General features: G+C 36.7%; 2 protein-coding genes and 2 non-coding genes across 4 annotated transcripts; 3 read left to right on the top strand and 1 right to left on the bottom strand.

Annotated features, from left to right (window-relative positions):
- Positions 1-29,913: 29,913 nt before the first annotated feature.
- LOC137957420 (small nucleolar RNA R71) lies at positions 29,914-30,020 on the top strand. The gene has a single exon (XR_011113387.1). It is a non-coding gene; the product is annotated as a small nucleolar RNA R71 (small nucleolar RNA).
- Positions 30,021-40,356: 10,336 nt separating this feature from the next.
- On the top strand, positions 40,357-57,035 carry LOC137955967 (protein LEO1 homolog). The gene is made up of 12 exons (XM_068803214.1): positions 40,357-40,549; positions 41,205-41,548; positions 44,753-44,894; positions 45,073-45,258; positions 45,973-46,149; positions 46,669-46,800; positions 47,738-47,917; positions 48,431-48,562; positions 54,307-54,414; positions 54,550-54,792; positions 55,975-56,136; positions 56,384-57,035. Exons 1-11 carry the CDS (start codon positions 40,394-40,396, stop codon positions 56,107-56,109), a joined length of 1,935 nt encoding a protein of 644 aa, XP_068659315.1. The 5' UTR covers positions 40,357-40,393; the 3' UTR covers positions 56,110-56,136; positions 56,384-57,035.
- Positions 57,036-70,694: 13,659 nt separating this feature from the next.
- Positions 70,695-70,801, top strand: LOC137957409 (small nucleolar RNA R71). The gene has a single exon (XR_011113376.1). It is a non-coding gene; the product is annotated as a small nucleolar RNA R71 (small nucleolar RNA).
- Positions 70,802-81,030: 10,229 nt separating this feature from the next.
- LOC137955957 (protein CANDIDATE G-PROTEIN COUPLED RECEPTOR 2-like) lies at positions 81,031-85,382 on the bottom strand. The gene is made up of 6 exons (XM_068803197.1): positions 84,978-85,382; positions 83,772-83,966; positions 82,133-82,295; positions 81,903-82,005; positions 81,734-81,815; positions 81,031-81,371 (listed from the first exon to the last, which is right to left on the bottom strand). The coding sequence occupies exons 1-6, from the start codon at positions 85,242-85,244 to the stop codon at positions 81,294-81,296; spliced, it is 888 nt and encodes a 295-aa protein (XP_068659298.1). The 5' UTR covers positions 85,245-85,382; the 3' UTR covers positions 81,031-81,293.
- Between the last annotated feature and the right edge of the window lie 18,456 nt (positions 85,383-103,838).

Here is a 103,838-nt window from a genome sequence, read left to right as displayed (position 1 = left end):
CTTCTAAAAAATGGTTTCATCATCATAGTGAGTTACTGCAGCGACAAAAGACAGGACGCAGTCTCACCCTTAGGCAAACCTGAATAAATCTTGTGTTATTTTTTCGTGTTTGCTTTTCCTCTCTTCTATGATTATTATTATTGTTCTCATTAGTTTGGATTTAGGACGTCTAATTCTTAACAGAATCACCCACAAGGAAAAAGACTACAAGAAGACTCGAGTTCAAGCATAATAAACAAATATCTAACCTCAATCACTTTTGTAATAGAGCATTCCAAACTTCCTATTCCTTAAGTACATTTGTGAAATTAGAGCTTTAGGTTATAAATTGCATATAGACATGTTTAGGATCATTATAAACATCATTTAGAAACATGTTAGAGCACTTAAATAAAAATTCTCGTGCTTTAAAAGTCTACATTTTTAAATTGGCATTGGAATGATTGATCAACCAATGGTAATGATTGATCATCCAAAATTGTGCAGGTAAAAAGTATAAAGCATGATCGATCATCGAGGACATGGGCATTTCATGCAATAATGCATGATAGATCATGCCACTTGGATTGATGGATCATTATTTTCCAGGCAAGAAGATTTTTTCATGGAATGATCAATCATCCTTCCTGATTGATCGATCAGTCAGAACCTTTCCAGCAAGGGACATAAAGAATGATCTGTCATAGGAAAATACATTGATCGATCATACTTACATTGCATAACCAGTGCGCATCTCGATTGATCGATCAATTTAACTTGACTCTTTTGGACCAACTATAACAAATTGATTGATCACTTCATCAATCAGTAAGTTTCTATCTGATAGAAAAGTAGTTGTTAAGATCGATTGATTGATAAATCACTTGACTATGAACAATCAATCAAAGTACTGATTTTTTCAAACAGTAAAATAATTGTTAGTTTGAGTTGGGGAAGCAATAAATACCCCACCAAATCATAAGCAAAGAAGGAAATTTGAATTTATTGGCATATCTTTTGTTGGAAGATGGGCTCTAGCCCACACGACCAAGGAAGGTCCACTTATCTAAGAGTATTATAATATTGGCCACACGACTAAAGAAAGCCCACAAGATGGGCCCAAGCACATAAGAATTAGGACCCACCATGTTTACCACGAGCTGGCATCCTTGTCACATAAGTTGGAAGATCAAGAAGTATTCACAAAGATAACCACAAATTGGTTGGAAGATCAAGAAGGACTCACAAAAATAACCACGAGGTGACATCTTTATCTTATGGTCATTTCATAAATGAGTTCTAGTTTTAGTTATGTTTGTCTTCTATTTATATTGAGTTATTTAATTATACTACGACTTATCCTTAAGTGTTAGAGTTTGGGTGTATTTGGGGCAAAGGAAGTTTTATTGTAATTGGACTCTACTACCTTCCTCTATTATAAATAGAGGTTCATGTACTTTGAATACAATAAGTCAATGAAGTATTTCTCTTTCCCTTAAATTCAACATGGTATCAAAGCTAGGTTTTGTGAGTTGAGTTGGTCAACCCACAGAGGTAATGTGATCCTTTATTTATTTATTATCTCTAGCAGTTTAGGTTTGTATTTTTTTTTCAGTCCCTATACCCATTATTTGATTTATGTTTTCACTTCTGTACTGAGCATTTCATATTGCATATTATATATTTTCGGAAATATATTTGAGAAAAAATAATTTTTTGCAATCAGAGTTATCTATAAAGAGATATCGATATTTGAAGCAGCAAGGTCATATTGCAAAAGAGGTTCGTGCAACAGTAGAAAGCTTCAACTTCTAAGCTATTTTATGCTATCAAGAACGAGACTTTATAAGGAGAATTATATATCAAAAGAAAGATATGTAAGTCTATTTTCTTACCTATTCAACCAATTATTTATCTGAGTTTTTTTATTTGGAAATATTGATCTAGTAAGAGTCACTGGTCATGCTGAAAAAAGGGGAAAGAGTACTTAGTTCGGCATAGACCAAAATCTATCAGATTATATATCTTAATAGAAGAATATTTTATGAAGATAATTTATACTTGGATGAAATTTATTTAAGTCTAGTTTTATAAAAGGACAATTTCATGTCAATATAATCTATATTTAAGGATATGTTTGCATTGGAATAATCGAAGGTCATGTTGGTATCCTGTTGCATTGAAACTCCGAATTTAAGTCGATTGTTTTACGTCACTTTTTTGAGTTGCTGTTATTGATGAACTTATTAATACATCTCTGTTATTTGGTTCAAGCTGGGAGCACTGCCATTACCTCCTAGCTTGAGGGGGGAGAAGTAGAAGAAGTAAAAGAAATATGTATTTTATTCCATTTGTTGTGGTAAGTTTTATGTGACCAAAATATTCAAGAAATGGGGAGCACAAAAGATGAAGCTTTTGCATCTAAGAGGAAAATTTTGTAGCAAAGAAAATTGAAGACCAAGAATCCTAACTCGCAATAATAATTGTGGTATTTATTGGTGATACTTGACTTAGCTTGACTCGATTCTATTTTTTCGGCTGGATTATTATTTTGAGGTATTCACAACATATTCCTTGGTCAACATAGTATTTGGTGAAGACACTCTCATTGAATTATATCATGGGTCCTTTTACAAGGATTTTTATTATTTTGGTTCGTGTTATTTGGGCTCAGGCCTATTTCAGCTATAACTATTTTGTCTCTTTGGATGAGACATTATTATTGAAGAAGTGGTGGCCTCAACATCCTTTCTTGATTTTTACCCATTACCTATTGGTTATTTGACAACCTTACTCCTACCATCCTTTATTTGACTCTCACATACATCTTTGGGCCAACCTTTTGTGTGTTGTTTTGGTTGGGAGTTTAAGTTCATCACATATATGGGTGTTTTAAGTCGATTGATATATATTCCCATGGGTCTTTTTATCGCCGTCTTGTGAGTGACAGGCATTTATCTCCCATTTCTACCTGTGAGAGTCGGTGCCTGGGTCGGGACGCCGTAATGGAGGAGCTTATTACTACATATATGTTACCCCTTTAATTGGCATTTATTACTCCTACCACTTGAGAGTTGTTGTCCTGTGAGGGACACGGTGATGAAAGACTTTTTAATACACTTCTGAGCACCACGTATAGACCCACTACCTGCGAAAGATAGGAGTGTGCCCTACATCCAGCATGGGTTATGACTGGAGTATGGAGCAATGTCATATGGCTTTGAGTGATTTCACTCTCACTTATCTTATGCCAGATAGGCCTCATGGAAGAAAGCACCAACGTGAGGGGGAGTGTTGGAAGATGTGGAGGACTGCCATTTTGTACGAGAATTTCTATATATCATTTGTAGCAAGCTAGGGTTCATGATGTTCTCTCACCCCTAGTTTGAGTGGGAGTGTTGGAAGATGGGCTCAAACCCACACGACCAACGAAGGCCCACATATCCAAGTGTGTTGGAAGATGGGCCCAAACCCATAAGATATGGACCCACCATGATCACATGAGCTGGTGAGACCCACCATGATCGCGTGAGGTGGCATTATGAGTCTTACACATTAAGAAGTCTTACACCAGAAGAAGTCTTACATAGCCACAATTATTATGGAAGGAGGTCTCATAGAAGAGGTTCAGTTTAAAGGTGTTTTAGTCATGTTAGTCTTCTATTTAAATTGGGTTTATTTAATTATGCTAGGACTTATCTTTAAGTGTTAGAGTTTGGGTGTAATTGGGACAAAGGTTGTTTAATTTTAATTGAACTCTATTACCTTCCTCTATTATAAGTAGAGGTTCATGTACTCTGATTACAATAAGTCAATGAAGTATTTCTCTTTTCCATAAATTCAACAAATGATAACGAAACTTAATAGATCTGACAATTGCAAATTAAGTATTTCAAATATTTTCCTTCAAGAGACATGCATCTCAAGGTCTAAAATATCAAAACAAATTAAGTTTCTCAAAGACCTCAATCATCATGGAAAGTCAAATCTTGAAGAAGCACCCTTGGAAGATGAAGAGAAACTAAAGGCTAGAGTTTAGCTTTTACTGAGATATGCCAGTCTATGTAAAAGAGAGTTGTTCAAGTCCTTTGATTTGAGGTACAATGGCATCAAACAACGTTGGGTACCCAAAACAACAAAAAGGGTTGTGTTAACCCAAATCACCTAGTGCTTCAATTGTTATCCCAAAGGGATCCAACTTAAAATGGATCTCTAAGGGTTAAATCTCTTGTGATGTTGGCTTACCTTCGAACCAAGGCACCGAAAAATGTTTGGATTTTGGATAGCAGTTGCTTGAGGCACATGACCAGTGATAAAAAAAATTTAGAACTCAAACTAGTAGACAATGATCATGTAACATTTGGAGACAATAGCAAAAGCACCATCAAAGGAATTGGTAGATTCGGTACCTCAACCTCTTTCATATCCGATGTCTATTATGTAGAAGGATTGATGTATGCTTTACTTAGCATTGGTTAGTTTTCTGACAAAAGGTAACAAAGTATCTTTTGAAAAGAGCAAATGCGTAGTAAAAATTGAAAACACTGAACTAGTCCTAAAGGGACATAGAAACAGAATTCTATATTGTGAACGTCGTTGATTTACCCTCAACTAGTGCCATTTGTTTGGGGTGAAAATATTGATGAATCTTGGTTATGGCATAAGAGGCTAGGCACATAGGGATAGCCTCCTTGAACAAATTAGCAAAGAAAAACCTAATGAGAGAACTACCACATAAAAAAATTGTAAGAGAGAAACCTTGTGATGCTTACCAACTTGGAAAGCAACACAAAAGTTCTTTAAAATCAAAGCACATAGTTTCAACCTTTTGACCTCTTCAACTAATCCACATGGAATTAGTTAGGCCTACTCAAATCTTAAGCCTAAATGAAAAGCGTTTCACTTTAGTGGTGGTAGATAATTATTTTAGGTTCACATGGGTAGATTTCCTAGCACACCAGGATGATATTTTTCGGCCTTTGAAAAATGTTGATTTCAAGGGTCAACACATAAATACAAGAGATCTCAAGGGACGGAGAGAAGAGAGGAACTCTAGCTTTTTGGGTGAGAGTAGAGAAGATACCAAGGGGTGAAAGACGAGGAAGATAGAGAGAGGTGTATGGACGAATTTGAGCCAAGAGGAAGAGACTTGAATGCTCTACCCCATGCCTTGAGGTTATATTTATTGTTGTAGGAAGGTGCTTTCAATGGCTATTGTTGAATATAGGATCCCATGATTAGAACTTTGAGCAAAGTTAGAGAGAGAGAGAGAGAGAAGAAGAGAAGAAGAGAGAGAAGTCGAGCAAAGAAGGGAGAAAGAGATAAAAAGGGAGATAACCTTTAGGCTAAGAGAGTTTGGACGAATTTGGAGAAAAGGGGAGAGACTTGATTGCTCCACCTCGAATCAAGGGCCTCTATTTATAATTTTTGAGGGGATGTTGCAATGTCCATAGTGCCCTTAGGCTACAAGATTTACATAAGAAAAGACATAAGTAGACATTTCCTCCTTGACTAATTACATCCTTGTGCCATATTTATGAGAAGTCTTCTTGTTTACCATGATGCCACTTCTCTTGGACATGTGGGCATTCTCCTTGGATGTGTGGGCCTTCCTTGGTCGCGTGGGGTTGAGCCCATCTTCCAACTCTCCTCCTCAAGCTAGGGGTGAGAGAACATCATAAGTGCCCGCCTTGGTGCAAATGGTATATAGGAGCTTCTCGTATAAAATGACAGTCCACCATATCTTCCAACACTCCCCTTGAAGCTAGTGGTTCTTTTTCAAGAGACCCAATTTGCATAATAAAAGAGAGTAAAATCACTCCAAGACATAAGACATCACTCCATACTCCAGTCAAATGGTCATAGTAAAAAAACACTTTATGCTCAATTTCACAACAAAACAGTGGCCCTACTACGGGGCACAGAGTCTACCCACTTTCTCAGGGTAGCTAAAAAAATACCTATTGGGTGAATAATAGACTTGAATTACGTTGGATGTTGAGCACACTCCTATGCTCTGTAGGTAGTGGGTCTATAGGCATTGCTCAAAAGTGTAGTAATAAACTCTTCCATCATGGTGTCTCTCCACATGACACTGACTCTCAAATGGTAGGAGTGAAATAAAGGGGGGTGGTGAGTAAAAGGTAATCACTGGATGATAATATTTTGGGGCCACCATGTGCTTTCTTTTTCATTAAGATAACCAATGTTGACAACAATCAGCAACCAAGAAGTCATTCTTCAATAATAATGTCTCAATCGGAGAGGCACAATAGCAACATCTAAATTGGGTCTGGGCCCAAATAACATGTACCAGATAGGTTATATAGCAGTAGATAATTGGTAGCTATTAAAAGTCCTTAAGAGCCATAAGGACACTTAAGAGAATCTGCAACAAGTTTATCCTTGAATAAGGAAGTTTTGCACCAAGTAATAAGATGAGGATAATCCATGGTAATAATCTAGGGTAATAATTAAGCTGGAGTCAAGCTGGTATTAGACATGTACCAAATAGGTAGTTATATAGCAGCAGATAACCAGTAGCTAGTAAAAGTCTTTAAGAGCCATAACTACACATAAGATAATCTACAACAAGTTCATCCTTGAATATGAAATTTATGCACCAAGTAATAAGCTGAGGATAATTCAAGGTAATAATTAAGCTAGAGTCAAGTTGGTTTTAGATAGCTGATAGTAGCTTTAAAAATGAGTGAGTGGGTCAAGTCACGTAATAGACTGAAATTAATAAGTTGAACCAAATATTGTTTGATAATTAATAAATCAAACAATCTCCAATGTGCTCATCCTTCATATTTCTCCTACTATTCTTCCCCTCAAGCTGGGAGATAATGTCAATGATCCCAACTTGAAGTCAACAAATACTTTTCAAACTCAAGTGCTAATCCACCTCTTGTATGATCAAGTAAAATAAGGCTAGTATCAACAACTTCACTAGCTAAAATATTGTAAACCAAGTAACTCAAGCCAAGCCAAATATTTCAATCTTTTTTTGCCTTAATTTTTTAGGGAAGGATACCAAATCAAATTCTTTGTAATATTTCAAAATACCAACAAAATCTCACAAAATTCATGTTAGAAAAATCTTCTAAATTACTTATTTTCCTCCTTGCGCTTTTTTTTCTTAAAATCTTTAGGCAAGGCATCTTTGACAAATAAATCAAGGAAATTTTTTGAAAATAAGATGATCTTCTAAAGATTTTTTCCAGATATTGTTAGTTAAAAATAGTAAATTTCCAAGGGTAGATCATGATATACTTTCTTGTTATTTTTTTTATCAATAACAGCTACTCAAAAAGTTAAGCAAAAAAAATTGGCTTAAATCCGGATCTTCGCATGCAGTGCTATAGTAGCATGACCTTTGATTATTCCAATGTGAATATCTCCTTAAATATAGATTAGATTGACATAAATATTTCTCCTTATGAAACTAGAATTAAATACATTTCAACTTAGTATAACTTCTTTCCATAAAATATACATTTTTTAAGATAAATAATCTGATAGATTTCAAACTTTGTAATATGGCTGATCTGAATACTCTTTCTTCTTTGGCTAACTTGACCATTGACTCTTCCAAGATTGATATCTCCATCTAAAAAGCTCAGAATGAGAATTGGTTGAATAGGTAAGAAAATGGACTTATAGATATTTCCTTTGATCTATAATTCTCCATATAAAGTCTCATTCTTGATGGCATAAAATGGCTCAAAAGTTGAATCTTTTTGCTACTGTACAAAACTTTTCTGCTGCTTTAGATGTTGATTTCTACTTCTAGAAAATTTTGATTTCAATGTTTCTTTTTGAGTTGGAACCTAGAGTCAAATATCTTTCCAACAGTATATAATTTTTTATATTAAAAATATGGCAAGAGAATGAAACATCCAATGAAATATAAAAATTGAGAAATAAGACATAAGGAAAAACGAGAAACTCCTCTTTTTACTTTTTTTTTTCTTCTTCCTACCTTTATTCTCAATTTTTTTCTCCTTTTACATCTCAAATCATTTCCCACTCTGATACCATATTGAAACTTAGGATTCCATGATGTATTATCATATTAGAAGAGGATTAAGGGGTGAGAAGAAGAAGAATTATGGAAAAAAGGTTTTAGGAGGAGAAGAGGAAGAGACGAATTTGGATAAAAGAGAAGGAAGAATCGGGTAATGGACTTTTACAAACCTTCCCCCTTAAGTTGTATTTATAGATATTAAATGTACTAATATTACAAGAATACCCTTCACCCTAGTAAGAGAGAAAAGAAGGCATAAATAAAAAACTAATTGCGTCAATATCATCTTTATGAGATGACACTTTATTTACCATGATGCCACAACTGTGGGGGCCTATGGGTCTTCTCCTTGGTCTATGGGCTTGATCCCATCTTCCACACATTGGGACGTATGGGCCTTCCTTGGTCGTGTTTATCTTTTTCATAAATTCAACATGGTATCAGATCAAGTTCTGTGAGTTGACTTGGTCAACCCATAGAGATAATGAGATCCTTTTCTCTGAACCCTAAACCCCAAGTCTAGGTTCATAGTTAATTTTTTTTAGTCCCTACACTTGTATTTTGTTTTGATTTTTTCACCTCTATAGTGAGATTTTAATATTTAAAATTATATATTGATAGAAATATATTTGAGTCTACTTTCTAAAGAAAATTATTTCTTCCAATCGGAGTTACCTACTGAGAGATGTCAATATTTTAATGAGTGAAGGTCAGATTGCAAAAGAGGTTTCAGCAACTGCAGAAAGCTTCACATTCTGAGGTATTTTATGCGATAGAAAATGAGACTTTATATTGAAAAATATATATCTAAGGAAATATATGTAAGTCTATTCTCTTACCTATTCATCAAATTTTCAATCGGAGTTATTTACAAAGATAAATTGATATTTGAAGCACCGAAGGTCATATTGAAAAAAAGGTTCGAGCAACAACAAAAAACTTCAACTTATGAGGTATTTTATGCTATCAAGAACGAGACTTTATATGGAGAATTATATATCAAAAGAAATATCTATAAGTATATTTTCTTACCTATTCAACAAATTCTATATTTGAGTTTTTTATAAGGAGATATTGATCTAGGAAGAGTCATTTGTTATGCTAAAAAAAAGGAGAAACAGTGCTTAGTTGGGCCAGATGACAGAGACCGAAATCTATTAGATTATTTATCTTCTGATAATTATATTTTATAAAGATAATTTATACTTGTATGAAATTTATTTAAGTATAGTTTTATAAGGAGAAAATTTCATGTCAATTTGATCTATATTTAAAGATATATGGGCATTGGAAGAATCAAATGTCATGTTGGTATCCTGTTGCATTGAAAAATCCGAATTTAAGCCAATTGTTTTGTCTCACTTTTTGAGTTGCTATATCAAGAAAATATCTCACTTCTCCCTGATTTGAGGGCTTATTTATACATCTCTGTTATTTGGGCTTATCGCTACATCTATGATATTTGGTTCAAGCTGGTATCACTGCCATTACCTCCTAGCTTGAGGGGAGAAGCAGAAGAAGTATAAGAAAGAGGTATTTTATTCCATATGTTGTGGATAAGTTTTATGTGACCAAAATATTCAAGAAAGGGGGAACACAAAAGATGAAGCTTCTACATCTAAGAAAAAATATTTATATCGGATTATGATTAGTTCATGGGTCCTTCTACAAGGTTTATTATTTTGGTTCGTGTTATATGTGTTGGAAGATGGTTGTGTTATATTCAACTACAACTATTATGTCTCTTTGGGGACATTATTATTGAAGAAGGGGTGACCTCGGTATCTTTTCTCATATCATCATTTATTTAACCCCGTAAAAAAATATCATGATTGGGAAACCCTAATGGACCCTGTTAAAAATATCACAGTTGGAAAACCATGATGGAGGAATTTAATACCTTGTAAAAAAATATCACGGTTGAGAATCCATGACGGAGGATACCCTGTCAAAAAAATATCACGGTTGGGAAACCATGACGGAGGAACTTATTATTACATCTATGTTACACCGCCCTGGATTGGCCAGTTGGGCCTCATGGTAGAGAACACTAGTGTGAGGGGGAGTGTTGGAAGATGGGAGGACTGTCATTTTATACAAAAATATTTTATACATCATTTGTAGCAAGCAGGGAGTTTATGATGTTCTCTCACCCCCAACTTGAGGGGGAGTGCTGGAAGATGGGCTCCAGCCCACACAACCAAGGAAGGCCCATAAGATGGGCCCAAGCACATACGAAGTAGGACCCACCATGATTACCATGAGCTGACATCCTTATCACATAAGTTGGAAGATCAAGAAGGACTCACAAAGATAACCACAAGCTGGTTGGAAGATCAAGGACTCACAAAGATAACCACGAGTTGGCATCATTATCTTATGGTCACGTCATAGAAGAGTTCTAATTTGAGTTATGTTTGTCTTCTATTTATATTTTTTTATTTAATTATGCTAAAACTTATCCTTAAGTGTTAGAGTTTGGGTGTAATTGGGACAAAGGTAGTTTTATTATAATTGGACTCTACTACTTTCCTCTATTATAAATAAAGGTTCATCTACTCTGATTATAATAAGTTAATGAAGTCAATGAAGTATTTCTTTTTTCCTTAAATTCAACATCTTTAAGCCACTATTCTTTATCTTGTAAATTTCCATCAAAATTTCTTTAGAGAGAAAAGGAGAGAGCCACACACTTTGGAAACTTTATTCTCTTTCAATCGTCCTCGCATTTATAATAGAACAAGCTCATTGATCATTTTAGAACGTCTTACAAAGTAGGAGGCAACTTGAATCTCTCAAAGAGAAGCATCTCTCCAAGTAAGGGTGTAACTTTTTTCATGTAAAAGTCTTGTTCTTGATGGCTTAAAATGACTCAAAAGTTGAAGGTTCCTGCTACTTCTCGAACCTCTCTTGCAGTCTGACCTTTGCTGGTTCAAATATCAATTTCTCTTTGTAGAAAACTCTGATTGCCAAAATTATTTTTGATTTGGAAAGTAAACTCAATTTTTTTTCCATCAATATATATATTTTTTATGAAAAACTCGGTATGAAGGAGTGAATTCCTAAAAAAACAATAGGTATTGGTACTAAAAAGAGAGAAAAAAAGATAAAATACAAACCTAAACTACTAGGGATGATAAATCAGAAAAGGATCACATAATCTTAGTGGGTTAACCAAGTCAATGACCAAGTCAACTCATAGAACCTACTATGATACCATGTTGAATTTCTTAAAAAGAGAAAAACTTCACTAACTTGTTGTAATATGAGTACATGAACCCCTATTTATAATACAGGAGAGTAGTAGAGTCGAATTACAATTAAACTACCCTTGTCCCAGTTACATCCAAAGTTTAACACTTAAAGATACGACCTAACATAATTAAATAATTGAACATAAATATAATACTAACATAATTAAAACACCTTTTAACTAAAACTCTTTTGTGAGACCTCCTTCCAGAATAATTCTAGCTCTGTAAGACTTTTTGTTGTGAGACATATGAAAAACTTCCATATCTGTTGTTCAACAGATCATTACTGTCTAGGCAAGTAAATTTCACATGGAATAATCGATCATCCCACCTGATTGATCGATCAGTCTAAACCTTTCCAGTAAGGGGTATAAAGCATGATCGATCATAGGAAAATGCACTTATCAATCATACCTGTATTGCACAATCAGAGGGAATTTCGATTGATTGATCAACTTGAAATTTTTGGACCAATAGTAACTTATTGATCGATCGGTCCATCAATAAATAAGTTACTATTTGACAGAAAACTAGCCATTATGATCAATCTCTTAGCAGTGATCGATCAATCAAAGAACTGATTTTTGAAAATGGGCAAATAACGACTACTTTGAGTTGGGGAAATTATAAAAACCCTACCAAACCGTGAGTAGAGAAGTTAATGAACATTTATTGGCAAATACTCAAGCCATTACTCCCTATCTTACAAATTTCCCCTAAAAGTACTTTAGAGTGAAAGAGTGAGCTTCACACCTTTAAAAAATCTCATTTATCTTTCATCAATCCTTGCACACATATTGTTAGAAGTTCCTTCATCATTTCACATCAGGCTACAACGGAGGAGGAAGTTTGAATATCTCGATGAGAAGCATCTCTCCAAGTAAGAGTGTAATTTTACCTTTCTTTTACTTGATTTTGTGAGAGGCTCATCTAGAACCTCTATAATCTAGATAGAAAGGTCTAGCTAGTGCTAGAATCTTGCAGCAATCTCTTGGGGAGATTGGTTTTGTACAAATCGTGTATTGAACTACACGTGTCCAAAGAGAGTCAGAATATCTTTTGTAATTCTAGCTATTAAAGTTTTTAAAATAGTGGAATTTTCTCAAGCAACGGTTTTTGGGCAATGACTACAACTCTAGAGGAGCATCGATAAGAAAAAAATTTTCCTATCCATGGGGTATGTGCATGTTATATTTTATCTTGAATTACTTTTATGCATGAATTTATAGTTACATGAACATCTTATTTTTAATTTAATAATCTCAATTCACCTTTCTCATGAGAAACCACTAGGGCCAAAATCGTTTACCCTCTCAGGCTAACCCCTTGTTTGCATTGGTTGGTCATCTTTTTTTTTTTTTGTACGGGTGTTTTTAAGTTTGTTGAAGTACAAGCCGTCGCTCTGGTAGACGTATGCACACTGCGGAACCACCATAAAACTCCTTGTCGTCTTCGTTATTCTTTGTTTTCTTAGTTCATCATGTCTAATTAAGGGGTTTTCGTTCAACAACCAGTATCAGAGCTTCCGGGAAGAACTTGGCGACGACCCAATGAGAATCCCGGTCTTTGAGTTTGGCGAAGATGCAGGGTCAGTGACGACGTCTCGGGAGGAGTTTCTGTTTTCGGGAAACAAAGGTCAACGAGTGTTGAAGGCGTCTCTGTTTCTCGAAACAGAGGAGATTGCAGCGTCGTCCGAGACCATTTCTCTACCGACGACGCGTCGCCATTCGACGATAACCTCACACTGAGGAGTTCCATGACCCTTCGGTTTTGGCAACGATTCCGTCAAGCGCTTTTCGACAATAATCCCGCCACTGCCGTGGACGATGAGAGGACGACGACGGAGACGACGGGGATTTCATCCGAAGAGGGAAAGCGTCACAGGAGGACGACGACAGAAAAAATGAAAATTCGGAACTCGCATCGCGCGGAGACACGAGGAGACGTTGACGTGTGATGCGTTTGACGCCTGATGCGCCAGGGATATTTGTGTTTTTTAATATAATTATCTATAGGATTTAATATTATATAAAAATTATATAGCTCTAATTATTATTAGTGAAATATTAATCCTAAACCATATAACCCTAATTATTATTAGTAAAATATTAACGTAGAATAAGCCGAACAACCGTAAATTTTGTCTCATTAATTCCCATTTGTTTCATTTGACGTCAACAATTCGTATAAGAGATTTACGAGAAATTTTCCGGTCTCTGATTTTGGAAACAGAGAAAGTTTTTCGGGTCAGCGACGACGCAGAGCAGTTTTCCGGCGACGACGCGTCAGGAAGAGTTTACGTTTTCGGGAAAACAGAGGTCGCGCAGACGCGCGGGACGACGATATCGGGAGGGGAAACTTCCCGTGGAACGACGGAAATGTGAACCATCGTGTGGGACGGCCGGGGACGATGACGGAGACGGACGACGACGGAACCAGAAGAGGGATCGTCGCGTGTGAGCGGAATGTCGCGCGAGTTCGGCGACGAGAACCTTTATGGCGTCGCTAACAGAGATGGGCCGCCAGAGACGACAGGAGGCACAGGGCCGCCGTGAGCTTGTCGCGGGAGGACGACGGAACCGGAACCGTCGTGCGGGACGACGACGGAACAGGAACCATCGCGCGGGACGACCGTGAAGAAAAAAAAGGGTTCGTCGTGGGACGACGGAACCAGGAGAGGAGAAGCGTCGCGGAAGGCGACGGGCTGCCGGAGACCGCGGGAGGCGACTGGACGCTGGAGCCGGAAATGGGAACGTCGCTAAAATTTTTCCGAAGAGCGGGATATTTCCTCTCGATTTCGGAAATCGAAAACAGTGGGAATAATTAATGCCCATTTCTGGAAATCCGGACAGGTTCAGATTTCCTTAATAGGAGACGACGTGCGCGCGACACGTCTGACCAGACGTCTGACGAGGGTGTGTTGGCGCATCCCGAGGGCTGCAGGTTCACGGTGTGCACACTTGAGGACCCCTTCTGTACGTACGTCTAATGGGCGTTGGATTAGGCAAATCGTCGAGAATCCTATCCAAATATTATATAATATAAGGAATTTTAGATTACGGTAGAGGTGGGTGAAAGACTTATTAGTATAGTAGGGTCTGTTAAAGGCGTTGTACGAAAACCAACCGGTAGGAATATATAACATGGATTAAAAAAATATGGAAGTGAAGGTTGTGCCAACGATTAGGCTGTTTGGTTAATGATGTGATGTATCACGTCATAGATGAGGAATCACCGACGATAATTTGGTTGAAACTGGAAAGTCTGTATATATCCAAGTCGTTGACGAATAAGCTTTATTTTAAACATAAACTGTATGGTTTTAAGATGATAGAGGGCTTAGATCTGAGCTAGCATATCAATGTTTTCAATAAGCTCATTAGTAATTTGAGGCGGGTTGATATGAAGTTCGAAGACGAAGACAAAACATTAATGTTACTGAATTCTTTTACAAATTCTCCTACGTACGAAAATTTGGTTACGACTCTGATGTGGGAGAGAAACTCTCGAATTGGAAGAAATCACAAGTGCTCTATTAGGCTTCCATCAGAGGAAGAAAGTCAGTGATGAGACTTCACAAGGTGAAGGACTTGTGGTAAAGGGTAACCAGGAACGTAGAAGAAACATGTCTCGGAGTGGATCGAGTAACAACAAATCTCGATTTAAATGCAGGAAGAGGAAAGACATCATGTATTTTAAGTGTGGGAAAAAGGAGCATATAAAACAGGATTGTCTAGAGAAAAAAAAAGGGATGCAGAGAACAGAGAGGGTCCATCAAAGCTGCGAATGTAATGGAAGAAGAAGACTCAGAGAGTAGTGACGGGAATGTGTTTTCTGTTTCATCCAATTCATGTTATCTCAAAGATTCTTGGATTCTGGATTGGGCATGCTCTTATCACATGACGCCAAATAAAGATTGGTTTCACACATACAGAGTAAACTCTGGTTCTGTTATGAAGGGTAATGATGCTTTATGTAAAGTTGTTGGAATAAGAAGTATACAAATTAAAATGTTTGATGGTGTGCTTAGAATGTTGTGTGATGTTAGACACATACCTGATTTAAGAAAGAATCTGATTTCATTGGGCACTTTAGACTTTAATGGATATAGTTACAAATTTGCAAGTGGAATAATGAAAGTTAGTAAAGGTGTCTTAACAGTGATGAAAGGACAAAAAATATTTGATAATATATATACATTGTAAGGTACCACAGTTGTAGGTGGAGTAGCAGTAGTAGAGTCTGAGTCAGGCTGTACAGTCTTGTAGCATATGAGGTTAGGTCATACGGGAGTGCATAGGATGATGGAGTTTCATAAGAGAAATCTATTGAAGGGTATCAAAACATGCAAGTTTGATTTCTGCATGTTTTATGTCCTTGGGAAACAGAATAAGGTGCAGTTCAAGGCAGTAGATACAAGACGGAGGGGATTCTCGACTATTTTCAATCAGATGTTTAGGGGCTAGTAAGAGTAGCATCCCTAGGATGACACATGTATTTTGTGACCTTTATTAATGACTACTCACGAAAAGTTTGGGTGTACTTCATGTAGCACAAGTCAAAAACAATTATCAAGTTTAAGTTGTGGAAAACTGAAGTAGAGAACTAGACAGGGAGGAAGATTAAATGCCTTCGATAAGACAATGGTACTAAGTACACAAACTCAAAGTTCAAGAAGTTGTGTGAGCAACATGGAATTAAGAGACACTTCACAGTATGCAAGACACCACAATAGAACGGTGTGGCGGAAAGGATAAACAGAACTATAGCTGAAAAAGCTCGATGTCATAGGTTGAATACTTGGATTGCAAAGAACTTTTGGGCAAAAACAGTGAATATGACATGTTTCTTGATTAACAGATCACCTAGAGCAACACTAGATGGGAAAGTATCAGAGGAGGTATGGACAGTGGCTTGAGAGTGTTTGGTTGTCTAGCCTATGTACATGTTTCTAGTTAGGAGAGGTCAAAGCTTGATGTGAAGTCTAGACATGTATCTTTCTGGGCTATCAGAAAAGGGTGAAAGACTTCAAGCTCTGGGATCCAAAGGCAAACAAGACGGGTGATCAGTAGAGATGTGGTTTTTGATGAAAAAGCCATGTTGCAGCATACTCAGGAAGAAGAAAAATAGGTGCCAGAAAATTGTTGCACAAATGAGCATATGGTGCAGGTGGAGCTAGAGAACCATGGTAGAGAAAAGGATACTCAACATGCAAAAAGTTCTAGCTCAGGTGATCAACAACATCACTGTATAGCCACAGACAGACCCAAACACACTATCAAGCCACCTACCAGGTATGGTTTTGAAGATTTGGTTTCTTGTGCACTTATTACTAGTAGCATTCAGGAGGCAATACAAAGCCAGGAGAAAAGTAGATGGATAAGTGCTATGGTGGAGGAGATGAAGTCTATGCATAAAAACCAGTCACGGGAGTTGGTGGAGCTTCCCAAGGGGAAGAGAGTGATAGGGGACTTGATAAATGTCTCCAGTTGCTGGATGAGAGACAACACCCAACCTATTGTTCCAAGTGGAGTCCTAAGTTATGCTTTCTTTCTTAAGGGGTGAATATTCGCCAAGGTGGAGATTGTTGAGCATATGACTGATATAATATAAAGTTGGGAGGGGGGAATATTAATGTATAGGGGTATTTGTGTCTTTTTGACACAAATAATACCTCTAAGGTTTAATATTATATAAAGACTGTAAAATTGATTAGCATTAATGAAATATTAATCCCTCTAGCTCAGGTGGACGTAGGCTCTGCTGAACCACCGTAAATTTTGTCTCGTTCGTTCTCATATTTTTTGTTCACATCAACACGAAGGTTGTGACGACTATTAGGCTTTGTTTGACTGATGACGTGATGTATCGCATCATGGATGAGGAATCATCGATGGAAGTTTGGTTGAAATTGGAAAGTCGGTATATGTCCAAGTCGTTGATGAACAAGCTCTATCTTAAGCAGAAACTATATGGTCTTAAGATGTCAGAGGGCTCGGATCTGAGCCAGCATATCAACATTTTCAATCAACTCATTAGTGATTTGAGGCGGGTTGATGTGAAGTTTGAAGACGAAGACAAGGCGTTAATGTTGCTGACTTCCCTACCGAATTCTCTTATGTACAAAAATTTGGTTACAACTCTGATGTGGGGAAAAGAAACTCTCGAATTGGAGGATATCACATCTGCTCTATTAGGCTTCCATTAGTGGAAGAAAGCCAGTAATAAGACTTCACAAGGAGAAGGACTTGTGGTGAAGGGTAACCAGGAATTGGTTAGGCAGATATTACCATGGGAAACCCTTGAACCATGGATGTAAGCTAAGGCACAGATTATTTGGCAGATTAAAATTTTAATACACCAATAAGAGTGCAAGACCTTGGGGCTATATAGTAGAATGTTTTTGAGAGTATATGGGTTCTTCGGATACAACAAACAACTATATTCGATAACAGTTCCCAAGGTCAATGATAACATGTCTAAATGGTGCTTTTCATGTGAAGTGACATTATCTAATGCCCCTTAAAAAAATGGATTGTAATATCTTGTGCCCCTTTCATATGAGTTGCATGAAATAATGTGAGAAGAGTGGTTGTGTTGGAGATACTTGTTTTTATGGTGGATTGTAATATTCTAGCTATTCCGTAAAACAAACAAAAATGAATGATCTCTTTCTATTCACCTCTCTATTTCTTGAAGCTTTCCATTTTGAAGAGCCAATCATGGTCACGACAAGAAATTTTATTCCCTCTCCCTTTGTTGGTTTGTCAACTTCACCATCCATTATTCTTATTATGCTCCTAACAAAGTCTTGTTTTGACCTAAATTTCTTGATTGGTCTCTGCCGAACGAATTATTTACATGACAATGGAGTTTTGCTTCACCATCTACAATGTGAAAATTTAATATAATTTTTTTATTGAAATCAAACTATAATGTTGTAATTCCATTAACCTTATTCTCCCTCTTAAATTATTTTTGATTGAATAATTTTAAGAATTTATCCCTAGCATAAATTTGTAAAGAAAGAGAAAAAACCAATTTGGTCATATAAAACAAATCTCCTTAGCTTCTAAAGAGGTGGATAAACTATACACATATGATAAGGATGTACAATTTCTATTGAGAAGAGAAAATAAGGAAATATAGAATATGGCAATAGGGCTGAATGGAATCGAAATTCGGAAAGAGTAGGTTGCCTTTTACTATTGGTATTTTCTGTAATTTATGTCGATAATGCCAAATCTCAGCTACAACAATCGATTGAGCAATGAAGAATCCGAGGAAGAATATGGCAGAAATAAGGCACACGAAAGTATGAAATTGAATGAAATTCAAAACTCCCCTAAAAAATAGTGCAAACTGTAGCAAAAAAGAGTCATAATTCAAATTAAATTCAAACTCTTTGACTCTCTCGTTGTGGTTACATGTTAGGAAAGATTGGAGAGGAGGAGACTGCTAGATCACCCTAATCTTTGAAGCGTTGAAGGTTAAGCAAATGAGCTGACTTTGAAATTCGTGAATCGAACCATCTCTCAATTGAGTTTGACTCATTTACTTTGACAATAGTGATCATGATCTAGAATTCTATTTGAGGGCCTATTAGTGCACTGTGAGGGAAAGTGAAAGTGAAAGTGATTTCACTCTTTCTAACACAAAACCGTTAGTGTGTGCACGATAGTAAGTGAAAGTGAATGCAATAGTTCATTTACTTTCACTCGCTCCAGTATAAAACAAGTGAAAGTGAATTCCGACCCTAAACCAAGTTATTTCACTTTCACTTGCTCTCTCGATGTTCCCTCCATCCTCTCTCGACCATCTCTGCTTCTCAACCTTCATCTCTCTCGTTTCTTGCTCTCTGTTGGCTCGCCGTCTCTCACTTTCTACTATGTTGTCGTGCCCTTGTCTCACCGTGTTGCCATCTCGCTAATCTTCTCACCATCTCAAATCCTCTCGTTCTTTCCCCTTTCAACTTCAATTTCTCTCTCTTTCTTCGATTTTTCCCTTTCGGCTTCAATTTTCCTCTCGCAACGATTAACCCCCTTTGATTTCCCTAAAAAATATCTCCCCTTTTGGCTTCAATTTTCCTCTCTTCATTCAATTTTCTATTTATTTATTTATTTATATAAATTCATTACTTTTAATAATATATTTAATTACTAATTTAAGAGTGATAATGTAGATATTGTAAAAATCAGAATTAAGATAATGTGGATATTTAATTATAAATTATAAAAATAACCATCTTTGTTTAGGCATTTTATTTATTATTTTTATAATTAATTAACTAATAATTTTATTTATTTTTAAAATACTATATTTATCTATTTATTATATTCATTTCTGTCAATACTATATTAAATTAGTGATTTAAGAGTGATAATTAAGATATTATTAAAGTAAGAATTTGATCAAGTATCTAGACATTATAAAAGTATATATTTTAGTTTAAGTATTCTATTTTTATAATCAGTTAAATTAATAATTTAATTTTAAATTACCATTATATTATTAATTTATACTGCACTAAAATCTATCTTATGTTATTAATAAAATATTATATTTATTTATTATATTTATTACTTTTAATACTATATTAAATTATTGATTTAAGATTGATAATTAAGATATTGTTAAATTAAGAATTTGATCAAGTATCTAGACATTATAAAAGTATACATTTTTTAAGTATTCTATTTTTATAATTAATTAAATTTATAATTTATAATTATTATATTAATTTAGACTAAACTAAAATCTATCTTAATTTATTAATAAAATATCCTATTTAATTATTTATTATATTAATATTTTTTAATATTACATTAAATTACTTATTATGAAAGTAACCATTTTTGTTTAGGTTTATTATTTGTTTAGGTATAGTAAAAAATATAACTTATTCTCTTGTTTCTACTACATTTTCTATTTTGGGCACTACTATAAGAAAGTACTTTCCAATGTACTTTACATGAAGCGCACACACATAAAAAAATGATCCACTTTCTATTTCACTTTAACTAGTTTGTTCGCTTTCACATTTACTTTCACTTTTCCTTTCCCCCTTTAAGTACTAATGAAAATTTGATCTTCATCTTCATCTTATGCATCTACATGATCTTCATCTTCGAAATGGGTGTTAGTGTGGACAACTTCATCTTCGAAATCTTTGAAATAGGGTGTTAGTGTGGACAACTTCATCTTCATCTTCATCTTAGAAATTTAAAATCATTGATTTTATTAATTATAAAAATGAGCTAATTAAACCAAGTGTTTGAGTTAACAATATTTTAATTACCACTATTAAATCACTAATACAATAGAGTAAATAAAAAAAATTATGATTAATGAATAAAAAATATTATATTAATAACATAAGATAGATTTGCATTGTATTAATTAATAATATATTTTGAAAAAATTAAAAGTAATTAATTAATCAAATGCATATTTTAATTATATTTTATTTACCAGAGACTTAAATATGAAGTTTAATATAGTAATAAAATTAAAAAAATAATAAATAAATACATATACAACTTTGAAAATAACCTAAAAAAAATTATTCAAATAACGAGTTCGTGCCTTTAATATTACAATCAACGAGTTACAAGTTTAGTACATATAAATTACGCATGTTCAAAAGTAATAAGAGTAAACCATCATTTATCGTTCCACATGGATGTCGATATGGCATCTAGAAATTGTGCGGCTCTTATGGATTCTAATGCATTTTGCCTCCGAATGTTTATTACTCAGCTACCCACATCCTCAAGATCATCGCAATCGTCACTGCCTGTATCATCCATTGTACCTAATTGGACCGCATCACCTCCTCCACCGAGCTCGCCACCCAAATCATCATCTTCATCTTCAAATATATCATCATAATCTTCAAATATATCATCATAATCTTCTGCACGTATATAATTGTGCAATATGCAACAAGCATGTACAATTTTCACCTGGATCTTAAAAGAAAATGGAGGAGTGCCTTTTAACATTTAAAATATAGCACCAAAAGTTCGCTCAATAATATTCCGTAAAGATGAATGTCTTCGGTTGAATAATTCTTTTTCATTTGTAGGAATATTATCTCCAAATTTTTGCAGATGATATCGGGTTCCTCGATATGGAGCCAAAAATCCCGGAAGATTTGCATAACCAGCATCGACTAGATAATATTTTCCTATAATAAAAATTATATACCACATAAAATAATTGAAGATAAAATAGATAAAAAATTACTGCATAAAAATATATTACTTACCTTTAGGTACAAAGATTTTATCTCGACGAGTCAATGCATCCTTCAGTACACAGGAATCGGCTGTTGACCCCTCCCATCCAGCAAGTACATAAGTGAATTGCATATCAAATGAACATGCTGCCATCACATTTTGTGAGAGATAACCTTTTCTATTCCAAAACCTTGGTTGATCTTCAAGTGAAATGTTGGCTTTGATATGAGTTCCATCAATAGCTCCAATACAATCCTAATTATACATTTTCAATTAATATTTACTAACTTTGTATATTAATCTAAAATTATTTAGTTATAGGAAGTGATGTTACCTTGAAGTAGGGATAAAACATTGAATTTGTTAAAATCTTCGAGTGTGTGCGTTCCGAAGGGCGTTTGACGTAATCAGAGTGAAGTTTAAGGATTGCATCCAACACCTTGTTGAAATACTTACTTATCGTCCAGTTTGATTTATCAAACATCTCTGCTGTGACACTATACACTTGTCCTTGACCAACAGTTAGGAGGAAATATGCAAGTTGTTCTTCAACTGAGATGGTCTTTGTGGTTGATAAAAACCCTTTACTAGTAAGTATATCTACGAAGTTGTGAAATACCAGTTGGTTCATTCTGCACACTTTCCGAAATTTTACTGGAATTTTGTCTAGTGCCTTTTGCAAATACAATGGACCATTCATCCCACAAGAAAGTGGTACACATCTGTTGCAATGGTAAAAATAGTATCTTTCCATGGCGATCAATGATGTATAATTTAATCACATCGGCTTTAATACCTCGCAAACGTACGAATCGTTCATGTAATCTAGCAGTAAGCGAGGGTCATATCCACAGGGAGGATTGAATTCTGTGTATTCTTCAGTCAACTAGCCTAACCAAATATGATGAATTAATCTGAACTAAACACTAATTATATCCTAAATTATCAAGCAATAATCTAATTAACTACTTGCACAACAGGAAACGTCAACTCTGGATTTTACCGTGATTCGTGCCTCTCTCGAGCACCACGTAACCACGAATCCAGATTCTCAATCCTTGCGTCTAGCCCCTCTCGGGCCCCTAGAGTTAATGACAAAGAGTGGAATACAATAGAATGCAGAGAATCAATTTTCTATTGTGATGATGCTAAAATTATCAACTCTGGATTTTACCGTGATTCATGCCTCTCTCGAGCGCCACGTAATCACGAATCCGATTTCTCAATCCTTGCGTCTATCCCCTCTCGGGCGCATAGAGTGAAAGACAGAAATCGGATTAAAATACCAAAATCCAACCTCAATTATAATCCTACCCTAATTAGCTAATTTAATCAAATATCCAGAAAACAAATCTTAAATAAATATTAATTATCAAATCAGATTCAATTAACATTCAAAACCTAAGTTCAAACCATATAGAAACTAAATTCAATAATGACGAATTACTCCCCTTCTTCCTCCTCTCGCTCGGGCAGCAACTCGTTCTCACGGGTGCTGCAATTTCCCGAAATCAATGGCTTCGGGTTGGCAAGAGTGAGTGGCCGGAGGTAGAGACGACGCCGGCGACGAAGGTTGGAAGCCGACGGATGGAGGGAACGTCCGACGAAGAACGAAATAGAGCTGATGTTCTCTAACCGGCTCTCTCGAGTCTCGGTTGGAGTCGAAATAGCTCCGGGAATGGTCGGAAATACGTAATCGACGCCGGAGGATGGTCGAAAAGCGGAAGTTGCACCGGAGAAGCCCTCTCGGATCACTTCTCGGTCTGGCGAGCGATGACTGTCGAACTCACCTCGACGGAGACTCTCTCGAGCTCTCCTCGGGTTTGTTCTCGGTTGCTGGACGGCAGTGGACGACGGTGGCGTGGCGGAAGGTATTGGCTCGGTGAACGACGGTGGGGAACTCCTCTCGGGTCCTCCCCTGTTTCCGGTAAAAAAACCTCTGTTTTGGTCTCCGTTTCTGTTTCTCTTCACGCTGCCTTCGACCCCCTTCGTTCGATGCTTCCCTTTCCTTTAAATATGATTTTTCTTATTTTAAAACGATTTGCCCTAGAAATTACCTCCATTTCACTAAGGGCATTTTGGTAAATATCTTCTTCTCCACCCAAATTCTCCCGAAATTCCATAATTGAATCTATAAAAAGCATTTCAGGAAGAAATAAAACTAAAAAATAATGAAATATAATTCAGGAGAGAGAAATATGCAATATCGACAGTGATTAATGCCAAATTCAATAAATGCTCATTTCATTTGAAAACCGATAAGTAACCACCTATAACACAATTATAAAGGTTATTCTATTATAATTAACCTAGTTATCATGTTAGAATATGACATCTATCACACCCCCAAACCTAAATCTTTGCTAGTCCCTAGCAAAACAACAATCGAACCAAAATTAAGCCTAGGAAAACAAAATGCCACTTTCGTAGGGAGCACGATTGCATTTAGTGCATGCAACAAGCCGTTAAACCCCTACTCTGCAGTAGTGGACGAGTTATGTCTCGTGAGGGTTTGCATGGAATTTACCCACAAAATTCATCTAAATCAATAATATAAAAAGAAAAACTGAAGAAAATTTACTCCTCATTAGCATATGACTAACACTTAGTATCGTAAAATATCTGAAATTCATATGAGATCTTGCGAAATATTAAAACTTGTGTAAAATATAGCCTATTATCAATCCAAAAACACTCATTGTTACTCCACCTGAACCAATGTGACCCATAAGCTATTACTTTAACAGAACAAAGAGGCAGCAGATAACAATAAAATCCTGGTCACATCACAATTACGGGAAAATAGTAAAGTAAGTCTGTTGTCTTACAATCTCACAAAAGAAATATACCAATTTCAATCTTGACTTGCAACTTCTTTAAAATTACAATTCATCATTAAAGTTAAAGAAACATCATTGCTTCCAAATTTAAAACCATTTTATGCTATTACCAGCGCACTTTTGCTATTACCAGCGTAATTTTTGTTTCACTGAATACTTTTGGTATTACCACCATTTTGTATTCGTCTTCACTGCACATGCACTTATTTTTAAGTAACCGACTGTTTCGGTGCATGTCCCTGGGTTTGCCCAGGCTGTTTCTGAAGTTATCTGTCTTTTGCAAGCAAGAGCATTTCCATTTGCATTCATACATTACAACAAGAAATTTCACTGAGGTATAAAAAGGAATGAGTTCAAACAGGCATACAAGACTATTCAGACTAACATAGATCAACACTAGATTTACATGTTCTCTTTTGAAACTAAGTTCCAAGTCTAATGCAATAGTAAGTTATCCCATTGAATTCTCATGGATCACAACAAATGATATCAGATTTCTAATAGGCATATTCTACACTGTTTTACGATCATTTTTGAAACACATTTGAGCAACTTATTTTAACTCTACTAATGTTAATCACATACTAAGAGGTGTAATTTGAAAACCACGAACAAAAATCGAACGAAAATTATTGCTAAGACATAAAAGAGTCATCCCTCCCCCCCCCCCCCCCCCCCCCCCCCCCCCAAACCTAAGCCTGACATTGTCCTCAATGGGGAAAAGTAGGAATGATACATAGTCTCCCTCGAAGAAGGTTTACTCGTATCAGCCGTACCCGTAGGTAATCATCTGTAGATGAAACCGCTATCCCACATCACACTTTGAAGAAATCTCCGTGTGACTGGCCACTGAAGGCATCAGGAATCACGCGCTGAACACAAGTCCTTAAGTTACTCACCATAAGGTTTTCATTCAATACTTCAAGATCGAACAGGTCAATCCCAGAACGGTTGTTTGAGTACAGACCTCTCAAACTAGGGACCAAAAGTCTGGTCATCAACTACTAGAACCATTTATGCTCTCGGCCGGCAAGAGAGTATGAATAAACCAAAAAAAAAAATAAAATAAAAATAAAACTGTAATGTACAAAGGGATAGAAACATGGGGATTGCCCACAATGTGCTAAGTTTATAGTCGTAAGCAAGACTCTGACGCATTCAAGATGAAATGACAGGTTCCTCCAAGAAAATCACCATCACCTCCTCCGGTGTGGGGACATTCTCAAGATACGGTTTGAGCCTCTGACCGTTAACTTTGAAGATCGACCCATCTCCGTGATTGCGGATCTCAATAACGCCATGAGGAAACACCTGTGTAACTTCAAATGGACCCATAAAGCATTGTCCAATCGAGTGGACCAATCTTTCCTATCAAAGCGAACTGAATTCTCCAAAATCTGTTTGATCTCCCTATTAGAGATTTCCACTTGACCACAAGTTTACGGGTGGTACGGAGTGGACACCCGATGAGTGATGGAATATTTCTTCAATAAGGTCTCAAATGCTCTGTTACAAAAATGAGATCCCCCATCACTGATGATCGCTCTAGGGGTACCAAATCGATTAAAGATATTTTCTTTTAAAAACTTTACCACCACTTTGTGATCGTTTGTCTTCCATGATATAGCTTCAATCCATTTAGAGACATATTCAACAGCAACAAGGATGTATTGATAGTCGAACGAGACAGGAAAAGGACCCATGAAGTCAATACCCCACACATCGAACAATTCAACAATAAGAATGGGGTTAAGAGGCATCATGTTCTTCCTAGACAAACAACCAGTTCGTTGGCATTTATCACACACCTGATAAAACTCATGGGCATCTCTAAATAATGAAGGCCAATAGAAACCACATTGCAAGACTTTAGCCGCAGTCTTTCTAGCACCAAAATGTCCACCACATGCGTGGGAATGACAAAATTCAAGAATGTTGGCAAAGTCTTGCTCATGTACACAACGCCTAATGACTTGGTCAGAACACACCTTGAACAAATAAGGGTCATCCCAAAAAAAATGTTTAGACTTGGGTAAAGAATTTCAACCTATCTTGTTTACTCCAATAATCAGGAATCTTATGAGTTACAAGATAGTTGACTATGTCAGCAAACCAAGGCAACTGGGATACTTGGAGAAGTTGTTCATCAGGGAAGGAATCATTTAAAGGAAGGAATCCTTCCTGAGGTACTACACAGATCCTAGATAGATGATCAGCAACAATATTCTCACAACCCTTCTTATCTCGAATCTCAAGGTCAAATTCTTGCAATTGCAAGATCCATCTAATCAAGCGAGGTTTAGTGTCCTTGATGGATAATAAGTACTTCAAAGCAGAATGATCAGTGAACACTATAACCTTTGACCCTAACAGATATGATCTGAATTTGTTCAAGGCAAACACAACAGCTAGCAACTCCTTCTCAGTGGTAGTGTAATTCAATTGAGCATCATGAAGAGTTCGGCTAGCATATTGAATGACACAGGGCATTTTATCCGTCTTTTGCCCCAAAACAGCCCCCAATGCATAGTCAGAGGCATCATACATCAACTCAAAAGGCAAAGACCAAATAGGGGGTTGGACAATGGGTGCAGTGGACAAACATTTCTTCAGTGTTTCAAAAGCCTGAATACAGGCATCATCAAAGGCGAAAACAACATCTTGAGCAAGTAAATTTGTCAAAGGACGAGAAATTTTGCTAAAGTCTTTAATGAAACGCCTATAGAACCCAGCATGGCCACGGAAAGAATGCACCCCCTTCACAGAAGTAGGTGGTGGCAGATTGGTAATTAGGTCAACCTTGGCTTTGTCCACTTCTACACCCCGCTCAGACACTACATGTCCTAAAACAATTCCTTCTTTCACCATGAAGTGGCATTTTTCCCAATTCAAGACTAAATTGGACTTAATGCAACGGGACAATACGAGTGAAAGATTGTGCAGACATGTATCAAAACTAGAGCCAAACACAGAAAAGTCATCCATAAAGACCTCTAAAAATTCACCAATCATGTAAGAAAAGATACTCATCATGCACCGTTGGAAAGTAGCTGGCGTATTGCATAAACCAAAAGGCATGCGTCTGTAAGCATAGGTGCCAAACGGACACGTGAATGTGGTATTTTCCTGGTCTTCTGGAGCAATGGGAATTTGATTGTAGCCGGAGTATCCATCTAAGAAGCAATAAAAATTGTGGCCGGCCAATCGCTCTAGTACCTGATCAATGAAAGGTAGTGGGAAGTGATCCTTCCTAGTGGCAGAATTAAGTTTTCTATAGTCAATGCAGACATGCCACTTGGTGGTAGTTCTTGTGGGAATCAATTCACCACTCTCATTTTTCATTATCGTTATCCCCCCTTTCTTAGGGACAACTTGAATTGGACTCACCCAGGTGCTATTGGAAATAGGGTAAATGATTCCTGTCACAAGCAACCTGATGACTTCTTCTCTCACAACCTCCAGCATATGGGGATTTAACCTACGTTGCATCTCATGTGAGGCTTTAGTCCCCTCCTCCAAATGAATACGATGCATGCATATGGAGGGGATAATCCCTTTTAAGGCATCAAGAGTCCACCCCAATGCCTCTCTGTGTGCTTGTAAAACTTCAGTCAATTGTTCCTCCTGCTCAGTACTCAAATAAGAGGAAATAATGACTGGTAATGAGTTCATGGGTCCCAAGAACGCATACTTCAATGTGGGAGGAAGTGGCTTAAGGTCTAGCTTGGAAGTTTCAAGAGGTTTGTCCAAGTCAAGAGGAAGATCCTGTAGATGTTTAGTTGTGATAACCTCATAAGCTTCCTCCAACAGAGGTACAAAATTGAGTAAAGAATTAACCTCTCAGAAATATGTTTCCTCATCAAAATAGTCCATGTCTAAGGATGTTATGCAAGACTCAAAAGATTCAAGAGTGGATTCTTTATCAAGCATAACAGTTTCTATATTAAATGCAGGACTCAGATCATCATACTCAAGTGGGTGGTGCCCGACATTAAATACATTCAATGAGACCTTAAAATTTCCAAAAGACAACTCCAACTCACCACTTTTACAATGAATGATAGCATTAGATGTGGCTAAGAAGGGACGTCCTAGGATGACAGGAATTTGGTTGGTCACATTGACTACTGGTTCTGTATCAAGAACAATGAAATCAACCGGGAACAGAAATTTGTCCACTTTTATCAAAACATCTTCAACTATTCCTTGTGGTATCTTGACAGAACGGTCAGCTAGTTGAAGTGCGGTGGGAGTAGGCTTCAATTCCCCTAAACCTAATTGCTGGTACACAAAAAAAGGAAGCAAATTCACACTTGCCCCTAAGTCAAGAAGAGCTCTCTGGATGGTATGTTCACCAATGACACATGAAATTGTGGGACATCCAGGATCTTTAACTTTAGGAGGAGTGTTATGCTTCAGAATTGAGCTTACATTCTCAGTAAGAAAGACCTTTTTGTTAACATGTTGTTTTCTCTTCTGTGTACAAAGGTCTTTCAAAAATCGGGCATAGGCAGGCACTTGCCTAATAGCATCAAGAAGTGGAATGTTAATGTGAACCTTACTAAACAGTTCCAACGTTTCAAGCATGCTATCTCCTTTCCTAGGTGGGCCCGATAACCTCTGCGGATAAGGAGCTAATGGGACTTGGTTAGGGATCTGCTTGGCTGTTGGTGGAGAACTTGGAGGTTCTTCACTCAATGATGTGTCCCCATTGTCATCCTTTGACTCCTTAGACTTAGTGGTCCCTACCCCATTGTTCAACTCACGACCACTCCTAAGGGTGGTTATGGCTTTGGCTTGCTCATGGTGGGGTTTGGAACTCACCCTCATGTGTGCTTTTGGGGTTAGGAATGGTTTGACTCAGGAGTCTATTTTGTGCTTGTTCACTCATGTGGCTGGCCAACTGACTCACTTGCATTTCAAGTTTAGCAATGGAGGACTGTGTATTCTGCATGAATAATTGAAGTGTATCCTCAAGTGATGGTTTTTGTGGAATCAATGGTTGTTGAGTGAAGTGTGGGCGAGGAGATTGGGGTTGAGTAAACCCTGGAGGACCCCCAACCTGTGGACCCTTGGACCATGAGAAATTTGGGTGCCTAGCCCAACCCGGATTTTATGTTTCTGAAAAAGGATCGTTACGGTTCGGTCTATGAAAATTCTGGACTGCATTCAAGTCCTCAATGAGCTCTGGGTAGGATGAACTAGATGGACACATTTGTGTGGGATGAGATGAACCAGAGCATATGGCACAAACAGTAGATGGGTTAGGAGAAGGTGAACTCTTGGACACCATAAGGGCATCAATTTTTCTAGTCAACCTTTCAATCTTGGCCATGAGCATGGGTGTTTCACTAACCTCGTAAAGACCCCCTCTTTTGGCTTCGTGGGATCTCCTATCAACATTAAATGATGAACCCCATTGCTGAGATTGATCACTCAACGTTTCAAAGAAGTCCCACGCCTCACTAGCACTCTTACCCATCAAACTCCCACCACTCGTTGCATCTACCATGGATCTAACCTGAGGTGTAAGACCTTGATAAAAGTATTGCACTAAATGCCATTTCTCAAACCCATGATGCGGACACCTACAGATCAAATCCTTCCATTTCTCCCAAGCCTCATAAAAGTGTTCACCCACCTGCTGCATAAAGTTGGAGATTTCTCTCCTGAGGGCTGTAGTTCTCTGAATGGGAAAGTACTTGGACAAAAATTTCGTGACTAATGTGTCCCATGAAGTAATGCTGCCCACCTCTAAGGAATTAAGCCAAGACTTGGCCTTATCCTTAAGTGAGAATGGAAAAAGTCTTAATCGGATAGAGTCATCTGAGAAATTCTGGAATTTAAAAGTTGCACAAATATCTAAGAATTCCTTGATGTGGTAATATGGGTCCTCCTTCTCCAACCCATAGAATGTAGGGAGGAGTTGGATCACACCCGGTTTCAACTCATAACTGGCAGCAGTAGTGGGTGGCAATATAATGCAAGAAGGTGATGTGAAGTGCGATGGGATAGAATAATCCCTCAGGGCTCTACGGTCACCTGCTGCAGGTAACTGTAATGGTTCGCCTTGATTGGCCATGGTAGCTCCTAACTTGACGTCAGGTGTTTGCTACAAATATGTTCTACCTCTTCAACAAAGGGAGCTAATGGTCCACCTAGGGAGCGGCGCCCGTGCATAAAAACACAAAAAGAAACAAAATGAACTATCAAATTAAGCTAACAAACTCACTACTAAAAATATGAACTAACTAGAAGAAATAAAAATAATTCCAAAAAAAAAATACCAAACTAAAAATATGAAAAAATAAATAAAATAAAAAATAAATAAAAATAAAAATAAAAATAAAAATAAAAATAAAATAAAATAAAAATAAAATAAAAAAATCTAACCTAAGACTATGGAGAACAAAGAAATACGCTTAATACGTGCCTCCCCGGTAACGGTGCCAAAAACATGATGTATAATTTAGTTACATCGGCTTTAATGCCTTGCAACCGTACGAATCGTTCATGTAATCTAGCAGTAAGCGAGGGTCATATCCACATGGAGGATGAATTTTGTGTATTCTTCAGTCAACTAGCCTAACCAAATATGATGAATTAATCTGAACTAAACACTAATTATATTCTAAATTATCAAGCAATATTCTAATTAACTACTTGCACAACGGGAAACGTCAACTCTGGATTTTACCATGATTTGTGCCTCTCTCGAGCGCCACGTAACCACGAATCCGGATTCTCAATCCTTGCGTCTATCCCCTCTCGGGCGCCTAGAGTTAATGACAAAGAGCGGATTACAATAGAATGCAGAGAATCAATTTCCTATTGTGATGATGCTAAAATTATCAACTCTGGATTTTACCGTGATTCATGCCTCTCTCGAGCACCACGTAATCACGAATCCGATTTCTCAATCCTTGCGTCTATCCCCTCTCGGGCGCATAGAGTGAAAGACAGAAATCGGATTAAAATACCAAAATCCAACCTCAATTATAATCCTACCCTAATTAGCTAATTTAATCAAATATCCAGAAAACAAATCTTAAATAAATATTAATTATCAAATCAGATTCAATTAACATTCAAAACCTAAGTTCAAACTATATAGAAACTAAATTCAATAATGACGAATTACTCCCCTTCTTCCTCCTCTCGCTCGGGCAGCAACTCGTTCTCACGGGTGCTGCAATTTCCCGAAATCAATGGCTTCGGGTTGGCAAGAGTGAGTGGCCGGAGGTAGAGACGACGCCGGCGACGAAGGTTGGAAGCCGACGGATGGAGGGAACGTCCGGCGAAGAACAAAACAGAGCTGACGTTCTCTAACCGGCTCTCTCGAGTCTCGGTTGGAGTTGGAATAGCTCCGGGAATGGTCGGAATTACGTAACCGACGCCAGAGGAAGGTCGAAAAGCGGAAGTGGCACCGGAGAAGCCCTCTCGGATCACTTCTCGGTCTGGCGAGCGACGACTGTCGAACTCACCTCGACGGAGACTCTCTCGAGCTCTCCTTGGGTTTGTTCTCGGTTGCTGGACGGCAGTGAACGACGGTGGCGCGGCGGAAGGTATAGGCCCGGCGAACGACGGTGGGGAACTCCTCTCCGGTCCTCCCTATTTTCGGTCAAAAAACATCTATTTTGGTCTCCGTTTCTGTTTCTCTTCATGCTGCCTTCGACCCCCTTCGTTTAACGCTTCCCTTTCCTTTAAATATGATTTTTCTTATTTTAAAACGATTTGCCCTAGAAATTACCTCCATTTCACTAAGGGCATTTTGGTAAATATCTTCTTCTCCACCCAAATTCTCCTGAAATTCCATAATTGAATCTATAAAAAGCGTTTCAGGAAGAAATAAAACTAAAAAATAATGAAATATAATTCAGGAGAGAGAAATATGCAATATCGATAGTGATTAATGCCAAATTCAATAAATGCTCATTTCATTTGAAAACCGATAAGTAACCACCTATAACACAATTATAAAGGTTATTCTATTATAATTAACCTAGTTATCATGTCAGAATATGGCATCTATCAATCAACAAAGTTGTGAATTCAACCATAGTTGCAACCTTTTCATCGTCTGTCATAGTATCCATGGAAATCCACAAATTCAATTGCCTAAAATTCATAAACACAAGTAAACATCGATCTTCAATCATAACCTATTTGCAATCACACCTATAAACAACCATATTCATTGACATTCCCACATCCTACATTCAATCACATCCTACATGCATCCACATTCCCACATCCTACATTCAATCACATCCTACATTCATTGACATTCCCACATCCTACATTCAATCACATCCTACATTCATCCACATTCCACATCCTACATTCATCCACATTCCCACATCCTATATTCAATCACAACCTAGATTCATCCACATTCCACATCCTACATTCAATCACATCCTACATTCATCCACATTCCACATCCATACTCAAAACACCATATTCATCTATGCAATATATAAACACAACAACATATCAAATTTAAATACAAACCATACTAATAAGTCTTGCAACGTCATAATTCAAATATCATTTCTACTACATAATAATATTCCAAAAAAAATAGTGTATTTATAACGCAATACAATTAGTTTTCAAAACAAAATTTAAGCCACTGGACCTGCTCTTCCACTGTCATTTCCATAAACATGACCTTCTTAGTTGGTGTATCCAACCATGAAGAAGCGCGATACTTCAATTCTGTAGGTAAGTCCGGGATTTCCCTAAGGTCTTTGACGCAATCTCTTACAATATCGTCTTTCATCATGAAATTTTTAAATGTCTTAGCAATTCGATCTATTGCATCAAAGATTCTTCTACTAGTGTCATTATCGAGCATTTCGGTTCTCTTTCTACGACGACTTGAAGATGACCGTTTACTTCTTTCAGATTGATTACCTAGAGACTCATCCATGCTTAATAATGGTGATGGAGTATCCCTAACTATATCAACATCCTCTGGCTCATCCATCGGGACATGTTCCGATTCACGGATCACCTCATCGCCCTGATCTACATAGGTTGCAGCTCCTGACCCTACCGCTATTGTGTTTCCCACACCACAGCTAATTTGTCGTACAGGGGGCAGCCTTCACGTCTGTACTTCTCAACATCTTTATGCTCCTACAAGAATAGAGTTAGATGTCTTGGAATAGAGTTATACTAACACGGAAAGCATAAAAAATATTTTATAGTACATCATGTAGTTGAGCCATACAGATTTACTAACCTTTATGCAATCAAGCCATACAGAATTACATGCAGTAACTCGTTGTGTGGTTGCATCCCAACCAAACCCACTAGTGTTGATACAGCTCGTTACCGTTTGGTATATTTTTTTCCATGCCCTTGTTCGATTCTTCACCTGCTCAACAGTTTCTTTCATGACTGTGTCTTCATTGAACTTATTTACACAGTCCATGTATACCTCATGCTTCCATACCCCGTTAGGCAACTTGTTCCCTAGATTGACCTGCTCGACCAAGAGATCGAGCATTTTGCTATCATCATCGAATGTCCAAATATCATATGTTCGACCACTTGGTTGTCTTCTTGCAACCATGTATAATCTAAATCCGAGACGGTCATCACGGAAAAAACTTTATCAGACAACCTTTACTCGTCACAGAAACACAAACCATAAAAAAAATACCATGTGGTGGATATGTCTAATACTCGAATCTCCTCACCACATGGAAAAAACATTCCATAGCACTTCAAAAATTCTCAACAACATTCTCACACATTTTAAAATTAATTAAATTATTTTCACTAATGCATATGCACTAAACAATGAAAATACACACACATCAAGTCCAAATTCACTGAAGACCCCTGGTAGAGCCCCATATAACTTCGCAATCACTATGAACTGTACCTCGTCAATGATGGGGGTCGGGTTTCGTTGGCTAATGGACGCCCGTGTAAGCGACTTAACCTTGTTTGAATTGGACTAAAAACCCCTAAACACTAATTCCAGAACTTAATACCTTAAATGCCCAAAACCCTAAACCCTAATTCCAAACCCTAAACCTAAAAAATCCTAGAGCTTAAAAACACAAAACCCCCAAAACCTTAAAAACCATAAACCCCCTAAACCTTAAAAATCCTAATCCCTAAAATACCCTAAACCCTAAACCCTATCACCTACTAAACGCTAAACCCTAAACACTAATTCCAGGATTTAATACATTAAAAGCCCTAAACCCTAAACCCTACACCCTAATTCCAAACCCTAAACCCCCTAAACCTTAAAAACCCTAATCCCTAAAATACCCTAAATCCATAACCATAAACCCTAAACCCTAATTATTGGACCCTTAAATACCGAGCAGCAAACCCTAAAAATAATCCATACACGAATCAAGAATTTAGACTATAAACCGTAACCCTAAATCCCAAAATAATGCACAAATAACCCCCAATTACGCACAGAAAATAAATTTAAATCAAATAAAACACTAATTTAATGAAAAAATTTAGGGTTTAGGCATACCTTCTGAAATTTGGGGAAATCCGAAGCTGAAGAGTGAAATCGATGGTTAATCGAAGTAGATATTAAACAATCGATGCCCAAATGTCCAAAATTGAAGAAAATCAAAATGAAAATGGGAAAATCGAACGAAATCGGAAGGTATTTTCGGGGGAAAGGAGACTAGCCAGAGAGAGAAGGGAGTGGGAGGCCGAAAGGGAGAAGAGAGGGAGAAGACAGAGAAGAAAGGGAGGTCGGGAGGGAATAGAGAAAGGGGGGGTTAGTCAACTTGAAGGACGAGATGATCTTCAACCGCATAACGCCCTTCAACACTTGAAGCCGTTAGTGGAGCGCAGATGAAGCTTCATCTCGATGCAAGGGATGAAGGGGTCCTTCATCTCCACGGTTTAATTTCGATCATGTGGAAGAAGGCCTTGTTTGATCTTCTTTGAATTGAAGGACGGGCGACGCTCGATTTTTCCCCTCTCTCTCCTCGCACCTCCCCATCGCGCGTCGTCATTTCTCATTTTTTTCTTCCTCTCTCCCGCACTCCCTCTCTCGTCTTCCTACGCTCCCGACGTCGCTGCTGCCAAAATCGATCTCGTCCTTCATCTCCGGCCACCGTCTCAGTTCCCTCTCGTCTCCGACCTCATCTCTTGGTCTTCTCTCGGCCTTGCCCTCTTTCTCGCACCCCCTCTCTCGTCTCCGTGACTTTCTCTTGCTTCTCTCGGACTCACTCTCTCTCGCTTCTCTCTCTCTATTCCCTCCCGACCTCCCTTTCTTCTCTGTCTTCTCCCCCTCTTCTCCCTTTCGGCCTCCCACTCCCATCTCTCTCTGGCTAGTCTCCTTTCCCCCGAAAATACCTTCCGAATTTGTTCGATTTCCCCATTTCCATTTCGATTTTCTTCGATTTTGGACATTTGGGCATCAATTTCACCCTTTGGCTTCGGATTTCCCCAAATTTCAGAAGGTATGCCTAAACCCTAATTTTTTTCATTAAATTAGTGTTTTATTTGATTTAAATTTATTTTCAGTGCGTAATTGGGGGTTATTTGTGCATTATTTTGGAATTTAGTGTTAGGTTTATAGTCTAAATTCTTGATTTGTGTATGGATTATTTTTAGGGTTTGTTGATCGGTATTTAAGGGTTCAGTAATTAGGGTTTAGGGTTTATGGTTAAGGATTTAGGGTATTTTAGGGATTAGGGCTTTTAAGGTTTAGGGGTTTTAAGGTTTTGGGAGTTTTGATTTTTTAAGCTATAAGGTTTTTTGGGTTTAGGGTTTGGAATTAGGGTGTAGGGTTTAGGGTTTAGGGCTTTTAATGTATTAAGTTCTTGAATTAGTGTTTAGGGTTTAGAGTTTAGTAGGTGATAGGGTTTAGGGTTTGATGGTTTATGTTTTTTTTATGGTTTGTGTTTCGGGTTTAGGGTTTAGGGTTTAGGGCTTAGGTTAAGGATTTAGGGTATTTTAGGGATTAGGGTTTAGGGTTTGGGTTAAGGATTTAGGGTATTTTAGGGATTAGAGTTTTTAAGGTTTAGGGGGTTTATGGTTTTTTAAGGTTTTGGGGGGTTTTGTGTTTTTAAGCTCTAGGGTTTTTTTGCTTTAGGGTTTGGAATTAGGGTTTAGGGTTTTTGGATTTTAAGGTATTAAGTTCTGGAATTAGTGTTTAGGGGTTTTTAGTCCATTTCAAATAAGGCTGAGTCACCTACACGGGCGTCCATTAGCCAATGAAACCCATCCCGCATCATTGATGAGGTACAATTCGTAGTGACTGCGAAGTTATATGGGGCTCTACCAAGGGTGTTCGGTGAATTTGGACTTGATGTGTGTGTTTTCTCATTGTTTTGTGCATATGCAGTAGTGAAAATAGTTTAATTAATTTTGAAATATTTTAAAATGTTGTTGAGGATTTTTGAAGTGCTATGGAATGTTTTTGCCATGTGGTGAGGAGATTCGGGTGTTATACATATCCACCACATGGTATTTTCTTTTTTTTGTGGTTTCGATTTAACCCTTCGGCTTTGATTTTTCTCAAATTTCATAAGGTAAGTCTAAACTCTATTTTTTTTATTAATTTAGTGTTGTATTAGATTTGCCTTATAAACAACTACTTGTGATTGATATATCCTACTTTTGATATTGTTGAGAACTTGTTGACCAATATCATTTCAACCATTGTTCTAAGATTTTGTTTTCCAATCTTATTTTTTTGGAGTAGGAGACTTTTTGAGTCTGGAGGCCTACTTGAGAATGTCTCATCAAGGCAATATTTATATCTTACTTGCATGTCAGGGCAATACGGATGATGTAACAATTGCGGTATTGAAGGAGTTGCCTCCTCTACAAGAGAAAGATCAATCAAGGGGAAGATTTGGAGATCAGTTAATAAGGGGAAATGGGCGAGGAACAACTAGCATGAAGAGAAACAATTATAGTTTGTAAATTTATAATGGATTTATAGTTTTTATTTGTAAATTGATAGTGATATTTCATTTAATTTTGTTGTGTTTGATTATTGTATGGAGTTTATTTATAATGTTATGCAGTGTATGGAGTGTTTAGACTATTTTATGGAGTGTATATAAACAATTTCATGTAGTGTTTATAGAATGTATAGACAATTTTATGGAGTATTTATGGAGTGTTTATACAGGTGTTATGTATATTGATTATGCCCAATTTTAAGTAGAGGTCATGCCGAATTTTATACAGGTATTATATACATAGATTATGCTCAATTTTAAGAAGAGGTTATGCCCAATCTTATACATGTATTATATATATAGGTTATGCCTAATTTTATGTAGAGGTCATATCCAATTTTATGTAAAATGTATACAGACAGCGACGATTGCGATGGTCTTGAGGATGTGGGTAGCCAAGTAACATGCTTTCGGAGGCAGAGTGCATTAGAATCCACAAGAACCGCACAATTTCAAGATGCCATATCGACTTCCATGTGGAACGATAAATGATGGTTGTATCTTATTACTTTTGAACATGCGTCGTTTATATGTACTAAACTTGTAACTTGATGATTTTAATATTAAAGGCACGAACTCGTTATTAGAATAATCTTTTTTTAGGTTATTAATAAAGTTGTACATGTATTTATTTATTATTTTTGTTCAATTTTATTACTATATTAAACTTCATATTTAATTCTCTGGTAAATAAAATATAATTAAAGTATGTATTTGATTAATTAATTACATTTAATTTTGTCAAAATATATTATTAATTAATACCATGTAAAAAATATATCTTATGTTATTAATATAATACTTTTTATTCATTAATCATAATTTTTTTATTTACTCTATTGTATTAGTGATTTAATAGTGGTAATTAAAATATTGTTAACTCAAACACTTGGTTTAATTAACTTATTTTTATAATTAATAAAATCAATGATTTTAAATTTCTAAGATGAAGATGAAGATGAAGTTGTGCACACTAACACCTTATTTCGAAGATTTCGAAGATGAAGTTGTCCACACTAACACCTATTTTGAAGATGAAGATCATATAGATGCATAAGATGAAGATGAAGATGAAGATGAAGATGAAGATGAACAACTTGCAGCCATTTAAAATCTAAATCCGAGACGGTCCTCACGGAAAAAACTTTACTAGACAACCTTTACTCGTTACAAAAACACAAACCATAAAAAAAATACCAACACAAACCATAAAAAAAATACCATGTGGTGGATATGTATAATACCCGAATCTCTTCACCACATGGCAAAAACATTCCATAGCACTTGCAAAAATTCTCAACAACATTCTAACACATTTCAAAATTAATTAAATTATTTTCACTAATGCATATGCACTAAACAATGAAAACACACACACATCAAGTCCAAATTCACTGAAGACCCCTGGTAGAGCCCCATATAACTTCACAATCACTATGAACTGTACCTCGTCAGTGATGGGGATTGGGTTTCGTTGGCTAATGGACGCCCGTGTAAGCGACTCAACCTTGTTTGAATTAGACTAAAAACCCCTAAACACTAATTCCAGAACTTAATACCTTAAAAGCCCAAAACCCTAAACCCTAATTCCAAACCCTAAACCTAAAAAATCCTAGAGCTTAAAAACACAAAACCCCCAAAACCTTAAAAACCATAAACCCCCTAAACCTTAAAAACCCTAATCCCTAAAATACCCTAAACCCTAAACCCTATCACCTACTAAACTCTAAACCCTAAACACTAATTCCAGGATTTAATACATTAAAAGCCCTAAACCCTAAACCCTACACCCTAATTCCAAACCCTAAACCCCCTAAACCTTAAAAGCCCTAATCCCTAAAATACCCTAAATCCTTAACCATAAACCCTAAACCCTAATTACTGGACCCTTAAATACTGAGCAGCAAACCCTAAAAATAATCCATACACGAATCAAGAATTTAGACTATAAACCGTAACCCTAAATCCCAAAATAATGCACAAATAACCCCCAATTACGCACTAAAAATAAATTTAAATCAAATAAAACACTAATTTAATGAAAAAAAATTAGGGTTTAGGCATACCTTCTGAAATTTGGGGAAATCCGAAGCCGAAGAGTGAAATCGATGGCTAATCGAAGTAGATATTAAGCAATCGATGCCCAAATGTCCAAAAACGAAGAAAATCGAAATGGAAATGGGGAAATCGAACGAAAATCGGAAGGTATTTTCGGGGGAAAGGAGACTAGCCAGAGAGAGAAGGGAGTGGGAGGCCGAAAGGGAGAAGAGAGGGAAAAGACAGAGAAAAAAGGGAGGTCGGGAGGGAATAGAGAAAGAGATGTGAGAGAGAGCGAGTCCGAGAGAAGAGAGGGAGTCACGGAGACGAGAGAAGGGGTGCGAGAGAGAGGCCGAGGCCGAGAGAAGACCGAGAGATGAGGCCGGAGACGAGAGGGAACTGAGATGGTGGCCGGAGACGAAGGACGAGATCGACGTCGGGGGCGCAGGGAGACGAGAGAGGGAAGGGAGTGCGGGAGAGAGGAAGAAAAACTGATAAATGACGACGCGCGATGGGGAAATGCGAGGAGAGAGAGGGGAAAATGCGAGCGTCACCCGTCCTTTAATTCAAAGAAGATAAAAAAGGGCCTTCTTCCACATGATCGAAATTAAACCGTGGAGATGAAGGACCCCTTCATCTCCTGCATCGAGATGAAGCTTCATCTGCGCTCTACTAACGACTTTAAGTGTTGAAGGGCGTTATGCGGTTGAAGATCATCTCGTCCTTCAAGTTAACTAACCCCCCCTAAATTGATTTGAACCGGGCCGGGCCGAGCCAAGTTGGAACTATTTGCGGCTCGGTTTGAAGCGGGTCAGTGGGTGGGAGTCGGACGACATGAAAGGACGGACTCGGTAGTCGGAGCCATGCGTTACATATTTTGAATCGCGAAAAGGTTTTGCTATATTTAGACATTCTGTTGGCGATACGCCTTGTACAGCTGCCTCCTACGTGGTGAGCATAAAGCGGACGAGTGTTGACGCTTTGGCCCTTCTGTAGTGTCCTTGCAATCTCAAGCTCGAAGAAAAGCTGCTCGACTCGGATGAGAAATCTGGGAGCGAGAGGGAAAGTAGGCATGAGAGAGGAGAAGAGGCACCAGTTGATGCAGAATCTCTTCGGAGACCAATCCGAAGAAGAAGACGAGGAAGAAGAAATCGAGTCTGAGAGAGAAGTCAACAGACGCCCTGAGTACCGCTCGGTATGATTTGCCGTTCCATCATATAATACGAAGGAGTTTTTTTTTTCATCTTCTTTAAATGACCAATTTTATGATGAGAAATCTTTGGTCGAGCTCATGCTTATTTTTTCGTTCCTCGCATGATAACCGAAAGCGGGATCCTTTTTTTTTTTTTTTTTTTGTCTTCAAAGGGTTTGATGTTTGGATCAGATATAGCCGCTTGCGTTTAAATTGATGAATTGATATCTGAATCACATTGTGCGTCTGCCAAGAAATAAGTTACCGTCAAAATAGTTCCCCTAATGTTGCTCGGGGTTCATTCTACCCACGGGCTTTTGTGCGCAATATGCATTTTCTACCTTTACTTCGGCCTCGACCCATTACATATAAAGGACTGGAAACATTGCCTGTTATTTCGAATTCTATAATGTAATGGTTTCTTCATTCATATTATTGGTTTTCATGTGAGATGAGGTACTTTCTGTGAAATAGGTGGAAGAAACCTCTTCATCCAGGAAACTTGTAACTTATTGACTTAGAGTCCTAAATACCTTTTTTCCCCCTTTTCTTCTGTACTATGTTTATCTCTAAACAGCTTGTTCTACTTGCATAATCATGATTTGCCTTTAAACAGCTTGTAGAACTTGCTTATTTATGATTTTAAAATACCTTATAGGATGAAGGAGAAGGGGAGGCAGAGTTTGATGGTGTAGGTCAAGCTGAAGTTGAGGGACAAGGGGAGACAGAAGTAGAAAGTGAGTGGGACTTGCAGGATATAGACCCTGATGGAGGAGAGAGTGAAAGGGAGAGGATTCAAATTTCACCAAAGAGAGATATGAGTGATCAGATGATGGAGACTGGTGGAAAAGATGAAGAGGACAGTGATGAACCAGATGAGTATGGCCAAAGAGGGGTAACAAGCAGGAGAAGAGAAGTTATTGCTAGCATTTCAGAGAGATCTGATGAGAACCATTATGCTGAAAATGAAGATGAGGAGGTGGATCAGGCTAGAAGACTCAGGTAACCATTTTTAAGCTAAATAATATTGTAACCTGACCTTTTTTCTGAATAATAATAATGTAACCTTAAATGCACTAAGAGTTCTTTTATTTATTGAGGAAAGCTTTCACAAAGTGTCCCTGGGAACTCCAGTAATTTGTTTCGTGCATCATCATAGACATCTACAGATAAAAGTTGAATGATTGCTCATGTGCTTCTCCTATGAAACAGTTTCTGGACATGTTAATTCTTCTTCTTCTTCTTCTTCTACATCTGCAATAATATCTGTTTTTAAGTTCCGATGGCAATCTTAAGTATATACAAATATATTTCAGTTCATATTGTATATTAGCTTTCAAAAATCGATTTACTTTATCACACAAATCAGTTCATAGTGGAAGTAATTCAAATCATGTTTCTAACACTAGAGAAATTATAGGAAGCTGCATGTTTGTTGGATTGATTGTTTTTGGGTTTTTCACTTTCGAGAACAGTTAGAATTTCATAGATGAAGAACAGAAAAGAAAAGAAAAGAAATACAAGTGGTTATGCTAGAAGATACAAAAGGAACCAAGCTGAAAGATCATGCTCAGATTCAATTAAAAAAAAATATCATGCTAAAATCATAAATTGCAATACAATCAGTGAATGTTAAATGGAAAAATATCCCCTTTTTGAAGAGCAACCAAGGAGTCTCTTTGATGAGCCAATGAATCTGCAATAGCATTTCACTGCACACTGTATGATTCAAGAGATTTTTAGAGGAGAAGAAAGAGCCTTAATCTCTTCAAAGATGTGCAAAAGACACCATGGAGGTCTTGAACCTGAAGAAAACTAAGAAATAACCACCAATGACCACGGGGCAAGAAAACCACTGCTTAAAAACTTGAATACCACATGGGAGGGCACAAAGTTCTGCTTCAGTGGAATAAAAAAACCAAAGGGAGCAGAATACACCCTAACAATATAGCCTAAATGATCTTGCAGTTAGGCATGTGGTTATGTAATTCTGATCCAACTCTGGAGAATGATGTAGCAAATAGATCACTTGTGGAAGAAGGAAGTTATGCAAAAAAATTGAAGATATATAAAAAAAGAAAGAAAAAAAGGAAAGGAGAAGACAGAACTTCTGATGTTTCTATTTTTGGAGAGTTATTGTTTTAGGAAACTACTCTATGTAGGGAAAGTCAGCATGTTTCTACTTTAAAGAGTTTCCTAGTTTGTCTAAAATCCTAACTAGGAGAGTTTTATTTAGGAAAGTGTTTGATTAGTTGTTTCCTTTATTATTTGTCAATTTAGGAAAGTTCCAAAGTAAGTCCATTGTTGGAAGTTTCTATCTAGGAGAGTTGCTGTAATTGTTTTCCTGCAATTGGTTTTCAATTTAGTAAATCGAAATTCAATTGTAATAGGGAGGTTTAATCCTAGGAAAGTTCTATTTTGGTGATGCTACTTATTTTGGTAAGTCTTTTGTTTTTTTAAATGATTCTGATTTTTATTAAGACAAAAGCTCAAAAGAGCAATTTACAAAGGAGGGAAGCCTTCCCAAACAATGAGAGATTGCTGGGAAGTTTCGAATTTTGCCAATTTATCAGCCAATCGGTAAGTCTTTTGTTACAAATCAGAAGTGTTTAAGTAATTTCTTATGTAGGTAAGCTTGTAATTTTGTAGACAAAAGGGGCCAAATTAGTAGTTCTGTAGTGTGGTTGTTATGTCGTTCAAAGGGTGTTTTAATCACTTATATATAAGTCCTCATGTTAGGACGATTTAGACTTTTAGTATACCAACTTAAGTGAGTAATAAAAGAGGATGGGGGGTCAATCTTTCCCCCATCAAGTAAGCTTTCACGCAGCCCTATTTTCTTCTCTCTTCTTCGTTTCTCTCATTTCTCTATCATTTCATCCAAAACCTCCAGTAGTCACCAAATCCCATACGGCTTGTGTGAGCGTTGGTTTGGATTCCTGTAGAATTGTCATCACACGGCAAGTAGCCGTTGTATACTACCCCCATAATTTGAGCCAAACTCATCATCTGTTGCCAAGTTTCGTCATCGTATTGATGGAGCTTTGATTGAAGCTCGGCGACCAGCTTGTGTGAGCGTTCGTTTGGAAGGGGAAATGGAATCCGGCTAAGTTTAGTGTTGGGCTGCAGAGGAACAACTGCGTGACGAGAAGGAGTGGGCGATGAAGAGTGCAACCGGGTTTCCTTTGTTAAGCCTTTGGTAACTTCTAGAGCGTTGGGCTGCAAAGGAACAACTGCTATGTTCCCCTCTAGAAATTTTCATTTTGATGTTATTTCTTCCTCAATTTCTGCAATTGTTACTGCAAGTGGATTGTTGAGTATCATAAATGTTTTTTTGTAAACCCTAAGTGAATTTTTTGAAGTGTGGGGTCCACAGGTATTTGCGCACACATTTTATTTAATCTGGAAGGTCACAAGGTGTTTTGGCTCAGTATTGTTGTTGCTCTTGTGACTGTAAGTAAGAATCATTATAGCAAGATTTTGGAGATTTTTTTTTTTTTTTTTGAGAACTTCTAGAGAGGTTATTACTCCTACTAGAAACATTGAGTCTACAAAAAAACAAGGATTATGTTTAGATCACCTCTGTTAAGCCTAATGGGGAAAGTTACCTGAATTGGTCTTCAATAGTCAAGAAATTTTTATTGCAAAAAGGAAAAGTAAGTATATAAGAGAGGATCCTCCTGATCACATAAGTGAAGATTGGGAAGCAGAGGTTCATCAAGTTCAAACCTGGTTGTTAAATTTTATGCAACCTTATGTCAATAATCAAGTTATCAATTGCGACACTGCGAAGGATATGCAAAAGACCCTTGAGTCCATTTTGTATTAAGAAAATATGAATACAAGAATACAAGAAAGAGAGAATTGCATTAAAGAGAGAAGAAAACATGAATACAAGAATACAAGAAGGCCAGGAAAATGCATATAACTCAAAAAAAATACAAGAAGAGGAACAACCCAAATGAAACTGAAACAAATCATCCTAGATCAAAAGGGCAAGTGCCATTTTACTTAAACATAATAAGCTTCTCCAATGTGACCATCTCTATTTATGGGTTCTTTGACAAAGTTTACTATTACTTCATCAAAAAAAAATTTGACCATCTCTATTCTTTAATTCTTTTGAGCATGATTTGGGTTGTATTGTTTGGAACTGTATTTCCAAACTTTTAATGCTCAAGGACTGAGAAACATCATCCTTTCCAGAAATTCATTAAGCGAGGAAGAGGACAAAGATCCACTCAATGTTTCACACTCAACAGCAGAAATTCGAGATGTGTTTGGCAACTCTGATGAGGATGACCAAGCTGATTATATGGCTCAAAATAATCATGACCAGGATTCCCATGTGAGTGCTAGATGCGGACCAAGTTTTATTATGTGCTTTTTTTCATGATTTTAATATTGTTTATCATAATTAAAAAGTCTGCAGTTCTCTATTGTTTTGACTGCTTTTGGGCATTTTTTATGATAAAATTTTACTCTTTTTAAGTTAAATTGAAAGTTTAGCTCTTCCCTTGCTGTAGAGATCCCTCGCGGAAGAGGAAGAAAGCTATGAAAAAGATCTGAGACCAGAAGATATGGTGCCCAATGAAGATGCACAATATGCATCAGAAGAGGATAAAATTGATCAAATACAGAAAGTGAAACCTGTGGGTCCTCCATTAGATTTGGAGATTCCATTACGTCCTCCACCTGGTCAACCAGATAAGGTTTCCTACATGTTCTCTTTCTTGGTTTGGTTTTCATTACTTTTCTAGTCTAGGTTGTCATGCTTCTGAATTGTCATTTAATGTTGAGTGATATTTTAAATCTCCAAGACCACTATGAGAAATTGAAATCTTAAATCCTGCGTATTTATTCTTATGCACTTGTATTTAATGTTCAGCAACAGTTTAAACTTGATCTTACTTAATGTCAAGAATCTTTCATATCTGAAAGAGGTGATGAATGGCTATGGCTCCATGTCCTCTTCAACTGGATGGTATAAACCATGTTTCTTCCCATGAGCATGGCTTACACGAATGTTATGTTTATTTAAATGAAAGTATCAGAGATACTGATAGGCTCCAAAAGAGAGAAGCCGAAGCAAAGGAAGAGAGAAAGTTGGTGGGAGGAATATGGGCTAGCAAAATATAATGTTAAGGCAATTTCAAAATAATAATAAATTATTATAATGGAAAGGTTTTCATTACACCTGAACCACCAAAGTCTTTTGAACTAGGTGCTTGCCATGCATACTGACACTTAATCCAAGAATGTTTTCATGGTTTCCTTATTGGATGTTTACCAACTTGGCAACTTCATTTTTATGTAAATTTTGTTGATGTTAGCAATATTGTTGAATTTGATTTCATCATCTCCAGTTACACCTTGTTAATTCTTGCTAATCAGTTAAATGGGCTTGTGGTTCTCCTATCTTGCAGATGAACATGATCAAAGTTTCTAATATCATGGGCATTGATCCCAAACCTTTTGATCCCAAGACATATGTGGAAGAAGAGGTGTTTGTGACAGATGAATCTGGAGCCAACAAGCGCATTCGGTTGGAAGATAACATTGTACGATGGAGAAGCGTTAGGAACCGTGATGGCCCAATATCTGTAAGTGTGCAATTTTTTAGACTGGTGTTGCTTTGAAATAATATGGTATGGTCACATATTAATATTTTTAAGTTGCAATATGCCAGCGGTGGTAACAGTTTGGGCCTTCACTCAGTTGTTATATGTGGCTTTTGAATAATATCTTGTCGCTTATTGAACAAAGGAAATATTATACTCTAGATTAATTTTAAGTCCTAATTTAAGTAGTTTCAAAACTGTGTAGCTATCTGGTTTTGTTGTTTCAAATCTTACTCCCTAGCACATGTGTAGTTTGTTGGACATTTATGTCTGATTTAAGATCAAATTCTTTAGCTCTTTTTTAGCTCATTTTGTTTCTTTCTATATAAATATATATTTTATTTTGAACTTTCAGATATTAAGTGCCAGAAAATATTTGTTTATCCTTGTTTGTTATTATATCTGTAATTTTCAAACTCACAAGTTAAAAGAAATGTTTAAATTAAAGTTAAAAAAATATCAGTGTTTCTTCTAGAAATGGTGACATAAATCAATATGCAGTATGAAAGCAATGCACGCTTTGTGAGATGGTCAGATAGCAGTTTACAGTTGCTGATTGGAAATGAAGTTCTTGACATATCTGTGCAAGGGGCTCAGCATGATCAGACACACCTTTTTCTTCGCCATGGCAAGGTGCAGCTCTCACAAATTTTGACATATTTTTCCTTTGTTGATAGTTTTGGTTTTAGCTTTTTTGCTTTTGCTATCATCAAGTTCTATTTCCCTTCCGTTATGGACCTTTTTGTTTTGTTTTGAAATGATGCTGAATTTTATTAAAACAAAACCTCAAACAAGCAGATTACAAGGGGGGAAGCCTTCCCAAACAATGAGAGATTGCTAAGAGGTTCTGAATTTAGCCAATTTATCAGCCAAAGAATTGGTTGATCTAGGAATGAGATTCCAATTTCAATGAATTGAGGACATAATGTCAACAATATAATCAGTGATAAGCCAGTAATGCCAAGGGGAAAGGAGGAGAGGGGGGAGTTTCTTGTGAGCACCAGCTGATAACAACCTTGAAGTCTCCTTCAATAAGCAGCTTCTCATGGAGATGGTCCTTGAAGATTTGAAAGCCAAATAGAAGAGAACTCACTTCGGTAGAGTTTGAGTCGGCGATGCCCACTGCTCAGCATAGGAGAGAATAAAAACTCACAACTATCTTTGAAAACGCCACCTGCTCCTGCCGGCCCAGGACTACCTAAAGCACTGCCATCAAAATTGAGTTCGATGCAGTCACTTGGGGGAGGATCCCAAGTAGCCATAACCAGAGTCATGTGAGGTCCCGCAATATGAGCGATCAAGCTCTAATTTTCTCGAAGGGAAACACTCGATAGAGAGGCAAATTCCTTTTTGGTATGCAACCAACTAGAGATAAGGCCCACTGCATAAGAAGCCGTATTATCCGGGGTACTAGCTTTTGAATTCTCCTGTTATGGACCTTGACCACCCTGAACCTGTTTTTAGTTGATTTTGTTTATTTTATAACATCTTGCAGAGTATTGAGCAACTGAATCTTCTATGTTACAGAAATTTTTGTCTATATTTGAAATCCCAACACAAATTACTGCAGGGAATCCTACAATCCCAAGGTAGACTTTTAAGGAAAATGAGGTTTATGCCTTCATCTTTATCTTCGAAGTCTCATCGACGTTTGACTGCTCTTGTTGATTCACGGCATAAGAAAGTTTACAAAGTGAAGAACTGCATCACTGACATTGATCCTGAGAAGGATAAGGAAGAGAAAGAAAAGGTAAGAAAATAGTTACTATTTCCTTTCAGTTACTCTACATTTGTTTTTTTTTTCTTCCAGTTTTCTTTGATAACTTCTGAGTAAATAGCTTCAGCAATTTTTTTTTTCTTTAATGTTCTTCTTAGGAGCAACTTTCAGGGCAAATAGGACCCTTCTGAACAAGGCTTTTTTCAGTCTTCACTTTTCAATACCAATGGTTCAGTGTTACAAAATGGTTCCTTCTTGCTTGTTTAGCCAGTACAACAATGACTATAGTAGCCATAAAAATTTAAAGCATCATGATCTGTACTAAAAATCAAACCATCTGGTGTACACTTTCCCCTGTGAAGTCCTCAAGAAAGTAGTTCTATTGTCAAATTTTCTGTCATAATACTTGATGGAGATGTCTTCAATTTAAGCAATGTATTATGTACCAAGAATTTTCGGCATGCTTATTTCTTGATGGTTATGTCTTTCATGCTGAACCTGAAAGCCTTTGAATTTTTCATAGTTTTAAATTGATATCTTTTACAGGCTTTGGGTCAATCTATCAGAGCTAGTGATCTTCTTCATCGTAAACGAGTGAAAGTTAACCGGAAATATGCTTTGCCTGTAGAAAGAGGATGTCAACTTTCTCCAGGATTTTTAGAAGATGCACTGGAAGAGGTACACTTCTCTTTATTTTTGCCTTTTTGAATCATCTTTTTCTTCTTCTTATGTATATGTTTATCATTATTTTTTTTTAAAAGATGGAAGTTTTATAGAAAAAGAGGGTGGAAAACCTACTACAAAATTACATGATGGATTCGTAACAATGTCTTGTAAATTGTGTCAGTCCTAAGTAAGCTGGTCTGCAGCGTTCTTGGCTTAACGAATCAACATGAGCCCACTCAATGGTGAGCGAATTAGCAATATCAACTATGCATGTAAACTGCTGGTCAAATCTCCAAGGGTAGCTGGTGATACCTTTATCCCATGAAATGACAGCCTTAGAATCCTCGGTCAAAAGGATTCTCATTGCTGGAAAGGTTGCAATGGGTGATGTTTATGTGGAAGTGGGTTCTTGGAACCCCATCACTTCTCAAAGAGGTGGAGAAGAATGGATATCCAATACTGTTATCCCAGAGAACATGTTGTGAGAAGAAGTCTTCACTGAAATTTGCAAGCACATGGGTGAAGTAGTTGAATGAAAGGAACACACAAAACATCGCTGGAGACTGGACAGAGCCAAGATCAAGATAGATTCAAATAGATCCCACATCCAAGAAACTAATGGAATTGTCGTTTTGGCTTGGATGCATACAGATACTATCTGCTCCAGAAAAGAGCTCTGAGATCCCGCCAACTGAAGGAAAAAGAAGACTCCCGGGGGGGTCATTGAAGCTTCCCTTCACTCTATCCTCCAGTGGGGCCATGCTTTTGGTGCTTTACTCCCAATCCCAAGTTCTGTGGTTAGAAGAAACTGGGTGTTGGTTGCAAACCATAGCACCCGACCCCACTCTCATGTAACCCCTTGGAACCCCCCTCCAAATGGCTGACTTAAACTTAAGTTTAACGGAAGTTCCAAAGGAAACCCTGGTCGAGTTGGGGGATTTCTTAGGGCCAGTGATGACTGTCTACTCTGGCCCTTCAGGCACAACTGACTCTATTGTAGCCTAGAGTTTAGCCCTCTTCACTGGTCTCAGACTGCTGCCCCCTTCCTTTACTACTACCCAGATTGTTCAGTGTGATTTTGCCTTTGTTATAAGCTGGGTCGCCAAACAAAGCAAGCCTCCATGGAAACTTGGACATCTGTATGATGAATTTTCAGGTTTATGCAGCTCAGACCATTACATGGCAGGACAGATCCCAACCCCCCCACCCCAACATTAAATGTGAATCAACCCAAACCCCCGATTCTACCCAGTCAGACGGAAGGAAGTGCCAATGGAGAAACCACAAAATTACCATAGAGTTGTCTAGGAAGCAATCAAGTCTTTTGCTGAATCAATGGGATATGAAATTGCCAATTCTTAATCTCCTGGCTTGTTTTCTCTACCCCTTGCCAAAATGATTCTCATTTCCTCAAACAGCATAGGTATTCCTACTCCCGCACAAACATGCTGCTCTCAAAGATCTTATTTGTAGAAGAAAAATGCAACCTGTTTCATCCAGGAATCCAAACTCAACTCCTATTTCTCTTCTTAAAGCCATCTGGCCCGGTAGGCACTTTGCCTGGGAGACAGTTAAGGCTACTGGTTTGGTAGGAGGAGTTCTATAATTCAATTTCAGACCTTTAAGCTTTAGAGAGAACAATCCAATAGGGGAATCAGGCCTGTGGGTGCCATTCCACCAAGTCTTCAATTGTTCAATAAAAGCAGGTTCTTGCATCCTAGCCACGTCAAAGTGGAACAAGGTTGGACTCCATTTGTTGCTAGCGGTGTCAACAAATAACTGGTCAGCCAGAAACATGTCAAGCTTTGTGAAGATGGAGGTGTTTTGATTAGTAGTCCAGGTAAACTGGACTACTCCTAAGGAGAGCTCCTCAAGGCCAAAATCATCAATAAAGGCAGTGAATTTCGTCATGGTTGTGGTAGTTCTGCTGGATCCTATTGATTTCTTGTGGCAGACCTATTGGTGTTGGTATCCCCATCAATGAGCCTTAGGGAATCCAAGTTTGAAGGTAATTGCTTATCTCCTCCCAAAAAACATTTCTTTGCACAACCACTGAAGGACTAAACACCACTGCCATCTTTGTTTCTGAAATTTACTGAGTGGGAATTCACCCAATTTTGTGGAATAGCTTCCCAGCCCCTATTTCTCCAGTTCAGAATGCCCTTAAGATGTTCACAGTCATAGAGCAAATTTTTGTCTCCTACAAAAGTATGACCTGAGGACTACACTTTGAAATTATCTCACACACCACAGCCCACTTAGCCAGATCTTCCAAACCCTGATAGAAAATTATTATTGAAAAGAGTGGCTTGGCTTTGCACTTGACATTCTGCCAAATCCCTACTGTATTTGATGCCCACATGCCTTATCTCATTATAGTCCACCCTTAAATCTGTTGCTAACTGCTTAATCTAACACCAAAATAGTTTCCTCCAGTAGGTCCTTTCTGGTGTCAATGATTTGAAGTGGGGAAGCTGTTAGGCCTTCAAATAGAGCATTGGAAGAAAATTGAGGAGGTCTGCCTGAGGGTTACTCTCTGTGGCGAATGACGACCGACATCAAGGTTCAGTCATTTAATCATTTCTCTGGCATGTTCCTTAGATGTCATAAAGAATGGTGTAAGTTTGGTACGCTTATGCCATCCAGGATACCATGCATCATTCTTAGCGAGCCGAATTGATGTTGGGCTGGTGGGTTTGGTGGATTGTTGCATCTGCCTCTAATATATATATTTTCAGCAACGCTTGGGCCTGCTTCTGCATTTTGGCTCTCCAAGCTCTCTCTCTCAACGATGTCCACATAATTGGCGTCTTCCACTAATTCTGTGTATAATGATTAATATCATCAATCTTTGGTAGGCACACCCATTATTGCATCATTCTTTGTGGATCATCATCATCCTGCCAAAAAAATAAATTGCTCAAGGGGTGATTGGTCATTGGTAGCAAAGGGAATCATCACCCCATTATCGTATCATTCTCTTGGGGCAATTCACTTACCCAATCATCACCAAGCCCCACCATCATGGCTCAACTATGTCTCTAGACTTTCCCACGTCAAGTGTCCAACTAGGCCCTGTTTGAATGAAGTTCCCTCTGTGCAATATGTTATGTGTCAATTTACCCGTCCTCCCAACACATGCCATTCCTTGGATTGTGCAGCTCTCATGTGTCATTTCCAAGTCTTCACCTTGGTCGACTCAATAATCTGACTAAATTTGATCATGGGTGATACCTTTTCCTTTTTCTGGTGTCTTGCTACCAATGTGAAGCTCCATGGAGGTAGCGCCAATCACTATTTGCAAGATCCGGAGACACAATGGGGTCAACCTTAAATGTCCAGTAGTTACATTAAGTTTATTGAATCTTGAGTTGGGAACAATCTTAATTGTCTCCTGATCAAGATGCCTCACCCTTTGGCATTCTGAGTCAATCTCTACTAGAGTCCCTGCAATTTCCGCAAAAGCTTTCAATGCATTTTCACTTGAGAGCTGCACCGACAATCCATCCACCTAGCACCAACCTCCTCAATATCCAATATCACATGTCTGCTACTCACTTTTGATGAAGTCCTTCCCCTACCTCTGTCAGCAAAACTGAGAACGTGCTGTTTTTTCCTCTACCAAAGGCAGCTAGTAAATGTAACAAAACTGTCCATGGAAAGAACATTGGGGTTTGATTTGGTTTTCTACTGTTCTCTCTCCCAGTGAAATTTCCTTTTGACGCCAGTTTTCTCATGTTGCCATCACCAGAACACAGCTTTGCAAGAGATCATTGAGCTGTTTCAACAATGATGATAACTGAAGGAGCCTGAATAATTTTTTATAAAAATAAAAGAAAGTTGGTTGTTTCTGCCACTTCTACACGAACTACAACTGCTATAGAGTAGAACTAATGATCTAATAAAGGCTTGATGCTGGATTTTGCTGTTCGTTAATATTTTTCTAAAATTTTAATTGACTGCAGGGACTAAATCTCTTTCTCAGCTTTGTTAAAGAGAATATTTACGGTTAATGTGGATTCAAGTCTTACCAGGGATACGGATTGTATTGTGTGCATAATCAACATTCAAAGAAATTTATGGTTCATTTACCCTCTTGAAGAATTTCAGAATTATACTCACTTCTCTTAAATACCATCAAATACACCTTGATTTCAAACTTTTTTTCATATTCATCATCCCCCCCTCTTTTTTATATGTTGAAAGGACAAACATACATGTAAATTACTCAAAACACAATTTTAGCTTTTTTGAAAAATAAGTTGACTAAAAAGGACCTGCCTCCCTTCCATGTCCTCTTCTCCTCTCTTCTCTCTGGAGGAAGAAGGGAGACAGGGCCTCTTTCCAGAGAGAAGAGGATAAGGAAATGGAGGAGGTCACTCCACTTGCCTCCCTTTTCTGCATCAAGAGTGTAGGCAATAAATTTTGAACTTGCTTTGACTCAGTTGTACTCAATAGAATTAACTCAGATCAAGTGAAAGACTTAAGTAATTTACATGAAACTAAGCTGATCCAAGCATGTACAAAAAGATTGGTGAAGTGTCTCTTCGTCTTTATACTTTCCTGAAACTTGTATTTTACATTTTCTTTTAGTGACTTGTGTTCTAACGAGTTGTATTCTCATGACTTGAGAAGTATGACACTGAATGCTTCTTTTGATTTATGATTTATGATTTATGTTGCGTCTTTAGAATGACTGATACTAATGTCCCATGGATGTTTCGTTCATCTTCTTCAAGTGATAACTTATGAGGTATGAGGTATGAGTACCACGTACAAGAGATGCAGAACCAGTGGAATATTAAAATTTGTTACTTACAACTTTTACTCGTTTTTTTCTGAACAATACTATAAATTGCACAAAGTTGAAAACTGATGAAGGATTCTCTCTTCAATTGAGCCATTCTTATTTATATCTTCAAAAGTTTCTCTTGAAAAAGAAAACATAAATTTCATCCAATATGTTGAGAATACATATCGGCATTCCATCGTGTAACTTTGAGATGATAGGTTATGTATTCCAGCTTTCTTTTAACAAAGAAGGTGTAGAGGCTTGCTTTTAATATTACAGTGTACTGGCATTTTTATATTTCTCTAGGAGATCTCTTTATACTTCATTTCTCTTTTTTATACTAGAAAATATGTTTAATTTTTTAAATTGGTTTTTCAATCCAACTATTATTTCATGTATTCCTATGATATATTTTCATGTTCTGTGACTTGGTTTAGACTCTTCTAAGTTTGCATGTTAGCTTGGGTCAGTAGAAAACTGAATTAAACCTAGTTTCCATGTTGTACAACCATTAGAGGGGGTAGAGTTGGGACCCTTTTTTAATTATTCATTTTTGTTTACATTTTTTGGAGAAAGTAATGGATACAGTCTAATAAATAATAGGCTAGAAATAACATGGTAAAAGGAATTGTTTCTACTGTTAGGATTAGTTATTTAAACTATTTCTTGTGTATTTCTATTTTAAAGCTTGCCCTTTTTTCCAGTTTTGGCAGTTAAGGAGACAAACCTCATGAAAATAATGTACAGGATGAATATCAAGATGGTGCATAAAATATATATATTTTTTTGAAGTGATAATTTATTAAACAAAGAGAACAAACAAACAAACTAGGGAGACACACCCCTTACAACAAGGGATTGGAGATGTCTCATAAAATGATGTACACGGTGAATAGCATGATGGCACACTAATAAAAAAAGAAAAAGAGAAGCATTTGGAATTGATTGCTTTATTGTCTTTCAGGATGATGAGCGTGAGGATCCTTATGAATCTCGTCATTCAGCAGCTCGTCGTCGCTTTGAAGAAGATTTAGAAGTACAGGCTGAGCGGCGTATCCTCAATGCTAAAAAGGTGAGAAAAGAATCTCTCCTATACAAAATCTGCCGCAGTTTTCTCTTTTTGAGCTTTTGCATTTAAGATTTCTTTATTTACTAATTTTAGTTTCCCCTTCTGTTCCTGACATGTTATTCTACTTGTTCTTGCCAGTCTCGAGTAATGGAAGATGTTCGATGCAAGCCATCTGTGCAAGCTAGTCATCCATCCCGGCGTCCAGTAGAGTATTCTGAGAGTGAGAGGGAGGAATCCGAGTATGAAAGTACTGGTGGTGAAGGTGAACAATCACCAGTAGGTAAAAGGTCAGATGAGCCAGAGATTGAAGAAGAAGTTGAAGAAGAAGAGGAAGTGGAAGAGACAGGTGCAAATGGTGCATCATGGGATAAAGAAGATGAGGTATGAACAAACATTGAATAGATTGTTGAATGGGAGATTTCAAACGGTTGGCCATCTTTTTAACAGGAATTATCAGAAAAATATTCACTCTGGGAATTATTCAGTTTGTTAGTCTACATTTTGATGTGTAGCCCTTCTGTAGATAATTACTTGGCTGATTGTTTTTAAACTAACAGTTCTGGTAGAAATTCTAGGACCAAGTCTTGATGTCGTTCTGTGAAGAATGGGGAATTTTCAGATGTTTGATGATCATACAATATCTCCATGAGATATGATCAATAAAGTTGAGCTAAGCTTCTCACTCATATGTCTGAAAACCCTATATCAAAATATCTCTAGTGTCTTTAAATTGTTTGTAGAATTTAGGGATTGATGTGTGGAGGTGAGAAGAGAAGGAAAGGAGAGCACATGAGGGAGAGATCTGCATAACAAGCTGCACTCCTACACTCCTAAGGCACCTCTTTGACAAGTCACATAAGCAATATTACAATAAGAGACCAAAATGCCCTTCTATAAACATTATAATAAGTCACATAAGCAATATTACAATAAGAGACCAAAATGCCCTTCTATGAACATTATAGTAAGTCACATAAGCAATATTACAATAAGAGACCAAAATGCCCTTCTCTAAACACTACTTTTAACTCCATAATGACACACTGTATCGTGCTGGAAACTAGATTAATTTAATCCTACACATTAGAATCTCCTCAACTATGAGAGGTAATTGTACATAGTAAAATGACCATAATACCCTTTAACACATAATTTGACATTGCTAGATGTACTGTCCAAAGCATGTCAAGATAATGTCTTCAAAGAAAAAAATGGAAAAAAGGCAAAGAAAAAGTAAAGTTTGTTCAAGATACTGTGTTTCTGATAGATTGCGTCGTACAAATCGAGTCCTACGAATCAAATTCAGCCTTTATGTGCAGGGTGTGCAGTCTCTCAAAATTCATTAATTGTCTTAATGTCTGCAAGTTTGGATTAGATGTGCCAGACTGTCTTCATTGCCGTTGAACTTACACTTGTACCTTCAGAATGGGAAACTAATATCCACAGGACATTTATGCGACATGGACATTAATTTCATGTGTCTTCAAAATGGGAAACTAACTAATATCACTGACATTAATTTCCCAAAATATGTTTAGACAATGTGAATTTGATTGGCTGCAGGTCCCAAGGCGAAGAAACAAGGCATCCGGGAGGGTTCTCAAGCGCAAAGAGCGTGAGTCTGATCCCGACTCTGCACCAAGAAAATCTGCAACTCGTCGCCGCATGGCAGTTGTTTATGACAGTGACGAGGATTGACCATCTGTGCTAGAAATTTTTGTACAGGTTAGAATCCTTCCTTCTGAAATTCAACATGTTCTGAGATTATTCGACAAACTGAAACTGATATAGGCATTTCCTCTGGTCAGTGCTACTAGTCTGTGGTTCAATACCATAATTGTTAGATGATTGGTGCTATTAGTAGCATTTGATGCTGAACTCATTTATTTACCTATGAACCCTGAAAAAGATTAGCTTGAAAAATATTTCTCTAAATTTAGTAATCACTTTTGCTCTCAAATGGTCTATTTAGATCAATCAAATAGGTAGGATTGGGATGCTGAGTAATGGTTTGGAAGGACATACCATTGGCTGGAATACCATTATCAAGCAAAAATTGTATACGCATCTGACAGAGTAGATCACAACACAACACAACTATTCTTCCGATCAACTACTGAAGGGCTCCAGCTGCCCCGGAGTGTGTGCAATTGATTTTAGATATTGGAATTGGCTTGATTATAATCTATTCGTATGCTTGAAGGGCAGTGTCCAAAACAACCAAAAACGACATGGCTTTGTAATCTTCAGAAGTGAACATGTCTATATCATTCTGTACCTTATAGAATGACCAATGGCTGGATGCTCCTTAATCAGTGAACAGAAACTGCAAAAGAAAAAAAGGCTTGACTATCTCTATTATGTTGTCTACCGGGAAAAAGGGTAATCAACCATCTCACACAATGAAGCAATTTAAATGCATGGATGCTGCAGAAAAGAATGCTGGCCTCATTCACTATTTACTTGAGATTGTTTTTATTCTTTGTAAATTGGATCAAACTGATCTGTATTGAATCTAATGACTCTTATTAATCCTGATAGAGGATCTCAAAGCACCTCCAAGAGCAATTTTTCTGTACTCAATTGCCTTCAACACAGCTGCTTATTTTATTTTTTACCTGAAAAGAAACATATGGAATACATACTGAGATTAGGTGAGCTTTTCCATTCTTTATTCTTTTCTTCATTGGCTAGTTTTTTTTTTTTTTTTTTTTTTAGAATCTCAAGTAGAAGTTGTTCAAGATGGCGTAGCCTTGAACTACACTGTACAAGTACTTTTTACCTTTTGGTTTTCAAGTTGTATCTATAGTCTTATGATGCTACCAAAATGGCCTTCTTGTTGTTAGATTCTGTTTACCTAGTTGCTGCCATTCTTATCAGACCAGCCAACTAGACCACATTCGTTTGTTAATTAGCAATCACATTAAAACTCTATTTTCCTATATCCTCTTATTAATTGGATTGGTAAACCATTCATCACAGGATGAAATTCCCTATACAAAGTAGATTTCCTCGCAAGAGGCAGGGCCTACCCCTTCCTCTCATTTCAAAATAAAAGAGGTGGAAGTCTAGTTGTCTCCTTATTCAAAGGGAGATGAGAGCACTAACCCTCCCTTCTTCTTCATGTATGCAGGGTGTGAGGGAAGGATATGGCTCCTCGCCTTCCATCTCTTATTCTAATGAAAATTTAAATTAATAAAATCAAGATTGAAAGGGTATTTTTTATTTTTAAAAAAAATTAACCAGGGAGGTCTTAATTTTGTCATTTTCTAGGGAGGAGAGTAATTAAATTTTGTTATTCCATCATGCCTATGCCAATGATAATTTTAAAGGATATTTATAATAAAAATATTAATTAATTTAAAATATAATATAAAAGTTATAATTTTATTTTACTCAATGCCTTGCAGTTTTATTTACTCTTACTAATGACATGACATACTTATTGGTTGGATCTTAATCATAAGGTCAAATTTGAAAAGTGCCACCTATATGGAAGTTGTTTACTCTTGAGGTTGGAAACTAAAATTTGTTTATGATTTAATGATTATTTTGAATAATGTAAATAATATTGATTTAATATATAAATAAAAGTAATTTTTTTATTTTACTCTATATCTTAAGGGGTTATTAACTCTTACTAATAAAATGATCATACTTTATCTACTAGATCTTAATCATAGTGTCGAATTTGTAAAGAGACATCCAAACAAGTCCTTGGAATGATGAAAATCAATCATGGTGAGGAAGGAGGAACCCACCCTACTAAATGTGGGGAGGGGTAGCTAGTACGACAACAATGGGGTTAAGTCCAAAAATCTGTAGGGGCTCAATGTAAGGACAAGTTTTGCCCTCCTTACCTTATGGATTTTTCGGATATATATTCTTGAATATTTAGTTAATTTTTAAATTTTTATTTTTATTTTTTTAAAATTTTATGTGATTATTTATAAACTACAATGTAAGGCAAGGTATATACATGATTAAATTCAACCCCTTGTGAGACGGACTAAGTTGTAATGTAAGATAGGGCTGAAAAACCATGCCCATTGCAGGGTGGTGGTGGGGGGTAGGGACAAAGTTAAGGGGTGGAGATATCGGTTGGAGTTGGGTTCTTACAAAATGGAACTTAAGTGTGCAAGAATTGAAGTAAATAAAAAATTCCCACACCACAAATAGCACCAAATATCTTGTTATTGATGTTTTCCTATTGGTATTCACTACCCAAAAACCTGTGCTTGAAAAATTCCACTAATATCAACTCTATTAGCTTGGAGTTTCAAGCCACGTGTATGCCCAAACACATGATTACAAAACAATCTCTCTAAGAGATTAGCAAGTATGACCGATCACTGACTTTGCTATGTTTGATAATGCTTTATGTCTTTGGTTGACATAGTTTTGTATGATCGATTAATGTCTTGAGGTTGATTGATCAATCAACATGATTTTACATTGTCTGGACAACAATGATTGACTAGTCCATTGAAAATGATCTGTCATGTTTTATAGCACAGTTTAGCCATATTCTGGTTGATCAATCATTCTTTTTATTTTTGGCATGTGCACTTCTGGTTGATTATCATTGGCAAATGTTGATCAATCTTCTCAGTGCTAGTTCACTAAGTGGATTTCTAAACTAAGAATATAAGTCATCCTAAGAGACTCCAACATGTTTGAAATGTGTGAATGCTTTGGGAAAATATATAGAAACGTAAATATGACCTAAAACTCCAAAAAAATTCATTGTACCTCAAGTTTTGAAGGTTTGAGGCTACTCTCCTACATAGATTGAGTTTTGTGATTTGTTTTCTAGTCTTCAATGCTTTGATTTTTATTTTTAGGGTGTTTCTTCAAGAACACTTTGACACTACTGTGTAGTTCGAGGTCTTTGAGAAGCTTATGTTCATTATTTTCATAGACCTTTGACTTTTGTATCTCTTGAAGGAAATGCATCTAAAATGTTTGAATTACAATTGTTAGATCAATTAAGTTTTGTTATCATCAAAATAAAAAGGGAGTCAACGCTCGATCAACACCACTGCTCTTCTATAATAGATAGAGGGAGGTGGGAAAGGTCCCCATTCTTCTTGCTCTAATTGGGGCCTTCTCCGCCCCTTCTATCATGCATGACGCTTAGGATAAATTTAGGGAGTCTTATAGATCAATAATTTTTATGGTTAGAGGCCTAAAGTACTTTTGTTATTCCTATGCTTATATACAAGTGATTTAGAACTTGTTTTTGTTTTGGTGTGTCTCTTCTTACAAAAGTTTAATCATAAGTTCCAACTAGTTTGTCTTTTTCTTGTTCCTATAAAAAAAACTTTTATTTTTATGTCAAACACTGGCTTCCCTCTTTGGGACTTTAGAGGGTTAACAAGCCACCTATCAAAAGTGAAACTCGGAATAGAATGGGCCACCCTTAATGTCGACACAAATGCATGGTGAATTGTTACTAGACATTATGAAAATGTTAGGAGAGGCCTTCCCTATTTTTCCTAAAACCCTCCTCATATTTCATTTCTACATGGTATCTTTCTATTGTACAAAGAGGAAACTAGGGAAGGAGTCATTGCTTGTCCCCCTATTTCAGTCTAGGAAGGGAGTGGAGACTCCGTCCTTGATTGTAAAAAGAGGGGAGTGTTATGGATTCTATAGCATCATGAGTTACCAACAGGCATAGGAATTAATGAATGTGTTTTTCAATTTCCATGTAATTATTTTTGGTTTGGTTTTGTCTTTGGTTTGGGTTGGTTTAGCATTTATTGGTTTGAAGCATTGACCCAAGGGGTCTTTAGTGTTTTGGACGTCCTCAACCCTATTTAAGGGGAGGGCTAGGGTAATGAGAGATATGAATTGAGTCTACTTTAGCTAGAGTAAATTAGATAAATAGGTCAAGAGCTCCTTCAAGCTCTCTCTCCCGTTTTCCCCAATTCTCCTTTCCGAAAATCAATCTCCATCATTCCCTCATTCCATCTCAACGTCAAGCAAGGTAATGGAAGGAAGAGAAGAGAGGAGGGTGACAAGATCCATGGCTCTTGAGGATCCTAACAACGTGGTAGCAGACAGGTCCACCCTCGGTGATTCCTCTTCTCCAGAGGACATACGTCAAGTACTTTTATAACTTCAACAACGATCCACTCTTCAAGGTACTGAAATTTCTCACATCAATAATACATTACATATGCTAGAATCATCTCTCCAAACAGTCATCCGGCAACTTGCTGCACTTCAAGCACCAACGCCACCACCAACCACCAATTTTCAACAACAATCAGTACATCAACAACAATTCACGTCACCACCAAATCCACCCTGCACCAACCACTGGTTCCCATGGCTACTCACGCACAAGGACCATCCACGGTTCCAAGGTAATTTAAACTTAACTTTCCTACATATGATGGCTCTAAAGATCCCTTACTATGGTTCACGAAATGTGAATAATTCTTTTATCATCAACAAACGGTGGAAATGGACAAGGTTACTTTGGCCGCCTACCACCTGCTCAATGAAGCACTCATGTGGTTCCATCACTACTGAAATGTCCATTCCACTCAGGATTGGCTGCACTTTAAACATGCTTGCCAATTGAGGTTTGGACCTCCAGCTAGCAGCAACCCAGTGGGGAATTGATCAACTATAAACAGACAGGCACCTTAGAAGTTTACCAAAAAACGTTCCAAGAAAGGTTGGCCCGAGCTAGTGAATTTGTTCCTCCTCACCTACATGTTCAGATTTTTAATGCTGGATTGACAGAGGCGGTTAGATTGGAAGTGGAATTACTTGGTCCGACAGATTTGGACTCAGCAATGAATTATGCCAGAGCTATGGAACACAAACAGAGAGTTCTAAAAGAGTCTTTACATCGAAAACCATTTTGGAACAACAGAACACAGGGTACTGCATTTGGTCCACGTTTTGGGTCCTCTGCCCCTAACCAAGCAAATCAGTCTACCAGTGTGCCTCCACACACTATGCCACGCAAAATTTTGACTAAACAGGACATGGAAGCTAGAAAGGCCAAAGGCCTATGTTTTAATTGTGACGAACAATTCCTTCCAGGACATACCTGTAAACGCTTATTCAGTATTGAACTGTTGGAAGAAGATTCAGAAGAGCTTCCTGAAAATGAATTTGTTGAAGAGGTACAGCAAGAACCAGAGTTCTCCCTCCATGCCATGCAGGTAAAGGCCAGTTACATCATCTCATGCTACTTGCTTTAGTTGATTCGAGCAGCACATATAATTTTATCAGTGAACCAGCCGCGCAACAATTGGGATTGGAAATTCAACAGCAAATGGGACTCTCGGTTTCAGTGGCCAATGGGGCTAAAATTGCAAGTGTGGGTTTATGTGCAAACACCCCTTTCACCATTAAGGGACATTCCTTTTAGGCAAATTTACTAGTCATTCCCTTGGCTGGATTTGATTTGGTGCTCGGGGTCAAATGGCTTCAGTTATTAGGACCTATATTATGGGACTTTCAGGCTCGAACTATGACCTTTACAGCACCACAGGGTTAGATTACATTGCAAGGTATTGTGGCACAGGTCCCTAACGCACTTCACACTTTACAGCTTCAGCACAATGGTGATGGTTAGTTAGCTCCTTTACTTACAACATTTGCGGATTTATTTAATGACCCTACGGGTCTACCACCAGTGCGTCACTGCGATCACCTCATTCGTTTAAAGTTGGGAACTGATCCAGTAGTGGTGCGACCTTATCGTTACTCGCATATACAGAAAGATGAAATAGAACGACAGTGCATGCATATGCTCGCTCAAGGCGTGATCCAGCCCAGCCGATCTCCTTTTTCCTCACTAGTGTTACTAGTACGTAAAAAGGATAAATCATGGATGTGTCGACTATAGGCAACTCAACTTGCAAACAATTAAAAACAAGTTCCTCATTCCAATCGTGGACGAGTTGCTGGATGAGTTACATAGTGCTACAATTTTTACCAAATTAGATTTGAAATCGGGCTATCATCAAATAAGAGTTCAACCGGCAAATGTGGAGAAGATTATGTTCCATACACATCACGGTCATTTCGAGTTCCTCGTCATGCCCTTCGGTCTCTCCAATGCACCCTCCACCTTTTAGGCCCTCATGAATGAGGTATTTTCATCACTTCTGCGCAACTATGTGTTAGTCTTTTTTTATGCCATTCTGGTCTACAACAAAAATTGGGAAGAACATCTCCACCACCTCCAGCAGGTATTTACCATTCTATGCTCTCATCATTTGGTTTTGAATAAATCAAAATGTTCTATGGGTACATCTGAGGTGGCATATTTGGGCACGTCATATCAGTTGTGGGCGTGTGATGTAAAATTTAATTACATCGGTTTTTATACTTCGCAAGCGTACGAATCGTTCATGTCATTTAGCGGGAAGCGAGGGTCATATCCACAGGGAGGACTGAATTTTGTGTATTCTTCAGTCAACTAGCCTAACCAAATATGATGAATTAATCTGAACTAAACACTAATTATATCCTAAATTATCAAGCAATCATCTGGTTAACTACTTGCACAACAGGAAATGTCAACTCTGGATTTTACGGTGATTCGTGCCTCTCTCGAGTGCCACGTGACCACGGATCCGATTTCTCAATCCTTGCATCTAGCCCCTCTCAGGCGCATAGAGTGAAAGACAGAAATCGGATTAAAATACCAAAATCCAACCTAAATTATAATCCTACCCTAACTAGCTAATTTAATCAAATATCCGGAAGACAAATATTCAATAAACATTAATTATCAAATCACATTTAATAAACATTCAAACCTAAGTTCAAACTATAGAAAAATTAAATTTCAAAATGATGAATTACTCCCCTTCTCCTTCCTCTCGATCGGGCAACAGACTCGTTCTCACGGGTGCTGCAATTTCCGGAAATTGATGGCTTCGGGTAGCAAGAGCGAGTGGCCGGAGGTAGAGATGACGCCGGCGAAGAAGGATAGAAGCCGACAGACAGAGGTGACGACTGGCAAAGAACGAAACAGAGCTAAAGTCCTCTAAAAGGCTCTCTCGAGTCTCGGTCGGAGTCGGAGTAGTTCCGGGAATGGTCGGAAATAGGTAATCGACACCAAAGGATAGTCAGAATGCGGAATTGGCACCGGAGGAGCCCTCTAGGGTCACCTCTCGGCCTAGCGAATAAAAACTGGCACTGTCGAACTCGCCACGACGGAGACTCTCTCGAGCTCTCCTCGGGTCTGTTCTCGGTTGTCGGACGGCGATGGACGACGGTGGCGCGGCGAACGACGGTGGCAAAATCCTCTCGGGTTTTCCCCTGTTTCGGTCCACGGTGCTCTGTTTCGGTCAACGCTCCCTTTCTCTTCAGTCGATGCTCCCCCTCCCTTTTAATACGATTTCCCCTAAAAAATCACCTCCATTTCATTAAGGGCATTTTGGTAAATATCTCCTTCTCCACCAAAATTCTCCTGAAATTCCATAATTGAATCCATAAAAAGCATTTCAGGAATAAATAAACCCTAAAAACAATGAAATATAATTCAGGAGAGAAAAATATGGAATATAGACAGTGATTAATGCCAAATTCAATAAATGCACGTTTCATTTGAAAACCGATAAATAACCACCTATAACACAATTATAAAGATTATTCTATTATAATTAACCTAGTTCTCAAGTCAAAATATGGCATCTATCACACCCCCAAACCTAAATCTTTGCTAGTCTCTAGCAAAACAACAATCGAACCAAAATTAAGCCTAGGAAAACAAAATGCCACTTTCGTAGGGAGCACGATTGTATTTAGCGCATGCAACAAGCCGTTAAACCCCTACTTTGCAGTAGTGGACGAGTTATGTCTCGTGAGGGTTTGCATGGATTTTACCCACAAAATTCATCTAAATCAATAATATAAAAAGAAAACTGAAGAAAATTTACTCCTCATTAGCATATGACTAACACTTAGTATCGTAAAATATCTGAAAATCATATGAGATCCTGCACAATTTAAAAACCTGTGTAAAAAATAGCATATTATCAATCCAAATACACTCATTGTTACTCCACCTGAACCAATGTGACCCATAAGCAATTACTTCAATAGAACAAAGAAGCAACAAATAACAATAAAATCCTGGTCACATCACAATTAAGAGAAAATAGTAGAGTAAGCCTGTTGTCTGACAATCTCACAAAAGAAATATACCAATTTCAATCTTGACCTGCAACTTCATTCAAATTACTATTCATCATCAAAGTTAAGGAAACTCATTACTTCCAGATTTAAAACCATTTTAAGCTATTACCAACGCACTTTTGCTATTACCAGCGTAATTTTTGTTTCACTGAATACTTTTGGTATTACCACCATTTTGTATTCGTCTTCACTGCACATGCACTTATTTTTAAGTAACCGACTGTTCCGGTGCATGTCCCTGGGTTTGCCCAGGCTGTTTCTGAAGTTATCTGTCTTTTGCAAGCAAGAACATTTCCATTTGCATTCATACATTACAACAAAGAATTTTACTGAGGTATAAAAAGGAATGAATTCAAACAGGCATACAAGACTATTCAGACTAACATAGATCAACACTAGATTTACATGTTCTCTTTTGCAACTAAGTTCCAAGTCTAATGCAATAGTAAGTTATCCCACTGAATTCTCATGGATCACAACAAATGATATCAGATTTCTAATAGGTATATTCTACACAGTTTTACGAAAATTTTTGAAACACATTTGAGCAACTTATTTTAACTCTACTAACGTTAACCACATACTAAGAGTAATTTGAAAACCAAAAACAGAAATCAAAAGAAAATTATTGCTAAGACATAAAAGAGTCGTTCCTCTCCCAAACCTAAACCTGACATTGTCTTCAATGGGGAAAAGTTAAAACACCAAAACGACTACAAAAAGGAATAATAGCTTAGCTAGTTATACTCCAGAAGAGTAAGGGTTAAGCTCCCTCAGGGCTCCTAAATCCATAGGTGGAACCATATGTGTTTGGTCATCAACAATAATACCGAAAAGTCAATAAAGACCCCCAGAAATGATACATGGTCTCCCTCGAAGAAGGTTTACTCGTATCCGCCGTACCCGTAGGTAATCATCCGTAGATGAAACCGCTATCCCACATCACACTTTGAAGAAATCTCCGTGTGACTGGCCACTGAAGGCAACAGGAATCACGCGCTGAACACACGTCCTTAAGTTACTCACCATAAGGTTTTCATTCAATACTTCAAGATCGAACTGGTCAATCCCAGAACGGTTGTTTGAGTACAGACCTCTCAAACTAGGGACCAAAAGTCTGGTCATCGACTACCGGAACCATTTATGCTCTTCAGCTGGCAAGAGAGTACCCCGAGTCCTTGATGGGGCCGACATCACCGGGGGACCTCCAATCAATCAAGACCAGAGTACACCAAAGGTTATCCCAAATAAGAATGAATAAACCAAAAATAAAACTGTAATGTACAAAGGGATAGAAACGTGGGGATTGCCCACAATGTCCTAAGTTTATAGTCGTAAGCAAGACTCTGACGCATTCAAGATGAAATGACAGGTTCCTCCAAGAAAATCACCATCACCTCCTCCGATGTGGGGACATTCTCAAGATACGGTATGAGCCTCTGACCATTAACTTTGAAGACAGACCCGCCTCCGTGATTGTGGATCTCAATAGCGCCATGAGGAAACACCTGTGTAACTTCAAATGGACCGGACCACCTGGATCTTAGCTTCCCTGGAAACAAATGCAATCGTGAGTTATAAAGTAAAACATTCTGCCCAACAGTAAAAGACTTGCGAAAAATAGATTTATCATGTAAAAGCTTTGTTCGCTCCTTATACAGTTTGGCATTCTCATAAGCATCATGACGTATCTCCTCCAACTCATTCAATTGCAATTTTCTCTCCTCACCCGCTTGAGTCAAATCAAAATTCAAAGCCTTAATGGCCCAATAAGCTCTATGCTCAAGCTCAACAGGTAGATGACATGCTTTGCCGAACACTAGGCGAAATTAAGACATCCCAATAGGAGTCTTATAAGCGGTTCGAAAGGCCCATAAAGCATCGTCCAATCGAGTGGACCAGTCTTTCCTATCAAAATGAACCGACTTCTCCAAAATCCGTTTGATCTCCCTATTAGAGATTTCCACTTGACCACAAGTTTGCGGGTGGTACGGAGTGGACACCCGATGAGTGATGGAATATTTCTTCAATAAGGTCTCAAATGCTTTGTCACAAAAATGAGATCCCCCATCACTGATGATCGCTCTCGGGGTACCAAACCGATTAAAGATGTTTTCTTTTAAAAACTTTACCACCACTTTTTGATCATTTGTCTTACATGCAATAGCTTCAATCCATCTAGAGACATATTCAACAACAACAAGGATGTATTGATAGCCGAACGAGACAGGAAAAGGACCCATGAAGTCAATACCCCACACATCAAATAATTCAACAATAAGAATGGGGTTAAGAGGCATCATGTTCTTCCTAGACAAACAACCAGTCCGTTGACATCTATCACACACACAACAAAACTCATGGGCATCTCTAAATAAAGAAGGCCAATAGAAACCACATTGCAAGACTTTAGCCGCGGTCTTTCTAGCACCAAAATGTCCACCACATGCGTGGGAATGATAAAATTCAAGAATGTTGGTAAAGTTTTGCTCATGTACACAACGCCTAATGACTTGGTCAGGACACACCTTGAACAAATAAGGGTCATCCCAAAAAAAGAGTTTGACTTGGGAAAAAAATTTCAACCGATCTTGTTTACTCCAATAATCAGGAATCTTATGAGTTACAAGATAGTTGACTATGTCAGCAAACCAAGGCAACTGGGATACCTGGAGAAGTTGTTCATCAGGGAATGATTCATTTAAAGGAAGGAATCCTTCCTGAGGTGCTACACAGATCCTAGATAGATGATCAGCAACAACATTCTCACAACCCTTCTTATCTCGAATCTCAAGGTCAAATTCTTGCAATTGCAAGATCCATCTAATCAAGCGAGGTTTAGTGTCCTTGATGGATAATAAGTACTTCAAAGCAGAATGATCAGTGAACACTATAACCTTTGACCCTAACAGATATGATCTGAATTTGTTCAAGGCAAACACAACAGCTAGCAACTCCTTCTCAGTGGTAGTATAATTCAATTGAGCATCATGAAGAGTGCGGCTAGCATATTGAATGACACAGGGAATTTTATCCGTCTTTTGTCCCAAAACAGCCCCCAATGCATAATCAGAGGCATCACACATCAACTCAAAAGGCAAAGACCAAATAGGGGGTTGGACAATGGGTGCAGTGGACAAACATTTCTTCTGTGTCTCAAAAGCATAAATACAGGCATCATCAAAGGCAAAAGCAACATCTTGAGCAAGCAAATTCGTCAAAGGATGAGAAATTTTGCTAAAGTCCTTAATGAAGTGCCTATAGAACCCAGCATGGCCAAGGAAAGAACGCACCCCCTTCACAGAAGTAGGTGGTGGTAGATTGGTAATTAGGTCAACCTTAACTTTGTCCACTTCTACACCCCGCTCAGACACTACATGTCCTAAAACAATTCCTTCTTTTACCATGAAGTGGCATTTCTCCCAATTCAAGACTAAATTGGACTTAATGCAACGGGACAATACGAGTGAAAGATTGTGCAGACATGTATCAAAACTAGAGCCAAACACAGAAAATTCATCCATAAAGACCTCTAAAAAGTCACCAATCATGTCAGAAAAGATACTCATGATACACCATTGGAAAGTGGTGGGCGCATTGCATAAACCAAAAGGCATGCGTCTGTAAGCATAGGTGCCAAATGGACACGTGAATGTGGTCTTCTCCTGGCCTTCTGGAGCAATGGGAATTTGATTGTAGCCGGAGTATCCATCCAAGAAGCAATAAAAATTGTGGCCGGTCTAGCACCTGATCAATGAAAGGTAGTGGGAGTGATCCTTCCTAGTGGCGAAATTAAGTTTTCTATAGTCAATGCAGACACGCCACTTGGTGGTAGTTCTTGTGGGAATCAATTCACCACTCTCATTTTTCATTATCGTTATCCCCCCTTTCTTAGGGACAACTTGAATTGGACTCACCCAGGTGCTATCGGAAATAGGGTACATGATTCCTGTCACAAGCAACCTGATGACTTCTTCTCTCACAACCTCCAGCATATGGGGATTTAACCTACGTTGCATCTCATGTGAGGCTTTAGTCCCCTCCTCCAAATGAATACGATGCATGCATATGGAGGGGCTAATCTGTTTTAAGGCATCAAGAGTCCACCCCAATGCCTCTCTGTGTGCTTGTAAAACTTCAGTCAATTGTTCCTCCTGCCCAATACTCAAATCAGAGGAAATAATGACTGGCAATGAGTTCATGGGCCCCAAGAACGCATACTTCAACGTGGGAGGAAGTGGCTTAAGATCTAGCTTGGAATTTTCAAGAGGTTTGTCCAAGTCAAGATGAAGATCCTGTGGATGATCAGTTGTGACAACCTCATAAGCTTCCTCCAATAGAGGTACAGAACTGAGTAAAGAGTCAACCTCTCGGAAATATGTTTCCTCATCAAAATAGTCCATGTCTAAAGATGTTACGCAAGACTCAAAAGATTTAAGAGTGGATTCGTCATCAAGCATAACAGTCTCTATCTTAAATGCAGGACTCAGATCATCAGACTCAAGTGGGTGGTGCCCGGCATTAAATACATTCAATGAGACCTTAAAATTTCCAAAAGACAACTCCAACTCACCACTTTTACAATGAATGATAGCATTAGATGTGGCTAAGAAGGGACATCCTAGGATGACAGGAATTTGGTTGGTCACATTGACTACTGGTTTTGTATCAAGAACAATGAAATCAGACGGGAACAGAAATTTGTCCACTTTTATCAAAACATCTTCAACTATTCCTCGTGGTATCTTGAATGAACGGTCAACTAGTTGAAGTGTGATGGGAGTAAGCTTCAATTCCCCCAAACCTAATTATTGGTACACAAAGAAAGGAAGCAAATTCACACTTGCCCCTAAGTCAAGAAGAGCTCTCTGGATGGTATGTTCACCAATGACACATGAAATTGTGGGACATCCAGGATCTTTAACTTTAGGAGGAGTGTTGTGCTTCAGAATTGAGCTTACATTCTCAGTAAGAAAGACCTTTTTTTTAACATGTTGTTTTCTCTTATGTGTACAAAGGTCTTTCAAAAATCGGGCATAGGCTGGGACTTGCCTAATAGCATCAAGAAGTGGAATGTTAATGTGAACCTTACTAAACAGTTCCTACGTTTCATGCATGCTATCTCCTTTCCTAGGTGGGCCCGATAATCTCTGCGGATAAGGAGCTGATGGGACTTGGTTAGGGATCTGCTTGGCTGTTGGTGGAGAACTTGGAGGTTCTTCACTCAATGATGTGTCCCCATTGTCATCCTTTGACTCCTTAGACTTAGTGGTCCCTACCCCATTGTTCAACTCACGACCACTCCTAAGGGTGGTTATGGCTTTGGCTTGCTCATGGTGGGGTTTGGAACTCAACCCACTCTCATGTGTGCTTTTGGGGTTAGGAGTGGTTTGACTTGGGAGTCTATTTTGTGCTTGTTCACTCATGTGCTGGCCAACTGACTCACTTGCATTTCAAGTTTAGCAATGGAGGACTGTGTATTCTGCATGAATAATTGAAGTGTATCCTCAAGTGAAGGTTTTTGTGGAATCAATGGTTGTTGAGTGAAGTGTGGGCGCGGAGCTTGGGGTTGAGTAAACCCTGGAGGGCCCCCAACCTGTGAGCCCTTGGACCATGAGAAATTTGGGTGCCTAGCCCAACCCGGATTATATGTTTCCGAAAAAGGATCGTTCCGGTTTGGTCTATGAAAATTCTGGACTGCATTCAAGTCCTCAATGAGCTGCGGGTAGGATGAACTAGATGGACACATTTGTGTGGGATGAGATGAACCAGAGCATATGGCACAGACAATAGATGGGTTAGGAGCAGGTGAACTCTTAGACACCATAAGGGCATCAATTTTTCTAGTCAACCCCTCAATCTTGGCCATGAGCATGGGTGTTTCACTAACCTTGTAGAGACCCCCTCTTTTGGATTCGTGGGATCTCCTATCAACATTAAATGACGAAACCCATTGCTGAGATTGATCACTCAACGTTTCAAAGAAGACCCACGCCTCACTAGCACTCTTACCCATCAAACTCCCACCACTCGTTGCATCTACCATGGATCTAACCTGGGGTGTAAGACCTTGATAAAAGTATTGCACTAAATGTCATTTTTCAAACCCATGATGTGGACAGCTACGGATCAAATCCTTCCATTTCTCCCAAGCCTCATAAAAGTGTTCACCCTCCTGCTGCATAAAGTTGGAGATTTCTCTTCTGAGGGTTGTAGTTCTCTGAATGGGAAAGTATATGGATAAAAATTTCGTGACCAATGTGTCCCATGAAGTAATGCTACCCACCTCCAAGGAATTAAGCCAAGACTTGGCCTTATCCTTAAGTGAAAATAGAAAATGTCTTAACCGGATAGAGTCATCTGAGAAATTCTAGAATTTGAAAGTTGCACAAATATCTAAGAATTCCTTGATGTGGTAATAAGGGTCCTCCTTCTCCAACCCATAGAATGTAGGGAGGAGTTGGATCACACCCGGTTTCAACTCATAACTGGCGGCAGTAGTGGGTGGCAATATAATGCAAGAAGGTGATGTGAAGTGGGATGGGATAGAATAATCCCTTAGGGCTCTACGGTCACCTGCTGCAGGTGACTGTAATGGTTCACCCTGATTGGCCATCGTAGCTCCTAACTTGACTTCGGGTGTTTTCCGACAAATATGTTCTACCTCTTCAACAAAGGGAGCTAATGGTCCACCTAGGGAGCGGCGCCCGTGCCTAAAAACACAAAAAGAAAAAAAATGAACAATCAAATTAAGCTAACAAACTCACTACTGAAAATACGAACTAACTAGAAGAAATAAAAATAATTCCATACAAAATCACCAAGATAAAATTATGAAAGCAAATAAAATAAAATAAAATAAAATAAAAATAAATCTAACCTAAGACCATGGAGAACAAAGAAATACACTTAATACGTGCCTCCCCGGCAACGACGCCAAAAACTTGATGTAAAATTTAATTACATCGGCTTTTATACCTCGCAAGCGTACGAATCGTTCATATAATTTAGCGGTGGCAAAATCCTCTCGGGTCTTCCCCTGTTTCGGTCCACGGTGCTTTGTTTCAGTCGATGCTCCCCCTCCCTTTTAATACAATTTGCCCCTTTGTTTTAATACGATTTTCCCTAAAAAATCACATCCATTTCACTAAGGGCATTTTGGTAAATATCTCCTTCTCCACCAAAATTCTCCCGAAATTCCATAATTGAATCCATAAAAAGCATTTCAGGAAGAAATAAACCCTAAAAACAATGAAATATAATTCAGGAGAGAAAAATATGCAATATAGACAGTGATTAATGTCAAATTCAATAAATGCACGTTTCATTTAAAAACTGATAAATAACCACCTATAACACAATTATAATGGTTATTCTATTATAATTAACCTAGTTCTCATGTCAGAATATGGCATCTATCAGCGTGAAAGTTGACCAGAGCAAGATACAAACAGTAACAGATTGGCCGATTCCCACCTCCATCACAACATTAAGGAGATTTTTGGGCCTAGCAGGATATTACAAAAAATTTATCCAATCTTATGGCCAGATAGCAGCACCACTCAACAATCTTCTTAAAAAACATGCCTTCCACTGGTCTTCTTCAACGGAACAAGCCTTTCACCTGTTAAAGGAGGCCTTAGCCTCAGTGCCAATCCTACAATTACCAAATTTTGAGGGAGACTTTGTGGTGGAATGTGATGCATCCGGGGGAGGTATAGGGGCAATGTTACAACAATTGGGACACCCCATTGCTTATTTCAGCCATCAGTGGGGACAACACCACCATAAGTTAGTTGCATATGAGAGGGAATTGATTGGGTTAGCCAAGGTTGTCCAACATTGGCGACCTTATCTCTGGGGACGACCATTTCTCATTCGTACAGATCATTACAGCCTCAAGTATCTTCTTGAACAGCTCCTCACCACATCCCCACAGCAGCATTGGGTAACTAAACTCATGGGCTTCGATTTTACGGTTCACTATAAGCCAGGTAGTTCGAATTTTGGGGTTGATGCTTTATCACGTCGGGATAATTCAGCCACACAAGTTTATGCTATCAGTCACCAACGTTCATTGGTATTAGATTTTATTCGTGAGAAAGTACATCAATATCCGGATCTCATGTCATTATATCAGAATATTCAACAGGGGACAGCAACTCCTCATTGGCGGATTCAGGATCGTCTCATACTCTACAAAAACAGGATCTTTATGCATCATACATCCCCACTTCTTCACACCATCCTGTCCTCTATCCATGATAGCACACATGAGGGTCGACAGAAAACATATTTCCGAATCAGTCTGGACTTTTACTGGAAGGGCATGAAGAGCACAATTGCTGATTATGTAGCTGCTTGTCAGATTTGTCAATGAAACAAGGCCGAATCTTTAAGTCCGACAGCCTACTGCAACCTCTGCAACTACCATCTCAAATCTGGTCCGACATTTCCATGGACTTCATTTCTGGCCTTCCCGTTTCATCAGGTAAATCTGTGATATTCGTTGTCGTTGATCGGTTTTCAAAATATGGTCACTTCATTGCTTTGGCGCATCCATATACTGCTGCTCAGGTCGCTCAATTATTTATGGACAACATTGTTCGATTACATGGAATTCCCTCATCCATTATCAGTGACATGGATGCCATTTTTACCAGTATGTTTTGGAAGGAATTATTCAAATTATAGGGCACCCAATTGGCATTTTCGTCTGCATATCATCCACAAACGGACGAAAAAACAAAGGTCGTCAATCTCACGATTGAAATGTATCTTCGTTGTTTTGTGGGGGACGCACCTAGACGGTGGGTGAAATGGCTTTCTTGGGCAGAATTTTGCTATAACACATCTTACCACACAGCACTGGGAACTACACCTTTCAGGGTCGTTTATGGCAGAGATCCACCACGTCTGTTACCATATGAATCAGGGGCATCCAAAGTCATCACTTTGGGCCAAGCGTTAGCTGAAAGAGACGCTATGCTCACTGAGGTACGTGCTCATCTATAGGAGGCCCAACACTCTATGAAACGCTATTATGATAAGAAGCACTGGGAGGTATCTTATTTCCCTGGAGACTATGTGTGGTTAAAGCTTCAATACTACCGCCAGCTGTCTATGATTGCATCCAAGCGCCATAAGCTATCTCCAAAATATTATGGTCCATTTCAGGTGTTGGACAAAATTGGGCCCGTGGCATACCGCTTGCAGCTACCACAGGAATCAAAGATCCATAATGTATTTCACGTCTCCCAATTGAAGCCCTTCCAGGGTGACTCGCCCCTACTGCACACTCCACTGCCGCCACTACATGAGGGCAGAGTCCTCTCTATTCCAGTTCAAGTGGTAAACGCACGCCACATTTAAGGTGATTGGGAAATTCTCGTCCAATGGGCAGATGCCAACCCCAGCGACACCACATGGGAGCCGTTATCAGCATTTCAACTCTTATATCCTTCCTTCGAGCTTGAGGACAAGCTCTTTCTCCAGGAGGGGGGGTGATGTTATGGACTCTATAGCATCACAAGTTACCAACAGGCGTAGGAATTAATGAATGTGTTTTTCAATTTCCATGTAATTGTTTTTGGTTTGGTTTTGTCTTTGGTTTGGGTTGGTTTAGCATTTATTGGTTTGAACCATTGACCCAAGGAGTCTTTAGTGTTTTGGACGTCCTCAACCCTATTTAAGGGGATGACTGGGCTAATGAGAGATATGAATTGAGTTTACTTTTTCTAGAGTAAATTAGATAAACAGGTCAAGAGCTCCTTCAAGCTCTCTCTCCCGTTTTTCCCCAATTCTCCTTTCCGAAATTCAATCTTCATCATTCCCTCATTCCATCTCAACGTCAAGCAAGGTAATGGAAGGAAGAGAAGAGAGGAGGGTGACAAGATCCATGGCTCATGAGGATCCTAACAGGAAGATGTCTTCCCCTTCCTCTCCTCTCTCCTCTCTTAGAGGAAACTAGGGAAGGAGTCATTGCTTGTCCCCCTATTTCAGTCTAGGAAGGGAGTGGAGACTCCGTCCTTGATTGTAAAAAGAGGGGAAGACGCCTTCCCCTTCCTCTCCTCTCTCCTCTCTCATTTGTACACTCATAGAATGGGAGAGAGGAAGGGGGGGTTTTGTTGGCTATTATGAATTAGGGTATATTTGAAAATATAACTTCCAAGTGGTTATACATGGAATTCATCATCAAAGGCCTTATCTAGAAACCGTCCTATTAAAAATAGGAAGAACTTAAGAATTTATAATTTTTCATACACTTATAATTGATGTTCATTTGACTTTTGTCCTATTTTTATATAATTTTAATGATAAAATAAAAATATTGCACTATTGTAAATGCAATAAAATAAATAGAATTTTCATAAATAGTTTGACTTTAAAAAAAATAACTAGACTTAAATTTAAATACATTAACGTATTTTATTCATTTTATATTTATTTTTATCTCATGTATTTCTAAAACGAAAATAAATTAATATTTGGTATAATTATAAAATTAATTAAAAATAAGAAATAAAATAATATTTTTATTATACATTTATTTTTATTTATTATTTTATTTTATATATTTATTTATTATTTATATTAATTTATAATAAAAATAAGACATTATTATAGACATAAAAAAAGAAATTATATTCTTATAATTAATGTTTCTTTTAAAAAAAAATACCCAAACTCAACCTATGTTTACTTCTTTTAGTAAAAAGATTTTACATCATATACTTAAAGCAATGTGAAGCCACTACAAATGCTCATCCATGTATGAGTATCATATAGTTTAACAGCTTCATCCAAAGTCTACGAAGAAATTTCTCGAGAGCAAATCCTTCACACATACAATAAGAAGTTGCTTTCATCATACGCTAAGAATCCAACACCGGTTATGGGTATGTGTTGTTGGACTAAGTGGTTTCTCAACCTTCCCTTTCTAGATTCCAGATTCTAGAACACTCTTGGTACAATAATTGAAAAATATAATAAGAAAAAAGGAAACTTGCTTTCTCTAGTGATTTCCAAGTCCCCAATCTTTCGATGCATAAGAGATGAGTTGTTGGAGCTTGAAATGCTAGGATGCAAAAATTATTTTTGAGTTGGAAATTATATTCATATATATTCCAACGAAATATAATTACCATATAAAACGTATGCGTAAGAGAGTCAGAAAACCAACGAAAAACAAGAATTAGGAAAGTGGACTAAAGGGAAAAAAGAGAAACTCCCCCTTTTTTTTCCTTTTTTATATATTTTTTTTCTTTTTCCTCCCTTTCTTCTCCATCTTCGTCTTCTTTTCAATCTCAGATCTTTGCCCTCTCTGATACCACATTGATTTTTGGGGCTAACACATAACTACAAGAGATCTCAAGGGAAAGATAAAAGAGGAAGTCTAGCGCTTAGGAGAGAGGAAAGAAAAAACTAAGGGATATAAAGAAAAGGAAAAGAGAGAGAGAGAGAGAGGTGTAAGGACGAATTCGAGCCAAGAGGAAGAGTCTTGAATGTTCTATCACATTCCTTGATGTTGTATTTATAGTTGTAGAGAGTGTTTACAATGACTACAATTCCTTTAGGTTTACATGCTTCAAAAGGAAAAAAGACATAAGAGGAAATACACTAACTTGCATAATTATAATTATATGTCATCTTTATGAAAGTTCTCCTTATTTACTAGCTATGCCACCCCTACACATGTGGGTGTCTTTCAACACAACAATTTTTATTTTTATTTTTTGCTTCTAGAGAAGAAATCTTCTAATATAGCTATAAATACTCCAATTTTTAGCTCTTTGATATGAGAAAAATCATAGTTTTCCTAGCTCCCTCCATTTCTACTTTAATTTCAAGGCCTTCTACTTTTATTTTAAGGCATGATGCTTTTGATGATATTTTCATGGAATCCTATTAGTTTTCATGAATTGCAATCTTTGGTTTACCATTCTCTTTGAAGTCTTAACCATTGATTTTCCATTTTTCTAAATTTCTGCATATTTTTCGAGTTAGTTTTCTCTGACCAAACTTTTAACCAATTGACACTTGGAACTTCTTACAAGTGATCTTTCAGTTGCTCATTTTTATTTGAAAAAGAAAACAAGTTTTTTGCTCACGAGCGTCAGTCCAATTTATAGGATTTGGACTATATTTCACCAAAATCTTAAAACCGCCCTCACAAAAAGCCTAACAGGGATTTACTTCTCTGTACAGTATAACTGCTTTTGTGGCTTGATTTTTCTAATTACTAATCTAATCTTTTTGATTCCTTCAAACTTCAAACTCCAATTTTCTCTTTGTCTTAATTCATTTCTATATTTAAATGCATATTTTTCTTTTCTTTTTATTTTCTATTTTCAAGCTCTGGTGTGAACTTATCTTTCGCACAATACACCTAGTCTTGCTAATTAGCTTTTTGCAATAGACTGAGCTTTGCAATTCTCTGCAATGATGTGAAGTTCAGTTGATTGCAGCTCTTAAGGTTATCTAACCCCTCATGCGGAATTTCATAGTTTGTATTTCTTTTTCTCTTTGTAATTACATTCGATCGTCTCAAAAATGTCAACTTTGTAGATTTCACTCTATGTTAACAATTAATCCCAGGTCCTTGGTCATCATTTGCCTTCTTTACAACCCACAACAATTCTAACCCATGATTGAAACTAAGAGAGAGCAACAAATTAGAGTAATATGTGATTGCAAAAATGAGTGTTTCATCTCTAACAAGCATTCAAAGTCCTACAATAAATGAGTGTTGGTAGAATCAAAGGAATTATTCAGAGATTTACTATACTGTTGTAACATTATTTTAATGTTTTCTTACATTCATGCCTACTTTTTAAAATTTTATTTTCTTAAAATATTACGGGTTTGATATGTTTCTCTAATGTGATGTGCTTAATGCTTGTTTTAAGACAAATGAGTTTGGTAAAATTCATCATATATTATCTTATAGATGTCAAAAGGAAGTACTAAGTGCTACGATGACCATATGAAACATGGACTCCTCATCATGATATGACTATACTTATTATCTTGTGAGAGGAAGTCTATAAAAGATGCAACTTAGGAAATGGCCAATGGAAAAGTGATGCATAGCATAGAGTATTATGAAAATTTTAATATAAAATGAGAAGAGAAAAGACAAAAGGTAATGTTATTAATCATAAAAAAAACATGAAAAATAATATAAAAATGTGACAGCATTGCTATCATCAAGTGGGTAGACTTGAGACAACGGACGTAAACGAATGGAAGTGTCTACACATGTTGAGAAGAGTTTGCTTTGGTAACATATTATTTGTTATGACATACTGCCTGTTAAATTTATGGAAAAGATAAATACTTCATTGACTTCATTAACTTATTATAATCAAAGTACATGAATCTCTATTTATAATAGAGGAAGGTAGTAAAGTCCAATGACAATAAAACTATCTTTGTCCCAATTACACCCAAACTCTTATACTTAAAGATGTCCTAGTATAATTAAATATCTCGATATAGATAAAAGACAAACATAACTCAAACTATAACTCTTCTAGGATGTGACCATAAGATAAAGATGCCTTTGTGAGTCCTTGATCTTCCAACTTATGTGATAAGGATACAAACTTGTGGTAATCATGGTGGGTCCTACTTCTTATGTACTTGGGCCCTTCTTGTGGGCCTTTCTTGGTCGTGTAACCCATCTAATAATATTCTTAGGTATGTGGGCCTTCCTTGGTCGTGTGGGCTTGGGCCTATCTTCCAACACTCCCCCTCGAGCTGGGGGGTGAGAGAATAACATGAACTCCCAGCTTGCTACAAATGATGTATATAATCTTTTTTGTATAAAATAATACATCTTCCAATATGCCTTCGACTTCCAACACTCCCCCTCACGCTGTTGCGACCTTCCATGAGGCCATGCTGGCATAATATAAGTGAGAATAAAAATCACTCCTAGCTGGTAAAACATTGCTCTATACACCAGTCCTAATGCTAGATGTAGGGCACACTTCGTCTTCTGTAGGTAGTGTGTCTATCGGCATTGCTCTGAAGTTTTCACCATCGTGTCCCTCCACAAGACAATGACTCTCTAGTAGTATGAGTAATAAAAGCCATTACAGGAGGGTAGTGGGTTTATTTGTAATGGTGTGCCAATCTGGACACCGACTTTCATGTTATCCCAATCGTGATATTTTTTAGAGTTCAATTAATCATGGTGTCCCAATCCGGGCACCGACTCTCATGGTGTCCCAACCGTGATATTTTTTAGAGTCAAATAAATTATAGTATGAGAAAAGGTACTAAGGCCACCTCTTCTTCAATAATAATGTCTCATCCAAAGAGACATAATAGTAATAATTGTAATGTAACACGACCATCTTCCAACACATAACACGAACCAAAATAATAAACCTTATAGGAGGACCCATTAATAATCATAATCCGATAATAAATATTTTTTCTTAGATGTATAAGCTTCATCTTTTGTGCTCCCCTTTTCTTGAATATTTTGGTCACATAAAACTTATCCACAACATATGGAATAAAATACATCTTCATTGTACTTATTCTACTTCTCCCCCTCATGCTAGGAAGTAATGACAATGATCTCAGCTTGAACCAAATATCATAGATGTAGCCATAAGCCCAAATAACAGAGATGTATAGATAAGTTTTAAAACCAGGGAGAAGTGAGATATTTTCCTGATATATCAACTCAAAAAATGATGCAAAAGAATGAGCTTAATTCGGATTTTTCAATGCAACAAAATACCAACATGACCTTTGATTCTTCTAATGCTAATATATCTTTAAATATAGATCAGATTGTCATGAAGTTTTCTTCATCTGAAACTAAACTTAAATAACTTTCATCTAAGTATACTTCACTTCATAAAATATAATTTAAAAAAGATAAATAATCTGATATATTTCTGTCTCTGTCATCTGGCCCAACTAACTACTATTTCTCCTTTTTTTCTAGAATGACCATTGACTCTTCCAAGATATCTCCTTACAAAAAAATCATATAGAGAATTGGTTGAATAGGTAAGAAAATAGACTTACATATATTTCTTTTTATATATAATTCTCCATATAAAATCTCTTTCTTTACAGCATAAAATACCTCGGAAGTTGAAGTTTTCTGTTGCTGCTCGAACCTCTTTTGTAATCTGACATTTTCTTCTTCAAATATCGATTTATCTTTGTAGATAACTCAGATAAAAAATTGGTTGAATAGGTAAAAGAATAGACTTACATATCTTTCTTCGGATATATATTTATCCATACAAAGTCTAGTTCTTGTTAGCATAAAGTACCTCGGAAGCGGAAGTTTGTTGTTGTTGCTCGAACCTTTTTGAAACCTGACATTTGTTCATTCAAATATTGATATCTCTCTGTAGATAACTCCGATTGGAAAAAATCGTTTTTCTTTAGAAAGTATACTCAAATATCTTTCAGGCAATATATAATTTTCAATATGTAAAGCTCAGAGGTGAAAACGCAAAGAAAACTAATGGGTGTAGGGACAGAAAAAGAAATAAGAACATAGACTTAGGGTTTAGATAAAATAATCACATTAACTCTGTGGGTTGACCAAAACAACTCACAGAACCTACTCTGATACCATGTTGAATTTATGGAAAAGATAAATACTTCATTGACTTCATTAACTTATTATAATCAGAGTACATGAACCTCTATTTATAATAGAGGAAGATAGTAGAGTCCAATTACAATAAAACTACCTTTGTCCCAATTACAGCCAAATTCTTATACTTAAAGATAAATCCTAGTATAATTAAATATCTCAATATAGATAAAAGACAAACATAACTCAAATTACAACTCTTCTAGGACGTAACCATAAGATAAAGATGTCTTTGTAAGTCTTTCTTGATTTTCCAACTTATGTGATAAGGATACAAGTTTGTGGTAATCATGATGGGTCCTACTTTTTATATCCTTGGGCCCATCTTGTGGGTTTTCCTTGGTTATGTAACCTATTTTATAATACTCTTAAGTATGTGAGCATTTCTTGGTCGTGTGGGTTTGAACCTATCTTCCAACACTGCCTAATATACTTCAGATGATATTTTCATTGATTTTATTTTTATACTTTATTTTTTGTAAAAACACAAAGATATAAAGTACTTTAGACATCAAAGTTGATGCAACTACGAAATCCTCTATATTGGAGAGAACTGAGCAATGGGAAGTTTTGCTACTTTGGTTGGAGGAAAAAGTGGAACAAATGAAGCGACATAAGTTAATCAAAGAGAAAGTGGAACAAACAGAAGCAGAAGACAATTTTCTGTATCCTCCATTTCCTCAAAAATTCCAGTCTCCAAAAGTAGATGAAGGCTATCATGGCCCCTTTCCATAAAAGAGAAGAGGGCTGAAAAAAAGCACCGTATTAGGAGAAGAGGTGTTCCTAAAGATACTCTTACCTCCTTTCCTATAACTACTACTTCCAAATAATAATATACACTGTTCATCAGCAGAATGAAGTGGGAAACTATTTCTGACAGCGGTAGCAAGATTCCCTTATTTGTCTATAAGTTAGAATATAATACATCCAATGACGTAACCAATTTACAAATGACAACAAGCAACTTCTCGATAGATCTATTTGCATTAATTTACAAGAGTGATGTCAGAATCACGATGGTTATACATACACCAGAGACAACAAACATGTCTTGTAACAACAATAACTAACCCCAATCAGCATCGAAGAAACCGGCATCTTTCATCTCAGAATAGTATGCATTCTCTAAGTGAAAATCTTCCTCCTATACAACACAATGCAAAAACAACGGTTAGCTGTATTACAATACGTCAAAAATCACTGATTTATTAGTATCTTCACATATTTGTGCGTGAATGAAGAAAATCAAGAAATGCGATTGCACCGTAGAAATAATGATGTCAAAATAATCTTGACTCATATCTGGCTACTGAGACTTGATATGAAAGAAATGCAACGTTGTAAAATGACACTACCACTAGTCCAGTAACAAGTTTCATACATCTCTCATTACCTTTATTTAGAGAAATAAAGATATCGAAACCTAAATTCCTAGCTACCAGACCAGTTGGACCACAGAGACAAAAATTAAACAAGAACATGGTTTACCAAGTTAAAGAAGCAGACCTGGAAAAAATCTGCCAAGAACGTTATGTATATGAAGGGAAGATAAAAGGCATGATAGCATATCACAGTTACATTATACAACCTGAAAAGAAGAAGAAAAAATGAGAAACACCAGCTTTAAAAAGTTTCCAGAAGTTGGTGCTACTATATGTAACAGTAATTCCAGTACCAGAACCCAAAATCAGCTCCATTTTGCATGAGCAAACATGCAAATAAGGCTACTGCATTGAATGTGAACATCATAGAGATGTACTTGTAAAACGCAGGTCTTGCTGCAAAAAATGAAGAAGCATTACGGCAAACAAAATTATAAGTATATAAAGTTGTGTGACTAGAAAGGAAAATAGATATATAGAGAGAGGACAGCCAAATTCAAAAGCAAAATGAGAGAACAATTACCTGGCAACCTCTCTCGCCATTTAGAGTGGTGCATTAGCAAAATGATGCCATAGGTTGCAGTAAGTAACAGCTTGTGGACAATCCACAAGCCCCACTTCACCAGACTTGTCTTTTCATTGCTATCTATGAACAAATCTACCCCAAAACCAAACACATAGATTGTCTGTTCATTAAGCCAAGGAAATAATTTCAGAAGATGAAATTGTCAGTTACCCGCAAGCAAAACATATTTATTTTAAAACCTATCTCAAAGATGCCCATCGTATCAGATAATACATTTGTTACTCAAATATTTTATGATCCACTTTCTCAATATGCAGCATATGTTGCTTCATGATGTCAAAGTGCACAGTTCAGCACACAAAATCTACTACTAGAAAATAGAAAGCACATCATCGCCACAAATTATATATTCCCTAGTTATCATATGAATTTGTTAATATACAAATACACAAACACGCAAAACTCAAAAGCCTGAGAGCTCAAGGAGAACAGTCATGGATAACTATAGTTCCCAAAGGCACAAGCAGGACCAAAAGAAGTAATTAAATACGACATATCTAAACATTAAAAAAGAAAAAACTGTTGAGAGTTGCACGGGATTGAATGTCGGGTAGACCCCTCGCTCTAACAGCAAATCATAGCAGAAAAGCGGCCAAGGGAACCCCATGAGCTAATTTGCGCCTATCACACAAACTTGTGTGCCACGAATAATAACCTCTCCCGTGGAATACCACGCCACCCCATTACTCAAGGAGGAAGCGCTCGGCCTAAGGCGCATTAAAAAGAAGTGGTAAAATTACTTCTTACAAAAGCAAGAAAAAATGGGCATGATTCCATAAGCAGACCCTGGACTCACACTCTAAAATGTGAAGGAAGTTTTATCAAGGACTTGCATTTAAAAAGTTAAGGCATTTCCACCTGGACTCATGGTTTAAATGTGAGGAAGCAGTTCCATAAATACGGGAATGAACTCCAAGTGTGCTCATGCCAATACAGGATTCCAGGCTGGGTAAGGAATTCAAGGACAGAGTTGTCAATTTAGCAGATGGTTATGAATTTGTTGAAAAAAGTGACAGCTTGCTATTGCCACATCTAAAAATAAAAACTAAAAAAGAGAAAAAAAAGGAACCGAAAAGTAGAAATATGTAAAGCATGGAGATAAACGTCAATTATTCTAAAGGAAGAGAAAGGTTGTAGGATCTACCATATTTGAGATGTCTCAACACTACTACAAGAAAATTGTTTTAACCAGGCTCAACATCATCTAAAGAGACAAATACCTTCTTTAGCTATAAGAGAGGAAAAAAAAGTGTAATATATTCGAAGTATCCCACCAATGGGAGCTTCACTTGTCAAATAAAAACTGCATACATTTTTTGCATATTGATTACACATGCACACCACACCCAACGCCTGGTGAAACTTGAACCAATGATCCACTAGAAACGCTCCCTTGCTACCACTGATCCAAAGGTCATACATGACTAGAGAACAGGCTTGAAGAATTACACTTGCTTTCAACTAGAAGAATTATGTATAATCACTGTACTGAATTTCTTCATACAGCCAGGAATTAGTGCTCACAAGATATATATTGCAAACAAGGAAAAAAAATAATAAGTACAATAATAACTACCTTAAGAAATATATCTACACCAACAATGATGCCCGAGATGACAAATGTACGGGTTAGAGTCTCCAGCCCACTTGTGTGGTTGTTGCCCTGAAGTAAAAATGCCACCAAGCTGACCTCCAAAAACAACATTCCAGACGTTGTCAGCAGTGAGAGAATATTCCAAGAGAACTCCTTTCCAGGTGTACATTGCCATGCCTGTTTTCATCTTAAGTAGTAAGTAACTAGCTTCAATGCAAAAACAGATATAAAGATAGATAATTTTGGCAAACTAGAAGGAAAAGAAACATCAGGCCTAGAAAGCAAAAGAAGAAACACAAGAAAATAAAAAGCAAACCTAGCCTTACAGATGGGAATCATTACCAGCAAGGATGCTATAAACTAAAACAAATCATCACACACATATACCAGAAGTAGAGCTGAAACTAAATTGAAAGAAATTTCCAAACGTTATACTGCTCAAAAAGTTCCAAAAAGACAAACCAGTAGGTACATGAAGCATTTTACAATAAACACAAAAAAAAAATCCTCAACGAAAAGACCCCAATCCTTTTTCTATTAACTGGTTGCTTAAAGTAAACATTTCCACAACAAATGTAATCAATGAATTTGAGATCAAAATGGAAGATCCAGGAGGAATCAAATGCAACAACAAGTACCCATAAAAAGAAAATAGGGGCTCTCACATAGAGACGAGAGCCTTACCTTCATTCATAGAATATCCAAAAACGCTTTTAATTTTGAACATTCCAGGAATAAACCAATTTATTTTAAATTACATCCTAGCAATGGCTTCCCAAACTCCTAATTCGAAATGAAACATGATTCATTATAAACTTAATATACTTGCAATTCACCTGAAATAAACCAATTTATTTTAAATTACATCCTAGCAATGGCTTCCCAAACTGCTCATTCGAAATAAAACATGATTCCTTATAAATTTAATATACTTGCAATTCACCTGAAATAACGAACTCTAGGCCTTCACAGTTTTCGAATTTGTATTTTCCAAAAAAAGCAGCATAGCACATTTTGATTCAATTACGAAAAATAAAGACAGAGATACGCAAGGAAGGATAGTAAAGTCTTCCAAAACACATCATTATTCAACAAAAAAAAAAGGAATCTAATACACAAAACGTTCATGTTCAATAAGCATCCGATGCAGATCCAACCAGTCTAATGGAAGAAAAAAAAAAATCTTACCTGCAGAATGCACCACACGAAATTTAGAACGCTAACAAGCCAGAGGAGCCCATAATAGGCGATCATAATATATGACCGGCCATAAGAAAGCTTCCAGTAGCTTTTTCTCGATTGATAAAGCAAAAACACAAGAAAAATTGCCGTAGGAACTGTCAGAGCTATGTTATACCACACTCCATGGCAAACGGAAATCCAACCAGAAAGTTTAAAGTCCGACACAGCAAGGATCGGAAGAGGAGCCTCCGCAACCTCCACAATTTCCCTCATCTGCTATCATTCATGGATGAACGCACCATCTCAACCCTAAGTTGAGGCTGAGAGCCGGCACCTCTGAATCTGCAGTGGAAATTTTAAGACCCTTCAACCGACAACCACTGCACAAATGATGAAACAAGGAGGAGTTAGATTTCGTGCATCTTTAACCCTAACCCTAGCTTTTGGTGCCTATATATAAAAAGTTTCTGCCGTTAAGGCACGGAGAAAATTCGAAAAGACTAAAATGTCCTTGAAGTCCTTGCTTTTGTACTTGTCGTTACATGTTTTCACTTGTTTTTTGTAAGTGCAATTGTTTTAACTTTTAAATTATTTAAAATATTATTATCTTACAACTTTATCATATTAATTCATCTATATAACAATAAAGAAAATTTTGTTAAATTTCCAATATAGATATTTTTAAATTCTATTAATTAAAAATTCTATTATAATTTTAAAATTTATTAACTTAATAAGAGTGTTTATTTAGTAAAGTTAAATATATTTTAAATGATTTAAATATTATAATTATTCAATTATTAAGATAACTGAGTGTGTTAATTTAGATTAAGCTGAGTTAAATAAATTAACTTAGTTACTAAAGTCTAAAAAAGCTAAAATATACCTAATGTAATTACTAACTTATTACAATAATTATTACATAATAATATATTTTTATAGTTATTGTGATAATTTTATTATATAATAAATGTACGGTAATAAAAATATCATTATCTTTATTTAATTTATTATTTAAATGATTTAAATTATTAATATATCATAATTTAATTATTTATTGAAATTTTTATATAAATTATAGAATCTAAAATTTAGAATTATATTATGATATTTTAATCATTTAAGTTAATTTTATTTTCAATAATTAAAATAAAATTTCATCTTAAATTTAAAATAATATAAGTAAAAATTTAACCGAATTTTTTAAATAATTAAAATTTCATATATTAATTATGAATTTATTATTTTATTATTAAAATAGTTTTACCATTATAAAAAAAAGGCCTAAATTTAATTTTTCATATTTTTCTTCTCTCTCTAGAATTCTATTTTAATTATTGGATAACTGAATTCAATTTTCTTTGTTATTGAAAATGTAGAAACTTTTGGAAAATAGTCTTTCACAATTAACTTCAAACATGCTAACTCAAGAATCAATGTTGATTTAGAATTAAATTCCATTTTCAAGACAATTCCAAACACCCTAACCCCCTAGAGTATATAACCAAAGTAGCAAAATTAAAAAAAAAAATGGTCCTAGTTGATATATTTTAACTCTAGAGGATGATAAATGTCATCGAGAATGTGATATAGCCAAAAAATAGAGGACAATATCTCATATAGGCACCTAGGGCATTGGTTTCCATGTACGTGTCGCACGTGAAATTGGGGGGGATCATAGTGATCCTCTAGTGGCAATGTATGAGGAGATGCTTCATTTGCTAATGTGGTATTGTTGTGGGTTACATAAACTTATGATAAAGTAAGATTACCATCAACTAATACCATGAGGAATTAGAGGCCTTGTATCAACCACAACAAAATATGGAGAGCTTCCAATTGAGTGAAGTTATGTGCACATATGTACATGAGCCTGTTGTTAGCTCTGATCAATGAAAATTAAAGAAGTAAATCCCCATAGAAATTAAGTTTGGCAAAAAAAAAATCTTGTAGTAATCTTTGATTACTGGTTTTGTTACAAACTTATTTGATTATGAACGATAAACGAGCTCTGACTCCTCGTATAGCCAATTGAGGTAACTACTCACCTCAATTACCCAAGGTTCACTAAGCCTCAACAAACAGCCCACCGGCCTCTTACAAATCAAAGAGAAAAGAAAAAATATAAAAAAATTAGAAGCTAAATGGAGTTATGATTTTTCATTCCCAAAACCACTACTGGAATCCTTCTTGCATGTGGACAAACTCGACGTATTTCAATATTTGGAGCATGGGAATGGTTTTTGCAAGTTTTGACATGATCTTTTTTTAACAACTCAAAAAGTTTTGGCTCTTAGGAAGTTGATTGATCATCAGTATTCATTCCTAATTAAAAATTGAACCACATGGGGTATATAGAATTTTATATGTATTAGTTGTTTTTGGACCATTGGAAAGTTGAATAAAATATACCTAACATCAAGTTAGTTTAAGGTGCCTGAATCAAGCAAAAATAGGCTAAAATAAGCTCCCCACAAAAATTTCAATTGACTTAAGGGAAGCTTGACTCAACTCACGACTCAATCAAGTCGATTTAATGCCTTCCTCGAATCAACTTGTGATCCACTTGAGACCAATGTGTAGAAAAGATTGCCAACTTGAGTTGACTCAAGGGCAAAATTTTGCAATTTGATTGTTTGCTTTTGACATGCCATTTTCATTCTAACTCGATTTTGATGACTCTAGTCTATGTGCTTCACTTGTTTTGTATTACAAAATTCAATTAATATATGTAAAGATGGGCCAAATATCGACTATTAAAGATGGGTGAAAGAACAATAAATGTATACTTCTATGTGAGCCTAGTAAGATTGAGTTGTAATTAGGAGTCTTTAGAGATTCAATTATGTCCAACAAAAAAGTTCCAGATGAAGTTAAAGGCTAGCAAAGAAAAGGAGACAAGTGGTGCCCAAGAGGAACGACATAATCATCCAAAAATGCCTAGAAAAATTGTGCCAAAACTTTTGAAGTAAAATATTCAAAGATGACTCAAAGAGGGGTACCAACTCACCTAGGGACAAAATTATATAATAGACTTCCCTAAAAGGGCACCAACTCAGAGGAAACGTCTATAGAGGAAAAATAGTTTTAGTCTCTAGTCTATAAAAACATGAGCTTTATAAGCCTTGTAATCATCAAATTCAATCAATTCAATATAACTCTCTTTAACTTAGTTCAATTTAAATGTCTTGATCGATGATTTAAATATCTCTAGGAGGCAAGCCCACGATCAAAGGGTGACTATCTCTCTCGGTAGGTTCTACCTCTGGCAAAGGTAAGCCACTTTAGTTTTCTTTAATTTTGTCTTAGTTTTTCTTTAGTGTTGTTGAGTGTCTTGTGATTATATAAATTTGGTATTAGTATTCTTAATGAGTTCTTGTGTGGCAAGTGTTCTGATTAAGTGAAAACTGTGTATACTAGTTTATCTCAGTCCTCACAAGATTATTCAAGTGTTTTGTGTTTTAGTATCCATCTTTGTCTAGTACATTAGTGTGACTTACGCGAGTGAAGCTTATCTAGGAGAATTGCATGCTAATGAAGTGTTTCTCATAGTAAGTCTCTTGAAATTATCACTAAGTATATTAAGTGTTTAGAGTCCTTAAATCATCTGATCATCTAACAATACCCAAAAAGAGTGTCCTAATCTATCTCTAATAGCCTCCACAAGTTGAGTCTAAATTACGCAAATATCTATTGTAGGAATCATTGCAACATTTCTACTCTAGTTCGTCCTTATTTAAACATAAACTCTCTTTCCCATTCTATCCAAGAATCCCAAAATATCCTAGAAAGAGTCCACGAGTCCTAAGTCTAGTGTCCTAGAGAGTGATCAAAATTAGGACAGTTTCTTTAGTTGAGAAGTTAGCAACCTCTCACTTAAGTAACTTCCATATTTGATTCTGTTTCTAAGTTTCCCTAATATTTTGGAGTCCACATGAGAGTCTTCTTTCCAAGTCTCAAGAGAACTCGTCACGTTCTCAAATTCATGTGTCCTTGAACCCCAACTCAAGACTTTCCAATGCTTGGTTTTCTAGTTGACGCTAAGTTAGAGAAAGAGTTATTTCTTCCATATTCCCTTCCCAAGCATGACAAGAGCCAAACCAAACCCTGTAGATATCTCCTTCCACATTATTAGAGTTCCAACAGTCTATATAAGTCTTTCTTTCCATGTCATAGACTCAACAAAATCATAAAAACCCTAAAAAGACTTGTTAAAGCACTAACAACCAAATGGTTACTTCGCATACTTCCACGTCCTAGAAATCCACAAAATCTGTATTGTTATCTCACTAACTTATCCATCTAATCAACGATATCCCTAGTTTCTCAATCTAGGTCCTTGATCTCAAGTTATAAGTGTTAGAAGTTAGAAACCTGAATTCTACAGTTCTACGCAATTTAGGTTTGTCCGAGATATTTTCAACAAAAATATTTTGAAAATCTTTCATGCAACAATTCCATTAGGTAACTCAGATTAAAATATATCCTTGTTAAGCATTGTGTGCAAGTGGGAATGTAACAAGTTGTTTACAAAACTTAGAGAATAAGCTTAATAAGATTCTAAGTGGGAATGTAACAAGTTGTTTACATTCTTCCAACTTTAAACTTTAAATATGTTGAAGAGAAAATATGGAAGAGTTGTAGATGATTCTCACAGTAAGAAGTTTCACAAAGCAAGAAATTGTATGGTGGAGTCTTACAACAGTCTCACAGAAGGAGGTCTCACAGAGTCTCATTTAAAGGTGTTTTAGTTATGCTAGTCTTCAATTTATTTTTAGTTATTAAATTGTTCTAGAACTTATCTTTTAGTGTTTAACTTTGGATGTAGCTGGGATAAGGGTAGTTTAATTGTAATTAGATTATACTTGTTTCATCTATAAAAAATGGAGGCTCATTGTACTCAAATTACATAAAGTCAGTAAAGTTTTTTTCTTTTCCATAAATTCAACATAGTATCATAATGGATTTTGTGAGTTGACTCGGTCAACCCACGGTGATAATGTGATCATTTTCTTATCAATCATTTCTAGTCATTTAGGTTCATATTCTATCTTTTTTTCTTTCTTTTTAGTCCAACTATTTGTTGTTTTCTTGGATTTTGCACCTCCATAATGAACTTTTCATATTGAAAATTTTATATTTACATAAATCTCTTCAAGTCTAATATCCAACATAAAAAAATTTTAAAATTATATTTTTCTATATAGGTTAGACTGCAAGAGAGATTCAAGCAGCAAGAGAAAGTTTCAAATTTTGAGCCATTTTATACCATCAAGAACTTGAGTTTATATGGCGAGTTATACATCAAAATAAATATATATAATTTTATTTTTCTTACCTATCCAACCAAATTCTAAATCTGAGTTTTCTAAAGGGAGATATCGATCTCGGAAGAGTCAATAGTCATGCTGGCCAAAGAAGAAAGAGTACTTAGTTCGGCCAGATTAAAGAGTCCAAAATAAATTAGATTATTTCTCTCAAAATCAGTATATTTTATGATAAAAAATTAAACTTAGATGAAAGGTATTGAAGTTTAGTTTCAGAAGGAGTATATTTCATGTCAATCTAATGTTTATTTAAGGAGATATCTGCATTGGTGTAGACAAGGGTCAAGCTATAGAACGAAGAAAATCAATAGGTTATAAAAGATTCAAGAACAAATTTCTTATGTCAAATTAGGTACCAATTTAAAGTTCTTTGAGTATAGTTTCTTGATAATAAATCGTTAGAGATTCTGAGCTATGTTTTTGGATATATCAATATTAGAAGTCCCAAAGGTCAGTTATGCCAAAAATCTCTCCTTTTTCCTATTTTATCTCTTATCATCTCTTCATAAATTGATGTAAATTGAGTTTTCTTTTCTCGTAAAATCTGAGTTTTTAGCAGTTTTCCAATCAAACATCTATTTTTCAATAAAACTAGAGAGAGAAAAGGCATTGTAAGAACTTGCACACCCCACCATCTGACCGGACTTAAAAAATGGGAAGAAGCAGTTTATGAACGTCATTTGAATAGACCATAGATGTTATCTAGCTCATTAAAAAAGTTCTTGTAAGTGAAACTTCAAATATTCGATTCTGCCACCATAGGTCAGCAAAATCTGGAATTAACCTACAATCATCATTAGCAACTCAAATATTGATTTTTACGATCTTTCCATGATTTTTAGAATTTAATTTAGCTGATTTTCTTTTCTAAATGACAAAGTGACATATTCTAGGGGAAAGGGTTCTTAAATGGCTAGTTTTAAAACTGCTTGATTACACCTATTTAAATTATTCATTGCTATGCACTATTCACCAAACCTATTCTAGTGAAAAATTAAGCTTCCTCTACTTTATTTGTGCTTTGTGACGTTTAAATTATTTAAGAGGCACCAAAACAAAGTAATCTTTTGAAAGAGCGAAATAATCGACCCTATGATTCTAAAATTCAGTTATACTTGGGATTTTTTATGTTGAACTTAACTGAGTCTATTTTGAAATTGATAGATTTGAGTTTATTATTTTTTTGGTTGCAAGTCTATCATATTTTATGTTAGTTTTGGGCCATCCACAATTTTTTAAACTCTAACTATTGAGTTTTTCAAATCTCATTGAGTACATAATTAAAATAATTCATTTGAGATTAAGTTGAGCTACTAATCATTGTGACAAAATCACCTAGGATTGGGTGTACTTTTAATGTGCTTTATCAGGGTAATATCTGCCTTAATTAAGGACCTTGAGCTTAACTATAAAACAAGTAATCTTTGTTATGTTATAGATCAATTGAGACTTGGATAAGTTGATTGATAGCTACTACTGAATAACTCCTTAAAAGGTCTAGATATTTGTACCTAGTTGTTGTTAACCATGTCCCAAGTGTTAGGCAAGTGTTATAATTTTGACCCCTTGGATCTACTATTGTAGATGTCTTTAGGCTGTTAATTAGTGGATTTAACTATTAGGTACAAGCACCTTGAGAGTGTACATCTCGTTTTGATATTGGGTTGTGAAACACTTTAGATATGTTGTATTTATTGTGATAATCTACCCATTGCATGATTTTCTAGTCGTATTGAGCTTATAGGTTTGTTAAAGATAGTTATGTAATGAGCTTCTACTTAGTTTTTTTTTTCTTTTTTTTTATTGTTATTAAGTGGTTAACTTTTGTTTCTCTAAATAGTCGAAGGCTAGAATTATCATTACGTAAGGAACCTCCTTATGATTTATTATGAGAGAGTTCTTACATAATGATAATTCTACCCTTTGGCTATCTAAGGCAGCACAAGGTAATCACTTAATAACATGAATCTAACTAAGTGGAAACTCACTACATCACTATATTTAACACTCCCCTTAAACCTAGTACAAAAACATTAAAAAAAACTTGGAACATAAATGTTGAAGTGGACCCACAACAATTACTTTGATTTATAGCAATATGAATGGTTATTTAATTATCACAATGGAGTTGCATAGGAGTTTCTATAGAAAAGTTGAGCTCTGTGAATAAGGACTTCAACTACAACATTTCACTAACTACTTGTTTCATAGCTCTATCTTTTGCTTCTACACTTGATCTTTCCACCACACTTTGTTTCATATTGTGCCAAATCCCTATATTTCCTCCAACCATTGTGAAAAAAAAAAAAACTAGAAGTGTATTCTTTATCATCGAGAAAGTCTACCTAATCTGCATCTACAAACACATCAGTGTTAAAGTATTCATGATTCTTTTACAGATGCCCTTGTCTTATATTCTTCTTTGAATATCTCAAAATCGTTTCAAGGTTTATCAATGAAAAAGTTGAGGTTGATGTATAAACTAGCTAATGATACTCACGACAAAAGAAATATTTGGTCTAATAATAGATTAACTTACCAACCAGCCTCTAGAACTTTGCAACATCTAGCTCATTACCAAATCTTACACACAACTTCCCATTTAGGTCCATAAGAGTGTCAAATGGCCTATAACCTAGCATACTGATATCTTCAAGTAAATACAATACATACTTTCTTTCATTTCAATACCAAGAAAATATTTCAACAAGACAAGATATTTTTCTTGAAAAACCTATCACAACCTTTACCTATTGAATAGTAATCTTATCACTCCTAATGTGAATAATATCATCTACATAAATAGCCATAACAACACACCATTACTAGTATGCTTAACATATACATAATGATCCATCTCATACCTCTTCAAACCAAAACCATGGACAATCTCGTAAATTTATTAAACCATGCTCATGGTGATTTCTTAAGTCCATAAATTACTTTTTTAAGGTTACAAACCTTCTCCACCTAAAGCACAAAACCAGGTGTGTGGAATATTTATTCATTTTCTTGAAGTTCTCAATTAAGGAAGGCATTCTCGACATCACGATGAATAAATCATTTGAAATTTATAGCAAGAGAGAGAAGAATTCCTATATAGTTGAGTTTGGAAAGTGAAGAGAATTTCAACTCATAATCAATATCGTACGCCTGTGTAAAACCTTGGGCCACTAACTTGGCTTTTAGTCAAGCAATGTTGTATTCTAGATTATCCTTGACTATAAAGACCCATCTACAACCCCATGGGTTTTCTTCTATGTGGCAAGGAAGTCAACTCCCATGTCTTATTGTCAGACATAGTTATCACCTCCTCTTCTTTGACAACTCTCCACTCTGGGTTTTCAAAGTCTCTTTATGATTCCTAGGAATTCAAATAGTAGACAAGATAGCAAGAAAAGAACAACACTCCGCTAAGAGTCTATGAATAAAAATAAAATTAGAAGAAAGATCTGAGGTAGAGGCCTTGTGTTGAACACAAGAACATGGTTCTTTGCAAATGGAAATTGGACAATATCACATTGGTGTCAAAGACAATAGAAAAAGAGTGAGAACTACTAATCATAGAATTAGCAAAAGGAGTAGGTGGTTGGTCAACTAGTGGTGTGGAGCATCCAACAATGGTTGATCTGAAATATGTGGGATTGGTTGGTCCAGTGGATCAACATGTCTGGGCATACCTGCAAAAGGCCCCCTAGAGGATGTTAAAAGAGTTACACACGTGTAGGAGTGGCATAGATGGTAAATAAGACACGTGGTGGTATGGATAATAAATAAGAAGAACTTTCATAGAGATAGTATAGAATTTTAATAATTGAAGTTAGTGTATGTACTCTTGTGTCTATTTGCTTTTGAATAATGTAGCTTTAAGGGCATTATAGTCATTGTAAATGCCTTCTTAAAACCACAAATTGAGTCTCAAAGCATGGGGTAGAGAATCAAGACTCTAAACTCTTAAGCACAACTTGTGCCTGTTGTTTTGTCTCTTTTTGTCTCTTCTTTCTCTTTTGTTTACTCCTTCTAGTCTATTCAAGAGCTAGAGCTCCTTTTTTTCCTATTCTCTCTTCTTCCTCTTTTCACTTCTCTTAGTCCCTTGATAATATTATGTGAAGAAGGTCCTAGAAATATACATAGTATCAGAGCAATCGATCTAGGGCCTTGAAGCCTGCCAAAAAATTATTTACTTGATGAAGATTGAATTCATTGAAGGGGAAACCATGGGTGATCAAGCATAGTTGATGATCTCCACTTAAAAATAAGTACCTCCCCCATTTGTATTTGATTGGATTGAGTTGTTAATTAAGGTTGATTAGTAAGTTTGAAGCCCCTAAAAGGCCACTAAAATCATTTTTTAAAACCTAAATAAGAAATTGTTTCCAAATTATTTGGGATACATGTGCTAAAATATATTCAAGCACATATAGTCTTCAAATATTTTATGATATTTTCAAGCCATGTATACCACAAAACAAGAAGACTATCTCAATGGAATTTTTAACAAATTCAAAGGTTACTTGCAACATTGGAAGTTGGCTCAGCTATATTCCTCCTATGTGGGTTGTCAAGAAAAATAATGGGAAGAGTTGGTTGGAGCATTTTGCTAGCCAATAAGAAGTCATACTTAAATGTGGCAAAGTCTCAAATCCTCAGTTCTATTGCCAAACATTCCTTTGATGATATTTGTTCTACCATGTATAAAGTTCCAATAAAAGAAGAAACAGACTCAAGATCACAATCCATGTCATGTTCTCACAAGAAAGAGATGGAAGAGGTGGAAGAGGTCGTGGTTATTACAACAAAGGATGAAAGAAGTCTGATTCCTCTCAATCTCATTCTTGAACCTATTGTGGCTTGTCTAATCATGAAAGAGACAACCATTGGAAGCTTCATGGTCGACCAGAGAATATGAACCAAGTAAATGAACTAAAGGAGGTTGATTCTTAAAAAAATAAGACCCTCACTAAAGAGATTATGAAGTTTTCCAAAAATTCAAAAATATGTTCATCAGCACTCCTAGCACCTCTTCAACCACCATGACCACAGTAACTATGTCATCCACTCTTCATTGTGACTTTTCTATCCTTCTTAGATTATTGACTTAGGGTCTCTAAACATCTTATAGGGAAGATTTTTAACCTCTCTAAACTTTCCCCTTGTTGTACTCCAAGGTTTGTATCCATTGCCAATGGATCTCAAATACTAGTTCACGGGATAGATGTTTCAAAACCTTCTTCTTCTCTACCACTATCTGATGTCCTCTTTGTTCCTCAATTCTATTGAGTCTTATGTCAATTAGTAAACTTACAAAAAAAAATTTGGACATTTTTAACCTTTTATGCCTCTCATCATGTCTTTCGGGATTGCTAGACCAAAGAGGTGATTGGTGGTGGCCATGAAAAAAGAGGTTTTACTACCTTGACACAAACTTTCTCTTAACACTTGTCACAAAAGAACAATAGGCGGTCCAATGGCACAATAGGATAGGTTATCCATCCTTAACTATTTTACAAACACTTATTCCAAGCTTACATTTAGTCAAAAATTTATCATGTGAACCTTGTTAGCTAAGGAATCATCAAAGAAGTATTTTTCCATCTAGCTCAAATGCTTCCAGTGGTAGGCCTTTTTCCTTAATTCATTATGATGTTTGGTAACCCCTTAATATATAAAATATCTCCCATTCATGATTATTTTTTTTTTTATGATTATTCTCGTATTACATGATTGTTTTTAATGAAGGATTGCTCTGAAGTATTTAGTATCTTCACCTTTTTTAATGCCATGGCTGAGACCCAATTTCAAAAAAATTAAAGGTACTTCAACCCCATAAAGCCAAGGAATACTTCTCTTACTCATTATAATCATTTTTCACGTAAAAAGCTTACTCATCAAACCTCATGTACCTATACTCCTCAACAAAGTGAGGTAGCTGAACTAAAAAATAGACATCTATTAAAGGTGGTTGAGCCCTATTATTTTTAATGCATGTTCCCTAGTTCTATTGGCCCTATGCATTTCCTACTGTTCGCTACCTCATCAATAGGATGTCCTCTGCTACCTTGCAAAATTCATCTCCCATCCCCTACTCCTACCACACAATCCTTTTCACTTCCTCTAAAAACCTTTGGGTGCATTTACTTTGTTCATAACTCTACTTCTGGTCAAACTAAACTGGATACTCGATCCTTTAAGTGCATCATCCTTGGATATGGCAAAGATAAAAAGGGATGTCTATTACTGCTCAGGACTACACCAAACCTTTATTTTCACAAATGTAACCTTTTTGAGGATCAACTGTTCTACTCTCAACAAAAACCACTCTCTATAGGTTTAACTTCCTCTAAAACACAAAGACTTGTTGAGCTATTGGACAATCAATTACTTCATTCGGAGCTTTGAAGACTTCTGTCCTCCAGTGGTTCCTCCATCACCTAGGTTGGCTAAAAATTTTGAGCTAAGTTCTTCTACTCCTTCTACTCTTCTTCCATTTGGCCCGCAGTATGATACTTGTTCCATTGCCCTCATAAAAGACCCTCACTCATGCATCCATGTACAACCATCTACTTCTCATCCTATATCGAATTTCCTATCTACTCAATATTTGTCTCCTAGTTGTCAATCCTTCCTTGCAATTTTTTCTTCCATCACTCTTCCTAAGGATTTTCAAGAAGCTCTCCAACTACCAGATGGAAGATAGCCATGGAGGAAGAAATGATAGTCATATATTTCAATCACACTTGGGATCTAATAACATAACATCCAAAAAAAACTCATTGGATGCAAGTGGATCTTCACCGTGAAAGATAATGTGGACAACAATGTTGCTTGTGTAAAAGCCCGACTAGATGCCAAGGCATACACTCAATCCTATAGGGTTCACTATGAAGAGACCTTCTCTCCCATGGCCAAAATGAACTCAGTACGTGTTCTTATTTCACTTGTTGCAAATTTTTAATGGGACCTTCACCAACTTGACATAAAAAAAAAAAAAATCTAAATGGTGACCTCAAAGAAGAAGTTTACATGATCCAATCACCTGGTTTTATGGTTGAGAGGGAGAAAGTAAGCAAACTTCATAAATCCATCTATGGTTTAAAACAATCTCCTTGAGCATGGTTTGACAAGATCAACAAAGTCATGTTTGGGCTAAAATTCAAATAATGTGAAACTTATCGGTCTATATTTGTCAAACGCACTAGCTCTAGCACAACACCTATGGTTGTCAATGTGGATGACATTATCTTGACCGAAAGTGATGAAAGTGGAAAAGAAAAACAAAGGAGGAACTGAGCAAGTAATTTCAAACCAAGGATCTAGGTTTATTCATATACTTCCTTGGCATATAGGTTCTACAATCAAAACATGGCATAGTCTTATCTCAAAGAAAATATGTGCTAGACCTATTGGAGAGAAAGGTATGGTGGGATGTAAACCTCTTCATTCACCAATTGACCCGAATGCAAAATTACACATGGAAGAAGGTGATGAGGTAGATATAGGGAGATCTCAAAGATTCGTTGGGAAACTAATCTATCTTACTGTAAACTGACTTGACATTTCCTTTGCAGTAAGATGGTTAGTCAATTCATGCATCACCCTCTAATACCCCACTGGCATGCCTTAGAAAGAATCCTAAGGCACCTAAAAAAGAGTCCTGGACAAGGATTGTTATACTAAAACCATGAACGCTTTAACACAGATGGATTTGCCAATGTAGACTAGGCAAGATCACTTGATGATAGAAAATACACTTCTAGGTATTGCATGAGAGTAGATGGCAATCAGGTCCTCCAATAGAGTAAAAAACAGATAACCATAGCTTGATCAACTGCAAAAGCATAATATAAAGTCATGGCTCATGTAGTAAGTGAAATGATATAGCTAAAATCCTTATTATCAAAATTGGGTTTCTCTTGTAAAAAATCAAAGCAACTTCATTGTCATAATTAGGCAGTAATCATGTAGCTACAAACCCAATATTTCATGAAAAGATTAAGTATATCAAAATCGACTGCCACTTCATTAGAGAGAAGGTACAAGCTAGAACCATCACCATGCACTAAATTTCATCAAAGAACCAACATGCAAATATCTTCACCAAAGTAATACCAACAACAACTCCCCATGATACAAGTACAAAATTAGGGATTTATGATGTTTAATCACCAAACTTGAAGGAGGGGGGGGGGGGGGGGGGGGGGGGGGGGGGGAGCTCCCGTGTGTGGGAGTGGCATGGATAGTAAATAAGACACATGGTGGCATGATCAATAATGTTACAAGGTGGGACCCACCATGATCACACGAGCTGGTGGGACCCATGATCACGTGAGGTGGCATGGTGAGTCATCACATGAGCAGGTGGGACCCACGATCACGTGAGGTAGCATGGTGAGTCATCACACGAGCCGGCATCCTTATCACATGAGTTAAAAGATTTGTCAATCTTCTTTGATTAATGTAATCAATTTATCTTCCCTTGATTTATATAGATTTGGATATTCATGATTGATGTAATTAGGGATATAAGGGACCCTACTTATCTCTAAATATGTAATGAAAATAGTATAAATAGGGGTCTTAGTTGAAGGGTTCAAAAAAGCTCTCCACTTCTCAACTCGTGAAGAATCTCTCTCTAGCCTAACTCTTTTTCTCTATTTTCTCTTCTCTCCTCTCTACCCGAGCTCTCTCTTTCACTTTGCTCTTTTCCTTCTCCCTCTCTCATCTTACTTGAGGTTTTAATCATAAAGTCCTAAATTCAAAAAATAAAAAGAACTTCCATAGAGATGGCATAGATTTGTAATAATTCAAGTATGTGTATGTACTCTTTTGTCTTTTTGTTCTTGAAGGATGCAGCCCTAAGGGCATTATAATCATTGTAAACACCTTCTCAAAACTATAAATAGAACTTCAAGCCATAGGGTAGAGAATCAAAACTCTAGCCTCTTAAGTACAAGTCATGCTTTTTCTTCTCTCCCTTTTTCCCTCTTCTTTCTCTCCTTCGTTTTCTCCTTCTAGCCTCTTCACGAGCTAGAGCCCCTACCTTTCTTATCTCACTTCTTTCTTCTACTCTCTTCTCTTAGTCCCTTGTTATTATTATGTGAAGAAGGCCCTAGAAATCAACATAGGAGAATATACATTGGAATAGAAAGGATGGTCATTAGACAAAGTAAAGTCAATGGAAACAAAGGTTGTATGCAGAAAAGGATGGTAACACATGCCCCTTTTTCTTTTTTAGAATAACCTAAAAAGATGCACTTAAAAGATTTTGGATCAAGTTTATTGTTTCCCAACACAATATTAAGAACAAAACAAACACATCCAAACACCCTAGGAAAAGGATGAGAAGTCAGGAAAAGAGATGAAAAAGATCATTTGTTACCAATAACAAAAGTGGGCATGTGACTAATAAGATAGCAAGCAAACAAAAAAACATTGGGCCAATGAAACTAAGGAAAATTCATGGATAAAAGTAGAACTCAAGAAACTTTCATCTATTTTTATTTTTTCAGAACTTTTTGTTGAGGTGTATATCCACATCAAGGAACTAAAGATTGTTGTTGAATTTATGGATAAGAGAAATATTTCGTTCACTTATTATAATCAGAGTACATAAACCTTTATTTATAATAGAGGAAGGTAGTAGAGTCTAATTACAATAAAACTACCTTTGTCCCAATTACACCCAAACTCTAACACTTAAAGATAAGTTCTAGCATAATTAAATAACCCAAAATAAATAAAAGATTAACATGGCTAAAACACTTTTAAACAGAAACTCTTCTATGAGACCTGCTTTCATAATAATTGTGGCTTTGTTAGACTTCTTATTGTGTAAGACTTCTTATGCCACCTCACGTGATCATGGTGATTCCCATATCTTATTAGTTTGGGCCCATCTTCCAACATTCTTAGGTATGTGGGCCTTCCTTGGTCGTGTGGGCTTGAGCCCATCTTCTGTGGATCCATATCTTTTGGGCTTGGGCTCATCTTCCAGCACTCTTAGATATGTGGATTTTTCTTAGTCGTGAGGGCTTGGGCCCATCTTCCAACACTCTCCCTCAAGCTGGGGGTGAGAGAACATCATGAACTCCTAGCTTGCAGTAAATGATATATAAAATATTTTTTTATATAAAATGGTAGTTCTCTATATCTTCCAACACTCCCCCTCACATTGGTGCTCTCGTTCTCGAAGCCCAACTGAATAAGTGAAAGTAAAATCACTTCAAGTCGTATGACATTGCTCCATAATCCAGTTAAATAACTCATATTGGATGTTCGGCACACTGCTATCTTCTGTAGGCAGCGCCACTCCTATTAATGTAGGTAGTGAATCTATACGTTGTTCGGAAGTGTAATAAAAAAACTCTCCACAGGACAACGACTTTCAAGTGGTAGGAGTAATAAATGCCAATTCATGGGGGGTATAACATAGAGTTAGTAATAAACTCTTCCATCACGGTGAAATAAAGTAATGGATGTAGTAATAAGCTCCTCCATCACGGTGATGTAACATATACTGAAGCCACCTCTTCTTCAATAATAATGTCTCATCCAAAGAGACATAATAGTTGCAGCTGAATATAACACGGCCATTTTCCAACATATAACACGAACCAAAATAATAAACCTTGTAAAAGGACCCATGAAATAATCCGATATTAAAATTTCTTCTTAGATGCACAACCTTCATTTATGCTCCCCCTTTCTTGAATATTTTGATCACATAAAACTTATCTACAACATATGGAATAAAATACCTCTTTCTTCTAATTCTTCTACTTCTCCCCCTCAAGCTGGGAGGTAATGGCAACGACCCCAGCTTGAATCAAATATCATAGATGTAGAAATAAGCCAAAATAATAGAGATGTATAAATAAGCCCTCAAACCAGGGAGAAGTGAGATATTTTCCTAATATAGCAACTCAAAAAGTGACGCAAAACAATGGGCTTAAATTCGGATTTTTCAAAGCACCAGCATGACCTTTGATTCTTCCAATGTGAATATATCTTTAAATATAGATCATATTGACATGAAATTTTCTACTTATGAAACTAGACTTAAATAAATTTCATCAAAGTATAACTTCTCTTCATAAAATATAATTATTAGAAGATAAATAATCTAATATCATCTAGCCGAACTAAGCATTGTTTTTCCTTTTTTTTCCAGTATGACCATTGACTCTTCCAAGATCAATATCTCCTTATAAAAACCTCAGATCGAGAATTGGTTAAATATGTAAGAAAATAGACTTACTTATCTTTCTTTTGATATAAAATTATTTATATAAAGTCTCGTTCTTGATAACATAAAATATCTCAGAAATTGAAGCTTTCTACTGCTACTTGTACCTTTTTTTCAATCTGACCTTTGCTGCTTCGAATATCGATTTCTCTTTGTAGATAACTCCAATTGGAAAAAATTTCTTTTTTCTTGGAAATTAGACTAGAATATATTTCCTTCAATATAAAATTTTTAATATGAAAAGCTCAGTATAGAGCTGAAAACATAAAGAAAACTAACGGGTGTAGGGACTGAAAAGAAAAAATTTACAAACCTAGACATTGGGTTTAGGGTTTAGAGATAATGATCTCATTATCTCTATGGGTTGACCAAGTCAACTCACAGAACCTGCTCTAACACCATGTTGAATTTATGGAAAAGAGGAATACTTCATTGACTTATTATAATCAGAGTACATGAACCTTTATTTATAATAGAGGAATGTAGTAGAGTCCAATTATAATAAAACTATCTTTGTCCCAATTACACCCTAAACTCTAACACTTAAAGATAAGTCCTAGCATAATTTAATAAACCAAAATAAATAGAAGATTAACATGACTAAAACACATTTAAACTTAAACTCTTCTATGAGACCTGCTTCCATAATAATTGTGGCTCTATTAGACTTCTTATTGTGTAAGATTTCTTATGCCACCTCACGTGATCATGGTGGGTCCCATATCTTATGGGTTTGGGCCCATCTTTCAACATTCTTAGGTATGTGGGCCTTCCTTGGTCGTGTGGGTTTGAGCCCATCTTCTATAGATCCATATCTTATGGGTTTGGGCCCATCTTCCAACAATTGTCACATCGTCAAAGAGTGTCAACTGATTGTGCCATTATAAAGTTTGCTATGATGAAGTGGCCATTGCTGAAATTATGACACTATCCAAGAAGAGAGGCCCCTTCTTTCATGGGCGCCATCAATCACCTACATGGTATGGCTATCCTAAAAAAAAAATCGTAAGAAGGATAAAAGGTTAGAAATCATTTTTTGGTAATTTGACTGATGGACATAAAATTCAAAGGAAACTTGGAACAAATAAAACATTAGACATAGATAATGATGGAGAAGGTACAAAAAACCTATACCTTGAACTTTAGTTTGAGAACCATCATTAATAAGATAGGGAGACAAAGAAGATAGAAATACCAAGTTTGTCAATAAGATGTTTAGAGGCGCCTGAGTTGATAATCCAAGGGAAAGTGTCAGAACATGAAAGAGAAAAAATCAAATCGAAAGTAGAAATAATGGTAGGAGGGGTGCAAGCATATGTGACTAGTATACTCTTGAGTTACTTAAAAACATTATAGCCTTCATCTGTAAGAGTTTTGGAGCGTGTTTTCTATGAGGAGCTCAACCTAAACCATTAGAAGAACCTTTTTTGGTTCTCTTAACTCTCTTTCTTCTCTCTAAATGAGCTACAACTTTTCTTTTTCTTTTCTCTTCCCTTTATCAAAATTCGATGGCTATCATAAACTTGTTAAGTTTTTTTTCTCTACCCCCACACCTTGTGGTTTGTGCTTGTAGTCACTAACATGATTAGTCTTAGTGAATTTTGTTTTGCCTTAAAGTAAGGGCTCATGCAAACTTTAACTAAAAATATAATGAACACACAAGAGTTTATAGTGGTTGACAACCCAAACTCAATTACGACCTCCACTCCTAAAATATCTCCACACTTTGGAATTAAATTCATTGTGGCATTAGCCAAACTGCATCTAAAAGATAAGTTTCAAAGAATAAATTACATCATTGCACACATAGGAATTTACACCACTCTAAAAACCACAACAGCCATTTTACATCACACAACCTTACAAATGCTTACCCATACTTAAAATTTTCATAAGCAAAAGACCATACACGCCTAGACCCACAAAAGAATTTTCATAAACAAACTAAGGTACACATATCAAGACCCACAAAGAGATTTTAGCATCCAACTAGGCTCTTCAGCCTAGACCCTTAAGGGCATTTCAATAGCCAACTAAATTAAATAGCATAGACCCACGTAGGGTTTATCAATAGCTATTGGAAGATAGGCCAAAGCCCACATGACCAATGAAGGCGCATATGTCCAAGTGTGTGGAAGGAGCTCAAGCCCAAAAACCAAGGAGAAGGCCCACAGGCCCACACAATAGTGGCATGATGGTAAATAAAGAGTCATCTAATAAAGATGACACTGATGTAATTAGTTTATGATTTATGTTTCTTATTCACTCTTACTAGGTGAAGGGTATTTTTGTAAT

The sequence above is a fragment of the Aristolochia californica genome, unplaced genomic scaffold (assembly GCF_029961685.1).
Source record: "Aristolochia californica isolate CCGP_79_NKW_82.1479 unplaced genomic scaffold, dmAriCali1.0.hap1 SCAF_2, whole genome shotgun sequence".
Lineage (NCBI taxonomy): Eukaryota > Viridiplantae > Streptophyta > Magnoliopsida > Piperales > Aristolochiaceae > Aristolochia > Aristolochia californica.
This window is presented reverse-complemented; position numbering and strand designations above follow the sequence as displayed.

Excerpts from the sequence above, each read along its gene's own strand:
- LOC137955957 (XM_068803197.1), bottom strand. The coding sequence starts at position 85,244 with ATGAGGGAAATTGTGGAGGTTGCGGAGGCTCCTCTTCCGATCCTTGCT. Across the intron at positions 83,967-84,977 it reads TCGTGTGGTGCATTCTGCAG|GCATGGCAATGTACACCTGG; the intron begins GTAAGATTTTTT and ends AGATGAAAACAG. Across the intron at positions 81,372-81,733 it reads TCTTGGCAGATTTTTTCCAG|GAGGAAGATTTTCACTTAGA; the intron begins GTCTGCTTCTTT and ends TGTGTTGTATAG.
- LOC137955967 (XM_068803214.1), top strand. The coding sequence starts at position 40,394 with ATGAGAAATCTGGGAGCGAGAGGGAAAGTAGGCATGAGAGAGGAGAAG. Across the intron at positions 44,895-45,072 it reads ATCATGACCAGGATTCCCAT|AGATCCCTCGCGGAAGAGGA; the intron begins GTGAGTGCTAGA and ends CCCTTGCTGTAG. Across the intron at positions 46,150-46,668 it reads ACCGTGATGGCCCAATATCT|TATGAAAGCAATGCACGCTT; the intron begins GTAAGTGTGCAA and ends ATCAATATGCAG.